The 144179-nt window shown below is 34.2% G+C and overlaps 1 protein-coding gene and 1 long non-coding RNA gene across 2 annotated transcripts; one reads left to right on the forward strand and one right to left on the reverse strand.

Moving 5' to 3' along the window:
* Nucleotides 1-15085: 15085 nt before the first annotated feature.
* Nucleotides 15086-15466, forward strand: LOC109119114 (uncharacterized). The gene is made up of 2 exons (XR_003244603.2): nt 15086-15239; nt 15322-15466. It is a non-coding gene; the product is annotated as an uncharacterized lncRNA (long non-coding RNA).
* Nucleotides 15467-26697: 11231 nt separating this feature from the next.
* LOC138340324 (uncharacterized) lies at nt 26698-108932 on the reverse strand. Its single transcript, XM_069292038.1, has 13 exons — nt 108767-108932; nt 106057-106242; nt 105677-105767; nt 86263-86518; nt 86045-86166; nt 85445-85715; nt 85260-85380; nt 41350-41416; nt 37136-37478; nt 29142-29308; nt 28249-28715; nt 27317-27777; nt 26698-27051 (listed from the first exon to the last, which is right to left on the reverse strand). The coding sequence occupies exons 1-13, from the start codon at nt 108930-108932 to the stop codon at nt 26698-26700; spliced, it is 3072 nt and encodes a 1023-aa protein (XP_069148139.1).
* Nucleotides 108933-144179: the final 35247 nt, after the last annotated feature.

Below are 144179 nucleotides of genomic sequence, written 5' to 3' on the forward strand. Positions count from 1 at the left end.
CTTGTAAGAGAAATTATGATGTATACAATTTAAAAACCTATATGTGAAAATAAGAGAATAAATATATTGCATAAAAAAAATTATAGCTGCAAAAAATACTATGTGTGATTCTTAAAGGTAAAACTCTTTTACTATTACATGTATATTATATACTTTCATCATATTTATTGTTGAAATTTCACCTTTTACAAAATGAAAAACAAACTAAGAAAAAAAAGTAAAAAGGAACAAATAAAGACTAATAAAATAGAGAAAGCAAAAAAATCTAGTGAATATTCAGATTGAAACTGCGTTATAGAAATACTCGAATAAATCAATATACCTTGAATTTCAAGAACACATTGTATCACATATAAATCTAAGAAGAGGCATATTATACAATAAGAGGATGGGGAGGGGGGGGGGGGTTAGAAGAAAATAACAACAAAGAAATAGTGTTAATAATTTGAAACCTTCTAGTTTCAAAACAGAAAAATGACGAAGGGCAGGGAATGCAAGAGGACTATGAGATTTCTAGGAACACAAAATCAGTTTCTCACCGTTGTTGCGGTCGAGAAATCGCTGCATACACCACACTTCATATGTTCTTCATGATTGTCTTAAATTCTTCGATTTCTTAATTAAAATAGCTTTCCTATATCTTCCATACCTTTTGAAATGTATATGAAAATGAAATGATTTACTTAAAGATAAACATAGTTTCTTTATTTACTTGAAGAAAGTAATTATTCACTTGGAAAAAATATTTGTTACTTTCAATTGCCTTTCCTTTACCCTATTCATGGTTATTTAAATGTAAGTTAACTGTTGTCTTTTCAATTATCCTAATTATTGTAATTGAAGTATGAATTTATTTTTCAGGTCATTAAAAAATGAAAATATTATGATGTTATATATATTCAAATAATGTTCAAGTGAAGGGCAAATTCGTAATTCAACTTTGAGCTAAAGGACTTCCCACCTATAATATAATAGGATTTGTATTGTTGATTTATAAAAATATAATTTAGCTATTTTCTTAACTTTTTATGATTAACACAAACAAATTTATTTTAATAAATTTTGATTGTGTTTTTGCGATAATGAGTAGCTAAGCTTAACAATTATGTTTGTGGGAAGAATGAGTGATTAACAAACTATGAATAGTAAGCAATTTACAAATAGGTTATTGCATGTATTGATAATTCTTTTGCTTAGAAGTCTTTATAACAGTGGCTAACATTAGAACTTGCCTTGTTGCTACTTGCCGAACCAAGGAGGTAGTTAATAAGAAAAGAATTATTAATGTAGATTTAGTATATACTATCTAATAGGCTAGTTTCACTTAGTGTGAAGTAGTAAATTAGCCACACATTGAATATGAGGCTTAATATAATTTACTAAACCTTACCTTTTCCTCATATAAAGAATTATATTCAATGTATGGATAAGTTACTACTTAGCACCAATTGAAACTAGCCTATTAGATAAAATATACTAAATCTACGTTGATAATTCTTTTCTTATTAACTACCTCCTTGGTCCGACAAGTAGCAACAAGACAAGTTCTAACGTTGATCACCTTTAAAAAGACTTCTAAGCAAAAGAATTATCTATACATTCAATAACCTATTTGAAAATTGCTTAATTACTATTCATACTTTGTTAATCGCTCATGGTTCCCACATATCTAGTTGTTAAGCTTAGCTACTCACTATCACAAAGAACACAATAAAAATAGATTAAAATAAACTTGTTTATCTTAATCGGAAAAAGTTAAGAAATTATCTAAATTATATCTTTATTAATCACAAATGCAAATAAATAATAAATGAGAAGAAAGAATGAACGACAATTCTCTGGCCTCGATAGTGGCTCTTACAAAGCTCCAAATCTAGAAAAAATTTATATTATGTCTTGTATCTTCTTTCATTGCTTCCTAAATAATAATTTTCCATGCCTTATTTATTGGTGTAAAAATCCTAAATAAAATAATTAAGTCCAAACAAATTAGGAATCCAAAACTAAAAATAATTGCAGTGCTTTTTTTTCTTTTTTTTCCACGTGTAGTGCCGTGTGAATAGATTGGCCGTGCATTGAGGGAATGCGACGTGGCAGGCTGCAACTTTTTTGTGAATTGTTTTGAAATTTGCAACAGCAATAGGCACTTATCTATAAATATGTTATTTTATTCACTTTAATCCATTAAGTTTTCTGCTTGATTTCCTTCGTCAACCTTCCATTTTTAATTTGTTTTAGCTTAAAATTTCTTCATTTTCCACTAATTTAATCCTAAAAATAAAATACACAATTTAGCACAATCCATAAAATTTATGCTTAAAATGGACAAATAGAAGGTAAATAATGATAAAAAATATCCATTTGAGCTTCACATCAATCCCTTAACTAGGATGACTTGATCGGTGTACTAGTGTGAACAAGGTTATGGGACCTTGTCTATGCATTGGATATGTGTTGCTTGATAGGATAGTCCTAGGTTGTGATCTTTGTATATGAATATGAATGCATGATTAAGCTATGAACATGTCTTATGCATGAATAAAAAGAAGTATGAATATGTGTGGTCTAAGGGTGTTAACGTGAAAGATTTGCTCACATATACGCAAACACACACATGAAACATGTCTATTATACATATATGATAATCTAGTCAATAGAGTAGCTCTTTAAAGGTGGTCTCGAGGGTATCATAAACTAGATGCTGCTTGAATATGCTATGTCCATGTGAAAGGTCTTCTCACATGATTTAGGTTGATGAACTCTCATCTATGACCTATGAGCTAAGCATATGGGGATTTTATCTTTTAAAGACTAATTTTGTAATGTAATGAATGATAATGGCTTTTAAATAAAGGGAACTTAGCTAAGCACCAAGTGAGCTTGAAGAAGAGGGGTGTCCCTTTCCAATATAGGAAGGTAGGTCCACCATAGTCTTCACAAGGTGTATAGCCTCATACTTCAAGAGCATAGTGTGATATTTATATATATGCTTCCAAGTTCCATAAACTATGCTTGCTCTATAGGATCTAGAAAGTAATATCACCTAAGATGCTAGCATAATGTTGATGTTCTACTTTGACAAGGTAGAGCACGTTTCCTTGGTGTAAGGTTCTACAACACCAAATTCCATATTTAGCACCCATGGTCTTAGTGTTTGTTAATGTTATAGTTTCCGTAGAGTAAAATGGACAATAAAAGTAAAGTAAGGACCCTAATTAGGATAACCTAAGGGAAGTTGCTTAGTGTAGGTGAGGCTATGGGACTTTACCTATGCATTGCTGAATTAGCTCTTGAACGGAGTTGTAGGAAGGTGTTCTAATGCATATGATCATGTTTATGTTTCTTATGCATGACATTGTAGTCTCCTCTACTTGTTGTGATAAAATGCATGGTATGAGTCCTAATGAGTCCACATGGTATGGTCTTACCTTATATGGATAATCTTGGTCTTGTTGACTATATAATAAGGTATTACTTGATATGTATGAAGTTGTTTATAATTGTCTTGTGGAGGTATGAAGTAAATTGTAGGCATGTAGTCTCTTTGTAGGTTTACTTGGTATGTCTGAGGTTATGGGACTTTACATGTATATTGCACTAGTAGTCTTGGATTGAGGTTATGAGAAAGGTTTTAGGATGTCTAAGTGAAGTGAAGTCTTAATATATCATTGATTGACTGATGCCTCTTACGATGATGTGGCAAGTCCTGACTTGTAAATTGTCTTGTGATAAGTTCTTCTTATATTCTCCATAAAGTATGTTAGGGTCAAATGTGGATTATATGCCTTGTTGTGTGAAATGATTATATGAATGTATGTGTTGGGTTAATGAAGGTTGTATGCATGATTATCTTGTGGTCTTAAGGTTATGCTTGAGTGTGGATAGTGTAATGGGACATTGTATATATATATTGCACCAAGCATCACTGGAAGGTTACTTGGGAAAGTATGAGAGTTAACTAAAAAGGAGTTCACTGTAAGAAGAAAAAGGGGTTTACTGTAAATGGAATGAACTTATTGTAAAGGGAGTGAGGTTACTGTAATGTGTCTTTAATTGTGCTTTAAATGTAATGTGTTATTATATTGGATATTGTGACTATTGTATATGCCTAAATGAAGTATGTGGATTGTATGACGAAGAAATGGTGACTTTTGATGCTTCTCTAGGTTTTATGGTTATATGAGTATGTATGAAGGTGAACCTTGATATATGTTGATGTGATGCCATTTATGGCTATATATGTTATTTAGGTGAAATAACATACTATGTGATGATTTATGCTATGACATGGTTAAAGCTTGTTAAAAAGTTTTTATAGTTAATTAAGCTTCCTTTTGAAGTGTATGTTGCTACATGATTTTGCATGATGATAGTCTAATATGTATTTTAGGTTGAAATGCTTTGAAGAAGTGTGGTAAATATCTAAAGAATGCATGTTGCCTTTATATGGGTGTAAAGATTCAAATGTTGCCCTTGTGAATGTGAAAATGTTTCATTGTTGCCTTGGTATTTGAGAAGTGCTTCATATTTGCCTTGTGGATTGGAGTCCTTTGTATAGGCTTGGTCCTATAAGTGAAGGTAGTGTCCTTAACTTGTAAGGTGATGATGGGGGTTGTTAAGGTAGTGTGGTTAACTTGTAAGATGATGATGGGGGTCGGAATGACCTAGAAATTACCTTACCAAAGTGTTGAAAGAAAAGAAAGAGGCCTTATGGCTAAGTCTCCTCTATTTGTTTCCCCTAAGGTGTTATTTGGTGTTTGTGGTATAGTTGAGACCATATGTGGTTGGGTAGTATGACCTAACTTGGTGATTCTGGATTTCCTTTGGGTGTTAGGCCTAGAGAAATGATGATGGTTGAGTTACTAGACTTTTTAATAAGAGATTAGGAGTGAAAACCCTCAAATGATGTTAGGTCTTCTTGTGTGAGGAGTATATATGTTTGTTTTAACTTGCCTTGAACTTGATGTTTAAGGGAATAATGTGATGGGGCCTACCCCAAGTGGGGGATAGTGTGCCTAGATGGTAAGATTTTTACCTTTGATATTCCTATGTTGAGTTCCTTTGGACATCATCATTAGGGAAATCACTTTTAGGTGATGTTGATGGAGGGTGTGCTTATGTTTAGATCCCAAGAGTGGGGTGATGTGCTTAGTTATTAAAGATGGTGAGCTAAAGTTCTCTTAAGGTTGGGTTGATTTTATCTTAAATGGGTTTACCCTAAGTGGGGGATGATTAGGGGAGTAGTAAGGTTCTATATATCCCTATATTTTCCTTCTATTCTTACTTGAGCTTGAACATAAAGAGTTCCTAGTAGCTTGTACATGATAGGAGTCTTGCATACAAGTATGAGTTGAATGTTCTACATATGTTAAGTATGTCTTAATTAACTATGTTAAGCATGTTTAGAAGATTCTAAATTGCATGAAAAAGGATTTTTGATCAAATTCGCGAATTCTCATTTTGATTGTTTATCTTGATGTGTTAGTGATGCATTTAACTTCATGAGATGATATAAGAAGCATGTTATATGTTACTCTTAAATGTGGTACTTTAAGCCATCAATGAAAAATTGAGTCTCCTCAAAATTAAAAATGATGACTCTTAAAATTATGTGATTTGTATGGTTTGGGAAGTCCGATTGTAGGCTTATTCTTGAAAAGTGAAGGCATGTCCAGCTAGTTACCCTGTGTGTGCCTAAAAATTGCAAGAATTTTCCCTAAATGATGCATATGTTATGAAAGCTAGTGTTATGCTAGGAATTGAAACTATGTGAAATAACTTCCTTTTTGTTACGATGTGTGTGGTGTGACTTACCATTTTAACTTCACTAGAAAGGAAGTACGAGCATGTTTTGGTTAAAAGTTGAGAATTCCTCATTTAAAATGAAGTGAACTTTGTGCATGGCTTGTGAATGAACATATGAAACATGTAAGTGTGTTCAGGAGAAGGACATTCATCCTTAAACATAACTAATCATGGTATGGTTGAGTATGGCTCTCATGGCATTATGTTTAAATGATAAGAATCTTTGTTGATCTACTTGACTCAAGTTTAGGTGCATTGAAGTATGAATGCTTATTTGCTTCTTGAGTGATGTGAACTAGCTTATGTGTGATTTAAAGGTTGTTGCATAATGAGATTTTAATGAAATGCAATATAAAGACCATGTTATGATTAGGAGAAGGATGTTCCGCCTATGAACATGAAAAGAGCCTATGTGATTGATGCATTTAAAAAGTGAGTGAATAAGGTTTTGCTTGCTTGTGTGCATTAACAGCGAAGTGGTTTGAAGTTTGTATTCGTTGTAAGTTTGGTGCATTGAATTATATGTGATGATGTTATGAATGTTGTGAACTGGTCTATGGTTATTGAAGGCCTTGTTGTGTTTAAAATGTCCCAAGTGTTATCTGAGGATGAATTTTCCCAAGTGGGGGATATTATAAGACCCTCAAAAATGAACTAAGGTTCTTAGAGCCTCACATGTGTCTAATAAGTTTTAAAATATATTAAACAAGTGTTTTACAGTATGCATGCATTATTTGAAGTTAGCCTTGAGACGTGCATGTGTGTATTGGTGTGTCTTGACATGTTTTACGTGTTAGTTTTAGTTGAAATTGATGTGTAAGGTCCTTAACTCATATATGACTGTATTTATGTTGGAAACTTCTAAGTACGGCTCCTCACAGGCCCGAAAAAGTCCCTCAAGGAGGATCCAAAGACTGTCTTGACACTGCCTTGTCAGTTTCCACCTCGCCAACGATCAGCGGCCAGTAGGTGAGGTGATACCACATCGATGTGGAGACGTCGTCCAACACTTATCCTGTGGAAGTCTCAGGACAAATGACAACCCTCAGAACCAAACAAGAGTTGCCAGTACGACCCATCGATGGGTCTACTGGCGTCGTTTGGTGGCGCGGTGCAGCCTACAACATGGTGTCAGGCGCACTGTTTCATTAAGGGGTGAATGGGAAATTCACCCTACATTCTAACCTGAACCTAGGTGGTTTATTTAGTTATTCTTGGGTATATTTAGTTGGTTATTAAGATAAAAAAAACCCTACCCAATTCATTATTAAAAATTAGACTTCCCTCTCCAAAAGAAAATTCTCTAGAAACCTCCATTGGAGATAAAGCTAAGAATATTTCGTGGTTCTCTTCTACAATAAGGTATGGTGATCCTTAATCTTTAGATAACCTTCCATCTAAAGAGTTCCTTCAAATCTTTTCAATGAGAATTATATGATCAAAATGTATGTTCTTCAATCTAGCCATGGGTTCTTTCTCAAAATGTTTTCAAAAGCATGTTTATGGTGAATTGATGATTATTTACTGATTTTAAAGTAGAATTCAATCCAATTCCATGATGACCCCATGGTCCCTCCAATTCTAAAAATATCCAATATTATGGGCAATACTACTTATAAACATGCATGAGGTGTAAGTGTGTGTACATTGGTCAACATGATCATAAAAGGGCTATCAACAACACAATGAGGCAGAGACCTTCTTGAGACCACACTGCACATTCAAGCATAGACCACACATCACAATTTAGCATAGGAGACAAGCTAACTTCACATTACACTTAAGACTTGTAACATTAGCTAATAATACATTCATATAAGGGTAAATGTGTAGGGGTAATTAACCATTATTACTTCATAAATGGCAGCACCTAAACATCACCCTAACATAATCATCCACATGCTCATAACATTAGCAACACAACATAGATTATAAACTAGCATAGAAGACTAGGTATGCATCATACAAAGATCATCATAACCACCCATTTATGTTACCCCAATTTTCTTTCAAGGCCATAATCAAAACATATATACATTGAAAAGAAGTAAACACCGCCACATTAAGTGGACCATACCACACAAATCCCTACAAGGCCAATTCTACAAGCAATACTATAGAAAAGTAGAGTAATAGAGAAATCTTTCCACAACTCCGTTGCTTTGATCATCAATGATCAATACTCACTATTCATCAATAATATCAATACAAGACACTATTATAACATACACAAAATTATTCTTCAACTATCCTAGAATCGAGATCACATTGAATTCATACATAACAAGCTATAGAAAGTAGAAGAACATAGGTCAATCTACCAACTCATCACACCTTGATTCATATTGATCAATTACACATAACTCACCATCAATATACATAATTGGCATTAGATATAGGCAATTCAACATGCTAGAATCAGAATTCAATCAACATAAAGTAAAGATCATGGTGTTTATGAAAGGGTATTCTCATATGCACTTGTGTAAACTACTATGCATGATAGTGTATGTCCGTGAAGTATGATATGTATCCCTTAAATAGGATGAATTGATAGATTTACTAGTATTAACCAGGGTATGGGACCTTATCTATGCATTGCACATGTCTGCCTTGATAGGATAGTCCTAGGCTGTGATCTATGTATATGAATATGAATGCATGATTAAGCTATGTGAATATCTTATGCATGAAATAAATGAAGTATTAATATGTGTGGTCTAAGTGTTTATGTGAAAGGTTTGATCACATACATGTAAACACACACATGAAGCATGTCCATTATGCATGTATGATAATCTAGTCAATAGAGGGGCTCTTGGAAGGTGTTCTCAAGGGTATCCTAAACTAGATGGTGCTTGAATATGTTATGTCCATGTGAAAAGTCTTCTCACGTGATTTAGGTTCATGAACTTTCATCTATGACCTATGAGCTAAGCATATGGGGAGTCAATATCCTAATAATTGTTATCACGAGTAACATTATAAGTGATACTAACTAAATTCTCAAAACTATATTTATAGTCACCAAAATTGAGCTGCAAAGACTCACTCCGCGAAGTAAGTCAGGCTCGTCAAACCACATGGAGAGCCACCTTATTTTTTTGCATCGTCTTTTTTCCTTGGTAATCATTATCCTCACGGTCTATAACTTTGGGTGATCTATCTTGGCTTCACAGAATCACTCGACGATCCATCGACTGCTCCTTTTTATCTCCATCTTGGTTCGTTCTTTCAGATTTTGGAGCACTGGAACTTAAGACTATCTAATAAGCCACTCGGCAACACGGTGTGTGCTGGTGATCCTCATGTTTGCACTTTTTCATCTCTATAGCTTTTGTGGTTCCATTATGCTTTCTAGTGTCATTGTTTTGTTCGTTAAACCATATACTTGAAAATAAAGGATTTAACATCAGTTATTGACACAAATAAGCATTTGAGGACACTAAATCTATATAAACAAGCCCTAAATAAGTCCATATATTTGACTCATAAAAACTAAAAACTTAAACATTTGCTTGTCTTTAAATAAAAATGAAGTTTAGCAGTTCAAAGAAGATGTATCATACAGCGGTACAAAAGACTCAAAATTCAATACACATAAGAAGACACAACTTACTCATTCAAGTATCAATTGTCCCCTCAAAGACTCAAGTTGTAACTCACCATTATCAAGGACTCTAATGTTCACAATACTTTCTTCAAATTCAAGTTCAAGTTCAACAAAGGTACTCAAATGCCCTAATAACAAAGATAATTCCGTATTAATGCAAAATTCATAAACAATTTGTAGTTTCAAAATCACATACAGTTCTCACACTCAAAAAGATGCACACATGCATGACTTCGCCAATATGTTTTCCCTTGTTTTCCGATCAACATTCTTTTCAGCTTGCTCAAGATTAAAAAGGTTTTTCAAAGCTCGTGACAGGGCTTAGTGTTAAGGTATAGTCATTTAGGCTCAGTGTTTGCTACCCTTATAAAATGTGGACTGAACATCACTTTTCATCTTATTCTTCAGTATTTTTACTCATGCTAAAAATTCTCCCCGTTATTCAATTTTCTAGACAACCTATTTCTTTTGCAACTTTTGAAACTTCTATTAAACAACTCTTTCATCCTCACTACACCATTTTCGGCCTAAAACCACACTAAATCAAGATAACGTTTGCAAAGTGTTGGCTAAGACTTTTAAGGTTACACTTTTAAAGTGTAGCCTTAAGTTTTGACTTTTGACGAAGGTAGTATTAAAACCACTTGTAAAACCTTCTCTTTAAAGGCTACACTTTATAAGTGTTTTCATATCATTATATAATTGGTCACACATTTCTCTTATATTAGAAAAGGCATGTTTCAACATGCTTGCTTCATTGCTTTTAAGGTATTTGTGTCTTTTCAGTTCTCTATTAAGAGTACGTGTCTTCTTCCTGTGTCATCAGTTCTCTCTTCTCAGTTCCCTACGTGTCTTCATCTTACGATACCAATGTACACATTACTCTATTCTCTCTGTATCTGTATCTCCTTCATTTATGTTCCACCATCTGTGGATCAACATTATCCAGGTAAGGTTCTTTCATTTTCAATTTTGTATTTTTGTTTTGGTGCCATCTTTCTTTTTGACAAAGTCCAAGTCCCAAATTTGATTAGGGTGTGTGAATGTTTACTTATTTTTCCATTTAGGTTTGTTATAGATTTTGGATTTGTTCTTCAGCGTTCTCAAGCCTTCTCCATGTAATGTTTTACATGTCTCAATTAAGCTTTCTTTTTCCTTCATCTTCCTTTCAATTGATGTTCAAGTTTTAAATTTGATCTGGGTGTGTAAAATTTTCACTTATTTTTTCATTTGGAATTGTTATTGATGTTGGATTATCCTTTTGGTTGGCTCATTCAGATTGATTTAGGTGGGTGAATATACCTAAATTTCATTTTGGTATGTGATACCCAAATTTGATTTGGGTATGTGATTCTAGTTCCATGTTACAAAAATCCCAATAATGTTAATCCATTTGGGCGTTTTTTGAATTCCTCTTTCAAATTTTTGGTTGTATTCTTTTCTTTATGTATGAAAAACCTATGTATTTTCACATGCAGTAACTTTTGGTTTTCTTTTACTAATTTGAAGCTTAAACAGGCATTGGAGGTTACTTCATCCTTGCATGAAGATGCAAACTTTAGAGACTTTAAAGCTTTCTAGAATTAGAGGTGTTTGGGTATGGCAAACAATGTTAAAAAAGGTGATCAACAGAGGCAAGCTACTGGAAAGGCGAGAAGACATGGGTAATGTGCCTTTCCTTTCTTTTTCTAAAGTTACTGCTGCATATCACAACACCATCGATGCGTGAAATATAAGTATCTGCATGTTGATATTATCTAAAGTGGCAAAAAGACCTATGAGGTGACAGTAATGTCCAGCAATTTACATGTACCTCAACTACTATTTTCATCAAGTTATCTGCTTCAACCACCAGCACATGCACTATAAAATTCATATCACCCTAGTTTGAATGTACATGTCAGTATTTTCATTCAAAAGATGCTTTCACCGTAAACAATATCCTTCTCCTGTAAGCATAATTCTACAGAAAGAGCCCACAACTCTCAGGCTAGAAAGCTTCCCTTGGCGCTCTAGCTCACAGTAAACGCCTATAGTTGAGAAGGAATATCACTCAATCTTAATATCAAAATGTTGCCCATATGCCTACTACCTTTCATCAACACAGATATGGTTACTCGATAACTTTATCTACCAAGACTTGGGACTATAGAAGAAAACCAACTTTAACTGAATCCATTTGTCTAAGCTTTTGATGGCAGAGTTTGTACATACTACATAGGCTAGTGAGAGAGGGAGAGAACAAATACCTAATAGAATAATCGGTCATATGCAAACTCTTCCGAGCTGCATTGTTGGTAAAACAAAATAGAAATAGATAGTTTTGTAAGGGGTCTAGGGTTATACACGGAGGTTAGCCCCTGCCTCAAAGTTGCTAAACACATTTGCTAAACACATTCAATAGATTATGTCACAAGCAAAATCAATATTCAGAAACCAGAATTCAAGTTATGTAATGATTTCTTAATGATTTCTTTATCGGAAACAACCTCCCTATCTCTATCTCCACGAGATAGGCATAAAGGTTTGTGTACATCCTACACCTAATGGGATTTATTGTTGTCGAATTAGAGCCAACCCAAAAAAATAAGAGGCAATGTGCAATTTTTTTTAGTGTCATTAGTCATTATCTTTATGTGAAATTGCTAACCAAATTTCAGAAAGACATTTTAATAGAACGTAACTTCATCACATATATACAGATAATGGATACGACTAAGACCCTAGAACTCTGTCAAACAGAGTGTGTTATCCCTAATCAATAACAATTTGCTCAGGCATATTTGTAATCAAGCAAACTATGAAAAAAAATACATAGAAAAATCAACTAAAGATAACATTTTGCATCTAATCAAACTGCTTTCTTAGCATATAAACACACCCAATGCACCAATTCCCTCTACCTCCACCAAAAAGGGGAAAAAGAAGAAGAGAAAGAGAGATTAATCATACAAAAAAGCTGCTAATGGAAGATTAAAAAGAAGAAGAAAATGAAGTGTATAATGTTTTCATCTTCATTCTCAGCTTATAATTTCTGACTAGCCTAAAATATAGTTATGTACTATGAAGAAACTGATAAACCAGCACATGCCCGCACCTCAAATATTACCGAGGAACTCGGCCAGGTTGACACAATACTTTCTGATAAAACTGGCACACTGACTTGTAATTCAATAGAGTTTGTCAAGTGCTCCGTGGCTGGTACTGCTTATGGACGTGGTATTACAGAAGTTGAAAAGGCCATGGCTAAGAGGAATGGATCTCCACTGATGGCAAAAAGTAATGATCATGGTGAGGATGGTGTTGTTACTTCTAGGAAGTCCACTGTTAAAGGTTTCAATTTTGAAGACGAAAGAATCATGAATGCGAGTTGGCTTTTTGATCCTCATTCAGATGTAATACAAAAGTTCTTCCGTTTGTTAGCAGTCTGTCATATAGTAATACCAGAAGTAGATGAAGTTACAGGCAAGGTTTCTTATGACTTTTGATTAAATTAACATAATTTTTTGTATAGTTGTCCATATTAATTTTCAGGTTTTGTAAAAAATGCATCCTTTATTTTCCTCTTTTACTTTTTTTTTCTATTTTTTATTTGCTATTTGGATATTAATTGTTAAGTGTTAATTGCTATCATTTTTTATGCTATGCGTAGTTTGTGGACTAATAGTTCAAAGAAGCTTAGCAGTTGTCCCTATTCTAGAAATTGAATGGTAATTCTATATTTTATATTGTTAAATTTATATATTATCTGCTTAGCTTAGTAGGAGAAAGTTACAACATGTTCATCATGTGGGAAATGAAAAGGCTAGAAATACTCAAAAATGAACCAAGCAAGTCATGGCTTTTGTTGGCTTCTCAAAAGGAATGAGAATAATATGCTAAAATAGAAAAATGAACACCCCTTTGTAGAACGCAACATCATTATTTGTCCTTGCATAAATAATCTAGCCCACATTTTTTTGTTCCTTGCATCAGTGTTATTATCCATGCTCTTGAATAATTAAAAGCATAATAGTTGCTCCTCTTTTTGGCACAAAAATACTTAATTCATATTATTGTGAGTTGTTTTTAGGAATATTATTAGTTGGCGAACAAACAATTAATTTTTGTTCCATATTTTCAGGACATCCATAAAGTTTCATCCCTTTAGAATATTGAAGGAAAAATATATCACTGAGACATTTATTTGTTAAAGTAATTCATGGTTTGTAAACATCTTTTATTGAACTTGAAATCCTAATGTTTCTCTATTTAATTAAGGTAGAACAAAAAATGAGAGGGTATGTGTAGGTTTGGACAATGCGATGAGATGTGTTGTAAGAGTCCTGTTCTGAAGGATTAACAATGGAGTGTTTGTATTGTTCGTGCCCCTGACTCTACTTGCTATGTGAGGTTTGTCATCTCTCCGTTTATCACTTTGACTTTATTATATGTATGGTTCCTCACTCATTGAAAGTGTAAAATATTTTTATATTGATATTGTGCTGCCATGACTATGTTTATTGATGCTCTTCTTATGGCCTTTTAGTTTCTATATTTGTTAGGAGTTTGAGATTTTTATTTCAAGGTTTGCCAATTGAGGAATAATTCTTGTTGTATAGGTTTACGAACTGCAATTAAATAAAATCTTTTTCTTTGAATCCTTTTTGTGTGCTCCATTAGTTGCTAGATGAATTACATTTTTTTGCTTTCCTTAAATTGCATAAAGCGAGTAACTTTATAATCATACTATGAGGAGAAAAATGAAGGCAGTGACAAAAAGAACTGAACAGAAGAAATACTATACTATTGGTAAGAATTGGCAGTAGAACATCTAAGTATTGATTAAAAGATGCCTTTTTTAATTGTCTTTGGTTGGAACTGTTGAGAATAGAGAAACCTTACTACGGCATTAAAACACATGCTTAATTTAAGTAGCTGTGTGTTTTAGGTAGTTTTGGCGAATCGGGTGTTGGTCACAAATCCCAAGTAGACATTTGTGTTGCCATATATTTCATCCTACAATTTGAACCTGTTAGGCGGTGATGATAGAACCTAATACTCTATGGTTTCTTGTGTAGTTTGAGAACATCATAAGAATTAGGCAGATCAGAAGGATCCTGAGTCTCAATTGACTTAATCACTTTTCTCATCTTTTAGATCATCTAACTCATCCTTTTTGATTCGCAACCTTTTTGAACTCTCTCTCATGTTTTATGTATTCAAGAATTTTATATTGGATATTCAAGCATCCTGATGAATCAATTTGTGCATGTTCCCACTCATAAGTCATAACGTGTGTTCCAAACTCTTAACTTAGTAAGTTGTCAAAAAGTTGCAGTATTAATGGAACTGCTTGAGAAATTTATCAAGATACTCATTCGAAAGAAGTACTGGAAAAAAATCTAGAATTTCTCTGTGCAATATAAATTGAAATAGTGTAACCTTTGAAGTGATGGAGCAAGTGTCAACTCTGAGGCAAGGGTAAGTCTGGTGTACATTCTACCTTTCCCAGATACCTCTTTGTGGGACTACATTGGTCCCTGGGTATGTTGTTGTTTACTTGGAAAGTGATGATGACCAGAGTATAGAAATTGTATCTTGACTTTTTAAGCTCAAAATATGTAAGCCCCTTGATTTGTAAGAGGATAAGATTATATCTACTTATTTTTTTTGAAACTGGTAACATGTTCAGATCATGAACATACTTTGTATGATAGTGCCTGATTTTGTTTAACTGTTTATCTTCAGGTACCGCATCACTGATGGAGTAAATCTTCCTTTCCGTGTATTACCAACTATCAAAGAATTAGGCCGTACACGTATGGAAGTGAATGTTAAGGTTTGATATTGAATGAATTTTGATTGTAAACATCAATTTGTGCTTATATGATTTACTGTTGCTAACTTTGATTGTTTTTCAGGTTAAGAGTGTGTTTGGTGCAAAAATGTTTGCTCTTGGAGTAGTTATTAAAATTCCAGTGCCAAAGCAAACTGCTAAAACAAACTTCCAGGTGACGTCAGGGAGAGCAAAGTATAATGCAGCCATTGACTGTTTGGTTTGGAAGAGAGTAATCTATTGCTTAATCACGATTGGCGTATTTCTTGAAGATGTGGTCAAGGATAGTGGAACCTTCTTAGTTTTTTTTTGTCTATTAGTTTACCTGGACAGTACAATAAGAGTATAATTCAATGTTAATAGTTCTCCTCCTCTATTGTGGCTAATTGGAGGAGTTAAATTTACTATGTCTATGTGTTGTATTAGACACACAAAAATTTTTTTAACATTGGGCCCGTGCTTGCATGGGCCATCCCTGTCTAGTATTTATATATATGAATACACTTTTAAAGTGTGCTTTTTTATAATTATAATAACACTTACCAAGTGTGGCCTTGTAATTTTCACTAAAACATTTATATTCCCTCCGACAGATTTAAGTCTTCCTTCCATTTTTATTTGGTAAAAAAAAGAAATTTGATAAAAAATAAAAAGATCTTTTCAAGTCTCTAAAAGAGATTATATTTGCCCTAGATCTGAAATTTTTCAAGGCTTTTGTAAAAATAGTTTTTCTATCGAAATTAACAAATACTTGTTGATAAAAAACAGAAAGTGTTTATTTTTCACAAAACAATTGAATAATGATTTCAAAATACTTGTCTGATTTTCACTATATTTTGAGAAACAAAAATTCCATATTGGAAGATCTTTTAGCTCCATTCATGAGTTTCTCTTTGTGGTCGTCGACCTACAAAAATCCCCTATGCTTTTATCATTTTTCACCTATATTGGCCATGAAATGAAAAGATAAACAGAGGGGTGAGACATCTGGCGGAGACAATTGACTCAATTTTCTGGGAAAATGGTGGAAGCGGTGGCGTAGCCACATACAGTCAAGGGGGTAAAATTGGACATCCTTCGTTGAAAAAAAATTAACATATATACAAGTAAAATGATATACAAAATGGTTAAATAACCCATTTTGGACACTTTAAACATAACAAGTTACTAATTTTGGACACCCTTTAAGAAATTTCTGACTCCACCACTGGATGGAAGCATGAGAATTCCTAGAGACTATACTGGTGGAGTGAATGAGAAAGTTCAATAATTTCTTGAAAATTGTGGATAAATGAGTTCATAGCGTACGACTAAATTTTCCTTAAATTAATAAACAGAACATGAAAGATGATATCCTAAAGTTTCATCAGGTTTTGTCGGTTGGGGTTAATTAGATAGAAATTTCTACCTTTAAAAGTTTGAATTTGTTTTATCAGGGTCTATTTTGTGGTATTGTATTTTGATTTTCTTGTTTTGTTAATTTTTTGGATTCTAGCTTCTTGTTGTTCATTGATAGTTCCTCATTCAAAGTTGAGCTCCCTCCTGGTTCTAATGATATCTCCAGGTTTTCATTCTAAAGAGTGTAAAATATCTCCTCTATTTGTGGAAAATTTATTTTTCAGATTGTAGGAACAAAAATCACCACATATTTTTTTAGGTCTAGTGAGTCTTAGAATCACAAGTTGAGAGAAGTTTCGATTACATCCTTGCTGACTTAGTTTGAGAACCTCTTTTCTACATTTCGGGCATCTCTATCATCTGTGAGTTCCTTATCCATAGGTTCTAGACTGGTTATTCAAGAATTCTTGGAACGTCTTCCCCAAAGTCTGTCACATACATTTCTAATGGACTACTCTGATGTGAAGGGAAAGATGTGTCTATCGAGACTGCTTTAGGAACCACTTCGTCGTCCATAGTGTTGTCTTCTCTTCTCCATCATTCTTCATTATCTTGATTCATATTCTGCATTGCTAGTATTTGTTGAAGTGATATGCTTGTCTAGTTGGTAAGTTGGTGAATAAGAATAAGATGTTGCATAGTCTGAGTGTTTGAGTAGTGCAGGCCTGTATTGCAGGTGATAGTACTTGAAGGTTTTCGGTTCCTTGGTAAATTGAATTTGTGTAGTACTGCAGCCCTGTAGAGCAGGTGAAGAAGTGTGTCTTAGTGGGATGGACGACAAAGTATAAGTACAAAATGCTCACAACATTGAATACATAAGACTCAAACAAATATTTAGTGTTTATCACATTTAATTGTGAATAACATGTTTGGTGGGCGAACAGTTTCTTCCAGTGATAAATGTCTAGCCTGTAAACTGTCTCGTTCAATTTTTTAATATATAAGAGTTTTATGATTAGTTCAAATGACTACTTTTAGGGCCGAGATTTACTTTAACAAAATCAAAATGTCTAGTCATGTCGACCACATATTTTACCAAGTGATTGCACATATTAATTATGTTTTACCAAAGAAGGATGTACTGGTCTATCCTCACACACATTGTTAAATTAAATAAATATTCTCTTGATTTAATAAAGTAGTGTCGACATCTAAGAGGTATTTGACATGATTGTTTTTCTAATTTTTTTTTCTAACCCAAATTCTGTTGTTGATTTTTTTGTTGTTGTAAATTGTACAAGGACTGTTTAGGCTGCAAGTGCTCATATCATAATTGTTGTTATTGGTTCAAGCGTTTTATCTTTGGCTTGTTGTATCTCAACTTGGTTGGATTGATGGTATTATTCTTATGATTTAATTCTCTTTGTTACTTATTACATCATATTTGGAGTAATAGAAATCTAATTTCTTACAAATTCCAGATTTTGATCAAATTTGATGACTTTCAATCGTTGTTGTTGTAATGTCTTTCACTTACTCGACGATCGGTCTATGTTTAGGCATTGCTCAAATAGCAGGTTTGTGACCTTCTAACCTACTATTGCAACATTTTTTGAGGGTCCGAGAAACATTTCAAGTTCTAACTTTTATTTACCTTTTTTATTTGAAGAAACTCAAAATTTGAGGAAGTTGAAATGGAGTTAGCATTGGAATTGTCACTGAAATGCAAAAAGTTTGGAGAACTTCGAAAGCACTTGAAACTATTTCTTTTGCCAATTCTTACTCCCTCATTCATATGTAGATTCAGGTAATGATATGGATCATTTTTCATTCATTCATCGCAGTTTAACTTGATGTCGTGGTAATTTCCTATATAATATAAGATATAATCAAATCCCCACCCTCATAAGCCAAGACAATGAAAAATGCACCTCTAATTAGTGTATCAGTAACAACAGTTCTCTACATGCTCTATGGCTGTTTTTACTAATTGATTTTGGATTATACGACCCTTATTTGCTACTCGATATAGCCAACATAATCGTAGTTCATCTTGTAATTGCATGCCAGGTTTACAACCAATCCCTTTTTATGCTATTTACTGTTATATATAGAACGGTTCGTCTTGCTAGTACTATTATCATTAAAATAGAATCATTATTAAAAGGATAAAATTCAGATCCAAAAAAACCGTGCATTTAATTTAAGTTATGCTACATTTTATGTAATTCCTATGAACGTTAAAATAGTTGATGATAAGTGCTAATGGAAATAAAACCATTTGCAGCCACGTCCAAATGATGTTACTTGCAACAGTTTCATATGTTATATGCATCCCTGGGATCATATTAATGCACATTTTGTATAATCCTCAACCATCGTGCCTTAATAATATTTTCTTCATCTCCTGGACATTAGTTCTCCTCCAACTCATGACCAATGTGTCTCTCCGGCCCATAGTGAGTCTGTGTTTCTTGTGTTTACATTTTATTGTTGGAATAATTTGTATTAATTGATAAAAGTATCGGGTGAATGGCGGTTTCCTTACTGCATGTACAATTTGGATTTTGTTTTTTTCGTAAACCTTGCATCCTTCTCTTTAAATTCATTAAGAGTGCAAAAAAGAAAAGTCTGCAATTTGAGGCTAAGCACTAGACAACAAACTTTCTTGATCATTCTTTAAAATCATCACTTCAACCTTTTAGGAATGTCAATTTCTATAAGTAATGTCATTTGTTGAGTGAGAAGTTGGCTCCCAAGAACCTGAAGTAAGAACTAGGATATCTTGATATATTCTCAAACTTATAGAAAGTAGATGTCTTAAACATGTCACAAGTTTTCATATTATAATTTCATTTTTTTGGAAGTCCCTCTGTTCAGTTCATGTTTCCACTTGAGATAATACCAATACACAGTTAAGTGTCTATGGTTTCATCACATTATGCTATTATTTCTTATAAATTTCTTGTCTCTACTTACAGAGAACCTGCAGAAGAGAAATGCATCTGGAAAGTAGAATCTCCATTAGCAAAAAGAGACTGGTTTACCATCATAGTAAGTTTACGACCTTTAAATGACTCAAGATGGTCATTGAGTCATTAAACACGTAGCATTATGTCTTTCTACTTTATCAATCTCGAATTAAAATTGGCAAAGGTCCAGTTTAGTCTTAGTATTATTCTATTGTTCTAATAAACTGGACAAGCTTTATCCAGCCTTTTGATTCAAATGCTATATGATCTAGGGGAAGTATCTCATTGCTACTTGAATTCTTATTAGAGCCTCAACTTTAAAATATATAGTGGTGTAATAGAAAACTAGAATTAATATATCCTTCAACATCAAATTAAGTAAAGTTTCACACTTAATTTTGTACAGAGCTTTGTTGTAACAGATTTAAGACCATTTGATGGCAGGAAATTAAAATTGGTGCTTGCTACTTCTGAAGAAAGAAAAATTAAGAAACAAAAGTTGTAACAAAATGCTTATTGTATTGCGCTATATTTTGTTTATCTGCAGGTTTACAATAAATGTTGGTGGACAAGTACTTGGGTAATGGTAATGAATGAATGGCTTGCAGTTTGTGTTTACAGTAAGTATGTGAAACTCCATTTAAATATTTTGGATTGATATCCTAACTGTTAATCTTTATATATGATAAACAATCAGCAGTGGTTTGAACTTTTAGTAACTTTTCAAATTCTTAATTTCGATACTAATTCATTTTGAATGTTTAAGCTTCAAACTACAGAACCAAATAGCTGCCACACGCAAACTCTAGAAATACTCTTACTCCTGATGTTTTCAGAATACGGTCAAACAGGCTTTTTTTCCAATGTTTTTGATGTTTTGATGGTTGAGAATAAGCTACAGCAGTCATTGTTCATTCCCCATATAGGAATATCTCATGTGTGTGCCTATAGTCTACTACTGTCTAGTTTTTAATGGTATAGCCCACATTAATTTGTTTTGTGCAGTTTGAAGAACAAAAGAATCAAGTTCCTATTTAGCCTTCTCTGAAGGTGGTATCGCTACAAGAAAATTACCTACGACGATATTAATTTGGTGATATTTGAAACAAATGTTGGAAACTAAAGAATTTTATGATGTTTAGGAACAAAATGTGATAAAAACAACGACATTTGATATCAAATGTCGTAAAAATAATGACATTTGGTCAAAAATGACACTATGATAAGGACATTTATTGCAAAATATAGTTGTTTTAGCGACATTTAGCGAAAATGTCATTTAAATGATCACATTTACTATAAATGTCGAATATAATATGACATTTACTACAAAATGTCATTAATTTTAGTGATATTTAGAAAAAAAGTATCGCTTAAGTAGTGAAATTAAATATAAATGTCGAATATATTATGACATTTACTGACAAATGTCATTGATTTAAGTAAAATGTTGCTAAAATAGTGACATTAGTTGTAAAATGTCATTGATTTTAGCGACTTTTAGCAAAATCGTCTCTAAATAGAGACATCTCATACAAATGTTGTTTAAATTTGGACATTTATTACAAAATGTCATTGATTTTAGTGACATTAAGTGAAAAATATCTCTTAAGTAGTGACATTTGATATAAATGTCAAATATATTGAGACATTTACTAACAAATGTCATTGATTTTAGTGACATTTAGAAAAAATGTCACTAAAATAGTGACATTTATTGTAAAATGTCATTCATTTTAGCAAGCGGCATCTTATACAAATGTTGAATATATTATTACATTTATTGCAATATATCATTGATTTGATTGACATATAGTAAAAAGTTTCTCAAATAGTGACATTTTAATATATACATCGAATATAATTATGTCATATGTTGAAAAATGTTATTAATTTTTATGAAATATGATGAAAAGTACTATTAAACGACTACAACATTTTATGTCTACAACCGCCCTAGAAAATTTGACCTAAACTAAGAAAAATTGTGGCCTTTGATAAAAGGCCCCACTTTATGACTTTAAGCTACAGTTTTCTAGGGGTGGCTGAAGCAAACATAACACACGATTTTAAAGTGTTGCCTTCTCTATCTTATGTATTAAAACACTTTGAAGTCCTTGCCCATGTGCATACAACAATTTACGGTCATTTGTATCACGAACTTAGAGTTTTTTTCAAAAGCTCCGTGTAGCACTTGACAACTTACTCACAATTCTTTGAAGATCTCGTGAGCTCATGTAAGCCATTAAGAACAAGATCGTATATAGAATGCAAAGAAAGACTAAGAAATATTTTAGAAGTTTGGAAGAAGGCTTGTATAACTTGGAAGAAAGATTTACAACTTGAGCGATGATTTACAAATGTGTGGCACCTCTATTTACACTAACACCTATGGGTAAAAGCGTAATATATAATTACTTTACAAGTTTCTAAATTATTTACACTTTGGTCACTTTCTAGAATTATCTTCACTTTCTAGGGAATTCTAAAGCTTTCCTAGAAAAATATCTACTCCTTCTTCTTGAATTCTCCAAAGCATTCTTGAAATATCTAAGGGCTTCTAGAGATTTCAATAAACCTCTCAAAACTCTAGACTCTTCCTCCCCTATACAGATGCAATATTTTACAAACAATTGGTGGGACTTGACACTCTTCCCCACATATTGATGCGATGATCATCCATTTTCAGATTAATATGTTTTGTCAGATTTTTCGCATAAGAATTAAGTGGAACCTATGCCAAACCTTTAATAGATGTGATTTACACTTATTTTTAGTTCTTTTACCATAAATCACGTAGAATGGATACTTTTCTCATTAATATAGGCCGATTCACATCGACTTCTTAAGTTAAGTCGAAACTTTGATAAACTAAATAAGATAATTGATAAGTCAAACATGAAGATTGTTATAAGTCAAATCGATAGATTGGGGGATCGATTCATACCTCATATCCCCAGCCTCCTATTCTTCCATCTTCCGTGGATGCACAACAAAAATTTCTACTTTTCAAAAAATCTAAGAGTATTAAAAATTTCAGGTAACATTATATATCAGAGAATATACTCTCAACATGTCAACTTATAGGTACACACATGACCGTTACTATCTTGTTTAACTTATAGTCAGATAAAATAGATGTATTTTTCAGTTTATGTAAGGTAGCATCTATTTTGAATGGAAATATGCATGGGAAATCGAGAACAATATAGATAGTCTCCTTTTAATGAGAAAACATATGGTCTTTTTAAGTTTTCCAATTTCGATTGTTCCAAATAAAAATAATTGCAAAAAATTCAAAGTACATATGCAATGTCTAGAGTGAAATAAAGCCTTCTAAGGAACCATGCAACCATCATAACATTTGAAATACTACCTGTTCAGATTACCACAAAGTAAATCAAAAGCTAAATATAAGGTGTTTCCAACCTAGTCAAGGAACCACTACAAAAAGTTACAAAACTCTGCTTAAGACCAACCTTCAAACGTGTCATTTGGTAGCCAGAAATCTTAGCATTCTTAAGTTTAGAAACAGTGTTTGATTCCAACTCGACAAATTGATGTTTCTATAAACTTCGGAAAAATATCCTAGCTCAAGATGGCAGGGGATAGTAAAAATCAACTTTGATGTGTATGTTGAGTGACTATAAAAGAGGCGAGGTTTGCAAAAGGCTTGCTATTCTATAAATACATACTTTCCTTTTTTATATGCATTTATAGAGTTAATACATTTACATTGCAAATATGGAAGTATCACTCCCTCAAGTACTCAAGTTTCTTCATGAACGCGGTCTTTGCAAATCATTGTCCAATAATTAGCTCGGTTGCATTTCTCAAGTTTTAATGATAGGCCAAAATAAGGTTTCCGATAGCTTAGAATGGATGGAGACCTTAATGAGATGAACTATCTATACGTATAGTTGACTGAGCCAAGAAGAAAAATCTCAAGGAAACTTTCACGCCCTCCCCTACGATTACAAATATAAGTGTATATTATGTTGTATTAAATAAGTTGCTTGTAAAAATTTTAAATATCATAATATCAAGTGTCACACCCCGAGCTACCCCCGAGACGTGGACACTGAACCTAGGACCACAAGTGATCCCAAGCTAACCTGCTGGCATGATCATTAGCATACTAAAGAAAATAAACTGAATGAGGAAGCTAAATCATATTTTAAAATGAAAAGATGGGGAATACCCATATTCTATAATTGAGATATTTGAAAACAATGAGTTTAATATAAAGAAATATTAACTCAATACTAAGCTGAATCTAACTATGTCGAAAAATTGCCTTTAAACTAGACTAGAAAAGCTGGGACAAGCCCCAGCTAAATCTAGCAAAAACTGAAACTAAATGACTAAGGACTGAAATGAAACTCATGACTGTTGTCCTCGGAGAATGAAGACTCACCACTGAATCTGCTGAACTGGATATCAGGAAATTGATCTATGTGTGATCTGGATGATGAGAACCTGAACCTACATTATGAGAAGATGTAGAGCACGTATGCGTTAGTATTTGAAGTGTCACGCCCCGAGCCCGAGACGCGAACACGAAACCTAGGACCACAAGTGATCCCAAGCTAACTCTGCTGGCATGATCATGAGAATACTAGATATAATAAACTATTGCGGAAGCTAAATCATACATAAAATGAAAAGATGGGGAAAACCCATATTCTATAACTGAGATATTTGAAAACAATGAGTTTAATACAAAAGAAATATTAACTCAATGCTAAGATGAATCTAACTATGTCTGATAATAACCTCTAAACTAGACTAGAAATATTGGGACAAGCCCTTACTAAATATAGCAAAACCTGAAACTAAATGACTAAAGACTGAAATGAAACTCAAGACAGTTGTCCTCGGCGAATGAGGACTCACCATCGAATCTGCTGAACTGGAGATCGAGAAATTGATCTATGTGTGATCTGGATGCTGAGAACCTAAACCTACTTCACGAGAAGATGTAGCACATGTATGTGTCAGTACTTGAAAGGTATCGAGCATGTAGGATAGAGTAAAGCTGAAATAAAACATAACTGAACAAGCACAAAAACAAGTATAATAATCTGAACGTGATGTGCTGATTTCTGATCTAACTGGATGCAATGACCAATTTATAACATGCTGATACTGAATACTGAATATACTCATAAATGGTCAATGTAGAGAGTCTGAATGAACTGTGGGAGCTACTATTAACCGATAATAAAACCACATGAGCTAAATATGGAGTCCGATGTATACGCCCCATCGAGAAGACCAAATATACCCTGCCAAAGGTATAAAGGCATGCTGGCGTGATAACTAAACTTATTGCCCACAGAGGGGACTTACAACCTACTAGGATAGTAGTTCTGGGACAATAGGGTACGCTAAACCTTAGTGAAACTCGGTATTATGCTACTCCCAAAAAATTCTGAAAATTAACTAATTATATTTGAATTTTTGTAAATACTGGATAGCTTGAAACTGAACATGCAAACTGAGAATGCAACAATTAATCTGGTAATTATGCATTTATAACTGAGACGTGTATATCTGAAGTGTCTGAAATATATGACCTAGCATGTGTAATTCAAGAACTAAAGACATACAAAGCTAGGGTTCTGAAATTCATGCGACAATCTGAGTAATAACATGATAATCTAATTTGGAACATATATTTAATAAATTCAAGAAGTTATATCAAAGTTCTAGAAACCCTAGGTTTAATCATGATAAGAGAATCAAGATTTGACTGAAACTAAGGACCCAATGGGTGAAAGGAACCCACTAGTGAAATCCCACATACGTGGTGATGAAGTTCACGGAAAAATACTTAAGTTTCGGGGCTGGAATTGCTGGAGCTTGTGGTGTTCTTGAACTAGGGTTCTTTAGCTTTTTTTATCCTCTCTTGCTTCTAATTTTCTAAGTTTTGATTTAATGGTTTGACTTGAATAGTTTTAATTATATTCCTAGGCTTACATTGACTAAAAAATGATGATTTAGGATCAAAACGACGTAACTTAGTGTTTAAATGGAGTGGAAAAGGTCAAAAGTACCCCTGGGAAGGTTGCTATCGGCCTCACCACGGCCAGGATTGACGGTCCGTCGTGCGCCCGACGCCCCGCCGTTGGGTCCGTCTTGAGGGCCTGTTTGACAGTCCTTTACTAAAATGGGCATTACTTTTTACTTAGAGATCTGATTTTAGCAAGATTGGTGGATATGGAAAGACAAATCAATTATCTATCTGTGGGTAGGTCATGAGAGACCCAATTCAGTTTGTGCTAAGAGTTATGATCATTTTAAGTTAACCCAACTGCATTTCACCTTAACTGGTTGAAAATTTTCCACCTACGGACCGTAGGTCCACCTACGAACCATGTTGGTCATCCATAGCTCTTGTCATAGAGTGGTTGAAAGGAGTCTCGATTGACGTTCATGGACTACGAATCGTCGTTTGACCTACGGACCGTAAGTTCGTTTGTCGTCCAAGACTTACCAATTTTTCTAGGCTGAAATTTTTGGGAGTTTCTGATCCCATCAATGGTTGTGCATGACGGACCATGGTTCAGGCTACGTTCCATCGATGCCACCGTTGGTAGTGCATATTTTTCTGAAAAACTAATTTTTGATTTGTTTTGTCTATGGGGTGTTACATTAACATTCGTCCTTGAATGAAGACTAAACTAGCTGAAATAGAGGGAGAGAGATGCAGAACCCACTACTAAACACTGAGAACTGAGTCTGACTCAATTGAGTTCTAAGTACATGCAATTATGCTAAAAATGAAAGTACAAACTGGGGGAACATGATTCTAAAACTGAATAGATGCATGAATGACTGTAAAACTGTAGAGGAACTATTACCTCAAGCTGGAGAGGAATCGGAAGCATAAAGGTAAGGATACTTGGCTTTCATGGTTGCTTCTGCTTCCCAAGTATCTCCCTCTACGGACTGACTCCTCCACAAAACCTTGACTGAAGCGACTTATTTGTTTCTCAACCCTCTAACCTGACGGTCAAGAATCTCAACTGGTACATCCTCATAAGATAGAATATCTTTCACCGCCACACTCTCTAATGGCACTATAGAGGCTGAGTCACTCATGCACTTCTTCAAAAGTTAGATGTGGAAGACCGGATGCACTGCTACTATTTTGCTGGTAACTCTAACTCATATTCCACTTTGCCAATCATTTTCAAGATCTTGTAAGGGCCTACATATCTAGGACTGAGCTTCACTTTATTTCTATATCTCATCACCCCTTTCATAGGTGAGACTTTCAGAAAAACCCAATCATCAACTTGGAACACTAGTTCCCTTGTCCTTACATCTGAATAATATTTCTGACGACTTTGGGTTGTCTTAAGTCTATCTCTAATGAGTTGCACATTATCCATAGCATAAAGGACTGAATCTGGCCCTACAAAAGCTGCTTCACCTACTTCAAACCAACCAACAAGAGATCTACATATACGCCCATATAAAGCCTCATAAGGGGCCATCTGAATGCAGGAATGATAGCTATTATTGTAGGCAAACTTAATAAGAGGAAGGTGATCATCCCAACTACCTTTGAAATCGATCACACAAGCTCTCAACATATCCTCTAAGGTATGAATGGTATGATTTACCTGCCCATCCGTTTGTGGATGAAATGTTGTACTAAGGTTAACTTGAATACCAAGAACTTTTTGAAATGACTTCCACAAATGAGAGGTAAACTGAGGACCTCTATCTGATATGATAGAAAAAGGAACCCCATGCAACCTCATAGTTTGATGCATAGTCCTCTGCAAAATATATAGTCTTGACCGCCAAAAAGCGAGAAGACTTAGTCATCCTATGAACTATCACTAGAATTGAGTCATGCTGTCTGCGAGTACGAGGTAACCCTTTGATGAAATCCATATTTATCACATCCCACTTCAAAGTAGGAATATCGACCTCTTGAGTCATACTTCTTGGTTTCTGATGTTCCACCTTGACTTGCCAATTGGGGCACTTACTCACAAAGTCTGCTATATCCCTCTTTATGTCATTCCACCAATAGACTTCCCGCAGATCGCGGTACATCTTTGTGGCACCTGGATGAATAGAATACCTGGAGTTATGAGCTTCAACAAGAATATGATGCCTCAGATCTCCCACATCAGGAACACACAATCTACCTTGGTAGCGAAAACCACCATCTCCCCCTTGGGAGAAAACCTCCACTCTCTGATTGTTGACTGCACCCTTTAGTTCAAGCTAGATCAGATCACTCTCTTGCTTTTCCTTAACCTCCACTACCAAAGATGATTCTTCCCTATTCTGAACTGTTACACACTGTCTAATATGCTCATAAGGCGAACTCCCAAGCGAGCAAGCCTACGAACATCCTTCGATAGCTTCTTTCTTTTTTCCTCGACATGGACTACACTACCATAGATAATCTACTTAGAACATTGGCCACTATATTCGCCTTTTAAGGATGATAATGCACACTCATATCATAATCCTTAAGGAACTCAAGCCATCTTCTCTGGCGAAGATTCAACTCTTTCTGGGTGAACAGATACTGAAGGCTCTTATGATTAGTGAATACCATACAAGTAATGTCTCCATATCCTGAGTGCAAACACCAGTGCTACAAGCTCGAGGTCATGAGTTTGATAGTTCTTCTCATGCACCTTAAGCTTTCTAGAGGCATAAGATATAACCTTTATCTCTTTGTATGAACACACAACCAAGGCCAACTCTGGATGCATCACAATAGACCACATAACCATCTGAACCGTTTGGTAGAGTCAAGACAGGAGTTGTACTCAATCTAGTTTTCAATTCTACAAAGCTTTTCTCACAATCATCTGACAATTGGAATTTGACAATCTTCTGAGTCAACCTAGTCAATGGTGAGGCTATGGATGTAAATCCTTCCACGAACCTTCTGTAATAACCTGCTAGACCTAAGAAACTTCTTATATATGTAGCAGAGGTTGTTCTGGGCCATTGTTTCACAGCTTTTATCTTTTGTGAATCTATGTGAATCCCTTCGCTAGATACAATGTGACCAAGGAAAGCAATGGATTGCAACCAAAACTCACATTTACTAAACTTAGCAAATAACTGGTGATCTTTGAGAGTTTGCAGAACCACTATAAAATGACTTGCATGTTCTTCCTCACTCCTAGAGTAAATGAGGAAATCATCAATGAAGACGTTAATGGACAAGTCTAAGTATTGTTTAAACACTCTGTTCATCAAATGCATAAAAGCTGTAGGACAATTGGTTATTCCACACAACATAACTACAAATTCATAATGACCATATCGAGTTTAGAAGGCTGTTTTCGGAATGTCACTATCTCTGAGTCTAAGCTGATGATAACCCGATATGAGGTCTATCTTTGAGAAATGAATAGCACCCTGAAATTGGTCAAACAAGTCATTAATCCTGGGGATGGGATACTTATTCTTGATCGTGACCTTGTTCAACTGTCTAGAGTCAATGCACATTCTTAGAGAACCATCTTTCTTCTTTACGAACAATACTGGTGCACCCCATGGTGAAATACTAGGTTTGATGAAACCCTTATATAGAAGGTCTTTCAACTGCTCTTTCAATTCTTTTAGCTCTGCTGGAGCCATTCTGTAAGGAGTAATGGAAATAGTCTGGGTATCTTGAGGGAGATCAATTCCAAAGTCGATTTCCCTTTCGGGAGGAACCCCGGGAAGATTTTTTGGAAATACTTCTGGAAATTCATAGAGTACTGGAACTGACTAAAGAGATGGGGTTTCAAGGCTAGAATCTTTAGCCCGAACTAGATGATAGATATAACCCTTAGATATCATCTCTCTGGACTAAAAGTAAGAAATAAATCGATCCATAGGCGCTAAGCTACTACGCTTCAATTCTAAGATTGGTTTGTCTGGAAACTGAAAATAAACAATCCTAGTTCTACAATCGACTGAGGCATAACATGAGTGTAACCAATCCATGCCTAGAATAACATTGAAGTCTACCATTTCTAACTCTACTAGGTCTGCGAGGTGGCTTTCTGAGAGACTATGACAGGGCAATTTTTGTATACTCGTCTAGCTATAACTAGGTCACGGACTAGAGTAGAGCCTGAGAAGGGTTCCGAGAGAGTTTCTGGACTAACACGGAATTGGACTGCTAAACTGAGTTACAAAAGACAAAGTCATGTTTGTTGTCTTTCCACTGAGTGAACCATATGTGAGTCACATCCTTGAGTTTGTAGGATGCCAATCTCACATATCACTATGAGTTACTGACATCACACCAAATATTTTCTTGACCTTATCAATGAATTTTTGTGGGTCCTTAGAAACTTGCAACCCCAAAAACTTAGGCGGATTCATCCTTACAAAATCACAAACTCTGCATTGTTCTGGTTGGTCATACTTTAAACCAAAAGCTGAATTGGCATTTTGAAACTCTACATTTAAACTTCCTTATCTGGTACTAGAGGAACTACGTTAGCATTGCGTCCATTAGTATTCCATGCCTATGCTCTATGAGAAGGCATGATCTTAAGCGCACAATATCAAGTTAGAATGGAATTTGATCATACCTTACGAACGAAAAGAGTATTAGGAAAGTGAAGTGTTTCCTAAAACACTTTATAACATCCCAAACATTAGATGTGGTGCACTTCACACCAATAAAAATGACTCTACCGAGTGTGGATTTTTCAGACATCTTAGGACTCTTGGACCTAGTGCTCTGATAGCACGTTTTGTCACACCCCGAGCTACCCCCGAGATGCAGACACGGAACCTAGGACAATAAATGATCCCAAGCTAACCCTGCTGGCATGATCATGAGCATACTAAAGATAATAAACTGTTGCATAAGCTGAATCATACTTAAAATTAAAAGATAGGGAATCCCATATTCTATAACTGAGATATTTGAAAACAATGAGTTTAATACAAAAGAAATATTAACTCAATACTAAGGTGAATCTAACTATGTCTGAAAATAGCCTCTAAACTAGACTAGAAATACTGGGACCAGCCCCAGCTAAATCTAGCAAAAACTGAAACTAAATGACTAAAGACTGAAATGAGACTCATGACTGTTGTCCTTGAAGAATAAGGACTCACACCTGAATCTACTGAACTGGAGATCGGGAAATCGATCTATGCGTGATCTGGATGCTGAGAACCATAACCTACATCAGGAGAAGATGTAGCGCACATATTCGTCAGTACTTGAAAGGTACTGATCATGTAAGATAGATTAAAGCTGAAATAAAACATAATTGAACAAGAACAAACATAAGTATAATAATTTAAACGTGATGTGCTGATTTCTGAGCTAACTAGATGCAATGACCAATTTATAACATGCTGAAACTAAATACTGAATATATTAATAAATGGTTAATGCAGAGAGTCTGACTGAACTGTGGGAGCTACTAATAACTGATAATAAAACAACATGAGCTAAATGTGGAGTCCGATTTAGACGCCCCATTGAGAGGAACCGATATACCCTGCCAAAGGTATAAAGGCATGCTGGCGTGATCACTAAACTAATTGCCCACAGAGAGGACTTACGACGTACTAGGCTAGTATTTCTTGGCCTATTGGGTACGCTAAGCCCTAGTCCAACTCGGTATTATGCTACTCCCAAAAAATTCTTAAAATTAACTAATTATATTTGAATTTTTGTAAATACTGGATAGCTTGAAACTGAACATGCAAACTAAGAATGCAACAATTAATCTGGTAATTATGCATTTATAACTGAGACATGTATATCTGAAGTGTCTGAAATATATGACCTAGCATGTGTAATTCAAGAACTAAAGAAATACAAAGCTAGGGTTCTGAAATTCATGCGATAATCTATGTAATAACATGATAATATAATTTGGAACATATATTTTTTAAATTCATGAAGTTATATCAACGTTCTAGAAACCCTAGGTTTAATCATGATAAGAGAATCAAGAACTCACTGAAACTAAGGACCCAATGGGTGAAAGGAACCCACTAGTGAAATCCCACATACATGGTGATGAAATTCATGGAAAAATACTTAAGTTTCAGGGTTGGAAATGTTGGATCTTGTGGCATTCTTGAACTAGGGTTCTTGATCTTTCTTTCTCCTCTCTTGCTTCTAATTTTCTAAGTTTTGATTTAATTATTTGACTTGGAGATATTTTAATTATGTTTCTAGGCTTAAACTGACTAAAATTTGATGATTTAGGGTCAAAACGACGTAACTTAGGGTTTAAACGGAGTGAGAAAGGTCAAAAAGACACTGGGAAGGTTGATGTCGGGCCTCACGACGACCAGGACTGACGGTCCGGTGTGCGCCCGACGCCCTATCGTTGGGTCCGTTGTGAGAGCTTGTTCGGCACGCCTTTACTAAAATTGGCATAACATTTTACTCAGAGGTTGTAACGACCTGTTTAGTCGTTTTGAGCAGCAGACTTCAATTCTGAAAAAACTGGCAGAAACGATGGACCCCACGACGGACCGTCATGGGCACGACGGACCGTCGAGGGGGTCTCATTACAAAATACTTAGAATTCTGAAAAATGGGCACTGAAATCGACTCTCTGAACTTCGTAACGGAATGGCAGGACAGACCGTCACAGGTGTGACGGACCGTCAGAGAATCTTCAGAGAAATTGAGTCTCTGAACTCTGTGACGGAGCAGCAGGACGGACCGTCGCAGGCGCGACGGGCCGTCACAGGCTGCGTAATCCCAGTTTGAGTCGGATTTCCTTAATTGTTTTAAGGGACCTTTTTTACTATTCCTGCTTTAATTATATAGTTAGTGGGTTAATGTTAATAAGTCTAATTACTTGGGGGTTAAAAGAGGTAACCTTAAGTGAATTAGTGGGTTATTATTGCCATCTTTTATTCTAAATTATATGCTAATTAGGGTAAAAGAAAGAGGGTTTTGAATAAAGAAAATAGAAAGAACAAGAGAAAGAGAGAGAGAGTCGAACGAGAAAGAGGAGAAACGAAGAGAAACAAAGCTTGGGAAATTGCTTGCTTGATCACTAATCTTCGGTGGAGGTAGGATGGTTTTATGCTATTCGTAGTAAACTCTTAATAGCGAATGATATGTATTGGTAGTATTGTAAACCCTACTATATGGTTAATTGTATGCTTGCATGAATGTGATTATATGATTGTGATGAAATAAGCATGATGAAGCTATTGAATCCCAAATATTGATAAAAACCTAATCTCTTGTTAATGATGATGCCTTGATATAAAAGAAGACTTGATGAACTAAAGTAATGAGATGATGATGCCTTGGTATAAAAGAAGGCTTGATGAACTAAAGTAATGAGATGATGATGCCTTGGTATAAGAGAAGGCTTGATGAATTAATAGAATGAGATTAGTGGAGCGGGTGTCACGAACCGACACGTAGACTTATGGGATCGGGTGTCATGAACCGACACATAGAATTAGGGGATCGGGTGTCACGAACCGACATGTAGAATTAGGGGATCGGGTGTCACGAACCGACACGTAGAAATAGGGGATCGGGTGTCACGAACCGACATGTAGAATTAGGGGATCGGGTGTCACGAACCGACACGTAGAACTAGGGGATCGGAGTGTCACATTCCGACACATAGTAGTAAGGGAGCGGAGTGTCACGTACCGACACAAGAACAAAGTTGATGAATCTTGAAAGATGTTATCAATCTAATGAACCTAATTCCCAAATGAGTATGGTATTGAGGCTTGAGTCCTCATGTGTGAACAGGCTTGAGTCCTCATGTGTGAACTTGACGGTAATTGTTAATGATATAGTACTTGTTGTTGCTACATGTTGAGTATCATAGTTGATTTTATGATATTACTTGGTATATACTGTTTTCTATTTTGAGTTGGCCGATGATATCTACTCAGTACCCGTGTTTTGTACTATCCCCTACTTTTATGTTTTCTTCTTGTTTATTTGTGGAGTGCAGCAAATGTGCCGTCATCTTCGACTCAACAGTAACTCTAGCCAGTCTTCATTACTCCGGATATAAGGGTGAGCTAATGCTTCTAGCTTGGACTGGATCTTTCTCTTCATGTCTTGATGCCTTGAAGTTCTGGCATGGACTAGATTTTATGTATTTTTAGCTTCTTAGAAACTCTTAGATTTAGTAATTTGAAGTAGATGTTCTTGTGATGATGACTTCCAGATTTTGGGGATAATAATAGTTGTTGATTTTATTAATGAGTTTAAGTCTTCCGCATTACTTTCTGTTGATATTATATTGAAATGTTAAGGTTTAGTTTGGTTGGTTCGCTCACATAGGAGGGTAAGTGTGGGTGCCAGTCGCGGCCCGGATTTGGGTCGTGATAGAGGTCTGATTTTAACAAGGTCAGTGGATATGAAAAAATAATTGAATTTTAAATCTTTGGGTAGGTCATGGGGGACATGATTCATTTTTTTCTAAGAGTTATGATAATTTTAAGTTGACCCAACTGCATTTCCCCTTAACTAGCTGCAAATTTAAAAACTACGGACCGTAGGTCCACCTACAAACCATGTTGTTCATCCATATATCTTTTACGAGAGTGGTTGAAGGGAATCTTGATCGACGGTCATGAAGTACAGATCGCTATTTGACCTATGAACCGTAAGTACGTCCCTCGTCCAAGACTTAACCAATTTTTCTAGGCTGAAATTTTTGGGAGTTTCTGATCCCATCGACGCTTATGCAAGACGGACCGTGGTTCAGGCTACGGTCCGTCGATGCCACCGTTGGTAGCACCTACAGATTTTTCTGAAAACCTTTTTTTTTGTTCTGTTTTAGCTACGGGGTGTTACATGAAGGTACTGAGCATGTAGGATAGAGTAAAACTTAAATAGAACATAACTGAACAAGCACAAAAGCAAGTATAATAATCTAAACATGATAAACTAAATTCTGAGCTAACTGGAAGCAATGACAAAATTTTTAACAAGCTGAGACTGGATACTAATTGAGTTGTAAATATGGTCAATGCAAGGGAGTCTAACTGAACTATGGGAGCTACTAAAAACCGATAATAAAACCACATGAACTAAATGTGGATTCTGATGTATACGCCCCGTTGAGATGACCCAATATACCCTGTTAGAGGTATAAAGGCATGCTGGCGTGATCACTGAACTGATTGCCCACAGAGGGGACTTTCAACCTACTTGGCTAGTAGTTCTGGGACTAATTGTGTATGGTGAACCCTAGTCCAACTCGGTATTATGACACTCCCAATGAATTATGTAATTGACTTATTATGACTAAGTTTGTATAAATACTAGATAGCTCAAAATTGATTACGCAAACTGAAAATGCAACATTTAATTTGGTAATAATGTATTAATAATGGGGCATGTATGACTGAATAAATGAAATATCTAACTTAACATGTGTACTTCAAGAACTAAAGAAATATATAACTAGGGTTCTAAAATTCATGCAATAAATCCTTATAACATGGAAGTCTAATTTGTAACATGTAACTAATTAATTCATAAAGTTCTGTTGAAGTTATAGAAACCCTATGTGTAATCATGGTATGGGAATCAAGAATCTAATTGAAGTAGGATCTAATGGGTGAAAGGAATCCACCAGTGAAATCCCACATACCTGGTGATTAAATCCAAAGAGAAATATTTAGATTTCGGGGCTGTTTTGATGGAACCTTCATGCATTCTTGAACTAGGGTTCTTGACCTTTTTCTCCTTTCTTGCTTCTAATTTTCTAAGTTTTTCATTAATGATTTGACTTAGGTAAGTTTTAGTTATGTTTATAGGCTTAAACTGACTAAAATCTGATGATTTAGGGTCAAAATGACGTATCTTAGGGTTAAAACAAAGTGGAAAAAACCAAAGACCCCTAAGTTAATTGTTGTTGGACCAAACGATGACCTGGACTAACAGGCCGTCATTCAACCAATGGTTTGTCGTTCAATCGATGGTTCGTCATTTGTGTCATTAGGTTGGGTCTATTCGACATGACTTTTCTAAAACGAGCATAAATTTTTACTCGTAGGTTTGAGTTTAGGAAAATCAATGGCTATGGAAAGCTAATTCAATTATTTATCATTTCATCGGTCACGAGACACCTAATTATATTTGTGCTAAGAGTTATAATCATTTGATGTTGACCCAACTTCATTTTCCCCTAAATTTCTGGAAATTTCAACCTACGGTCCGCACGTCCATCTACGGACCGTATGGTCAATCGTGGTTCTTGTTAGAGAGTGGGTAAATGAGGTCTTGATCGACGGACACAGACTACAGACTGTAGTCTGACTTATGTACCGAAGGTCTGTCCGTGGATTGATGTTTAGTCAATTTTCCTAGGCTGCGTCATGGTTTTAGTCACAAACGATGGTTGTGCAGTACGGACCATGGGTCACGCTATGGTCCATCGATGGTAACCGTTAATTGCACCTACAGATTTCTGAAAAGTTTATTTTAGGTCTATTTTGGATACGCGATGTTACATTATATCCCCCTTTGGAACATTCCTTCTAGAATGAAGACTAAACTAGCTGAAATAGAGGGAGAGAGCTACAATCCCTACTACTAAACACTGAGGACTGACTTTCTTACTGAATTAAGTTATGAGAACATGCAAATACACTAAAAATACAAGTACAAATTTAGGGAACATGATTCTAAGACTGAATTCACGCATGAATAACTGAAAACTGGTGAGGATCGATTACCTCAAGCTGGAGTGGAATCGGAAGGAAAGAGGTGAGGATACTTGGCTTTCATGGCTGCTTCTGCTTCCCACGTAACTCCCTCTACGGACTGACTCCTTCATAAAACATTGACTGAAACGACTTCTTCATTTCTCAACTTTCTAACCTGACAGTCAAGAATCTCAACTGGTACATCCTCATAAAAAAGACTATCTTTCATCGCCACACACTTTAGTGGCACTACAGAGGCTGGATCACCAACACACTTCTTCAAGAGTGTTATGTAGAAGACCTGATGCACTCCTGCTAGTTCTGCAGGAAACTCTAACTCATATGTTGCCTTGCCAACCCTTTTCAATATCTTTTAAGGGCCTACATATATAGGACTGAGCTTCCTTTTCTTTCCAAATCTCATCACTTCATAGGTGACACATTCAAGAAAAAACAATCATCAACTTGGAACTCTAGTTCCCTTCTCCTTACATTTGCGTAAGATTTCTGATGAATCTGGGTTGTCTTAAGTCTCTTTCTAAGGAGTAGCATTTTCTCCATAGCATAAAAGGATGAATTTGTCCCTATTAAAGTTGCTTCACCTACTTCAAACTAACCAACGAGAGACCTACATCTACACCCATACAAATCTTCATAAGGGACCATCTGAATGATGGAATGATAGCTATTTTTGTAAGCAAACTCAATTAGAGGAAGGTGATCATTCTAAAAACCCTTGAAATCAATCACACAAGTTCTCAACACATCCTCTACGGTCCGAATAGTACGCTCTACTTGTCCATCCGTCTGTGGATGAAATGTTGTGCTAAGGTTAACTTGAGTACCAAGACCCTTCTGAAATGACTTCTAGAAATTAGAGGTAAACTTAGGACATCTATCTGAGATGATAGAAAAAGGAACCTGATGTAAGCTCACAATTTCATTAATGTAAACCTTAGCATAGTCCTTCACCGAATCTGTAGTCTTGACCGCCAAAAAGCGAGAAGACTTAGTCATCTTATCAACTGTCACCAAAATGGAGTTATGTTTTCTACGAGTACGAGGTAACCCTGTGATAAAATCCATATTGATCACATCCCACTTCCAAATAGGAATATCAATCTCTTGAGTCATACCTACCTTGACTTGCTGGCAATTGGGGCACTTACTCACAAAATCTATTATATCTCTCTTCATTCCATTCTGCCAATAGACTTCCCACAACTTGCGGTACATCTTTGTGGCACCAGGATGAATAGAATACCTGGAGTTATGGGATTCTTCAAGAATATTATTTAACAACTCGCCCACATCAGGAACACACAATCTACCCTGGTAGAGAAGTACACTATCTCCCCCTTGGGAGAAAACCTCCACTCTCTGATTGTGGACTGCACCCTTAAGTTCAAGCAATATTGGATCACTGTCTTACTTTTCCTTACCTCCACTACCAAGAAGATTCTGCCCCACTCTGAACTGTTATACCGCTGACCGATATGCTCTTAAGTCGAAACTCCCAAGCGAGCAAACCTATGAATATCATTCACTCGCTCCTTCCTTCTTCCTCAACATGGGCTACACTACCCATAGATAATCTGCTAAGAGCATCTTCTACTATATTCACCTTACCAGGATGATAATGCACACTTATAATAATCCTTAAGGAACTCAAGCCAACTCCTCAGGCGAACATTCAACTCTTTCTGTGTGAACACATACTGAAGGATCTTATGATCTGTGAACACATCTACATGAACACCATATAAGTAGTGTCTTTATATCCTTAGTGCAACTACTACTGCTGCAAGCTCGAGGTCATGAGTTGGATAGTTCTTCTCATGAACCTTAATCTCTCTAGAAGCGTAAGTTATAACCTTATCTCGCTGCATCAACACATAACCTAGGACAACTCTGGATGCATCACAATAGATCAAATAACCATTTGAACCCTCTAATAGAGTCAAGATAGGAACTGTAGTCAATCTAGTTTTCAATTCTACAAAGCTTTCCTCACAATTATCTTACCATTGAAAATTGAAAATCTTCTAAGTTAACCTAGCCAAAAACCTTCTATAATAAATGGTAGACCTAAGAAATTTTTGATATATGTAGCAAAGTTAGGTTTGGGCAATTGTTTGACTTCTTCTAGCTTCTGTGAATTCACTCGGATCCCTTTGCTAAATACAATGTGACCAAGAAAAGCAAAATATTTCAACCAGAACTCATATTTGCTAAACTTAGTGAATAATTGGAGATCCTTGAGAGTCTGTAGGAAAACTCTCGAATGAGTCGCATGTTCTTCCTCATTCCTAGAGTAAATAAGGATATCATCAATAAAGACAATAAAGAACAAGTCCAGATACTGCTTGAACACTCTGTTCATCAAATCCATGAAAATTCTAGGAGCATTTGTTGGTCCAAAAAACATAACTACAAATTCATAATTACCATACCGAGTTCTGAAGACTATTTCCAGAATGTCACTATCTCTGACTCTAAGATAATGATAACCCTATTTGAGGTTTATCTTCGAGAAATGGCTAGCACCTTGAAGTTGGTCAAACAAGTCATCAATCCTGGGATTGGATACTTATTCTTGATTGTGACCTTGTTCAAATATATATTTTCAATGCTTGTTCTGAGAGAACCATCTTTTTTATTTACGAACAACACTAGTGCACCCCAATGTGAAATACTAGATCTGATGAAGCCCTTGTATAGAAGGTCTTTCAACTACTCTTTCAGTTCCTTAAGCTCTGCTGGAGCCATTATGTCAGAAGGAATATAAATAGGTTGGGTACGTGGAAAGAGATCAATTCCAAAGTCGATTTCCCTTTCGGGAGGGACTCCTGGAAGATCTTCTAAGAACACTTTTGGAAACACACAGACTACTGGAACTGACTTAAGAGTTGGGTTTCAGAGCTAGAATCCTTAACCTGAACTAGATGATAGAAATAACCCTTAGCGATCATTTTTCTGGCCTTAAGGTAAGAAATGAATCAACCCATAGACACTAAGCTAGTACCTGCCATTCTAAGATTGGTTTGTCTGGAAACTAAAAAATGAGCAATCCTAGTTCTATAATCTACTGAGGAATAACAGGAATGTAGCCAATCCATGGCTAGAATGACATCGAAGTCTACCATTTCTAACTCTACAAGATCTGCTGAGGTGACTTTCATAGCGACTGTGATAGGGCAATTTATTTACACCATTCTAGCTATAACTGGGTCCCCAACTGGAGTAGAGACTGAGAAACGTTTTAAGAGAGTTTTTGGATTGACACTTAATTGGACTACTATGTAAGAACTTACAAAGGAAAGATAGACCCTGGATCTAACAATGCATAAACATCAGGGTCAAAGACTTATAACATAGTAGTAACTACATCAAGAGAACCATCCTGATCCTGACGAGCCTGAAGAGCATACAACCTGTTCTGGCGCTCATTGCCACCTATACAAAATGAGTTACCCTTCTGAGTCAGGTGATTTGTTGGTGCTACTAAAGTTGTATACTTAGCTCTACCATTACCACCTCCTTAACCCTGTCTAGATGGATAATCCCTCAAATTATGACCAAATTGACCGCACCCAAAAAATCTTTCTTTTCTTGTGAGACACTCGCCCGGATGGTTCTTACCACACATAGGGAAAATGGGGTATGTTTTGGTGCCTGAAAGATTTCCATGAGCATTAAATCTTGTGCTCTAACCTTCTGGTCATACCTGTTCTTGAAGGGTGGAATACTAGCTGATGAAGGGTTTGGATTTGAAAATTTCTACTGCTGTGCGAGCGATTTCCACCACCCAATTTTTGGTGATAATAGTCATAGTTCCCATTATTATCCTTCCTATTCTCCTTGGGATGTTCCCTAAGCTTATCACCCTCAACCTACTGAGTATGATTCATAAGCCTAGAGATGTTCATATATCCGAGTAACATAGCATTTCTGCACTTAGTTTAAACCAAATCCGACGCTCCATACAAGAACTTATTTATTTGAGCCCTGGGGGGAAGCAACCATGTGAGGAGTATACCTGCAGTGTTGGATAAACTTCAGCCATACTCTTGGATCGTCATGTTTCCATGTCTTATATTCATGAATTATTGAGACTTTGCTTCTCTCAACTCTATCGGGAAAACCCTGTCAAAAAAGGCCTCAGTAAAGTAATCCCAAATTATAGGTGCTACATCTGTACAACTATTTTCCTTCCACTGAGTTTACCAAATATAAGCAAAATCATTTAACTGGTATGATGCCAACTTAACCCGATCATTCCCACTGAATTGCATTACCTCACAGATCTTCTTGATCTCATCTAACAAACTCTGAGGATCCTCATTAGTTTGTGATAGTAAGAACTCAGGTGGATTAATGCAAACAACGTCACAGACTCTTGCAGATGTTGATCAACCATTTGCATTCATAAGAGCATGAACCTGATTGTTCTGGTTGGTCATACTCTGAGACAACATATATATGGCATTCCTGAACTCAACATTGGAGACTTCTAGATCTTGGACTGGAGGAGTTGCATTTTCATTCCTTGCATTCTCATTCCTGGCGTTAGAGCTACGAGGTGGCATGATCAAACATAGAACGTCGAGTTAGAATGGAATTAGATCATACCTTACACATGATAAGAGTAACAAGAAAGTGAAGTTTTCCTAAAACACTTTGTAAGCTCGCCTCATTAGATGTGGTGCACTTCACACCCATGAAAAGGACTCTAGTTAGTGCGTCTTTTCAGACATTCTAAGACACTTAAACCCAGTGCCCCGATACAAAGTTTTGTCACATCCTAAGCTACCCCCGAGACGCAGACACGGAACTGAGGAGCACAAGTGATCCCAAGCTACCCCTACTTTTATGATCATGAGCATACTAAAGATAATAAACTGAAAAGATGGGGAATACTTATATTCAATAACTCCGATATTTGAAAACAATGATTTTATTACAAAGGAAATATTAACTCAATACTAACCTGAAACTAACTATGTCTAAAATAAGCCTCTAACTAACTACAAAAGCTACTACAAACCCTATCTAAGTCTACAAAAAACTAAAACTAAATGACTAAAAGATTGAAATGAACTCATGACTATTGTCCTCGGAGAATGAAGACTCACCGTTGAATCTGCTGAACTAGAGATTGAAAATTGGCATAAGCGTGATCTGGATGCTGAGAACATGACCCTACATCACGAGAAGATATAGCGCATGTGCGTGTGAGTACTTAAAGGTACTGATCATGTAGGATAAGGTAAAGCTAATATAGAACATAACTGAACAAGTATAATAATCCGAATATGATATACTGAATTTTGAGCTGACTGGATGCAATGACAAAATTTATAACATGTTGAGACTGAATACAAACTGATCTGTAAATATGGTAAATACAAGAGATTCTGACTGAACCGTGGGAGCTACTAATAAACGATAATAAAATCACATGAGTTAAATGTGGAGTCCGATTTATATGCCCCATCGAGAGGACCCAATATACCCTTCCAGATGTATAAAGGCATGATGGTGTGATCGCTAAGCATATTGCCCACAAAGGGGACTTACGACCTACTTTATTAGTAGTTTTGGGACTAATTTGGTACGCTGAACCTTAGACCAACTCAATATTATACCACTCTTGAAGAAATATCTAATTAACTGATTATGACTGAGTTTCTGTAAATACTTGATAGCTCAAAATTGAACATGCAATGTAAGAATGCAACATTTAATCTTATAATAATGCATTAATAACTGAGGCATGTATAACTGAATAACTAAAATATCTGACCTAGCATGTGTAATTCAAGAACTAAAGAAATACATAACTAGGGTCCTGAAATTCATTTCATAAACTGTTATAGCATGGAAATATGATTTGGAACATATAACTAATTAATTCATGAAGTTTTGTTGAAGTTCTAGAAACCCTATTTGTAATCATGGTATGTGAATCAAGAATCTGATTGAAAAGTAGGGATCTAATGGGTGAAAGAAACTCGCAAGTGAAATCCTACATACTTGGTGATGAAAACCACAGAGAAATATTTAGATTTCGGGGCTGGAAGTGATGGAACCTTGTTGCATTCTTGAACTAGGGTTCTAGACCCTTTTCTCCTTTCTTGCTTCTAATTTTCTATGTTTTTCATTAATGATTTGACTTACGTATGTTTTAGTTATGTTTCTAGGCTTAAACTGACTAAAATATGATGATTTAGGGTCAAAACAACGTATATTAGGGTTTAAAAAAAGTGAGAAAATACCAAAAGACCCCTGAGTTAATTGATGTCGGACCAAACGATGACCTAGAGAAACGGGTCGTCGATCGTCCATCGTTTGGGTCCGTAGGTTGGGTTTGTTTGACAGGCCTTTACTAAAACGGACATAAATTTTTACTCGGAGTTCTAATATTATAAAACATTGTGTCTTTGGAAGCTAAGTCATTTATCTATCATTTCATAGGTCATGGGACACCTAATTAATTTTGTGCTAAGAGTTATGATTATTTGAAGTTGATCCAATAGAACGTTCCCCCTAACTATCTGCTAATTTCCACCTACGGTCCGTAGGTCCATCTATGGAACATAGTGTTTAATCGTTGTTCTTGTCAGAGAGTGCGTAAATGGGGTCTTGGTTGATGGACACAGACTACAGACTATATTCTAACTTACGGACCGTAAGTATGTTCGTGGATCGACACTTGGTCAAGTTTTCTGGGCTTCATCATGGGAGAGTTTCAGTCACAAACGACGGATGTGAAGTACGAGCCGTGGGTCAGACTACGGTCTGTCGGTCGTGACCGTCAATTACACCTGCATATTTCTGAAAAGCTGCTTTTTCATCTGTTTTGGATATGGGGTGTTACATCAACATCCAATTTTAAGCATTTAGATTTCTTTACACATCGATGGATATAAATATCATTTATCACCTCCAGGTAGCCCTAAGAAGCGTAAAGGAGAAATCGAAAGAGTGAAATAAGAACATTATACCAATATCATAATATAAGAATCACCGATGTTCAATTGAGAAAAATTAATTAGCCTGGTGATAGTATACTTATGTTATTATCAACAATAGGATTTATTATATTAGGAAAATATTACAAGAACATAAAGATTCATTCAAATGATTGACCTTACCTTTTGCCTCTTGGGTTTTTTGCTTCAAATTTTCTACTCAATTCTTTGATAGTCTTGTGCTGAATTTTGAAGCAGAGAGTAAAAGAGGACTTCTATAGAAATTGAGATTCAGTATGGGTGGAAGGCCAAATAAGAGATGGGGTATAATATAGAAGTAGAAACATAAAAAAAGATAAAACTACCTTCACATTTTTATTTTAATATCAAAATTAGGAAATTTGTAAACTTTTATTGCATAATATGCAATAAAGTTAAGGTGTGGTCATCCTAACCTTTCTTTCTTCTATATAGTAGATAAAAAAAACAATCGGGGCAAAAGGTTATTGGAGGGAACTCGTTATTTTTTTAGCTTATCTTTTAATGATTATTATGGGTAAATTGTTGAGATTAATTTTTAATTTTTATTTGGTTTTTCATATCCAAACTAATGTTCATTGTATAACTTTTGAGGATAATTTGTTTGTTTACAAAATACCCTAACCCTCCTATTTATATATGTTTTTTACATTTTATTTGCAAGCATTAGCTATTTATTCTTAAAATAAAATTTTCGTCTTATCTAGTTTAAATATTTTTGTGTGTGCAATTCAATGATTTGTGCCATATTTTTAAAAATTAAACTTTCAGCTTATATAACTTAAAAATTAAATTTTATCTTGTTTAACTTAATAATAAAATATTCGTCTTATTTAGCTTAAAAATAATATTTTCATCTAATTTATACTTTAAAATAAATCTTTCATTTTAAGTTTATTAACGTAAAAGAAAATTTATTATTGAAGCTATCCACATTTTAAGTATAGATAAAATATAATTATTAAGTGAGTAATAAACAATTTAATGCAAAATATTTAATCTAGTAGTGAAGTGAACATTTTATGAGAAATCAAAATATAAATAAACATAATAGATACGCAAATAAAATCAACTTATGATATAATCATATGTAAAAATTGTATTTATAAAATGTAAATGTTTTATAGAAAAATATATTTATCATAAGAACAACAAATAATTAATGTTGTACATCGAATCTCAATTATAGAATCTTTTAATGGATATAGACAACAAATTGGTTAAGACCCAACCCAATTCAAATTTGTTTGATTAAAGTCCGGTAATGAATTATAGAACGGGTTAAAACTATGTTCAACCCAAATTTTACTATATTTCACTTATTTTGTTATTCGCCTTTTCCTTTATTAATCATGTGATCGGTATTAAAGATTCAAGGGCATCTGATTGTATGTGATTATATTCAAGGGTAATATTCTAATAAGAGTCGTAGATTCTTAAGAGTCAACTGAACATTGCAATTGTGTTTGCTGAGGGAATATTACTATAGGATTAAACAGCATTTGATTATGTTAAGAGGTTTATACTTCAATATTACTATGATGTTCATAGAAAAGTTCATTTGGTATTAATTTATAGTTAATTATCCTACTTCAAAGTAGTGTGAATGTATTTCATTTATAATTGAATTAGTTATTATTAATTAATAAATTAAAATACTAAATAAAAAGAATAAGTAGCACATAAAACATTAAATACTACTTCTTCTTTCTTTAATAACTTCCTTTAATAAGAGAACGGGGGATGCAAAACATAAACAATTCTTGCTTTAGTGCTTTAAATTGTTTTAATTTTTAATAGAATTATCATTTTGGCATACAAATTAAAAGAAAAAGAATATTCTTTGTTACATTTTCACTAGTCATTAGCAAAATAGGATTAATTAATCTTAATATTATTTTAAATAACTAAAGTCTAATTTATAATTAAATATTTATATCTTTAACATTAAAAATAAAAAGTTACCATGAAAAAATTATAACCAAAACAAATTTTTACATATTTTTAACCTTCCATTTATTATTTTTTAAAAAAGAAGTTCTATCTAAATTAATACCCCCACAAATCCTCACTCACGTCCATATTACCTCCAACATTGGTGAGATATAGATCTAAAAAATAACTATTCAAAATATTTACATGAAGCAAAATAATTTTAAAAGATGTTTTAAAATTGTCAACTGACTTCTTTTGAAATGCAAATGAGTTGTTTAGTTATGAGTGTTCAAAAATATTTCTCTATTTTTTTCTTAATTATATTTAAACATAATGATAAAAACTCATTTTTTTATATTTTCTTTGCAAGCATTAATTATTACTTCTTGACAATAAATTTTTCATCTTATTTAGCTTAAATATTTTTGTGTGACGTGCATTTCCATGATTGCGTTGTATACTTACAAAAATTAAACTTCATCTTATTTAACTTAAAAATTAAATTTTCATCTTATTTAGCTTAAAAATAAAATGTTCATCTTATTTAGCCTAAATAAGATTTTCATCTTATTTATGCTTAAAAATGTAACTTCCGTCTTATTTAGTTTAAAAATAAAATTTCATCTTATTTAGGTTAAAAATAAAACTTTCGTTTAAGTTTATTAAAGTAAAAGAAAACTTATCATTAAAGTTATCTACATTTTAGTTATAGATGAAATACAATTTTTATGTAAGTAAATAAACTATTTAATGAAAAAATATGTAATTCAATAGTGAAGTGAGCATTTAAGAGAAAACAAAATATAAATAAACATGATCATTACACAAATAAATTTAACTTTTAATATATTCATAAATAAAATTGTTTTTATAAAATGTAAATTTTAATAGAAATATGCATTTCTCTTAAAAAACAAATAATTAAGGTTGTAGAGGCTAGTCGTTCCTATAGAGTCTTTTAATGGGTAAAGACAACAAACGGATCAAAACCCAATCTAATTCAGATTTGCTTGAGTCAAGTTCGATAATGAGTTATAGAAATGGCCTAAACTCAATCCAACCCAAATTTTACTATGTTTTACTTATTTTATGATTCTTTTACAATATTTTAGTACCTAGTAAATTTTTTTCTTTATAATGGCTATATAGCATATCAATTTTTGAAAAAAGTTCTTTTAGAATATTTTAACAAGATTTCTGTTGATTCAATGTTTGTTACATATCACTAATTTTATTGGATTGAAATGAGTTAACCTAATAAATAAGCGTATCACTAACCCATCCAAACATAAAGAATTTGGGTGAATGAGCTTAATTTTGCCAATCCTATAACTTTTGGCAAGCTATATTGTATAATCAGTGTTCGTGTGGATGTTCGAGATTTTTAAATTTCGACTTCACTAACTAAAAATTGATAGTTAAAAGTAGATACAAAATATCAAAATTTTAAATTTCGGTAAGATATTTGGTATTTCATAAATCAACCTTCAATTGGTTATGATATTTGGTAATAAAAAATTTGTTGCTGAATGTTAATATTATCACTCAAATTATTTTTATTTTTCTATGTGAGTGCACGATATAATAAAAGATAAACAAGTAAGAAGACATAAAAAAATTAAAAATTGATAAAACTAAAAGACATATATAATTGAGTTGCTTATATAGTACTCTCTTGTACTAATGAGTTATGAATCAGTTGATATATGACATTCATTAAGTAAATAATTATGTATTAAAAAAATATTGATTACAAGTGTCTTATGCCAAACCCAAATGTCGTCATTCAAAAATTTTACTTTCGAATACCATCCCAAATATGAAAATACAAAAATTTTCTATTCACTTTTGTAATTTTATTTTCAGTATTTTATGCCGAATTATAATTGGTATATACTTTCTATATCCTTTAGCTATTGTTCTTTTATTTAAATAAAATAATAATTATATATATATATATATATATATATATATATATATAATTTTTAGCAAAATTCCAAAAATGAAGATTCGTTTAACGACTCCTTTATTTCACACACTTCTTCCTTTACTTCCATAATCTCTCTCAATCTACCTATAGTCTTCAAAATTTTTGCATCGTGAAGAACAACATTGTTGGGTGGTCGAAACGAGGACGAGGAGGTTCTATCGGTAACTAGTTAGAATATCAATCTGTCTGTCGGTGGCAGCAACGTGAACTGCGCCGATAACATTGGTGTACTGCCAGTGGTAATGACGGTTACTCTGTAATTCCTCCGCCAGTCATTTGCCATTTATTAACCATCTCATCAACTTTTTAAGCACTATCTATCTCACTAAATTCGGAATCGGATATCCATTTTGAAGGTAAATTTCACTTCTCTCACTTTTTTGGATTTCCTAATCTCAATCTTAATAGGTCAAATAGTTTTCTACAAATTTCTGATTGTGTTCACTAGGTAAGTCTATTTGTTTTCTATTTGTATAGATGAAGGTAGAATTAGGTGATTTCTTCCTTATTTTTGTTGATGATATATTTTAAATTTTCTAAAGAATCAACTGGATTAGTCTACCCTTTTGTGTATTTTGTGGTAGAATTAGCTGACATTATTATACTTGGATTAGTTATCTATACTCGTATTATGGTGTTTAAATGTCACAAATTCTTCATAATACATTTTGGAAACGCCTAATTACACTTTTGACTACATTTTTAAATTGTTATATTTTTATAATTTTAAATGTAACACTTTGTAAGTGTGCCCAAACAATTCTAACAAATTTTTTTAATAAAAATAATTATATTCCCTTTGTGTATCTAATTTCCCCCCATTTCCTAATAGGCAAAACACAAAAGTAACTACACCTATTTTCCAAGAATTTCTAAAAGGAAATATAACTAGTAACACACTTTATATTTCCCCCAAACAGAGAGCAACAACGATAGGGTTTGTTTGCACAAAAAGTCTCATAAGATTCCATTGGAAGAAATTGTTGCAGCGTTCTACCTTTGTCTGGTACCTGTGTGGATCCAGGTAATGTTTTTGTACTTCCTTACAAGTTGAAATGTAGAAATTTCTTCACTTCCTTAAATCTTTGAACTTTGAAATTGGTGTATATAATAGGTAAGATTACTCCTTGAACTATATTTATGGATACCAGTAGAAGAGGGTACTTGTTGATGTCGGAACAAAAAATGACAAATACCGCAACAAACTTGTATCCTCTGTTATTTTGAAGCATGACCCACCATGGACTATTCAAAAGGTTTGGTTGACACTCAGGTAGATTATGTGACCCTTTTACATAACTGATATTTTTGTATACCCTATATTTTTATATTTGATGTTTTTAAATTTTTAGGTTGTGGAGGATAAATCCCAAAACATGACTAGTATGTCTTCTTAATCTCGATTTTTAGCATTATTGTGTTGTTGAAGGTACACAATCTCTTTAATAATTGTTCCAAAACTACTCTCTTTATTTCAAAAATTTATTTAATATTTTCAATATCTTAAGTTTTGTGGTCTTTGCCATGAAAAGTTAGTGTTGTACAGAAAATGAAGGGAAAATAGGTGTCGATTGTCACAAAGGTTAAGAACACAAACAAATCTTTTGTAGCATTTAAGGCAAGCGACAGTTGAAGTTGTATACCTTCAACACACAATAATGATATTTTCCCTTATTTTTGTTAATAAAATGTTGATTTGGAGAAGCAGTATAATCTTATTCTAAAAGCACAACAGGGGCCGATAGATTTGTTTCTCTTTAGGTATCTCCACTACATGACTAGCTTCTCTTCTTTTGTAACAACTGAATGTATGTATATCTTGGCTAGTTCATGTTAGTATTTTTGTCAATGATGATATAATCTGTATTACATGGGTCCATTATCCCACTTCATGGACCCACTATCCCACTGATGGGAAGGTAGTTAGCTACCCATTATCCCATTAATGAGAAGGTAGTTAACTATACATTATCCCACTAATGGGGAAGTGGTTAACTACCCATTTTTGCACTAATGGGATAATGGTTAGCTACCCATTATCCCACTACATGGATCCGTTATCCTACTACTCTAGTGGTTGGTAACTTTTCATAACCTCTTAATCGTTCTTGATAGATGAACGGTTATAAATATGTAATTTGGTTCAAAGGTCCCTAACCACATTACTTTTAAAGACTGCGTACAATCTAAGAGTGAGGTATGTCGACCCCTCTATATTTTCGCTGCATCATTGCTCTGTAGTGTTTTACATTTGGTATTAGAGCCGTTGAATTTCCTGTTCTTTGTTAATTTTCGGAATTCTCTAAAATCACTCAAAATGGTTCTTAAAAGTTCCGATCTTGTTTTAAAAAGTTTTAAAACATTTTCTAATTATAAAAAGTAAAGAGATTGTGTTTTGTTGCATAATGTTCAACAACAAATCTTGTATATGATTTTGATTTAATATTTAGTGATCCATATAATTTTATTTGATTGAGATTTAGCATAACAATCTTAATGATATGATATTTATATATTATATTTTAGATCACTTAAAGAAATAAATGTCTAAGTGATCTAGAACTTTTTTGATTAAAGTTTAGCCACAAAATCCTTAATTGAATAAAATTTTAAAAGTTAACGATCACATAAAAATTTTTTAGACGTTAGAATTGTAACTAATTATGCATGATATGATAACTTAATTTCTTTATTATTATTAAGTTATATAATTAAATAATATGAAATATTAAATATTTTCTTAATTACCAACAGGAATTATGAATAAGAGTTTAATAGTTTTATCGTAAAGATAGAATATCATCTATTAAATTGATAATTTTATCATAAATATGAATTTAATTGAATAAAAAATTTAGCCCACAGACAATTTTATGTCAATAGATTCAACTTTATATTTGCTTGCGTCAACTTTTATGTTAATTATGGATGTATATTTTTTGCAGGTTATGCAGCATGCAAATTTCTCTGATATTTTTGATATTCCCAAACTGAATGATGAGAACTATAAGATTTGCAAGGAGATAATTCTTCTTCACTTTGAGTATGGATATTGATTATGCTATCAGGAAAGACGATCCACCTATTCATGAAATCAGCACTCAAGATGAGATTTTTTTTCATGAACAATGGGAATGCTCTAACCGTTTGAGTGTTATGTTCATTAAGACCAAATCTCTGTTGGTATTCATGGTTCTGTCGAACAACATAACAATTTCAAGGAATTAACGAAGGATATTGATGAACAACTTGAGACTTTATATAAGGCACTTGTCAGCACCTTAATTATGAAATTCTTATCAATGAGGCTTACTAGTGTGAGAAATATGCATGAACACATTATGAAAATACAATACTTAGCGGCTCAACTAAAGATTCTTGAAGTCAAAATGTTTGAAACTTTTCTAGTGCACTATATTCTAAATACTCTACAAGCACAACATGGTCCCTTTAAGATCTCTTATAACACAAATAAAGATAAATAGTCTATTAATGAACTCCTGGTCATGTGTGTTCAAGAGGAAGATCAACTACTGATGGAAATGGGAGAAAGTGCATTCGTGACTACTCAAGGAAAGAATACCAATAAGGACAATAAGAGCTATAAAGGAAAGACACCACTTGAAACTGACATAAGAAAGGAAGCCAAGTGTCGCTTCTATAGAAAGAAGGGGGTACATAAGGCACGATGTGTCAAGTTTCAACAATGACTTGTTAATAAAGGTACTTCTATCTCTTTTTTTGTTTTGAAGCTAATATGATTGAGTTTAATCATAACACATGGTTGATTGATTCTTCTTCTACAATCCATATTAAGAATTCCTTGCAAGATTTAAGAAACCTGCGGAAGGCAGTGGGAGCTGAGCGAAACATCTATTCTGGAAACAAGATGCAGTTGCATGTGGAAGCTATACATGCAATTTAGTTATTAGTAGTGGTTTTATTTTACAGTTGGAAAAGACTTTTTTTGTTCCTAATTTTTCTAGGAATTAATTTCAGTATCAAGAATTGTACCTTTGGGATATTCCTTCTTTCTAGAAGGTGATCCCAAACTATTATATAAATCTAAACTTATTGGATATGGTACATTGTCTGATGGTCTTTTCTCTCTTAATTTACAAAATGATTCTACTCATACTGTTGTGCATGTACAAACTAGCACTAAAAGATGTGTTATAAATGATGATTTCTCTATCTTAAGGCATCAGAGATTGGGACATATCTCCATCGATAGAATTAAGAAATTAGTAAATTATGGAGTATTTAGAACTTTAAATTTTATTGATTTTGATACTTGTACGAACTACATTAAAGGCAAGAAGACCAACAATATAAAGAAAGGTGTCTAGAGGAGTTCAATCGTATTAGAAATCATATATTCAGATATATATTGTCCTGACATGGACACATATGGTAAGAAATACTTTATCACCTTTATAGATGATTACTTATGATATATGTATCTCTACATGCTTCATTATAAGAGCGAAGAATTAGAAGCCTTTTGAGTTATCAAGGCTAAAGTAGAGAAACAATGGAAAAAACAAATTAAGATTGTGAGAACTGGTAGAGGTGGTGAGTATTATGATAGATATACAAAAGATGGACAAGCACAAGGTCCGTCTACAAAGTCTGTTCAACAATATGGGATTGTTGCCCAATAAAGTATGTCAGGGTTCTCCGGATCAGAATTGTGTAGCAGAAAGAAGAAACCGAACATTATTAGACATGGTGTGTAGTATGTTAAGTAACTCTAAGCTACCTAAGTCTTTGTGGATTGAATCTCTTAAGACAACATCTTATCTATTAAATCGAGTTCCTACCAAGGATTTCCAAAGACGCATTTTGAATTATTCAAAGGTTGGAAACCTAGTTGGAACATATACATGCATGGAGATGCCCGTTTGAAGTTAGAATTTACAATCCACAAGAAAAGAAACTGGATCCTAGAACCATTTGTTGATATTTCATTGGATATGCCAAAATGTCTAAATGATATAGATTCTACTGTCCATCTAACAGTACTAAGATTGTGGAATCAATAAATGCAAAATTTCTTTAAAATGACTTAATTAGTGTGGGTGATCATTTTGAGAATACAATTTCTATAAGAGCTCAACCTTTTAATTCAAGTCAAAGATTGATTGTTATATATAATACCCTTCAAGTTCAATTGGGTGTTGATCAACCAATAAATGAGATTCCACAAGCTGCTGAAAAAATTCATATAGATCAAGTTGTTCAAGTAATTCCTGAAATTATTGAACAACCACTTGAACAATATAATCCAAAGGAAAATATTGGTGCAACATTGAGAAGATCTACTAGAGAAAGAAAATCAGCAATTTCATAGTGACTTTGTTGTATATTTGCAAGAATCTGACATTAGAGTTGAAAATGATCCTAAGTCTTTTTCAAAAGCCATGAATTCTAAAGAGTCTGAATTGTGGTACAATGCCATGAAAGAAGAGATGAATTCTATGAAAAGTAATGAGGTCTGGGATTTTGTCAATTTTCTTAGTGGTGTTAAAACCATTTTAATGGGTTATTAAGAAAAAAAAGACTCATCAGGCAACATAGAAAGATATAAACCAACACTCGTTGCTAAAGGATTCACTCAAAAGAAAGGAACTAATTGCACAAGGACATTCTCTCCTGTGTATAAAAAGGATTCCTTGCCCATAATATTGGAATGAGTAGCACACTTTGCGTTAGAGTTGCAACGAATAGATGTGAAAAACACATTTCTCAATGGTGACCCAAAAAAGAGGTTTATATGAAACAACCTAAAGGATTCTTCTCTAGTAATGATGAGCACCTTGTATATAGGTTAAAGAAATCCATATATGGACTAAAACAACATTATCGTCAATGGTACTTTAAATTTCATAATGTTATCTCTTCATTCGACTATGTTGAGAACCTTGTGGATCAATGTATATACAATAAGATAAGTTGGAGTAAAATATGTTTCTTTGTTCTATATGTAGATGATATCTTATTTACTTCCAATAATAAGGGAATGATACATGAGGTGAAATAATTTCTCTCTAAAAGTTTTGATATGAAAGACATGGGTGATGCATCTTATGTTATTGGTATTAAGCTTTATCGAGATAGACATCAAGTTACCTTAGGTTTATCTCAAGAATCCTATATCAATAAAATTTTAGAGAAGTTCTGAATGCAAATTGTTCAACAAGTGAGCTCATATCATGAAGGGTGACAAATCAACTTGAATCAATGCCTGAAGAACGATCTTGAGAGGGAACAAATGAAGGAAATTTACGCTTTTGCTGTCGAAGCTTGAGTGTGCTCAGGATTGTACAAGACCTAACATATCAGTTGTTGTTGAAATGTTAGGAACATATCAGAGTAATTGAGGTCTTGACCACTGGAAAGCTGCAAAGAAAGTCCTAAGATATTTTCAAGGAACAAAAGACAACATGCTTATGTACAAACGATCAAATTACTTGGAAGTCATTAGCTACTTTGATTCAGACTTTGTTGATTGTGTTGATTCACGGAAATCAACTTTAGGATACATATTTATGTTAGCTGGTGGAGCTTTATCTTGGAGAAGTATCCAACATACTCTAGTTCAACTTCCACTATGGAAGTTGAGTTCGTTTCTTGTTTCGAGGCTACCTCACATGCGGTATGGTTAAAGAGTTTTATTTCTGGACTTAGAATTGTCTACTCTATATCTAAGCCATTAAGGTTATATTGTGACAATTCCGCTGCTGTTTTAATGGTTAAGAATAAGTGGTAGTTGAAGCAAGCATATCGACATTAAATATATAGTCATAAGAGAACGTGTTAAAGACAAGAATGTGATCATTGAACATGTTGGCACCGAAGTAATGTTAGATGATCCTTTAACTAAAGGCATTTTACCACAAAAAAATAAGGATCATGTAGTCACAATTCGTTGTAACAATAAATATTTCTGAAACACTATTTTATATGATATTTGTCATTAACTGTGTGCACATCAATTTTATTCAGAAATGTTAGTAAAGTATGGACCTTGAATAAATATTGATTTATTCATTAATTATATGGGTTAAAGTTTAGAGATATAATGCATTGTGATACATGGAAGATACTACTCACTGCAAGAGAAGCTATCGCCATGATTCGTGTATTATATTTCATTAATGGGATTAGAATATACGGACCAAGTGGGAGAATGTTAGCATTTTTGTTAATGCTGATATGGTCTGTATTACATGGGTCCATCATCCCACTTCATGGACCCATTATCCCACTAATGGGAAGGTAGTTAACAACCAATTATCCCATTAATGGAAAGGTAGTTAACTATCCATTATCCCACTAATGGAAAGTGGTTAATTACCTATTATCCCACTAATGGGATAATGGTTAACTACCCATTTTCCCACTACACGGATATCCTTCTACTTTAGCGGTTGGTAACTTTCCATATTCTCCTAACCGTTCTTCAAGGAAGAATAGTTATAAATATGTCATTTGGTTCAAAGATCCCTAAGAACATTACTTCTTAAAACTTTATACCATCTAAGAATGAGGTTTTTAATGCTTGGAAGATCTTTGAATAAAAAAAGAATTGTAAACTACGACTATATCACTAACAATGGTTGGAGGTATGTTGATCACTTTATATTTCTGCTGCATCATTTCTCTATAATGTCTTACAGTTTACAGATTCTATTCGTGTAGTCGTAGTTTCCATTTTAACGGAAGTGCTTTTTTACTGTACATGCCAAAAAAATAAATAAATAAACTTCAAGGCCCAATTAACTAACAGAATTATGAACAAATGCAACAAACAAGGTTGGCAGCATGAGGACAATACCACAAAACATGGAAAGCCTACTATGGATGAAGTGTTTGCTGCAAAAAATATGGATAATACTTACCTATCCTCAGCACATCCTAGCTCTTCAGATTCAACAAACTCAAAGATCTCAGGTGTTTATAAAATAGTACCTTCTCATAACAGTGCAAGTATATGACAAAACCCCTCGCTTCCCCTTCCAATTTATTGGTAGCTCTTACTATATTGCATAAGTTTAAATGTAAGTGAATAAATATGGTTTAACACCATCTTCCTTGTTGTTTTGAAGTGACTAAGTAATTCGAAGCAAAAGTCTATCTTTTTTTAAATATTAACAGCCAAAGTAATCCACATAATAAGCAGTCACTTCTTGTAACTATAGTTATTTTATAGTATTGAGTATTTATGTAAATTTATGAGGGGTAATCGAAGCATTGATTCAACAGTTGTTATCTTAGAGACCTTTGTATTTCCTTCTTTGTCCATACCTGCAAGTACATTAGGCATAGAGGGAGGATTTTGGGATATAGGGATTGGTAACACATAATCTTCACCTAGTTTGGCCTGTGTTTTTGCAGTCGGGGCCTTGTCTTCATCATGTATTTTGCCTATACCAGGAAATTGTATTTCTCATAATTTTATATTGATGGTTCAACAAGATCAATATAAAAGTTATGAGTAATAAAATTTTTACCTGTATGACTGACTTTTCTGGGAATTGTCCTGATCCATCTTTTCTTGAGGTGTCTTAGGTCTCTCCTCATTGTTTTTTTGGTAAATGTAATTATATTACAAGATTTTAAATGCGTACAATTTTGAATTTTTGGACATGTAAAGATTCCCGAATCTCAAAGCCCATCACCTTTGCCTTAACTAGACTCTTATGCTAGAAATCAACCAAGGATAGAAATTTAAATTCTGCATTGCCTTAGCCTATCTAGGAGTTATGCTACTTCTACAATGAATTTCCTGAATGATTTAATTTGTAATCTCCTCTATGGTCCTCTCCCTTTGCTGGAAAATTCTGTAATTTCTTTCTTTCCATATGTATTAAACAACTGCAGCCAATGTCTCTCTTCATTGTTTGTATTATTTATTATAAAGAAAGAATATTTTCCTACATAATAAAAATTTGATATTCGATTCCTATAAAGATTTCAATCCACAAAACAAAAGTTCATGGTTTATCATCACATAAATCTGAATGAATAGGAATTTTTACAAACTGCCTGATTGCTAGGATATGCTTCCTAGAATCAGCAAGTCTAGGTTTTTGCAATCTGACATGTGTTGCTCATACGCCTCAAAGCTTATTCGGAAAAGTTTCATAATACTCTATAAATCATTCCTCCAATTTTCCTCTAGAAGATTCTCATATAGTTCAGCATCACAAAGCGGCATGAAGAACATCGTAGGTCTTAAAGCTTGCCGTCGACCCTATTTATTGATTGTTAGGACAGAATTGCATGTAGTGTACTTAGTCCAAGAGAATCCTCAAGGGTCACTAAGTTGGAGTGGTAGTATGGGATGCTACTCTCACATTGCACTTAGTGAAACTTACCAAGTATCTTTGGAGTAAGTTAGAATTGTCTTGTCTCTCATTATTTTCATGACATCTCGTTATAGTTGCTTCAAAGGTGCATTATTGAAATTTTAAGCATGTGACACAATGACATTTTGAATTCACTATAAAGAAGTCCAAATTTGAGGAAATTGCATTTTTCATGAATTATGGTTCCAATGTGTTATGAGATAAGTTTATATAGTATTATACTTCATATGGTCATGCCTTCTTGATGAATTGCTCAAAGAATGAAAATTTGAAATTTTAAGCATGCTTAACAGTGTTACAGTGATGTTCATTGTAAGATTTTTAAATTTTGAGAAATTTTTTCTTGACTTTTATTGAAGTTTCAATGTATTTAAAATTGTTGAATATGATAATGTTTAATGTTGGAGAAGGTAGTTCCTCCATAACTGAAGGATAAAAGAAGATTTAGAAATGTGAAAGTTTTGGTTAAATTGCTTCTGTTGCAAAGTGTGAATTTGTGCTCCTTGTTAGTTGATAATTTGATTTGTAATGTTTGATCATGATTTTAATGTGTTATGTGAGGCTAAGTGAGTCCTTGATGGACTTAAGTTTAGTGTCATTCGAGGACAAATGTTGTCCAAGTGGGGGAGAATGTAACGCCCTAAAATGAACTGAGGTGAACTAGAGCTTCGTGATTGTATATTGAGTTAATTTAAGTTAAAATGAGTAACATTATGTTATTAGATAGTGTATGAATTTTTGTGAAGTTTTGAGGTCAAATGTCCGAGAACGTCCATGATGTTCGCAAAGGGTGCCTTAGAGAGTGCTTGTGTGTCTTGGTGTGTTGAGTCAACTTTACGTGTTCGTTTTAATTGAAATTGATGTGGGATGTTCCAAAGACCTATATTACTATGATTAGGGGCTTGTATTCCGTATATGACCCCACCTAGGACCACAAGGGGCCTTAGAGAAGGGCCCAAGACTTGGACCCAGAATTGCCTAGGTAGTATCCACCAACGAGACCAAACGACGGCCAGTAGGTCAACCAACAGCCGTCATCTTGGTACGTTGATTATACCTGAAAGATGGGTTGTCCAGGATCGAAATGGAGCTGAGTGTCATACAAAGAGACCCACCAACAGACCGTTGATGGACAGACGGTCCGCGGGTTTGCAACATCGATTAAAGCCTGCAAAAAGCTGTAATTTTCTGCCAAGTCTGGGGGTGTTTGGTAATTCACCCCAAGTATTTTATGAACCTAGGAAGTTATTTTTAGGTTTATTTAGATATATTAAAGTGTTTCAAACCCTGAGACCTAATTTTAGACCTCATTTCCTAAAACCCAAAACTCCTCTCGCTTAGAAGACTCTATCAAGTCACCATGGAAGTTAGAAGTCAAGAAGAGCTAGGAGGGCTGTTGGTGGTCTTTTCTTAATCAAAAATCATTGGGGTTTCTTATATGTGAGGTATGATATCCATCCTTGAACTTTTTTTTATTCAAGGATCCCTTTTCTAAAAGATTTCAAAAAGAGTTTTTCAACCCTAACTTTTTTTTTGTTTGACTCAATGTATGGGTCTTGCATGAACGTTTCTAATGATTCAAATATAATGTTTCTAAGTTTAGTTTGTTATTTTAATACTAAAACTACAAAGAAATCATGATGAAGCTTTTCATCAAATTTTAGCCTCAGAAATGGGATAAGTGAGCATGAATTGGTAGTCTGTGAGCTTTGGTTTCTTATAGTTAATATTGTTGTCTAGATACTGCCCTAGGGCATATATTATCATGAAATGTTGAGAAAAATAATATAGGTGATAAAACATGGATTAAAGGGTAAGTTGGTCATGTTTTTAGCTTTAATTTTGTATTTCTCTTGAGTGGTATGGTCCTCCTTCTTGGTGGCGGTGTTTACTTGAATTGTATGAATATGGAGTAACTTGTTTATTGTTAATGAGTCCATTAAGGCTTTTTAAGTGAAGTAATATGATAATAATTTTATTCTTTTTAAATGTGACTTATGTATCTAATATGTGAAGTAGGCTAGAGAGTATGCTTAAATGAAGTTTGTTTAAAGAAGCTTGTTATGAGAAGTATGCGAAGGATTATGTCTGAATGACTTACATGACTATGTGAATCATGTATTGTGTGTGATGTGATGAATTAATCTATAAGCTTGTATAGAAGTTATATGTAAACGAAATGATGCTTCTGTGCAAGGTGAGCTCCTCACACCTGAATGAATGAATGAAGCTAAGTTAAGTCGAAAGGAGAGTTCTGGGGTGAACACTCTTCGTGAGTTGAGATGAAGTGTTTAGTACCAATACCACTATGTCTTAAGAGATTACTAATATAAGTTGTAGGATAAATTCCCTTCGTGGGTTGAGATGTGGTATTCACTAGTTATTCTTAACCTATAGTTTATAATGTTGAAAATCCGTGGGAAGCTATGCCTAGCACCGAGAGGATATAAAGAAGAGGTGGTTAGGATTTGTGAGTTGTGATGTTGTATTGCAATGTACCTCTTGAGATGAGTTCTCCTCGTTAGTAGAGAATGAGTTACTTAGTAGCAATCTTTTTATCCCTTAGCTATGCGGCCGCATAGGTGTAGCTAAAGGGCAAGCCATGTCAAAGCTAAGATAATGACCTTACTCTAGGAAAGTGAGTATCCCTCATCCGATAGGTTTGATATTGGGATTTCATGTCGACTAAAAGATTGTGGTACTTAAGGTAGGTAGTGGAATGAGGCGCTATTTATCAATTGCACTAAGTAGATTATGAAAGGGGAGTGTTGGTGAGTCTTGTTTTAATTGAACGAACTAAGTCTCCTAAAAGACTATACTACTTAGGGTAGATGGTGGTATGTGACGCTATCTATCCATTGCAGTAGGTAGGAACTTCTGAAAGGGGAGTTTTGGTGCCAAGATTTCTAAAAAAGTGTACTACTTAGGGTAGGTAATGGTATGGGATGCCATCTACTCAATGCACTAGGTAGGCATTACGAAGGGAAGTCTTGGTGTGTTGTTTGGGTGTTCTTCTATTGTACTTCTGTTGAGTGGCGGGGCTTGTTCTCTCGAGGTGAGTACGCTAAAAGGAGGTAGTCTTGAGGATGCTTCAATTGAGTCTTAGGATGACCTTAGTTAGGGAAACTCCGACAGGAATAAGTTTACTTCTTCAATGGCAATACCTTGGAGTTCACTACTTTGGAGTTAGTTTAGTTCATTGTAAATGTTCAAGTGGACTTACTATAGTATTTTTGGGAGTTCACTTTAAAATGCTTTCTTCTGTTAAAATTTTGGAAATCCTTATCTAAGTGTTAAATGATGTTTTTATATTGTTTTACTTCTATTTTCACTAATGTTCTAATTATTTGGCATGAAAGCTTATTTTACTAAAAAGTCCCTTTTTGCATGTTTTTGCATCGTTCATACTTATTACATTGTTCTGTACTAAGCGCGTACTTTTCTCTACTCTATAAGTATAGGTATTGGACGCAAGGCTGAAGTTTAGAAGGAAAGCTGGAGATTTGAATCTCTCAAGACAAAAATATGTCCTCTTATATTCGAGCGCATAGTTCTTGATTCATTTAGTTTTGTATAAGTTCTTATCATGTATCTCTTTTAAATATAAAGTTCCCTATCCCTAAGTTAATTATGTCTTGTATTAAGTTTGGCTTGTGACGATGAGATTTTCTAAGAATTTATAAAAGAATTCCTTTTTATATTAATTGTCATGAAACGTTTTAGTTCCACACTATTTTTCATGTCTTATGTAATGAATGATAGTTAAATAACTTCTACAAGACCCCAAAGGGTCAAGTACACCCGATCGAGACCCAAGGGTCCTTCCTAACTTCTAGGTGTATTTTCGGGTCGTGAAAACTACAACAATATGAAACTACGCAACAATAGACTAATTAAAATAGAAATTACCAAAATTAACCTTACCATGGATGAACTTAGGAAAATTTGCAAGCAGGATCCACGACCTAGGAACCACGGTCCGTGAGTAGACTCATGTTGCATCCTTCTGTTCCTTATATGGTGGCTTTCAGCTCTCCATTTGGGGTCTTCACCCACGTTCTGTGGATGGACCTACGCGCCATACTTCCCATCCGTAGCTCACTCTTTTAGGCAGTTTTGGGGACTGCTTTGGGGTCCTACTCAACGACCCCTTTATTTTGACCTTGAGGAGTCGTACATTGATGTTAGAGTCCTAAAAACCTTATTTATAAAATTAAACCACATATCAAACTCTAAAACTCTCATGCGAGATCTAGTTTTACCTACTAGATTAAGGTTCTTCAATTGACAAGTAAGGACACACCTTTTCAGTGTGGCGAAGACACCATATTCCATGAAGTTCATATGGTGTCTATTTATTATGAGTCTACTTGCCACATTAATGATGAACTAACATTACTTAAATAAGTCCCCAAGAAGTGTTCAAAGATGAATATTACTCTCATTGACCATTATTACAACAATGTTCTCTAACCTCTTATCTTAGGGTTTTAACTTTGTATTTGCATGTCCTGAAAAGTTCATTTTTAGCATTACTTTATAAATCTATGAATTTCTATAATTAAAGGTGCATTTTAAACTAACACATACTCTTCCCTACATTGTTTCTTCCAAAATGTAGGGCAAGACTTTAAAATTTCCCATCTATGTGGATAAGGATCACTTATAATATATTGAAGATCGTTGATTCCTCATATTCCTTGTAGGTAGCTTTCATTTCTTATTATACCTTATTTTTTGTATTATTATGTTGTAAGGGCTACATCCCTTTCACTCTTAATGTCATAGATGGCTTTTGAGACCATTATATTTTTTATGCATTTGAAGTGGCTTTTGTAGGGCCTTGTGGGTCCTATACACCATGTTACAACACGGGTATACTTTGGGCCATGAATGAGAAGTTATAAGATTATTAGGAAAATCCACTTCTTTCATTAGTCTTAATCGTGTGATAGAGTGTAACTCTATATGTCCTTTCTCCTAATACCTACATAATGATTTTCAGGAATGGCCCCTCGAAGAGCATGTGTTAGTAGGTGTGTGAATGAGAATATGCAACAAGAACCTCATCCTCAAGCTTCTCAAGTTCCAGTTGATCCTATGGTCATGCAAGTGACTAATGTGAAGTTTAGGGTTGCTTTAAAAGTGTCGGCTCAATCCAATAGAAAGTTTTTGGTTCTTGTGAACTCTAATATGGGTACCACATCATCTAGAGTAAGAAAATTCACTAGAGTTAAACCCCCACAGTTTTGTGGTTCTAAGGTTTAGGAAGATCCTCAGGAGTTCATTAAATAACAGTATAAGTGACACTAGTGGAAAAGTTGAATTTGTTGTTTACTAATGTAAGGGTGTTGCTCAAGTTTGGTTCTACCCATGGAAGGAAGAGAGTGTAGATTATGCGGGTCCTCTCAATTGGGAAAAGATTATGATTGTGTTGCTTGATAGATTATTTCCCCTTGAGATAAGGGAGGGATAGGTGTTTGAATTCATCAACCTTCTTCAAGGAAACATGAGTGTGAATGAATATGCTTTTAAATTACACGATTGTCTATGTATTCTTCTACTATAGGTACCAACCCTAGGTAAAGGATAAGTAAGTTTTCATCTTAAGGGTATGAGATAGTAGTTAAGGAATATGGTACCGCTATGCTTATTAATGATACATTTCACGTCTAATAGTAAATTCTACACAAATAGAAGAACAGAAACTTAAGGGAAGATTACAGGAGTCAAAAAAGGATAGTATCGATGATGGTTACTTTTCATAATCAAGGTCGAATGGACGTTGTGAATCTATATTCAACAAATATAGGGTTCCTAATATTAAACCTGAAAGAGGAAATGTTATTATATCTTTATTGTCTACCTGTGCTAAGTGTGGAAGGAAGCATAGGGGTAAATGCTTAGCTGCTATAAATGGTTGTTATGGTTGTGGTAAGAGTATCCATAACATAAGAGATTATGAAAAACAGAAGTGTAACGACCTGAGATACCGCCAGGTTGCTACACGGCGTACTCAACCTCTCAGAGATCATATACTAGCCCTTAGACATCATTCATCGCATATATATAAAAAGTAGTGCGCAATGAGAACTTTTTACAACAGTAGTCCAATATTATAGGTTATAAGAAAAAACTAGGTCTCAACATACTCCATCATAGACACAGAAGCCATGTCCTCTAATATATGCAGATATACCAATCTTCAAAGAATGATAATCATAAGATTCAACTTCTAAGAATAATCTTGACTTTCCAACTACACTAGTAGACCTAGAAAACACATGTAATTAGCTAATTTAATGCAAGAAGTATGGTGAACATGCAAGAAAGCCATGCTAAAACTGACATTTACTTTCAAATATACTTGTAATGATCTTTTGATGGATATCATAATCATAAGAGTTTAAATGACATATACAAATCAACCATCACATATAACAGACATTCAACATTAACCAAATAAGACTTTTAACTCCTTTAGACCCTCTACCTAAAGTTACTCTAAGACTCACTTGAGTAAGACATGCAGAGGCCGCCCATACACCCTCTTCAAGCACACCTATGTTATCCTCAAATCTACCTTAGATAAGAACCTTTTCAATTAGACATTCTTTACTAGGAGAACCTTATACACTAGATCCATTTAAAAAACAAGTAATCAATTAGAGGATTTCACATAAAGGTCTTGGAGGACCTAGGGAACTCATCCTAGCATCATCAAAGACTACTCATTCCATGTATAGATAGCGTCACATTCCACTACCTACACATTACATAACTTCTCCAGTACTAGTATGCACATACCATATGATGAGAATAGGCCCTTATAGACATAGACCATATGATCTAGGTATAGAATACGGTGTCATAAAGGACCCCACACCATGGAAGGTGTTCTACTAGACAAAGGTAGAACTATTAATCATCCCATGTTGGAACATGGTTAAGGGATATCAAAGGCTTCTTTGTACTCTAGTCTCCTACTCTAGTAGAGCTACTACCACAAGCATATCCTCTCGATGCTTTTACTTATTTGTCATAGGCTAATTCATTCCCTAGGTGTATTAGAGAAGGTACCATAACTAAGTTCTACCAACTCATAATACTTTTTCTTCCAAGGATGGGTCCACTAGGGCTGCGAGCCGATGTCTATTATGAAAGCTCACTTGACTACTCATGAAAGGGCATCTTAAGCCTACCGATACAAAAGTTATCATTAACATTCTTTACATTAATAAAGGTTTCACATTAACTTAGGGTTCTAGAATCATCAAGAAGGGGCACTATGCTTCGGTGTACTGGTTCAAGACATACGCTAGAATACATCATACAATCATTCAAGAAAGGGCACCAACTTAGGTCTACCAATCATAGACTTTTATTCTTTCATTCATTTAGTACAAGATCGTCATATAAGTACCTTCACTTTATATATTCACATATACCATATCATTATTTTGTCTAAATTGAATAATATGATCATCAATCTCTAACCTTAGGTAGTGATCTTGACCTATATTGTATTGTGATCATTCAATTGGGTTAGTGGTTGATTTTAGTACTATTCTATGTTTTTATTATGATTATATTAAGATGAATTATAGTCCTATCATGATAGTTCTTGAGATGTTAATTAAGTTATGATTTATAATGTGAAATTAACCTATGTATCTTGTCTCAAGTTGTGATCTATTGTTGAATTGTGTTATAGAGATGTAATTAGCCTTGTTATCTTATTGGTTATCATTGTATGATAATTTTACTTCCCAACTTGGGTTTATATATAGGTTGATGGTAAGACCTTGATGGTAGACTATGAGGAAGACTTGGTAAGTCTTACAATCTCTATCTTTATTTCCAATTGTGATTTATTGTTGTTAAGTCATAATATTACATCGGAGTATTCCATATACTAGGATTATAGGGTGTTATGATGTTGAATTGAAATGTCTTGTATATGTTGTGAGGTTTATTAAGGTGTATGTGATATAAGGATGGTGAAAACTATCAATGTGCCTTGATATGCTATGAAATAATAATGTGTTAACCTCACTTATATAAACTGTGATGAAAGGAGTTATACTCATACAATTCTTATAGAGATATTAATGATGATTATTATACAAGGGGTAGACCCTATGGCCTAATTTAAGCTATGGTTGATAATTAAAGTCTTAAAGACATTGGGTTTGTAGTCTTATTTCTCTTTTTGTATTTTAATTGGTGGATACGTTGGGTTCTTATCTTGATAAAATGTCAGTGGTTGTGATTGTAGAGTCTTCTAGAGGTATTTGTGACTCTTATAAACTCTGGCTTGATAGGCCTTGTATTACATTTTTTCTTATATTTTTAGTGTTTTCAAATATTGCTTCTTTTTTGGCTTGCTTGGCTTTGATGGCACATATAAAATGTTTGGTTTTTTTTATTTCAGTCAATTCACTTGGTCAACTGAGGCACTATATGTCAATTGCAGTTCTATAAATTTTAGGTATGCCAAATATATTGTAATTTTGCGAAACATTCGCTACACACCAAATGATATCCAAAAATCTTTAAATGTCGAAATACTTCAAAATTATCCAGAACATATACGTTTAGTTTGGTCGACTCTGATGAACTTAAAGTTACTAATTCCAGTTTGAGTGATTCAAATGACTGTTGATACCCTTAGGACCCATATCACCTATACCTACTAGTCAAATTAAATAAAGCTATGAAAAATCTAAAATAAGAATGATGAGTTTTAAAAGTCAAACCTATTGATTGGGTCATTAATTTAATTTATGTATTCTTACTTTATTTTTTTGGCCTTGCCCAAATCCTTTATCAAATCTCATACTTAGCTGCTCATTATATCAATCGACCACAACACCATCCATCAATCATCACTAGAAATTTTTATCGGCATCTTACGAGATTCAATAAGTTAGTGATAACTTTGTTATTTTCAAATCATGAACTTGCCTGTACTTCTCATGTAATTGCATCTATTTTTTGGATGCAAGTGTTAATTCTGATCGGGGAAATATTGTCACACTTTAGGTGATCCATCCGGTGCTTACTTATATAAAAATTGAAAACATTCAAATAAGCTCATCATAAGTTAATAACACAACAAATATATAGAGCCTAATTCAGAATTTTGTTGAAAGCGATCTGTAATATGCTTCTCATGATAACTAGTATTATTGTGTACATAAAACATACATATATTCGGACACACATATAATGATCATACACTATCTGGAAGCATCACATTACACACAATTAAAAACGTTCCTAAGATTGTCTACCAATAAACATAACAACGCATGCATCACTTTACAAATAAAGCCCGAGGATTGGCATTCCATTGCTGTCATTTTTTATGTATATGGGTACTTATCTACGCTTGGTGAGTTGCGACACATCTATTAGCGAGATGCTATAAAAGATAGAATTTTCACTTTATTCATAACTCTTGTGTCATGCCATAGAGTTTAGCTTATAAGTGTCTTCTCCTAACCTTTTTTCTTGTGTTTATTGGATATAAATATAAGAAGGACACCCACAAGGAGAGTGTATGGGGAAGTGGTGAAGGAGGGAGTTTTTTCCAGAGGTGAACAAGTTCCCCAAGGTGTTCAAGTTGCTCAAGTTTAACTAGTTCTTATAGATAATAAAGGGAATGAGGTTCCGGTGGTTCCCCATACATGACTAACGAGGAGGTTAGAGGATCTCTAGTTTACCTAGCCAACCCATGATGGCTCAAGCGAATTGATATTTTGGGCCTAAAATAAATTTTCTTGAGAGTATCATTACCTCTAAGTTGAGAGACTTTGTGAGGATGAATCTTCCTACCTTTGGTGGCTCTAAGGTGATACATGATATATAAGTCTTATTTGATGAGGTGTATAAGATAGTTCATGCTATGGGGATGATTTCTAGGGAGAAGGCGAAGTTTGTCTCCTACAAATTGAAAGGGGTTGTTCAAGTGTGGTAACACAACGGAAAGATAGTAGGCTGGTTGAATTGGCTCCGATAGAATGGGAAGAGTTTAAGAAAGCATTTGTAGAAAGTTACTTTCCATGCTATAAGAGAATGTTTAACGTTAAGGAGTTTAAAAACCTTAGGCAAGGTAATATGATTGTTGAGGAGTATTCCTTGAAATTTACCCTATTGTCTAAGTTTGCTCCATCCTTGGTGTCTAATCCTAGTGATCAGATAACTAGGTTCTTGACCGGCGTATCCGACCTCTTGAAGGAGAGTGTCGTACGACAATGTTACATGGTGATATGACCATATCAAGGCATATGGTGTATGCTCAATCTATTGAAGAGTCTAAGCTTGGGAGGAGAGATAGAGATGCTAAGAGGGGAAGAATTGATGAGAAAGGATAACCTAGTTTTAAGAAGAGGACTCCGGATGAAGATGTTTGTAGTTATCCTAAGGCTAACTATGAGAGAGGTTATGGTTCCCACATTGATAAACTTACTTGCTCAAATTGTTGGAAGAAACATTTTGTGAAGTGTCTAGCCGGTACTAGTGGGTGTTTTGGTTGTGCAAAGGATGATAACTAGGTGAAAGATTGTTATACTATTGTAGCAAGGGAGGGATGTTAAGAAAGCTCATAGGGAAGGTATGATTTCTATTCATCCAAATCGTGGTCATTCCTATCACCTCCTAGCTAAAGAAATTCTGGATAGACTAATGTGGAATAAAGACATCACTTAAATTTCACATCTATCACAAATGATGATTCTAAACCATTTTACCCCATAACACCACCTTTGGTGAGGTTAAATAACCAAACGTATGAAGGTATTATTTAAACAACATGTTTATCAAATCCAGAAATGTCACCAAAGAATTAATAAGAAATATTACTACTAACTCATGATGACCAAAGTGGGTTCTAAAAGACATTCTCCGAGTGTAATCAATCTTTCACCCGCAATATGTGATAACCCAACCTAAGGTCAGTCGTAGAAAGTAACACCTTTCCACCCACTATCAATAAATCACCCCCACCCCCACTTTTAAATTGGTGCTTTTTGTTGCACCAGGAGCCGTTCCACCAGGTGCATGTATTTCTTAGATTATGAACTATTAGAGGTTGATCAACTTTTTTGGGAATATGAGTAGAAGCAATAAGAAGAATATATTTTAGTACAAATTCTTTCACAATCCCTTGAGAGATGGTTCACTAATAAACAGAGAAACATTAATGCAGACAATCCCGTAAGAAAATCTTGCGTTGGTACGGAAATGATATCCCCAATAGCCAAAGAAAAAAGATTCACATGAGAAAACATAAGTAAATTTGCCTCTACTTGAGCCTCCAAGATTTGAACAAGCATTTGATCTGCATAAAAATTACCATTGAATCCCTTGCAAAAATCTTAATTCATTAAAAAAAATACTAGACTAAGATTCTAAATAAAGGATATTCCTAGAGATGGAGAACACTAAAGTTTATTTCCTTCAACCTAACAAGGTGATAAAGGAAACTCTTAGAATTCATTCTTCTAGCTTTCATATAATACACATACTAATATCTAGGCATAGAATTTTACCTCTCCCACTCAATTATAGGATCACTTAGGAACTGAAATCATGACTATGTGGGTTTTTCAATAAATAGAAACATAACAAGAGTGCAGCTAATCTATATTAAGATTGAGTGATCCTTCGCAAAAAAAATTCAAAAAATATAAATATAGTTGTAAAGTCTTAGTTTATTATCTAGACGTTGAATGATCTAGCTACCAACAATTAATCTAGTCTGAACATCATTTTAACTTTTCATGTTTGGAGATATTATTTTTTATTTTGAAGATTTCCATTTATAAGAAATTGGGAGTGGGTGTTAAATATTCTTATTATTGACAAGATTAAAGACAAAATTAATCGTACCCTATTGATGGAAACACCAGTTGGTATCGATTTCTTGGTTTTTACTATGTCTAGCTAAAACACCAATTATTGGGTGTGATTATTTGATTATCGATTGATATAATTGTTGGGTATTGATAAATTATAGTTTTATTTTTGGTGTAAATGATTTTGTTTGGTAATTGTTGTTAAATTTAATGGGTTTTAGTTCCACATGAAATCTTAGCTTAGTATTTTTTTTTGTGTGTGTGGGAGAGAGAGAGAGAGAGAGAGAGAGAGAGAGAGAGGTTTTGAAACGAAAACTACTTAATCAATGGTCTATAGGTAGTGGTTTATCATTGGTTCATCTCTCGGGATTGAGCCATAAATCCTCTTCAACACATTGAGCTCAATAGAGTTAATGGACAAAGGCAGAAGTTATGCTCTGTTTCTGCTTATTGGTGTTCGAGAGAAACTAATTTTATTCATGGTAATTTTCTTAGGGAGAGTTTACCCCATCAATGTCTTTCTTAATCACTAACATGTAGCTATTTACTACTAATTACAATTACCCGATTATTTGTCTTATCCCATAATCCTATTACATACAAAGAATTCCGTCTTCATATTCGTATTTTCATATTATTTGCTTTTTAGCCTATAATTGATCGGAAAACCCCCTTTTGATAATTGATACTTGTGCAACCCTTTAATTTGTGATGTTTTCATTCATAAATGTCTTATCTATAACAAACTCAAACTAATTCTCACTTGGCTACTAATTCTTGAAACCATTCCCTTGGGACTGGACTCCACTTCTTGGTTGGGTTATGTTACTACTAGTGATCGTTGGCACTCTAACCATAATAGTATTTTGATAATCATGAAAAATAAAAAATAGCACCGTTTCAGGAAAGTATTGTTGTTTTAGAATTTTTTTTACGATTAAACTTTTGTCTTGTTAGTTATAGTGATTCTTACCTTAGGATTCATCATTGCCTATTAGATAGAATAAAAACAATAAATTTAAAACTTTTCTTTTGAATTTCAACTTTACTTCATATATCAAAAATCGAAACTAACTTGTCTCACATAGTCGTCTAAACAGAAGAATATGAAATTTGGGACATAGCCCTTACATCAATACAAGTCTTATAAAAATAATACAACATAGTCCTTGAAATAGAAGGAATAGACCAATGTTTTTGAATATACACAAAACAACTAATAGTTAGAATCATAGAGTTTGGTCCTCGGACTTGAGGATTCACTAACTTCGCAAACAACCCATGGTTCTTGAGAAAATGGCCTTGAATCACCTCAATGGCCTGATAATACATTAATGTAGAAAATAGAAGGGATATGGGTTAGTATAAATCACATGTACTATGTATGGAAACCTAGACAAGTAAAACATTAAAAAACATGCATAAAGGTACATTTTGTTTATAAACATGCTTAGTTCAGTTTACAATCTTTTATGCAAATTCCATGAATCATATACAAGTTCATATCACAACAACAAACAAGATATATTCATATTTATGTTCAAGAGTAACATCATGTTAGATCCATGGTCAATATTTCATATTTAGAGTCCATCTCATCAATACATCACAAGATCTTACTCATAACACCAATCCAAATCTGCCAGTGCAATGTGTTTGTGAAGCCCCATAACCCCACCTAAACCAAGTAAACTAACAAAGAGATCATAAGCATTGTCTATTACCTCATACATTATCATAGCAAGAGTAGTCAATATCATGCACAACAGTTTAGACCAATATCATATATTTAAAGTGAAACGAATATCATACATATCTTACAAGACCAACATCATCCATTTCATTCATAACATATATACGTAGAGAACCAACCCTTAATTCCCTTCAAGGTCCACTTGTGCAATGTATAGGTAAAGTCTCATGCCCTAACTAAACTAAGTAACACTTCTTAAGTAGTCCTAGTTAGTGTTAATATTCTTACATTCATTCAGTCATTTTAACATGCGAGAATCTTCACCATAACTGACATAGACATTGTGAGCTACATGGAATCTGGGGTCATCCCCTCACACCTAAAGGAGGGTGTCCTACTTTCCAAGGTAAGACATAAACATTTATATAGCATATTGGTGGATCCACTAGTTAAGGTTCCTACGGGGGCACATTGTTTATGAAATAGGAGATTGTTACTAATATGATAATTAGCATTGTACTTTCCACCTCATGAGAACATTGGTTGAACCTATCTTACATTGTGAAGGAACACCTCTCACTATCAAGTTGACTCAATACTAAGCTAAATTCCCGTTCATGAAATACTTTTAAGTCTTTCTTAACATTAGTTAAAAACATAGGTTTTAAGATTTAAACCCCCGATATAACATGATCATAGATCATACATTTTAGTTTGAGTAAACACTTTCATCACAAAACCAACATGACGTGAGAACATTACATCATAACATAGTCATAAGATGTACATGAGGATTACCTTTAACCCCACATATTACTAAACCTATAATCAATTCACAACCATCATATTCATAGGATGATCGTACATTTATAATTTCATCATTCAAACTTCAATTATTGAACACTAACAAAGATACACCAACAATACTATAATAGAGTGTTCAAGACATTGAAGATCTTATTTATGACCTCCATGAAACCCTTTCATGACTTCGTCCAAAATCCATGATATTTATCCATCAAATTAATTATCATCATCATACAATAGTAAATTTTTAAGAAAATACTCAATTGCATAACCTGTAATCATTAAAAAACATAATTCATGATTTAGGGTAAGGAGAACAGAGACATTCATGGGTCTTGAAGAATTAGGTAAAAAATTGTAACGTCTCTCAAGATGAAGTAATTATCTTAGAGACTCACATGTATTTAAAAAGTTAAAATATGTTAATTAAGTGTTTTAAATAATGCATACTAGATTTGAAGTGATTTGGAGGTCCAACGTCCAAGAACGTTCGATGACATTTAAAAGTTAGCCTTGAGATGTGCATATGTGTCCTAGTATGTCTTGGCATGTTTTACGTATTCGTTTTGTTTGAAATTGATATGAGAGGTCATTAACTTGTATATGGTCATATTAAATTTGTAAATATATGGGAAATACTCTCCAAGGACAACCCAAAGGGTCCCCGAGGAGGACCCAAAGGCTGCCCACACACTCCATTAGCAATGTTAATCAAGGCCCACGAACCCCGTCAGTTTAACTATACCCCATCAATGGGGGGGGGGGGATGGGCGCATTATCATACTTAACCATGTGAACTAAAGATCCCAGGATGGAGGTGCAGTTGTACAAGACAGAGCAATTGGACGAGTCGTTCTCCAATCGACACCCCGTCGGCTACTTTCATCGATAATGCCTGCAGTTCTGCTGCATGCATGCTACCATGCTAAGGGGTGAATGGGAAATTCACCCCACGTTCCTAAATTAGTATGGACGGTTTATTTAAGTATTTTTAGGTATTTTAAGTTAGTATATAAGCCTTTAACCCCAATTAGACCCCATTATCAAATTTTATCTTCCCTCTAAAAACAAAACCTCTCTAGAAATCTCCATCGAAGATGAAGCTCAAGAACAGCTTGGTTGATGAATTGTGATGGATTGTTCATCAAGTTTTCGTGGTTTCTCATATAATGAGGTATGATGATCCTTTATCTTTATATAACCATTCATCTAGAGAGCTCATTCAAAAGTTCTCAAAGAGAATTCATGATCAAAAACATCATATCTTTCAATCTATCCATGGGTTCTTTCTAAAATTGATTTGAAAAGAATGCTTATGATCAATTGTTGATTATATACTTTTTTTTACTGTGATTTTTAATCCAATTTGGTGATGAACCCATGATCCTCCCAATTTATTAATTTAGCATATATTATATTGATTTTAGGTTGATTGTAGTGTGATTCAATTATGATAAATTAATTATATATGATGTATTCTATGTGAATTGATGATGAATTGTGGGTATTTTACTAATGAGGATCAAGGTTTGGAGATTTGTTATGTTTGATCTATAATTCTCTACTTCCTATAGAATTGATGATGTAGTGTACATGAGGTGATCTTTACATTATGATGGTTGAGTTATGCTTCAATTATGTTATTGTACTTTTAGATACTTAATTATTCATGAATTATTGATGAATTATGACGATTTATCAATGATGATCAATGATTGGTTAATTGGTAAGATTGCCCTACTTCTTCTACTTTTCTATACATATGATAGTTGAATTGCCCTTTTATGGCATTATGTGGTATGATCCAGTTATGGTGGTGGTATTTACTTTCTTTTAAATCCTTATATGAGTTGTTCATGTCCTTAAAGGCAAGTTATAAATTATGAAGTGTTGTTATGATGATCACACAATGTGAACTAGTATGTCTAGTCTTTCAATCTAGTATTGTGTTCTAGGTGTATTGATGATGTCTTCTATGATTAAATGGAGTTGTTAGAGTTAGGTTTTCTCTATATGCTGCCCATTATAAAGTTCTAATTGTTAACAACCCTACCTATGTACCCTTATATGAATGTTTGATCTTAGACAATGTTACGAGTCTAGAATGCAAATGTTAAAGTTGTATTATGTCCTATACTATGATGTGGTGTGCGATCCATGAATGAATGTATAATGTGGTCTTAAGAGGGTGGCTTCCTCAATATTGTTTTTAGATCCATTATGTGATCATGTTGTCCAATGTACACACATTCACACCTTATGCATACTTATGAGTAGTTTAGGTTCATGTTGTCGAATGAAATAATTATCACATGCACTAATGTCTACTACTATGCATGTAGAGTATATGTCCATGAAAGCCAGAAATGTCTCTTATCTAAAAGATGACTTGATAGGTGTACTAGTGTAGGCAATGGTATGGGACTTTGCCTACTTATTGGATATGTCTACCTTGATAAAGAGGAAGACTTGTTAACCAAATGATCTCATGAGATGGAAACTATAATTCCTAATGGCATAAATAGGGCTTCAGTATACATCTCCTAGATCTATAATTATGTTTCCCCCATACTACCTATAAAGTTGATCCATCTAGATGCTAGTATGATATTAATGTTCTACCTTGGCAAGTAGAGCACCTCTTTTTAGTGTAGGGTTCCATGACACCAAATTCCATGTTTGGCTTACATGGTATTATTTTCGGTTGAGGCTAGGATTTCCTTAAAGTAAAATTAACAATGGGAGTACAATAATGAACCCTAACTAGGATAACCTAAATGAAGTTTCTTAGTGTAGATGAGGGTATGAGACTCTTTACCTACACATTGCACAAGTAGTTCTTGATGGGAGTTATAGGAAGGTGTGCTATATGCATATGAATGTGTATGTGTATTATTTGCATGACATTATGGTATTGATCTAATTATATGATAATATGCATAGTATGAGCCCTATGGTGTGTATATGATGAGGTCTTACCATATATGCATGATGTTGGTCTCATTGACTATATGATTACGGTCTTACTTTGTATGGATGTAGTTGAATATAGTTGACATGTTGATGTGTGATGTAAATATTAAGTCTTGTGGTCTTTTTGTGAGTTATTAAGTATGTGTGAGGTTATGGGACTTCACATGTACATTGCACTAGTAGGCTTAGATTGGGGTTATTATTCAGGTCCTTGATGCCTTTATGAAATGAAGTCAAAATATGCTATTGTTGACTATTGCTTCTTATGATGTTAATGGTAGTGTTGACTTGCATGTTGTCTTTGAATGGGTCTTATATGTGATGTTTGTATTGTCATGACATTTTATGCCTATATTTATGTGTATAGGTGTTGGGTTTTAATGAAGGTTATGTTAATGTTACCTTGGTGGCCTTAAGGTGATGCTTGAGTGTGGGTAGTGAAATGGGTCACTATTCATACAATGCACCAAGTGTTGCTAGTGGGTTAGTTGGGGTAAGTATTATCATAAGGTGAAGGTAATACTATGAATACGACAAATGTGCCATGAATGAATTATGTTGCTTTATGTGACATTATGAATAGGGTTTATGCCTATGTGAAGTATATGAGCTATGTTGTTATTATTTTATAAAGGTTTTATGAAGATTTACTAAAAAGCATGATGGATGGTTTTATAACCAAATTTCCTCTTCAAATGCATATTTTTGCATGATTTTCATACTTAGTACATTCTTGTACTAACATCATTCTTCTTCACCTTTTTACACAAAGTGTAGGTTATGGATTCTGAAAAGATATCTCTAATGTGAAGGTCTTGATATATGTTTCCCTATCTCAAGAAAAGGATCCTTATGATTCAAGGATTTCCATGTCAAATTATATTTAAAGTTACAAATAGTTTAGATAATGTTATATATTTATAAGGGATGTGTCCCTTTTTATTCTAATGATGTTGAGTCTAAGATGACAAAAGAGACTTAGAGTCTAACTATGTATTCTGACATATATTTGATATATATGAAGTGATGTTTCTAGCATACTATGTGCTATGAAAAGTTTTAAATTTCCTGCTAAATTTACCTATGAAAATGCGATGAATGATGAGCATGGGCTTGTATAGGACATCCGAGAGGTCAAGTACGCCATGTTACCTCTAGGGGTGCTCCCCGATCGTGACAAAAACCATAGGTAGTTCATAAGATAATTAATAAACATTCTTAATCCCATCATTATTAAAAAAATCTAGAGCAAATAAGTCATGTTGAAAGGTGACACACAAATTTTAGTGATTTCTAGAAAATCGGAAGAACATTGCAAAATCAATTCCTCTTGGGTAAAGGATTCACAAGAGTGAATAATTCCCATACCTTGTCAATCCTACATGATATATGGAGAAAGCCTTGTTCTTGAGCCCTACATGAAGCTTTGACCTTCTTCTTCAATGGAGTGTTTGTATAGTGAGATAATTAAGATAGAACTGAGAGCAATAGGGTTTTCATTTTGGGATTTACTTTAATGTGGGAATGAGCGTAATGGCTTAATTTAAATATATACTAAGCCCCTAAAATACCCTAAAATACCCCTCACTTGGTTGGAACTTTTAATTAAGTCTAACTTGACATTTATTTTTAGAGTTTTCGTCGTGGAGGTGTTCCCTCGAGTTTCTAAATATAAATTTTGGGATAAAGAGGTCCGCGACAACGTCCGTGACGATGACCAAGATTTTTGCCTTTGGTCGATCCAGTCCGCGGCGCGGACACACGTCCTTTACTCATTGTACAAACTGTCTCGGGCATCTTGTTGGACAAATATTTGGGTCCCCCTCAAGGACACCTATGGTGGTTCTTGTGGGGTCGCACCAGGACATTTTAATCCTAAAAATATTGTTTTACCTATTTAAATTATTTTTACAACATTTAACCTTCATACGACACTCCAAGCCTTAACAAGACCTAAGAACACCTACTAGTTAAATTCACTAATTTCCAGATGTCATGGTCGTTTATTGACGTTTAAGCTCTAATACTAACAAAATCAAGTTAATATGTTGAGCAATTACCTATAACATCCTTTTAACCCTTTTTAAGCAATTATTCATTATGTGAGGCTCTAGACTAGGTCATTGGATTTTTGAGGTATAACATTATCGCCCGTTGGGGAATATTCATAGTCGAATGACACCTAAAATATATTTTTGGAATTTACGACTCAAGATTAGGTTTCCAACCAACACATGGTATATAATTATAATTCAAAGTCAAATGAGGAAACATTTACTCCATTCTCAAACACAAGAATGCATCATTATGAGGTAGAAACTATATCAACTATCAATTATGCACACATTTCATCATTTCACATTATGCAAGGAGGAATTATATCAACTACAGAGTATGCACATATTTCATCATTTCACAGTATGCAAGGAGGAATTTCCTTCTCCTTCTCATATAGCTCAACATATTGAACAAGGAACCAATAAATCACTTCATTACTTCGCACTTGAGAACTTCCATAACAAGAAATATCACAAAAGGTGAATTATACCAGCCACAAAATCAAGTGCTATAAAGTATGAAGAACATATAATTCAAGACATATAAGAAGCATGAATTTTCATACAAACATACATAATTAACGGAAATCATAGAAGTTCAAATACACTTATGGCCCTTCATAAGACAAAACTTGGAGGGATTACTAACCTCAATCTTTACTAGAAGAGGAAGTAAAAGATGAGGATATCTGAACATCATATTGGCATTGGACTCACAAGTAGTATTTTACACAAGATGATTCTTCCAAAGAACCTTACGGAAGCTACTTCCTTATTTCACAACTTCTTCACTTGCCGGTCTAGAATCTCAATGGGACCTCTTAATAGGAAAAGTAAGCATCAACTTCTCAATCTTCTAGAGGAAGGATAGACATCGCACTTTTTGAGCATTGATACATGGAACACAAGATGCACTGGAGCCAACTCAAAAGGTAATTTCAACTCATAGGCAACACTCTCGAAGCGTTTTAAAACCTCATATGTCCTTTATATACTGGGACTAAGTTTCCCCTTTTCCCCAAACCTCATCACCTCTTTCATATGTGATATATTCAAATAGACCAAGGCACCTACCATAAACTCAAGGTCCCTTTTTCTATTATCGGCATAAGATTTTTGTGCCGAATTTGGGCTGTCATCAATCAATACCTTATGAGTCAGACTCTTTTCCACAACTTCATAAAATGCTTCGGGACCTACTTTGTCAAACTCACCTACCATAAACCACCCAATTGGATATCTACATCTACTCCCATAAAGGGCCACAAAGGGTGCAATGACGATACTCGAGTGGTAGCTATTCTTCTAGGAAAATCTATCAATGGCAGATTACCCTTGAAGTCAATGACATATGCGCTCAAAATATCTTCTCATGTTTGGATAGTTCATTTCGCCAAAACATCCGTTTGTGGATGAAACACAGTACTAAGTTTCACCTTCGTACCTAACCCACTTTGGAATGCTTTCCAAAAATGAGAAGTACATTGAGTACGTCTATCCTAAATGATAGACAAGGGAATTCCATGAATTTTCTAAATCTTCTTACGATACATCAGCTAATAAGTACCTTAACGGGAATAAAATGGGTTTATTATGTCAATCTATCAAAAATAACCCAAATCGAATAATTTTGCCTTTGCATATGACACACACCCACAACAAAATCCGTATTGATATCTTCCCACATCAAAGTGGGGATAGCTATATCTTGAGTCAACCCTCCCATTTTTTGATGTTTGGCCTCGACTTATTGACAATTTGGATATTTGGCCAAAAACTCCGTCGTATCTTCTTCAAACCATTCTAACAATACATCTCTTGTAGATCACAATACATTTTGGTGGCACCCGAATGAATGTAATATCGAGAACCGTGAGCTTCCTCTAAAATTGGTCTTCTTAAGTCATCCACATCTGGTACGCACAACATACCTTGATACCTAATTATTGCATCCCCCCAGGAGAAAGACTCATTAGATTTACTGTAAATCGATTTCTTAAACTCCATCAATTTAGGATCAAGATGTTGCTTAGGTTTCACCTTAACCACTAAAGATGACTTAGAGTTATGATGAACCATGAAACCCCATTTTTGGGAATTTTCAAGTCGAACACCCAACCGGGCCAATATATGCACATCTCTTATAGATTTTTACTTGTTATCAACAACATAGGACGCACTACCCATAGGCATCCGAATCAAAGCATCCACAAACCATAGTAGATTTCGAGGGTGATAAAGGACACTCATATCATAATCTTTTAAAATATTTAACCACCTTCTTTGTCAGTGTCACATCTGGGTTTACCCTCTAGACGTAACCGGCATTGTCATCCTTTTCAAGGACTAAGAGTAGCCTCTTAGTATGACTTCATTAAATTCATAGGTTAAAAAATGCGAAAAAATTTAAAACTTTCATTACAACTACTTGGAGGTTTACATAGACCTCTACATACACATATAATATAGTCGTATCGAGTATACATAGACCCTTCATTTAGAAAAGTTACATAGCCTTCTACTTTTATTCCACATACATAAATATAAGATAGAAAAATAGTCTCAAAGATTGTCTGCTCTCATCTAAACGATTATCACAATATGGGCGTAGCCCTTACATCAATTAAACAAGGCCACATATAGGTCATACAAAAGTATTGTACTCAATTGAAAAGGAAAGAAATGAAAGAGTCTTTCAGCTCATAACATGTTCGAAGCTAGATAGTGGCATTGCCCTCAGAAATTGAGGACCTCTCTTACTTGGATGAAATGAAGAATCCAAGCCTTCAACAATGTCGCCTTCTAAACTCTTCAACGACCGGAACCTACAATGTTTGGGAAAAGGGAAGAAAACGGGGTTAGTACTCCACATGTACTAGGTATGAGACCTTATGCACATATACAATCAAAACATGCTAAAAAGGGGCTTTTACTCAAAACATGACATTTCAACCTTTTAAGAACCTAATGTAAAGTCAAGCAAGTCATATCAACCAACGAAATATTCTTACTAACTCAACAAGTAATACGTATTCAAACATACTTGAAACCGTGATTTACTACACCCTATCATCAATGAAAATCATCACAAGAATGAATAAGAGTCAGTATTGTCATATTAAGCAAGAAAATTACTCATGAATCCTTATCGAGTCAACCACTGCAATGACCACGCAAAGACCCATAACCTTACTAAATCAAGTAGCCTCAACAGGAAACCATAACCAATGTCTAACTTCGCATGACATAACATTTAGATTAACATTTCATCTTATGTTAATATTATAACCCAATGCTTACTCATAATTGAATAATCAACGTATAGTGTCAACAATTTGCCAAGTTCATCATGTACATATAATATATCTTCATAACATAAACATATATATAAGAACTCCTTAGAATCCCCTCAAGTCTAACTAGTGCAATGTATAGGTAAAGTCCCTTACCCCTACCTAGACTAAGCTAGACCTCTTAGGTTTAGAGTTCAAGTCCTTTAATTCATTTTACCTTTTGGTAACATCTTTCCCTAATCCACATCGACCACATGATCTAGTATGGAATCAAGTGTCATAAAGCCCTACACAGAAAAAAGGCGGACTACTTTACAAGATTGTACCAAAACATGAAACATAGCAACTACGTGGATCCATTATCTAGTAATCCTATTGGGAAACATAGTTCAAGAACTACAAGATATAGTTGGGAACCTCTTTATGCGCAATGCATTATAGTCTCCAATTTCAAGAGTAATAAAGTGTTCCTACCTTCACTATGTGGGAAGGGACACTACTTAATCTAGTTCACTCGTTTCTAAGATAGAGTCCATTTTTGAAATGTCTTTAAGTCTTTAATTATCTATCATAACATAGTTAGGTCATAGCGTCTATCCGTTGTATAATCATCATCATTAATAGCTCAATAAGAAATGTATGACTATAAGTCCTTTCATCACCATTCATATGAGTGAGGAAAACACATAAGCATTTCATAGCATATCAAGGCACACTAATAGTTTTCATCATCCGTATATCACATACACCTTAATAAACTTCACAACATAATCCAGACAATTCAATTCAATATCAAACCACCCTATCCTCCTAGTATAAGGTATACTCCAACGTAACATCATGACTTAATCACAATTAATCACAATTGAAAGTAAAGAAAGTGATTCTAAGACTTACCAAGTCTTTCTCATAGTTCATCATCAAGGTCTTACCATCAACCCATAACTTAACCCAATTATGGGAGTAACATCATCACATAATGATAACCAATAAGATAACAAGACTAATTGCATCTCTATAACGCAACACTAGGTCATAACTTAAGACAAGATGGATAGGCTAATTTCACAATATACTTCATAACCTAAATCACATATCAAAACCTATAATGATAGGCCAATAATTCATATTAATTTACTCATAATAACACCATACCATATGAATCTAATTAATAACCAAGTCAATTATGTGATCACAACACAATATAGGTCAAGAACACAACCTAGGGTTAGGGATTGAGGATCATGTACTTCGATTTAGACTAAACCATCAACAATTACCATAAACAAGTTAAATTATATGTTAATATAATTAATATAACCTAAAGAAATAATCAACATCTCAATTCATAACTTCAATTTCGTAATTGGATACAACCAATAAGAAAACTCAACTTTTGTAATCTATTTTAAAGGAACCCTTTGAATTAAATTCCATACCTTAATATATGATGAAAATTTTATTGTGAGTTCGTCCCTTTACAGCCCCCAAACCCTTATTCTTGCTAGTCTTCAATGGTGAGTTCAAGTAGAGAGAGAAAGAAGAGAGAAGGAAGAGAGTTTGTGTTTTAGAGTTCTAATTAGTTTAATTGGGGTAGGGGATTTTATATGGGTTTTAAGTTAGTTAATTAGTTTCCCCTTAATCCCTAACTAATCCCTAGAACCTACGGACCCTCACCCCTACGTCCTGCACTCCGTCGATGAGTTCAGAGATTGTGCAAGTAGGGTACTACCTCAACTTGGCTAAGTATGGGAGGTTGGTGGCATAGGTGCCCCCCGTCTGTCCACACACGGACCGTAGGTGGTCCCGTTGATGCTCACTGTCCAGGCAGTGTTTCTTCAAACGCAAGTATCCTCAAAGGCCCTTGGTTGTTCCTTGGGGAGACATACCCGGACGTTTCAACAATGAAAAAACTCAAACACCTATTATGTACGTTTTCACCATCTTTCATACATTTCCGACTCCTACAAACTAGTCAAATAGGCTAAGACACAATAGTACCCTTTTAAGTTAAACTTCTGAACATCATGGATGTCTTTGAACGTTTTGGTTCTTTAAATACCTAAATGACCTAAATTAATAAAAATGGACTCAAAAACAGTAGTTAGACCCCATGTCACCTATGTTAGGTTTTACGACACGTCTTGAATGTTAAAGGTGTTACATTATCCCCCACTTAGGAACATTCGTCCTCGAATGACACTAAAACTCTTTTGAAAGAAGGAATAGACTCAAGACTAGCAGTCCAACCATTCAAGAATATCAAATCAAATTATATTATGTCATTTCAACAAGGGAATTTCAAAACTCATATTACTACACATAAGACTCAAATCACTTCATTATAAGGCATTTCCTTCTCACAACACTTAAGAGCTCAACTTACATTACATGAGTCAATTTGCACAAAGTTCAACTTAACAACATTCTACATATCATTCCATAAAGACTCACCATATTAAAACGCACAACATAACTAAAAACAAGCGAAAAGCAAAATTTCAAGTCTAAAGCACCAATTTCACTGTAACTTCACTGTGAAGTACTCAAAAATGCACATTTTGCAAAAAATTTATTGTGAAGTACTAAAAAATGCACATTTTGCAAAACTTTACCCAAAAATAAAAAAAACATCAATTTCTAGTAATATTTATTTTATTTAAAAGAATCACTATCCTTAATTATCAAACTAACGGGACTTGATGCCGGCCTCGGCGTCCCATGTTGCACCCTCAACTAGATGATTCTTCCATAACACCTTTACAGAAACCACCTCTTTATTCCTTAACTTCTTGACTTGCCTATCATGAATTTGAAGCGGAACTTCCTCATAAGAGAGGTGATCCTTAGCACCAAGCCCCTCAATAGGAAGAATGGACTCGAGATCACCAATACACTTTTTCAACATAGAAACATGGAAAACCGAATAAAACGAAGCCAATTCACTAGGAAGTTTCAATTCATAGGCAACCTTACCAACCCCTTTGCAAGATTTCATAAGGACCCACATAACAAGGACTAAATTTCCCTTTCTTGCAAAATCTAACCACCCCTTTCATTGGTATAATTTCAAATACACCTTATCACCTTCTTCAAACTGCAAATCCCGTCTCCTATGATCGTCATAAGACTTTTGCCGACAATAGGCTGTTTGCAACTGGTTCCTTATGATATGGACTTTTCCAAAGTCTTATAAATCAACTCGGGACCAAGAATTGATGGCTCACCCACATGAAACAATCCAATAGGCGACCTACACCTCCTACCATAAAAGACTTCATAGGGAGCAATCGAAATTGATGAATAAAAACTATTATTATAGGTGAACTCCACCAAAGGCAACTGTTTATCCCAATTCCTTTAAAATCAATAATGCATTCCCTAAGAATATCTTCAAGGGTTTGAATAGTATGTTCCGCTTGGCCATCCGTTTGGGGATGAAAAGCGGTGCTCAACTTTACTATAGTACCCAACCCTTTTTGGAATTATATCCCAATATATAGATGTGAATTGTGAGCCCCAATTCAATATGATGGATAATGCAATAGCATGGCGGCACACAATCTCATATATGAAGATTCTTGCATAATCCTCCATCGAATATGTAGACTTGATGAGAATTAAGTGAGCGGACTTAGTCAATCGATCCACAACCACCAATATGGAATCATACAACTTTTGAGTCCGAGGTAAACCACTAGGAATTCCATATTGATATGTTTCCACTTTCAAGTAGTAATTTGGATCTCTTGTAGTAAGACATCAGGCTTTTGGTGTTTGGCCTTTACTTGTTGACAATTCGGACACTTAGCGACAAACTCCGCTATGTCCCTTCTTAATCCTTCCCACCAATATATCTCCCCTAGGTCGTAGTACATTTTTGTCGAACCCAGATGAATTGAGTAGTGGGACCCATGGGCTTCTTCTAGGATCCGATCCCTCAACCCATCTACATCAGGAACACATAATCTCTGTTGGTACCTTAACACACCATCCCCCCTTAAGGAGAATGATTCATTCAACTTGATGAGAACAAATTCTTTCAACTCCATTAATACTAGATACACGTGCTGTTGGACTTCATTTCAACCACAAGAGATTACTCGGGGTTATTATGAACTATAGCCCCCCTATTCAGAGAAGATTCCAACCTCACCTCGAACCCAGCCAACCTATGAAATTCCTTTGATAGGTCTTTCTTAACTTCATTGATATAGTACCTATAGTCATATGACTTAGGGTATTCGCCACCACATTAGCTTTGCCGGGGGTGATAGAGGACACTCATATCATAATCTTTCAACAACTCTAACAACCTTATTTTGCCAGAGGTTCAACTCTTTTTAGGTAAACATATATTGGAGACTCTTATGATCAGTAAAAACTTCAACATGAACCCGTAGAAGTAATGCCTTCAAATTTTTAAGGCAAACAACACAATCTCTAATTCAAGGTCATGTGTGGGATAGTTTTTCTCATGTACCTTAAGTTTCCTAGAGTCATATGCTATCATTTTCCCGTTTTGCATAAGCACACACCCCAAACCCACTCTGGATACATCAGAATACAAACAAAACCCTTTGTAACCTCTGGTAAAGTCAACACTGGAGAGGAAGTGAGCTTATCTTCCAACAATTGAGAAATTTCACACATGCCTTTGAACACCCAAACTTCTTACTCTTTTGGGTCAAAGTAGTCAAGGGATATGCAATAGACGTAAAACTATCCACGAACCTCCGATAATAACCCACTAGACCCAAGAAAATCATACTATCGGTTGGAGTCAAATGTCTTGGCAAAATTTTCACCATTTCCATTTTCCTTTGGTCTACCTCAACTCCTTCACTAGAAATGATGTGCCCAAGTAATATCACAGACCTTAACCAAACTCACACTTACTATATTTGTCATACAATTGATGTTCCTTAAGGGTTTGCAATACTATTTTCAAATGACCATACGATCATCCTGATTCTTTGAATATACCAAGATGTCGTCAATGAAGACAATGACAAATGAATCTAGGTAATTTAAAAAAAACTCTATTCATTAGGTCCATGAATGCCGCTAAATCATTAGTGAAACCAAACGACATCACCAAAAACTCATAGTATTCATACCGAGTCCAAAAAACCATCTCTGATATATCCTCTCCTCTCATCCTAAGTTTGTGATATCCCGACCTCAAGTCTATATTTGAAAAGTAACTTGCCCTTTGGAGTTGATCAAAGAAGTCATCAATTCGAGGGAGAGGGTACTTATTCTTAATAGTGACCTTGTTGAGTTGATGGTAATCAATACACATTTTCAAGGACCCATATTTCTTCATTACAAACAAAACCGGAGCACCCCATTGTGAAAGACTAGTCCTTATAAAACCCTTATCTAGTAAACCATTGAGTTGAGCCTTCAACTTCTTTAATTCGGCTGCAGCCATCCTTTAAGGAGGAATTGATATCGGATTTGTATCCAGTATCAAATCAATGCCAAAGTCAATTTTCCGTTCAGTAGGAATACAAAGAAATTCATTAGGAAAGACCTCCAGAAACTCACTCACTGCGGGAACCAACTCAATGGGAGGAATTTCGAAGTCTAAACCTTGGACTCTTACTATGTGATATAGACAACCCTTTGAGATCATTTTGCATGATTTTAGATAAGAAATGATATGACCTCTAGGAATGGAATTTCCCCCCTTTCCACTTAACCACGGGTTAATTAGGGAAGTTAAACCTCACCACCCTTTTCCTACAATGAATGAAGGCAGAACATTGATACAACCAATCCATACCCAATATAATATTAAAATCAAGCATATTGAGTTCTACTATATCAACATAACAAAATCTATTGGGTAACATTATTGAACAATTTCTATACACCCTTTTTGCAACAACCGACTCAACCACTAGAGTAGATACTATAAAAGGTTCATGCTAAATATCAGATAAAATATCAAACTTTTTAGCTACTAGAGCTGTAACAAATGATAATGTAGCACCGGGATCAAGTAAGGCATATACATCAATAGAGAAGACTTACAACATACCGGTCACCACTGCGGGAGAAGTCTCTTGCTCACCCTTAGAGTGGAGAGAATAGAAGTGGTTCTTCTTGGGAGCATCAATAGAACCACTTGCTTGAGATTGACCACTACCTTTGTCCTTACTCTACAAGTTTGGCCAATCTCTAATCTTGTGAAAACTTGCCACAACTAAAACAATTATCCGTTACCTTAAGGTAATCACCATAGTTCTTTTTACCATACTGTCTACAAATTTTCTTCTCGGTTGGTGAATTAGTACCTTTTCCCCTCCTGAATTTAGGGTTAGACACCCTATCACCACTTGCTTTTGGGAACTTGGAAGGGACTTGATTTAAAATCCGCTTCTTAAATCTAGGCTTGTCTTGTATTTCAAACCTATTATTTGAAGAAACTCCATCAAATGATCTTTCCCTCTTAGCATCTCTACTATTTATCTTAGCCCTTGCCTCTTCAACCCTTCTTCCATCCACAATAAAATGGGAAATGTTCACATTGTCATGTAGGATGACCAAATGGCACTCCTCTTGTAAGTTCTTTGACACCCCGTCACAAAACCACTTATTTGGTCTCTAGGATCGTAAACCAAGGAAGGAGCATATTTTGACGATTTCATAAATTCCAAAGAGTATTCATGGACACTCCTTACTCCTTGGCGAAGGTTGATGAACTCCACCACTTTTTACTCCCTCATATCCCTATGAAGGAATCGATCTAGATAAGTCATCTTAAAGATCTTCCAAGTCAACGGACCACCCCTTAATGGTCTGTTATTCCTACATTGCACATACCTTTGTTGCGCCAAATCCTTAAGTTTATAAGTGGATAACTCGACCTTCTCACTTGTGGACAACCCCATATCCATAAGTATTTTAGAGACTTCAGCGATGAATTCTTGGAGGTCTTCATCAATCTTTGACCCATATAAAGTAGGAGGGTAAATCATTTAAGTGAAGTCCCTTATACGGGAAGCCATAGTAGTGACTTGTCAATGAAAACGGGGCACAACCTCCCGGATTTCTTGAGCCATCATAGATTGGGCTTGAGTTGTGGCCGCTTGTGCTTGAGTAGTGATATCTTGGGCCAGTTGAAGAAGAGATGTTCTTATATTTTTATCCGTAAAAGGAGGAGGATCGAGCGGTTCTTGCTCCACATTAACATCTTGTTCAAGTGGGGGAACTTTCTCACCACATGAAAGAGCTCCCACATTTGCAATTTCCTCTTCAAGTCTTTGAGACAAATTCCTTCGAGTGTTCATGATTCCTCTAAAAACAACAGTAGGATTAGAAACAAAATCACTGTATAAGTATACTCTATCAGCACGATATAGGATATCCAAGAAAGATACCAATTCCTAAGAATCATATCAATTCCTACTCATAAGTGTGGTGCGCTTAACAATTATGAATACAAACCTATATAGATGTGGTAGAGTACACAACTCAATGATATCCAACCTCATACTCTGATGCCAAGTTTGTCACATCCGGTTTACCCCTAGACATAATCGGCGTCGTCCTCCTTTTCAAGGACTAAGACTAGCCTCTTGGTCTCATGTCATTACATACATACATTAAAAATGTGGAAAAATTTAAAACTTTCATTATAACTACTTGGAGGTTTACATAGACCTCTACCTACACATAATATATAGTAGTGTCAAGTATACATAGACCCTTCATATAGGAAGGTTACATAGCCTTCTACTTTTATTACACATACACATATATAAAATAGAAAAATAGTCTCAAAGATTGTCTTATCTGATACCATCTAAACCATTATCACAATATGGGCATAACCTTACATCAATTCAACATGACCACATATAGGTCATACAAAAGTATAGTTCTTAATTGTAAGGAAAGAAATGGAAGAGTCTTTAAGCTCATAATAAGTATCTAAGCTAGATAGTGGCATTGCCCTCGAAAATTGAGTACCAACCCTACTTGGATGAATGAAGAATCCATGCCCTTAACAATGTCGCCTTCCGAACTCTTCAACTACATGAACCTAAAATGTTTAGGAAAAGGGAAGGAAATGTGGTTAGTACTCCACATTTACTAAGAATGTGACCTTATTCACATATACAAGAATACAAGCTAAAAAGGGACTTTTAGTCGAAACATGTCATTTTAACCTTTTAAGAACCTAATGCAATGCCAAGAAAGTCATATCGACCAACCAATGATTACTAACTCAACAAGTAACGTATTCAAACATACTTGAAACCGTGATTACTACAACCCTATTATCAAAGAATATCATCATAAGAATGAATAAGAGTCAATCATATCATAATAAGCAAGACAACTGCTCATTAATCCTTATCAACTCAACAAGTGCAATGACCAAGTAAAGACTCATAACCTTACTAAATAAAGTAGCCTAAAAAAGAAACCATAACCAATGTCCAACTTCACATGACATAACATTTAGATTTGCATTTCATCGTATGTTAACATTATAGCCCAATGCATACTCATAAGTGAATTAATCAGCATATAGTATGAACAAAGTGCCAAGTTCATCATGTACATATCATATATCTTCATAACATAAATATATATATAAGAAAATCCTCCTAAGACTCCCCTCAAGGCTAACTAGTTCAATTTATAGGTAGAGTCCCATACTCCTATCTAGACTTAGCTAGACCTCTCAGGTTATCCAAGTTATACTTCAAGTCTTTTAATTTATTTTACCTTTTGGGAACAACTTTTCATAACTGTTATAGACAACATGAGTTAGTGTGGAGATCAGGTGACATAAAACCTTACACCCAAAGAAGGCGGATTACTTGCAAAGGTAGTACGAAAAGATTAAACATAGCAACTAGCGGATCCACTAGCTAGTAATTTTATGGGGGCAACATAGTTAAAGAACTAGGAGATATAGTTGGGACCCTCTTTATGCGCCATGTATTATAGTCTCCAATCTCTAGAGCAATGTAGTGTTCCTACCTTCCATATGTGGGAAGGACACTCCTCAATCTAGTTCACTCAGTTCTAAGCTTAAGTCCCTTTTTGAAATGCATTTAAGCATTCAATTATCAAACATAGCTAAGTTAGGACATAGGGTCTATCCATTGTATAATCATTATCATCAATAGCTCAATAATAATTGTATGAGTATAAATCCTTTCATTAGAATTCATATAAGTGATGTTAACACATTAGTATTTCATAGCATATCAAGGCATATTGATAGTTTTCACCATACTTATATAACATACAACTTAATCAACCTCACAACATAATCAAGACATTTAAAGTCAAAAGCTTACCACGTATCTTCCTAGTATAAGGTATACTCCAATGTAGCATCATGACTTAACCACAATTCATTACAACTGGAAATAAAGATAGAGATTAAAGACTTACCAAGTCTTCCTCATAGTTCATCATCAAATTCTTACCATCAACCAATAACTCAACCCAATTCATGGAGTAAAATCATCATACAATGATAATCAATAAGGTAACAGGGCCAATTGCATATCTATAACACAATTCAACACTAGATCCTAACTTAAGACAATATACATAAGCTAATTTCACAATATACTTCATAACCTAAATCATATGTGAAGAACTAGCATGGTATGCCTATAATTAATCTTAATTTACACATAATAGCACAATAGGAAAGTAATCTAATTAATAACCAAGTCAATTGAATGATCACAATACAATATAGGTCATGATCACAACCTAGGGTTAGGGATTGAGGACTATGTTCTTCCATTGAGACCAAACCATCAAAAATTACCATAAAAAATGTTAAATTACATGTTAATATATTCAATATAACCTAAAGAAATCATCAACAACTCAATTCATAACTTCAATTTCGTAATTAGATGAAACACATAAGAAAACTCAACTTTTGAGATATATTTTGAGGGAACCCTTTGAGGAAAGAGTCTCAAAGATGAATTAGATCCCATAACTTGGTTGGTGCTTGTGGAGTCGTACCCGGATGTTTCAACCATGAAAAGACTCAAGCACCTATTACCTACCTTTTGACCATTTTTCATATATTTCTGACTCCTACAAACTAGTCAAATAGGATAAAACACACTAGTACTCTTTTGAACGAAACTTCCAGACGTCATAGACGTCCTTGGATGTTTTGGTTCTTAAAATTCCTAAATGACCTAAATTTATTAAAATGTACTTAAAAATAGTACTTAGACCCCATGTCACCTACGTTAGACTCTATGACATCTCTTGAATTTTAAAGGTGTTATAGTCGAAGGCTTAACTCCCTTTGGACGAACATATATTGGAGACTCTTATGAGCGATGAGCACATCCTCATGCACTATATGCAGAGAGTTTCTCCATATTTTCAAAGATAACACTATGGTCGCTAGTTCAGGATCATGGGTCTGATAGTTCTTCTCAAGTACCTTGAGTTGCCTAGAGGCATATTCTATCACCTTACCATGTTGCACGAGGACAAAACCCAAACCTAATAGAAGGGAATCACAATGCACAACAAAACCTTCAGTACCCTCTAGTAAAGTTAAACTATAGCGTAGGTAAGCTTATCTTTTAAATTTTTGAAGAGATTCTCATAATCTTCCGTCCATTGAAACTTAACCTTTTTTTTGTGTTAGGTTAGTCATTGGAGAAGCAATTGATGCAAATACTTTAACAATTCGCCTATAATACCTGACTAAACCAAAGAAACATTGAAAATCAGTTGGAGTTTGAGGTCTAGGCCAATTCTTAACCTCGCCTTTGTCTTCTTTTGATCAACCTCAATACCCACAGTAGATACAATGTGACCAAGAAAATCAATCAACCTTAGCAAAATTTTGCACTTACTATATTTAGCAAAAAGTTGGTGCTCCTTGAAGACTTGCAATACTAACCTCAAATGATTCATGTGTTCATCCTCAATCTGTGAATATAAAAAGATATAAATAATAAAGACAATTATAAATAAATCAAGATACTTCAGAAACACCCTATTCATGAGGTCCATAAAAGTCACCAGGCATTAGTTAGACTAAAATACGTGACTAAGAATTCATAATGACCATATCTTGATAAGAAAGCCTTTTTCGGAGTGTCAACTCCTCTAACTCTATGTTGGTGATACCCGACCTCAAATCAATCTTCGAAAAGTAACTTTCCCCTTGAAGTTTGTAAAACAAATATCAATTCTAGGGAGAGGATACTTATTCTCTATAGTGACCTTATTTAATTATCGATAATCAACACACATTCTGAGAGACACATCTTTATTTTTCACAAATAATATCAGAGCGTCCCACATAGATATGCTTGGTTGCATAAAATCCTTGTCTAACAAATCCTTTAGTTGAGCTTTTAATACTTTTAACTCTACTTGAGCCATCTGGTAAGGAGGAAATAATATGGTTTGAGTATCCGACAATAAATTTATGCTGAAGTACATTTCCCGTACAGGAGGAATTATGGGTAAGTCATTGGGAAAGACTTCTAAAAAATTCTTCACTACGGGACCAACTCTAAAGGAGGATACTAAGAACCAAGGTCCTTGACGCTCACAATATGATAGAGAAATCCCTTAGAAATTATTTTAAAAGATTTTAGATATGAAATAATTTGACCTCCAGGGCTAAATTTCCCCCTCCCATTCTATATAACAGGTTAACTAGGAAATTGGAATTTAACTACCTTTATTTTACAATCAATTTAAGGCAAAACATGCATGTGACCAATTCATTACCAACATAAAATCAAAGTCTAACCTATCAAGTTCTACCGAATTAATCAATGTTACACTATTGGATAATATTATAGGACAACTCTGATAGACTCTTTTAGCAACAACAGAGTGACCCATGAGGGTATAAACCGGAAAAGGTTCAACTAAGATATCAGGGAGTACATCAAACATCATAGAGACTAAAGGAGTTACAAATATAAAGTGTCAGCAGTATCTAGTAATGCATAAAATGAAATGAAAATACTTGCAACATCCTGATAACAACATCCAGAGTATCCTCTTGATCACCCCTAGATTTGAGAGCATAGAGGTGATTCTTCTTAGGAGCATCAGAACTAAGACCACTTGCTTGAGATTGGTTACTAACCCTTCATTGAGTCTTTTCCATGGGAAAATCTATAACCATGTGACACTCTTTCCATGGTAAAAACAATTATCTATTCCTACTAAACATCTACCCATGTTCCTCTTGCCATATTTGGCAAAATTTGGTTTCTCAATTTGTGAACAACGTTTTCCTCCTTGATGCTAATGTTTTGACGTCATATCATTGTTAGCCTTTGAGAAATTAGGAGTAATTTAGTTGGAGAATCTCTTCTTGAGTTGTGATTTGTCTTGGATTTAAAGATTACCCTTCGAATTACCTCCATCACAGGGCCTTGCCCTCTTGGCGTCCTTATTTTTCCTCTTATATATACGCTCCTTAACTTATTGAGCATGCACTATAAAACGAGATAAATCAATGTCATTGTGAAGCATTTTCGACGATACTCTTCCATAAGATTATCGAGCACACCTGTCACAGAGAGACTTATTTCATCCCTCAGATTAGTCACCAAAGAAGAGACATATTTAGACAACTTAATGAATTTCAAAAAGTATTCTTGGATACTCATACCTCCTTGACGAAGGCTGATGAACTCTTTCATTTTTGCCTTTCTTTTTTCCCTTGGGATGAACCTTTAAAGAAATGACTTTCTAAAGACTTCCCAACTTATGGGACCCGCTCTCAAAATCCCATTGTCCTTCCATTATGTATACCAAGTTTAGGCTACATCTTTGAGTTTATAAGAGGCTAGCTCGATCTTGTCATTGAACTCACCCTATACAACACAAGATATTATAAACCTCATCTAGAATGTCAAGAAAAAAATTCATTTTCCTTGGACCCAAAGAACATTGGAGGGTTCATTCTAGCTAAGTCCCTCAAAAGTGAAGCCATGGTACTACCATTTTGATTCACTCAGGGTGTGAATTCTCAATTTTCTTGTGACATCATAGCTTGAGTTTGAGTAGTTACGGAATGTGCGTAGATATAAATGACTTGATTCATGTTTAGGAAAGCCACCCTTATCTCTCCATCTGACATGACTAGAGGATTGATCAGAGCTTGGCCACCTAGAGGAACTTGCTCTTGAGGAGGAGCTTGGTTTTCTTGTGGAGGAACTCCCGCATTTTCAATATCCTCTTAAACACTTCTTGCAGGTTTTCTTCTAGTAGTCATAGCCTATATCTACAAAAAAGGATTTGATGAGAAGGACACATAGAGTTAACTCTTTAGTAACGACTTAAGAGTACCCAAGAAATAAGAATTTACCAAGCATCACATAGCCTCTTATTCATAAGTGTAGATCCCTTCACAATTATGAACAACACTCTACATAGACGTAGTTTTGTTATAAATCATTCCTAATATTTATTAAACTTCATGCTCTAATACAAAGTTTGTCATAACCTGAGAGCACCCCTAGTCATAACAGACATCGTCAACCACAAGAAGGTCTTAAACGAGCCTTTAACATTCATCATTGCTCATTAGATAGAATAAAAGCAGAAAACTTAAAACTTTTCATTTCAGTTCATCTTGACTTTATGAATTGAAAATAGAAACTAACTTCTCTCACATTTCCATCTTATTATAAGAGTATGAAAATTGGGACTTAGGCCTTAGATCATTACAATTCTTATAAAATAAATACAACTTAGTCCTTGAAATAGAAGGAGTAGATTAATATGTTTAAGTAAAATCAAAACAACTAATTGCTAAAATCATAAGGTTTTTCCCTCGGACTTGAGGACTCGCCAACTTGGGAAACAATCCAAATTTCATGAGATAATGGCGTTGAATCACCTTAATGGCAAGAACCAATATTATGTAGAATATAGAAGAAATATAGGTTAGTATAAACAACATCCTATAAGTATGGAAACATATATAAGTAAAACATTTTAAAAGATGCAGTAAGGGACATTTTTTTTATTAACATGCTAAGTTCACTCTAACAGCCTTTATGCATGTTCAAAGAATCATATACAAGTCCATATAACAACAACAACTATTATAAATATTTATATTCATGTTCAAAAGTAACACCAAAATAGAGCGATGGTCAATGTTTTATATTTAGATTCGACTTCATCAATACATCACATTACCTTACTCATAACCCCCATAAAAGTCTAGTAGTGCAATGTATATGTGAAGCCCCATAACTCCACATGAACCAAGTAAACTAACAGAGAGATCATAAGCATTGTCTTTTAGCTCATTCATGATCATAAAACTGTAGTTAATATCATGCACACCAATTAAGACCAACATCATGTGTATCAAGTGAAACAAATAACATACATATCTTACATGACCAACATTATGTATTCATTCATAACATATATATACATAAAGAACTTACACAAGAATTCCCTTCAAGGTCCAATTGTGATTTGTATAGGTAAAGTCCCATGCCCTTACATAGACAAATTGAAACTTCTTAAATATTATTAGTTAGTGTTATATTCTTACTTTAATTCATTTCATTTTAATATTCACAAAACTTCGCAGAAACACCTCTCAAATGAACTAGGTGAAGATAGATCTTAGCACATGTTTCATGACGTTTTCTTTTCTTAAAACGGTTTATTATGGGGTCAATAGGCAGTTGGTAGAGTTTGGAGGTCAAACATCGAAGAAGGTACAAGACGTTCGGAAGTTAGCCTTGAGATGAGCTTGTGTGTTCTAGTGTTCCTTTGCATGTTTTACATGATCGTTTGAATTCAAATTGACGGAGAGGTTTGTAACATATTTAAAGTGTATGTGGGTTTGAAACATGTAGGAACAACTCACCAAGGACCACTCTAAGGGTCCTTTAAGAGGACCCATCTTGTGTCTTGGAACTACCAAAAAAAGTCCCAACGAATAAAGCGAAGCGACGCCCCACTGTCCTGTAAATGATCTGTCGATGGGGGACGTTTCTCCACACTTAGGTGTGGGATATAGATATCGAATTGAGAAGCCTCTTATTGAAATGATGGACTTACCATCATGGCCCGTCATTTGGTCGATGATCCGTTGATGTCTCCATCATTTTATACCTGCAGGTTTATGCAGGTGTCTCGGCCTAGTTAGGGGAACTATAGGTAATTCACCTAACATTATAAAAATATATTGGGTGGTTAATTAAGGAATTTTTGGGTATTTGAAGTGGCTTTATTATCCTAAAACCTATTGTTGAGTTCATTATTTCAATATCAACAGCGAAGACCCCAAATTGAATTCTCTATAACTCCATTTGAGATTGAAGCAACGTTGAGGCTAGGATCTTGATTTTTGCATAAAATGTTCATCAATTTCGTGTCTTGTATTTGTCGTGGTATGATGTTTCATCCTTGAACTCTGTTTCTTCAAGAAGCTAAACTTCAAATCCTTTTCTAAGACTTCTTAAAAGATAAAATCTTCTATTTTGACATCTTGCCACAGGTTGTTACATAATATGATTTGGATCGATTATTTATGATATAATTGATGTTAATTTGAATTTTTTGATCAAAATTCCTATGAACCCATGAAATCTATGGAACCCTAATTCTTGCTATAATGTGGGTGATTTAATCATTTCCTTATCGTATTGAATTCTTGTGTAGATTACTTTGGGTTACTGAATGATGTAAAGATCATGTTAGAATTTTAAATAGGCTTCCTTTGTTTTATGTTTTTCATATTGTATTATGTTATATCATTGTACGGTTTGATTATTGGGTTGCATTGGTCTGTATGGCTATTGGTAAGAGCCTTTGTGAATTGAATTTGTTTGAATGGCTAAGGATTAGAGGTGTTGATGATAGAATGGTGGTTTGTTTACATAAACTCTTCAATATTGTGTATTATAGATCTTGAATTCTGTTGATTGGTATGGTCCACTTATGGTGGTGGTTCTTATGTGCTATAATTGTGAAGAATGTGGCCTTGTCGGCATTACTTTATGAATTGTGAATTTATCTTGTTATATAGCTTGTATAGGTGATCATTGTAAAGGATTAGATGGCTTTTGTGTATGAATGATGTGAAATCATGTTTACTCCTAATTTATTATAGATGATTATGATATACTATGGTGATGTCTTTATATGTGTATACTTGAGGTAGAAGTATGATTTTTCCTAATTGAACACATGAGTATTATGATGGACTATACTAATGTTTTATAGGAATGGATAGGGTGAATTATAGTAGACCTAGTTGTATTTATGTGTAATTGAATGTGATTGTACATGTGATGAGATGATGATGAAATGTGTCTTATTTTGGTAGACCTATGTCCCTCTACTTTATACATGAAGACTATGAATTTGAAATCTTTACTTATTAGGCTAAAGAACCATTGTCATGTATGTGTATATATGATTGAAATATGACCTTGAACATGGTTAAGAGGGTCATTAACTTGGAACCTTTAAGCTATAAAGAAGGTTATGATATCCTTGAAGTTGATAGCCGTAGTTGTGTCCTTATTATGCGAATGATGGACTTAGAGATAGGTTGGCTGGAACGGCATGAAACCAACATTAACAAAGTCATTGAGCTATCCTTATTCACCATTGGTTTGAAAACCTAGTGGACCTATCCTTTGTAATGTGTATTATGATTTGGTTGTGACTACTATATGGTACCTCTTCATATGCCTTTATGATTAAATTACTCAATGAGAACATGGCTAGAACCAAGTGAATATGCTTGTAGAGAGACTCTACTTAAGTTGAATATAGAATACAAAGAAACCCTTGATATTCCTTAACCATGTGCCCACATGAGATGTGTCCTAGTTCTACCCTTGGCAAGTAGACTCCCTCAATCGGAGTAGAGTAGAATATGGATTCCATGCCTAACTAGTATGATATTTGTCAATTAATTCCTATTCTCATCATTATGGATGCATTCTATTGTTGGAGATGTTCTACAACATTTAGGTAGTGGAATGAGACGCTATCTAGACATGGCACTTGTAGGCTTTAATGATGTTAGGATGTAGGTTCACTAGGTCTTCTCGAAGACCATTATGTGAAGTCCTTAATCGTTGAATGACTCTTAAATGACTTAATGAACATAGTTGAGTTAAGTTAACACATGTGAATAAAAAGATAAGTATCACTCAGGATTGCTTTGGTAGGCTTGAAGAGGGTGTATGAGTGGTCTCTTCATGTCTTTTTTAGGTGAATCCTAGATTAACTTTAGGTAGGGAATTAAATTGATGAAAAAGGAATAATCTTTATTCAAGTAGTCTTAAGGATTATTTAGGAGTGCTTGAAGAGTGTGTATGGGATGTCTCTTCTTGTCTTACTTATGTAAGTTTTAGCATAACCTTTTGTAAGAGGGTCATATCGTTATATGGTTTGAAGAGAAGGTTATGTTATATTCTAGATTACTTAGAATGTGACTTATATGCGTATATGTTGACTTGGACTGGTTTCTTATGCTTATGTTATGAAGTTCATCAAAAAGAGCATGTTTTATAGAAATGTCCTTTTAGCATTAATTTTATAACGACCCGCAAGTACTCCGTAGAAGTTAGGGAAACCGTTGGATCGTCAAAAGGCGTACTTGACCCTTTGAGGTTCTTGTACAAGACTTTTAACTAGCGTTCATTAAAGAAGACATGAAAATTAGTGTAGAATTAAAACTTTTCAAGAATAATTTAATAAAGGAAACATGTTACATAAAATACTAAAAGTCTCATCGTCAGAAGCCAAACTTAAAACACGACATAATATCTTAGTGACAGGGCCCTTTACATTGAAAAAGTACATAATAAGTCTTTGAATAAAGAAACTAAGGAAATAAGACCATGCCCTCCGATATATGTGGACATACTTTCTAACGCCCCAAAACGAACTAAGGTGAAGTAGAGCCTCGTGAGTGTTTCATGAATTAATTTGAAATTAAAATGGGTTACTTTAGTGTTCTTAGGCAGTGTGTGAAGTTTGGAGGTCAAACGTCCAAGAACGTCCATGAATCTTAAAACGTGTGCCTTAGATAGCGCTTGTGTGTCTTGATGTGTTTGAGTGAGTTTTATGTATTCATTTTAATCTAAATTTATGTGGATTGTTTCTAAGAGCTAGATGAAATAGTTTAGGGGTTTAACATCCGGGCACGACCCCACCTAGGAGCCACAAGGGGACCTAGAGAAGGGCCCAAGACTTGGACCAAACTACCAAAATGAAGTGCCCATTGACGGATAGTTGACTAGGTAACGGCCCGTCGATCTGGTACGTCATTTGGGGCATAAAAACCTGAAAGTTTTGGAGTTTCATAACCAATCAACGATACCCCATCGACAGGGCGTTGGTTGACAAACGGTCCGTCGTTTGAGGGTCGTGTAGGCTGCCTACAAAAGCTGCTAAGTGGCTGCCTTGGCTTGGGTTGTTTGGTAAATTCACCTCAAGTCTTTTAAGGACCTTGGACATTTATGTTAGGGTTATTTATATATATTAAGGTATTTCAAATGCTAAGACCTCATTTTAAGACCTCATTTCCTAATACCCAAAACCCCTCTCCTTTAGAATTCTCTCTCAAATCTCTTTGGAAGATAGAAGTCAAGAAGAACTTTGAAGGCTGGTTGGGACGTGTTCTTCATAAAATTCAGTGGTTTGTATTTATTTTGAGGTATGGTATATATCTTTGGACTCTCTTCCATTCAACGAGTTCCTTTAAATGAATTTTCAAAAGGGGTTTTCAACCCTAGTTTCTACTATCTTCAACTTTAAATATGGGTAGTTCATGAAAACATTTCTAATGATTTAATAATAATATTTATAATGTTATTTGATGATTTTACTGTTAAAAACTCATTGAAATCATGTTAAATCTTTTCATCTAATGTTGGCTTAATAAATGGATCAAATGAGCATGAATTGGTAATCTTTGAACTTTGGTTTACATATGTTGTTATTGATGTTTATCTACTGCCCTAAGGGCTAATTTATGATAAATAATTTAATAAAATGATATAGTTGATGGAAGCTTGTATTAAAGGGTAATTTGTTTATGTTGATTGAGATTTAGTTATAAAATGCTCTTGAGTGGTATGGTCCACCTTCTCGGTTGCGGTTTTTACTTGAATTGTATGAATGGGAAGTTACTAGTTAATTGTGAATGAGTCTATTAGGGCTTGTTATGTGAAATAAGATTATAAATATGACATTCTTGTTAAATGTTCCTTATGAAGTTATTATGTGAAGTAGACTTAAAGTGTATGCTTAAATGAAGTTATTCTTGTAATTGATTTATGAAGCTTATTATGAGAAGTATATTAAGGATTTTTTTTAAAGGAATTTCATGATTGTGTGAAGAATGTAAAGTCTGATGTGATGAAAGAAGCTCTAAGCATGTATAGAAGTTAAATGTAAATGAAATGGTGCTTATGTGTAAGGTGTTCTCACAAGTACACACACACTCACACTTAAATGAATGAACGAAACTAAATTAAGTCCTAAAAGGGGAGTATTGGGTAAAGACTCTTTGTGAGTTGAGATGAAGTATTATGTAGCACCTTACTACATCTCCTGAGCTTTCTAAGATAGGTTGGAGGATGAATCGCCTTCGTGAGTTGAGGTTTGGTGTTCACTAGTTATCCTTAACATATAGTTTATAATGTTTAGAATCCGTGGGTGGTTATGCCTAGAACCGAGAGGATATGAAGAAGAGGTGGTCAAACTTCGTGAGTTTAGATGTTGTATTCTAATGTACCTCTTGATATGAGTACTCCTCGTTAGTAGAGAATGAGTTAGTTAGTAGCAATCTCCTTATCCCTGAACTATGAGCCCACATTGGTGTAGCTATTGGGAAAGCCATGTAAAATCTAAAAAGAATGACCTTACTCTAGGCAAGTGAGAATCCCTCCTCTGATAGGGGTTAATGTTGGGATTTCGTGTCTAGCCCTCATGGTCTATGTAGGTTAAGGTAACTCCCACAAAAAGAATTGATTGAACTAAGTCTTCTAAAACAATGTGCTACTTAGGGTAGGTGGTAGTATGGGACGCTATCTATCCATTGCATTAGGTAGGACCTTCCGAAAGAGAATATTAGGTGCCAAACGTTCTAAAAGAGTGTACTACTTAGGGTAGGTGGTGGTATGGGATACTATCTACTCATTGCACTAAGTAGGTATTCCGAATGGGAAGACTTTGGTGTTTTGTTGGGTTTCTTCTATTGTATTGCTAGTGAGTGGGTGCTTGTTATCCCAAGGTGAGTATGCCAAAAGGGAGGAAGTCTTGAGGGTTGATTTGGTGTCTATTGAAGGAGGTACGTGAGTACTATCTTCATGTCTTATCTTAGTGAATCTTAGGATGAACTTTGAAGGAAAACTCCTACGGAAACGATGCTTATTCCTTATTGGCAATACTTTGGGAGTTAACATTTTTGGGTCTTGTAACTCATTGTAATGTTCAATTTGAGTTTATTATAGAGTTTATGAAGTTTGATACAAAGTGTTTCTTTTGGGTTTAAATTATTGAAATTATTCTCTAAGTGTTAAGTCAAGGTTCTTGTGGTGTTTTGTTTTAATATTTTTGAATGTTTTACTTATTTGGCATGAAAATGTTACTTTACTAAAATGTCCCTTTTCGCATATTTTTGCATATGCCATACTTAGTACATTATTTGTACTAACCCCATACTTTTCTATACACCATAAGCATAGGTTGAAGGATTTTTGGAAGATTAGAAGGCGAATCTTGCGAAATACACTCTCTCAAGAATTGGTATGTCCTCATATATTCAAGGAAAGTCTTTTGTTTCCTAGTTTCATTATTAAGACTTATTATGTATTTCTCTTTTAATGTAAAGGGACGTGTCCTTAAAATGTTATGTCGTGCCTTAAGGTTGGCTTGTGACGATGAGATTTCTTAAGTGTTTATGAAAGATTTCCTTTTTATTAATTTATTCCTGAAAATTTTTAATTTATCACTACTTTTTATGTCTTATGTAATGAACGATAGTTAAAGGTCTTGTACAAGGTCCCAAAGGGTCAAGTATGCCTAGTCACGAAATGACGGTTCCTCATAACTTCTAGGAGGTAATTTTGGGTCGTGACAGGCTTTGTCTTGAGAGAATCTTTCCCAAGCTTTGCCTTCTAGACTTCAACCAGTGGAAAATATTCCTTTTCTTTAAATGCAAAGGATAAGTTACATCTTTTAGCTCTCCTTAATTAATCTATGTGATCATTGTTAAGTCATTAATATATATGAAACAAGAAAGTTACTCCCTCATTAATGGTTCACATTTATTTCAAGTGTTATTTTCTTATGTTCGTAAGAAATATTTAGAAGTCTTGAAGTTACTTTTGTATAATGACAAATATGTCAATAAAGTAAGAGTTATCTTTCATTACATTAGTTATATTTTAGTTTCTTACATTCTATTGATGGATGAAACGAAATGATTTTCCTATTTAAGGAGTATCATTTTGGGAGATAAACACTGAGAAGAAAAAAAAACAATTCCCATCTTTCATTAACTCTCCCTCAACAATTTCTTTTTATTGGCTTGAATAATCCTTCATCCCATTCTGAATTTCTGGGCAATTATTTTTTGTGCAACTCTAAACTTTCAGCCACGAGCACATGTTTGAGACTAACTGTGGAACTTTGGGAAGCGACCGTCTACAACGATTTGCACCGGAGTCGAGTCGAAATCGCTCTCAAGGCAGTGGCTTGCCACGACACAGTGTTTGTGATAAGTTATTTATTACTTTTTATTTCAATCTAATATCAACATTGTACTATTATCTACTATACTATATTTATAATGGCTATTTCTTTGAACAAAACTTTTTATGATTTGTCAAAACTTGAGCCTTTGGAGGGAAATAATTTTAAGCGTGGTCACAAAAACATTTAATTTTCTTTGAACAATTAGAAGTTGATTATGTTTTATTTAAAGAACCGTCTATGAATGGTTCTAACACTACTACTTATTCTAGCAATTTTATAATTGTTGATGATATTGTTAAAAAGAAGTTTGAAAAGGATAAAAAAATTGCTAGAGGAAATTTGCTAAATCGTATGACTAATCCTTTATTGTATTTATTTCATACTATAAATATGCCAAATAAATATAGGATAGTTTGGAAAAGAATATGGTGCTGATATGCAGGAAAAAAAACATCTTGTCGGTCAATAGATTAAATTTCAATTGGTTGATAATAACACAATAATAGAACAAGTTCACGAATATGAGAACATGACTACTGATGTTCTCAACAAGGACATGAAGATATGTGATATATTTCAGGCTAATGTTCTTCTTGAAAAATTTCCACCATCTTGGAATGATTATAGAAACCAATTAAAACATAAGAAAAATAGTTTCACCCTCCGAGAACTTATTGGTCACTTGAGCACTGAAGAGGCGAACCATCTAAAAGATAAGATGGAAGAACTTTCTCTAAATTCTTCTAAAGCTAATCTTTTTGAATCTTCAAGTATTGTTTTGAACGACAGGTTCAAAGGCAAATAGAAGAAAGTCTCAAAAAAGGAACTTATGAAGAAGAAAAATCAATTCAACAAGCCAAAGACTCAAATTCAAAGATTTAAGGGGCTCTTGTTTTGTTTGTGGAAAAGTTTGTCACAGAGCTGCCAAGTGCTATCAAAGAAAAGGGCAAGACTCAAAACAGGAAGGACAAAGTGATGTCCAATCCAATCATACTGAGGGTAATGAAGTGTTGTTATTGTAGCCGCTGAGTCAAATCTGGTGGCAAATAAAATTTACTGGTTGCAAGACACAAGTGCCTCAAGGCATTCTGTGCCAACAAAGAGTTATTCTATGACTTTGAGGAGTCTAGTGATGGACATTGTGTATATATGGGTAACTCCGCTACTGTTGTAGTTATGGGTAAAGGAAAAGTTTTTCTTAAGTTAACTTGTGGAAAGACATTATCCTTTAACAATGTTTTGGATATTCCCTCCCTCCATAGAAATTTAGTTTCCGGAGCACTTCTCAACAAAGTAGGACTTAAACTTATTTTTGAAGCAGATAAACAAATTATTTCTCACGGAGGAAACTTTGTTTGGAATGTATATCTTAGTTAGGATTATTTGTATTGAACATTTTTCAAGAGATTGTCAATAACGCAAGCATTTTAAATTTTGCTTATATTGTTGAGTCTATTAATATATGGCATGATAGACTAGATTATATAAATATTGCTTTTATTAAAAGGCTTAGAAAAATGAAATTAATTCCTATGATTAAAATTGATGGTTTTTTAAATATCCTGTGTATAGAAGAAAACCATGCCAAGAAACCTTTCAAATCTGTTATTAGTAGAAAGACTTATTACTTAAACTAATACATTCAGATTTAGCAAATTTCAAGAACACTGTTAGCAAAAGTTGAAAAAAGTATTACATTGCTTTTATTGATGACTTTTCTAGATACAATAAGGTATATCTTCTTAAGTCTAAATATGAGGCTGAAAGCATGTTTTTGAAATTCAAAGCAGAAGTGGAAAATCAATTAGATAGGAAAATCAAAAGGTTTAGATCTGATTGGGCGGTGAATATAGTACTAAATATATAGAAGATTTTTGTGAGAAAAATGATATAATACATGAGGTTAGTGCTCCATATACTCCTCAACAAAATAGTGTAGCAGAACTGAAAAATAGATACTTTAAAGAAATGATGAATTCTATGTTTTAAGCTCTTGTCTATCTTACAATATGTGGGGAGAAGGATTTTTGTCTACATGTTATATTCTTAATAGAGTCCCGCATAAGAAGTTAATCAAGACCCCATATGAGTTATGGAAAGTATTTGCTCCTAATTTGAAATTTCTGAAAGTGTGGAGGTGTTTGGCTAAGGTTAGTTTAACTGATATTACATGAGTAAATGTTGGTTCTAAGACTTCTGATACTGTCTATATTAGTTATGCTCAAAATAGTGTTGCATATAGATTATGTCTCTAAATAATCATTCTATTTGTGAATCTAAAGATGTAGAATTTTCTGAGCATATTTTTCCTTTGAAAAATGAAGTGCCGAGTCATGTGAAAAATAATGATTCTATGTCTATGTCTATTAATTCTCATGATGTACCTTCTTCTAGAGTCATTTCTAATGAGCATTAAAATGAACTTAGAAGAAGTAAGAGATATAGAATTGAGACATGTTTTGGTTAAGATTTATCACTACTTTCTTAACTGAAAATTTTGATATTAATGTTTTAAATGATGAATTAATGTCTATATATTTAATATAAGAAGATCCTAAGACTTATGATGAAGCAATGAGATTAATAGATGTTATATTTTGGAAAGAGGCTATTAAAAGTGAGTTAGACTCTATAGATTCTAATCACATTTGGGACTTGTTTGATTTGCCTAAAGGTTTTAAAACCATAAGTAGCAAGTGAATATTGAAGAAGAAATAAAGAATTGATGGTACAAGTGATGTATATAAGGCTATACTTGTCATTAGGGTTTAAAGAAAAAGAAAGGTGTTGATTACTTAGATACTTATTCTCTTGTGACTAAAATAGAGACCATTAGAACTCTTGTTGCTTTAGCCGCTATTCATGATTTAGTGGTACATCAAATGGATACTAAAACAATATTTTTAAATGGTAATTTATAGGAAGAGATCTATTTAACTCAACCAGAGGGGTTTGTGATTCCAGGACAAGAGGATAAATTGTGCAAATTGAGAAAGTCCTTATACAGACTAAAATAAGCACTTTAATCAATGGTATAGAAATTTAATATCACATTAGTGGATAATGACTTTGTGTAAATTCGTCTGATACATGTGTTTATTCTAAAATGATAGGTTCAGATTGTGTCATTATATGTTTATATGTAGATGACATGTTAAATTTTGGTCCTAATGTGAATGTTATTAATGAGACTAACAACTTTTTTTCTTCTAAATTTTAAATGAAAGACCTTGGTGAAGAAGATGTGATTTTGGGAGTTAAAATCAAAAGAACAGCTAATGGTTTATCTTTGTATCAGACTCATTACATTGAAAAAATGTTGAAAAAGTTTGATTGTTTTGACGTAGTTCCAGTAAGAACTCCTTATGATCCTAGCATACACTTGAAGAAGAATAAGGAACCTAGTGTTTCTCAAACTGAACATGCTAAAATAATTGGGAGCGTGATGTTTCTCATGAACCATACTCGGCCTGATATTGTATATACTACTAGTAGATTGAGTATATATACTCATAATCACAGTAGTGAATACTGGGATGCTCTTCATTGGTGCTAGGTATTTAAGAGGTACTACGAATTGGTGTTTGGATTTTAATGAATTTCCTGCTGTTTTAGAAGGTTTTTGTGATGATAACTGGGTAACTAACAATGATGAAGTTAACTCCACCAGTGGATATGTGTTTACTTTGGGTGCCGGTCCTATTTCGTGGAAGTCCTCCAAACAGACTCGTATTGTACGTTCTACCATGGAATTCAAAGTCATTTATCTCGAGTTGGCAGGGCAAGAAGCTTAGTGGCTGAGAAATCTTTTGGAAAATATGCATCTGTGGGGAAGACAAGCTTCACCAGTTTATCTTCATTGTGACTCACAGGTAGTAATTAGAATCGCCAAAAATAGTGTGTACAATTAAAAAAAGAGAGACACATTTGCTTCAGACATGGTGCAGTTAAACAGTTGTTGAAAGTGGGTGTTATTTCCTTGGAATATATTAGGTCCGAAAGCAATTTGGCAGATCCTATGACCAAAGGCTTAACAATAATCCTTGAAACGTCGAGGGGGATGGGGCTAAATCCAATTGATGAGGTACTGTGAAAAGTTTTAAAACTTTTAATATGTAGCAGGAGTGGTCGGGTCGGGTTGGTGGGTGAAGGATCGATGATTCCCTATCGACGGACCGTAAGTCGGTCGACGGTCCATTGACCCCTTTTTCAACAGTGCCCTTACTTAAAAAAAATTAAAGAACTTACATGGGCATGACGGATCTTACCGATGGTCCAACGAAGGGATGATGTTTTTAGACGGGTCCGTCGATGGGTGCACCTGACCAATTTTGTACAAATTTTAGGTGATTTGGTCCCTGTACATTTAACACCAATTAAGCTAATCTTTTTGTGTTTTCTGGACATTATTTTGGACACTGGCCCTACTCTAACGCTCTAGCCAACACTTCTAAGGAAAAATAAAGGAACATTCAGACGTGATATAAGTAATAAAAGCAAAAATAATGCAACTATGCCTAGAAAGTCATGAAAAACCTATAGTTGTCTAGAGAATACAAATTGGACTTACTCCCAATCAGCGCTTGATTTATTTTTTGACACCATAGAGGATTGTTGATTATTCAAACTTTATCAAGATGGTATGCCTCGATCACTTCATTTGTCACTTCAGCATGCCCTAGATAGATTTTAATTCGCTGCCCGTTCACCTTGAACCTCACACCCTCCTTGTTCTCCAACTCAATCTCACCATGAGGGAATAGTTTGGTGATCAAATAGGGACCGGTCCATTTGGACTTGAGTTTTCCTGGAAACAAGCGCAACCTAGATTGAACAAAAACACCAAATCCCCAACCAAAAAAATTGCGCTTCTCAATCTTTTGGTCATGGTACTTCTTCATTTTTTTCATTGTAGAGGGCTGAACTTTCATATGACTTTAAGAGAAATTTATCAAGCTCATTCAACCCGTTTAACATCTTTTCCGCAGCCTCATTCCAATCCATTTTAAACTTCTTCATTGCCCACAAGGCCTTATGCTTTAATTCAATCGGTAAGTGACAAGCCTTCACATATAGAAGTTGGTATGAGGACATACCTATGGGAGTCTTGTATGTTGTCCGGTAGGCCCAAAGAGCATCATCAAGCCTCCTTGACCAATCCGTTCTACTAGCATTCACTATTTTTGCAAAAATTTGCTTAATCTCCCTGTTTGACACCTCAACTATCCCACTAGTTGAAGTATTGTAAGGAATGTCCACATTATGGCGAACCCCATATTTTCCTAATAATCCATTAAACAACTTGTTGCAAAAGTGGGATCCCCTATCACTCATAATAACCCTTGGGGTGCCAAATCTAAAAAATTTATTCTTTGCAAGAACGCGGTGACACTCTTCCCTTCATTATTCGCAAGTGTGATAGCTTCTTCCCATTTTTACACATAAAAGACTACCACAAGAATGTACTTCATCACATGAGAACTCACAAAAGAGCCCATAAAGTCAATGCCCCACACATCAAACAATTCAACCACAAGAATGGGATTTAAAGGGAGTTCTTGCATTCTCGAAATGCCACCATCTCTTTGGAATCTATCACATGCCTTGGCGAACTCATGAGCATCTTGGTGGATGGTTGGACAATAGTAGCCATATTGAAAGATCTTATGAGCAGTCTGGATACGACTATGATGCCCACGTACAGGCAAAGAATGTCATGCCTCCAAAACACTCAACATCTCAACTTCTGGCACACAACGCCGAATAAGCCCATCGGCGCAACTCCTATATAAGTATGTCTCATCCCAAAAGAACTTTTTCACATCATGCTTGGACTTTATCCTTTGATGAAAGGAAAAGTCCGGTGGGACAATATCACTAGCCATATAATTTACAAAATCCGCGAACCATGGAATGAAGTCTTGGGACGCAGCCAGTACATGATCATAAGGGAAAGTATCATGAATTTCAGTCTTTTCACCTAACTCCTCATTGGTTCATCTTCTAATCAGGACAAGTGGTCAGCAACTTGATTTTCGGTCCCTTTGCTGTCTTTCACCTAAAAGTCAAATTCTTGCAATAGTAATACCCAATTAATCAACCTAAGTTTTTCATCCTTCTTTGCCATAAAATATCTCAAAGCAGAATGATCAGTATGCACTATAACCCTCGTGCCAAGCAAATAGAGCATAATTTCTCGAAAGCAAAGACTATTGCAAGGAGCTCTTGTTCAGTCACAGTGTAGTTCTTTTGGGCTTCATTAAGGAATTTACCCCACTCGCATCACACATCACCTCAAATTGCTTGCTCCAATCCGGAGAAATAATGATAGGTGTAGACACCAACTTTTCCTTCAACTCACAAAATGCCTTAAGATAAGATTCATCAAAATGAAACACTCTTTCTTAAGCAACTTGCACAAAGGATGTGCAATCTTTGAAAAATCCTTGATGAACCTCCGTGTAAAAGCCTGCATGCCAAAGAAAACTTTTCACACCTTTTACAGACATGGGTGGAGGAAGTCTCTCTATCACCTCCACTTTAGCTCGATCAACCTCTATACCCTTCTCTGAAAATGTGGTGACCCAATAAAACACCTTTTTTCACCATAAAGTGTCATTTTCCCAACTTAGAACAAGGTTGGAATCTTCACACCTCATAAGAATCTCGAACAAATGACTCAAAGACCTCTCAATGGAGTCACCAACCACTGAAAATTATTGATAAACACCTCAATAGTGTCCTCCACCATATTGGAGAATATCGACATCATACATCTGTGAAACGTGGTTGGTGCATTACATAACCCAAACGACATTCTCTTGAACGCGAAAGTTCCATAAGGACAAGTAAAAGTGGTCTTCTCTTGATCTTTTGGTGTAATAGAAATATGATTATAACCTTAATAAAAATCAAGAAAACAGTACCACCCCTTTCCTGCAAGTCTATCCAACATCTGATCCATGAAGGGCATAGAAAAATCCTCCTTATCGGTCCATGCAGTTTATTTTCAGTAATCTATAAACACCCTCCATCAAGTCACCGGTCTCATCGGGACAAGCTCATATTTTTCATTGGGGACCACATCTATTTCCCGTTTCTTAGATACACACTGAACAGGGCATACCCAACTACTATCGGCAATTGAATATATCACTCCAGCATCAAACCACTTGATAATTTCCTTCTTAACCACCCACAGGTGGATTTAAACGTCTCTGGTGCTCAATACTTGGCTTATGATCGAGCATGAGTTGGATTTTATACGAACAAATCTCAGGAGAAATCCCAATAATATTCGCACTATCCATCCAATAGCTCTTTTGAACCTTTTTAGCACCTCCACCAAACTCTCAACTTGATGCATATTCAAAGTTGATGGAATAATTACCAACAATGTGTAACCTTTTCCCAAGAATACATACCTCAAATAAGGTGGTAAAGCCTTAAGTTCTACTTTTGGAGCCTCCTCTATCGATGGTTTCACTGGTGGAGACTCGCGATGCTTCATATCTTACTATAAATTCATTGGTTTTAACGGAACATCACCTCGATCAAGTGACGCAACCAATGACCCAGACTATTCTATGCAATCACTATTAAAATTCATGATCATTGCCACTAGTGCTTCTACACATAGACACTTTTCTATTTCTACCTCAAATGATTTTTCAACCATGTAAGATATGGTAGATAACGATTGGTTCTCAGCACTCTGCCTCATGGACCTATAAATGTTGAAAGTCGCTTCTTTATTATTTTACCAAAATTTTGTTTGTCCTTACTCCATATCACCCAAGGCTTTACCTGTAGCAAGGAATGGAATCCCCAGAATAATAGGCACCTCAAAATCAACCTCACAATCAATAATCACAAAATTGGCCATAAATATGAATGACTCCACAGTTATTAACACATTGTAAAGTATCCCAATAGGCCTCCTCACCGTTTGATCGGCCATCAGTAGAGGCATCGCAGTGGGCTTTAGGTCACCCAAACCTAACTTCTTGTAAATAGAAAGAGGCATGCGATTTATTTTTTACCCAAAATGACATAATGCTTTTGCAAAGTGTAATAACCCGAATGTACATGGAATAGTCAAGGCACCTAGATATTCTTTCTCTTTCACTAGAGCAACAGCGCTATAATGTTGCATTCTATCATCATCCTCAAAACTAAGTGATCTTTTCTTAGTAGACCATATCTATCATGAACTTGGCATAATTGGGCTTTTGTTCAATAGTTTCTGTCAAAGGACATTGATGGAAAGCTGTTTGAGCATAGTGATAAAACGTTAGTATTTACCATCCTCGGTCTTTTTTAATTAACCTCTGTGGGAATTGAGGTGGTGGTCTAGGCATGGTGGTCACTTTTTGGGGTACCTCAGCTTTTTCCCCGTTTTGTCTCTAAACTCACCACTAACCTCCACTACCTAATCATCGCCTATTATCAAATTTTCTACACCAGACAGCATCGATGGATCAATGGTTTTCTTACCACCTCGAGTTGTGACTACCATAAAATGTCCATCATTTTTTAGATTTTGGATAGTATTGCTAGGAAGAGTGCCCGGTTGGCGTGGGTTCATAGTCGAAGACAATTAGGCCATTTGCAACTCAAGATGCTTGATCGAGATTGCAAGTGCATCAACTTTTTGCCCAATACTCTCTAAGTCACTCCTCAACTCTTTAGTGTGTTCATCACTAGCATCAAACCTCCTCATTATTTTCTGCAACATATTCTCAACCCGGGCAATACTACCTCCACCATCCCTAGGAGCAACTTCACAATTTTGAGGTGAAACATAGGGCCCACTCCTATCATTTCCATTACCATAGTTACCCCGGTTGAAGTTGTTGTCGCGGTTGTAATTCACATCTCGGCGCATAATGACCCTCTCGATTATAATTACCATAGTTCCGACCTTGATTTCCTTAACCTTTGCACTAATTCTCCTGATTGGAGCCTTGGGCGTTTGGTCGGAACCCCCCCCTGTCTGCTCATTTACCGCATAAGAGTCCTCCTCATAGTAATATTCATCAGTCAGCGATGGTGGTTTAGACAAGTAGTTCACCACATTTACATTTTCTACACATCCAGTGATGTGTTTCAACCCCATTCCAAGCTCAGTTCTCGTTTGAGCCTCATCTTCTCGAACACAATTAGTCATTATAACATTCTTTAACTCATGTAACTAATAACCTAATCATAAGAATCAAATCTATAGGCGTCATTAGACATTAAAGGATCAAGAACCCTACACATAATGATAAGCACCACAGACGAACAATATGTTCGAGATTACATCTACATACTATTCGAACAAAAAACAAGGATAACTAGAACGGTGGACTTTATACCGTGGTTTCACGGTACTTTCAATTCTTTTTCCTTAAGTTTAGTGTGTGTCTAAGGCCTTTTTGTAGTAAATTTAATGTATTTTTCTCTTTATTTGCAGGAAAATTGTCCAGAATGAAAATGCGGAAGAATGTGTTCCAATTGCATAAGTGATGACCTACGGAGCCATTGATGGTGTGTCGACCCCTCGACTATCCATAGGTGGCAACCGTCGTCTGAAAAAAAATGTTGGTGAAGAAAGATCGAGGAATTCTGACCAAGTGTGGGGCTGCGAAGCTATCGACTGAGCTTCATATCCACAATGCAACGTCTTGCATATCCATCATTGCTAACAGAGATTAGCACCAGTACTCGTCTTGAAAGATTCTAAGTGTGGATAAACGGAAGACATCGACAGACCATTGTGCAGTCAACGGATCATCTCGGTTATAATTTCCATAGTTCTGACCTTGATTTCCTTAACCTTTGCACCAATTCTCCTGATTGGAGCCTTGGGCGTTTGGTCGGAACCCCCCAATTCTGCTCATTTACCGCATAAGAGTCCTCCTCATAGTAATATTCATCAGTCAGCGATGGTGGTTTAGACAAGTAGTTCACCACATTTACCTTTTCTACACATCCAGTGATGTGTTTCAACCCCATTCCAAGCTCAATTCTCATTTGAACCTCATCTTCTCGAACACAATTAGTCATTATGACATTCTTTAAATCATGTAACTAGTAACCTAATCATATGAATCAAATCTATAGGCGTCATTAGACATTAAAGGATCAAGAAACCTACACATAATGATTAGCACCACATACGAACAACATGTTCGAGATTACATCTACATACTATTCGAATAAAAAACAAGGATAACTAGGAAGGTGGACTTATATATCGTGGTTTCACGGTACTTTCAATTCTTTTTCCATAAGTTTAGTGTGTGTCTAAGGCCTTTTTGTAGTAAATTTAATGTATTTTTCTCTTTATTCGCAGGAAAATTGTCCAGAATGAAAATGCGGAAGAATGTGCTCAAATTGCATAAGTGATGATTTACAGAGCCATCGATGGTGTGTCGACCCCTCGACAATCCTAGGTGGCAACCGTCGTATGAAAAAAATGCTTGTGAAGAAAGATTGAGGAATTCTGACCAAGTGTGGGGCTGCGAAGCTATCGACAGAGCTTCATATCCACAATGCACCGTCCTGCACATCCATCATTGCTAACAGATATTAGCACCAGTACCCGTCTTGAAAAGATTCTAAGTGTGGATAAACGGAAGACATCGACAGACCATTGTGCATTCAACGGATCATCATCTTGGTCCCTCGATGGTAATTATGAGTTTGAGAAGAAAGCAACCAAAAACAATTCTAAGTGCGGAACGACGGGAGGACATGACGGTTCCGTCGTGACCTCGACGGTCCATCAGTCCGATCATCGACTTAGACTTGTTTTTGGAAAGATTTTCCTTAAATAGATTTCCTTTTATGTTAGGACTTCTTTATTATAAATACTTGTAAGAACCTCGTTTTTGAGGTTACTCTGGGTTATTTTTCTAATTTCTAATATTTGATGTTGAATATTGTGTTTTGGAAAATACTTCATTTTTGAAATTGTTTATTCCATTATTTTCTCAAATTTAAGTGATTTTCTAGATTTTCTTCAATATCATCGAAGTAAGTACATGAATTCTTGTCTAATCAATATGAATTGTGTACTTATGAACATGAGTAAGTAAATCCATAACTAGGGTTGTGGGAACCATGGATAAATAACAAGGTAAGAACTAGCTAAAATAACAATTCTAGAATAGTGTCTTGCATATATTGATAATTCTTTCATTTAGAAGTCTTTTTAATGAGTGCACGCGTTAGAACTCCCCTAATTGATACTTGTTGGATCAAGAAGGTAGATAATATGAAAATAATAATCAGTGTGGATTTAGTATACACAATCTAATCGGCTAGTGTCGATTGGTGTGAAGTAACAATTAAGCCACACATTGATTATGTTGCTTAATATGCGGTAAAGGTAAGGTTTAGTAAAGCATACACACATAGCCGGACCAAGGTGCAGAGTGAAATTCCCTAGTTGCTTGACCAAGGAATTAGGGATACATAACTTACCACTTTGCATGCAAGATACTAGGAAAAGATTTTTATAGAGAGAATTACCGCGTTATGAACCTGTGGGGAACACTTATGCCCTACTTACTTTATCACTTTATAAATCTTAAATATTCATAGTTGCTACTTTTTTACTTAATATTTAATTCCTTTTATTATTTAAAACCACCTTTTTATTACCTGTTTTCGAAAAGAACTTGATTAAATAGAAGTAATTGTAGGTTAAAGTTAAGTGTAAATCATTTTCCTCGTGGAATCGACCCCAACCTCATAGTTGGGTTCTTTACTTGATACGACCGCTTATACTTTTTTTTGAGAAGTAAATTTGAGCGTATAAATTTTGGCGCCATTCCGGGGAAAGTCGCTTTTAAATTAACTTTAAGCACATTACAAAATTTTATTCAACAATTTCCTAATTTTACTTTTTCTCTTTCTTTTTGTCTCTCGCAATTCTAGCTTTAGTGTATGCCATGTATACGGAGTCGAGGAGAACAAATGCTTCCACTTGATCCAAAATTCAACCTCACACTTTGCAGAATGAATATTCAAAACTATCATGCTTATATCGACGATGAGATCGACCCTCAATTTCCCCCGCCGATTGATACTCATAATCGAGTGGTTCTTGATAACCCTGGCGAAGATAATCCAAAGAGGCAACCTCCCGCCCCACGCCCTCCAGAGTACTACATGGGAAATGTTAACATCGTTGACTCTTATGGTCCACTTGTCCTACCTCCACTACCATAGGGTCATACTTTTGTGGTAACTATTAGTCTAATGCAAATGCTCACATCTAGAGGTTTGTTTTCAGGACTATCTTCTGAGGACCCACATGCTCACATCACCAAAGTGAGGTCGGTGTGTAAGAGTTGTGTCACCCCCAATGAAATGCATAAGCTAATCTCGACGAATCTGAATGAATCTTGGATGTTCTTCTCTTATCAATTCTCCTTTTCTCTTCTCTTGAAACCCTAACTCTTTTGTAGAAGTGTAAATTGATCTAATTCAACTTAGACCCTAATTAACTAACAAAAATGAATTAAAATAAAAGGGCAATAGAAAGAACAAACTACTTGTATAATATCCGGATTGGACATTTCCATATTTGAACAACCCAAATTCCAAAGGGCATAACTCACTCATACGAACTCGCAATTGCGCAAACTCCCGATGTTGGAAAGATCATTCCAAGATATTTCCAACCATATCTTGAAACACACACCTTACTTATTCTGATCTAGGATTTATTAACATTTCAAGTTTACAAAGATACATTTTTCCTAACTTAAGAAAATTTCCAAATTTTTCATTATCTTGAAAAATGACTATTTTCAGTCTCGAGGCTCTTCTTAGCGATTACAATTTAGGTGTTGTTACACACTAGTAGGAATGAAGTTTGCAACTTTAACCCATAAATTAATCTCATGCTAATTAGACCAAATTCATGTATGAACAACAGTAAAAAAAAACCATAGAACAATGACCACTATATTAAATCAACACCTAACGCTATAATTACACCCCAAAATCGTGAGGTTTCAGCCAGTCATCATAATAAGTAAGGAGATTATGCCTTCCATGAAAGCTCTCACAGGTACCATGAAATTAATCAATTACATGAAAACATACTTTATATACAACTTTAATTTGTCAATATCAAGCACAAAGTAGTGAAACTCCAAAAGTTAGATATGTTTTTTTCAAAAGTAAAGTATTCTCTCTCTCTCTCTAAACTCTTCACACATTCTGATATTTTCTATTCTATGTCATTAGATTTCTAATTTAGCTCTCCTTTGACATATTTATATTTTTCAAGGTATGACCAAAATTCCAATACACGACTTAATTGGTGACATTAGTTGGGCTTGCTGAACTAGTTTAGTGTATCACCTCGTGCTCCTCAGCTCGCCTTTGTATGATCTTGGCTTCAAGTTTTTTAAACCTCAATTGGTAAACTCGATTGAGTCAGTCTTTTAAGTTTGAAAAATCTCCAAGTACCAACACCTTGGCTCACCTTTAAAGCATTCAATTTTTCTCTTCACACAATCATTTAGGCAATGCTCATCAAGGTTGCCTTTTTCATTCGGCGCAACGCCTTCTACGGATGCTAGAGTCCAACCTGATTTGATAGAGTCAAGTACTCCATTGGAGATCCACCCTTCTTGTTAAGAGACCAATAATGTATAGTTTGCACATATTTTTGCATTTTTTCTCGTCATTTATTCAAACATCATTCTTGTAAAATTATCTTCATAGCTACATATCATCAATATTCTATCAGAGAAGGACACAATAAAGCATTGAGGACACTAATTATCGTACTAAATGGACCTAAATGAGACAAAACCTACCATTCATCAAAATTGAGATGTGTATTCAGATCCAAAAGCCGGAATGTTAATTCACATCTTAATATTCATATGGTAATAATATTCAGACAACTTAATCTTAATGGAAAGAACTTGTTAATTATTTTTTAATATATAGATATTTTAAATTGAACAGAAACATTTATTCATAAAAGAATATGACTGTTATGAAAACTTATTTGTTCATTAAAGAAGATGACTCTAATGAAAAGTTATTTGTTCATGAAAGAAGACGACTCTTACGAAAAGTCATATGTTCATGAAAGAACGTGACTCTAGTAAACATTAATTTCTTAAGTTCTATGAATAAAAAGACTCTCATAAAAAGTAGCCTAAGAAAAAATTGGCGTGTATAGGCAAAAGATTTGTTGTATCCTAAAAGATTGTATTTAACCCATTACTTATATGGACAATATAATTGTAAGTAAAGTGATTTTACAAGCAATGAGGCTTAATATGACAAAGGATTCCTAAAGTTTAAGAACTCTCTTCTTCAAGAGTTTCCTAAAATTGAATGCACCGGGGAGAATGGGAAAGCAAAAAAATTCAGAAAAAGAGAACTTCAAAGACCCTCTTAAGCTTCTGATATTAAGATTCAATTTTAATCTATGGAGGTTTGAGTGATGGAGATGTTGGATTTCTCCACCCTCACTCGAGTCTTGACGCTTTATTTCTACTTCAGTTTGAAACATATCTCTCAAATATTATTAAGATACTAGGACCCGACTCTCGACTCCCAATTCCTCATCTTGACAAGAATCCATCGATTGATCCATACCCCACTTAGGACCCTACTCCTAATTAAGAACCTAATATTAAACAACGAACCTACCCATTCAACTAACACTTAATCCTGACCACATTTCTGAATCCTGACCAATGGCATAATTCCCATCCTTGACTAAAACTTCATACCTTAAACTTGATTCTCTACCCTGACACCAGCTTTTGACATTGAACCAGATTTCGATCCCTTACCCAAGGGGTATGGTATGGTTGTTGGAGCGGAAAGAGTTATGAAGTTAGGGGTGGGTAGTAATGTTAGAGGAGGGCATGAGGGATGCACTGGATTGGTTTTATTGATCTAAAAAATATAGTTAAAATTTTAAAGATTTTTTTTCTTTAGTTACAAATATGATTTTGTATATAGAAGCCCATATTTATCCATTTTTTTCATAATTTTTTGGGTTAATAATATCTAATGAAGCTCATATTTACCCAACTAATATATAAGTGATCCAACTAATTAAAATATGGATTAATTAGATGGACCGATTAAAAATATTTGCTAAAATTGCCACCTTATATGGGCCGATTTACAAAAATTTGCTAAAACTAACACCTCTAATTGTGAGAAAATAAGGATTTTAAAAGTTTATACTATGTTTTAAAAATCCTAGCCGCTTGTCGCTCTTATAAATATAGTGCTTCAAGAATCCCACTCATTTAATCACATAACTCAACCTATTGCCGCTACTATGAAAGAGATTCATAACACTAAACAGGACGTTGATGACATTGATGTTGATGATGATAATGGAATTCAATTCTAGCACAAATCATTTTCAACAATTCTTCAGAATTGAAAATAAGTCAACATGTGTAAGTTCATTTCTTCTGCATTATTATAATGGACTAATCACTTACAAATACCTTATTTTATTTAATAGATTCATATTTTAAAGATCTTTCTTGTTTTAGTAGTTGTATGATGTGGGTCGGATTTAATAGAAAAAATAACTAATAATATGTATTTTAATTTGATTTTTTTCTTGGATCAAAAAATATTCTCACTAAGAACAACTGATTAATTCAACATCGAATAAATGATATAAATTCTAATTTTTTCAATCTATAAATTAAAAACAATTTTTGATGAGCAAGCGGTTCAATTTATTTTCTAGACTTAAGTTTTCACATTTGGTAAGATATACATTATTTAACCATTTCTTTTTTGAGATATAACAAAATTAATGTCAACTATATTGAAATATAAGATAGTCAACTGAGAGATTTGATATACAACTCAAAGATTAGATACTCGACTATTGGCACTCAACTCTAGATATTCAACTCAATGAAAAGAAACAATACATGCAATATATTGAAATCATTTAAATAAGAGAAAGAAACTTCTTGTGTTAAAGAGTACACTAACAACTCAAGTTAGATAATAAAATATAATATAACTTTAGGGGAGTTTCAATAACTGATAACCACAACTATGAGCCTAGATCATGATACATTTATCCTATACTTTGTCATCATATAGAACGCCTTAACTAGGTTAATCCACTAGTATATGCTAAAAAAACACTTAAGAAGTCATCCAAAAGTCTGATCCTTTACTATCCATGATAGCTACATGGTTTATGGAGACTTGAGTTATTTGAACTCACATACCCCATATCGGTTCTCAGTATACTCCCAAGAAATACTTAGCTCATATGTTTGTAAAAACAAAAATCTTTATTTGGTTCGAGATAATTACTCAAAACTTAACTCAAAATCTCTGTTGGAATAAATGTTCCCTTGTTTTGCTCAAATGAGAAAACATGTTAGAACTCTTTAGGAATACATAGACTCCATATAATTCTTTGAAGAAAATGACTTCAATTTTTACATTTTACTCAACTCAATGTTTATGTCTTAAAATAAAGTCAAAACATTTGTAAAAGACTTCTTTAACTATTGCGGATGTGAACGACTCAATGCAATGTTTTCAATAACCATAGATAGATTTTAGTACTTGGAACTAAAGAACATCAATGATACTAGTCATTTCAAGAATTGTCAACTCAGAATGTTCAGGCGGAATTATGAGCATGAAATACTAAACTCAAGGAGACTCAAAGATACTTCTCATCTCAAGTTTGTTCGACTTATAAGGTTCATGCAGGATTATGGGTATGAGAAATTCAACTCAAGGACTTCATTTGTAATATACAATAGTCCAATGATTAGAAATATAATCTCAAAGAGGATTAGGAACTCGATACTCAATACTTAGAAGTTGAATATGCTACTACTCTCAAAGGTACTCAACTTATGGAGTTCATGGGAATTTATGTTCACGAACGACTCGACTAGAAGGTCTACGAAAATACGTGGAACTTTTGAATAAAACTCTTCCCATTATTATAATTTTCCTCAAAAATTATCTTTAATTAATAACTGATTGCAAAGAATTCACAATTGAACTCAAATGTTTTATTGGACTATACTCTTAACTCTCTCTTGAATTTTAATAATGACTTTTAGGGTTATGTTTCATGATATGAAGTATCTTGTAATGATAAGTAAACTCATGTATGCATTCTCCTCAGTCTCATGCTCACTTAATTAAGTCTTGATACAAGTTATTAGAATTTTTAAAAAGACTCCTCAAAAGATTCAAAGGGACAATCTTAAAAGACTCGAACAAACATTCAAGATTTAACTCTTAGCTCTACCTTTAAAGTGAATTACGAATTTAATGTGAATTTGATAAATCTTTATGTTTAAGAGTGGTTTTAGATAGGTAAACATGAGAAACAATCAAGAAATCATTTTTTGGAAGTAAGTCTGTTACGCGGAGATAGACTTTAATATTTGGTCGCAAATTACCTTTTGTGGAAGAAAGGTATGTGACCTATCAGCAATGCGAAGAAAATTTTTTTAAAAGAGGAAGGTAGTTTCGCAACGCAGAGCAAGGTGCCAACTTCGCTGGACTCTTTCCTTCTTCATTTTCTTACCCCACCTAAATTCAATTTTTTTTCTCAATCCCTCTTAAGATTTAGATAGACAACACATAAACACAACAACTTACTCATATACAACTCTAAAATTGACATGATTTCTTCAAGAACACAAGAATCTCATCTAAAGTCAAGAACAAAAGCGAATTTCAAGAACATCATACTCTCAACTTTCGACAATGATTTCAATGCTGAAATTAACATGATTGGAATGTGGGTAACAAAACATACACCATGGAAGCTTATATACCTGAAAAAAGAGTTTTCTTGAAAATCTTGAAGGAAAATCATGGAAGAAGAACCCTAGTCTTAGCTTTTCGTGAATTTCTTGACTGTAGAATTTGAGTTAGTGAAAGGGTTTGATTTGGGAAAACTTATTTTCTACACGTTTAGGGAAATTTATATGACCTTCTAAGGATTTTTAGGACTAAAATAATCTTAAAGAAATAAATAAAATGATGTAGAGGTCGCATTGACTTTTCACTAGGAGGTGAGGTACGTAGTATGGCTTTGTAACGTGGAGCCACGGCAAAGAAGCTGCTACATTTGAGCATCGTTAGTAAATTAGTCATAACTTTTTAATCAGAGATCTAAATTTAGCAAACTTGATGGAGTTTGAAAGATGACTCAAAGATCTTTCATCGTCTATATAGTAGCTCACTGACTCGTTCTTACAGGTATTTATGATCATTTGAAGTTGACCCTAAAATTTTAGAAAAATTTAGAAATGACTTGATTGAACTCTCGTTTGTTCTTATGGAAACTCAAGGTTCCACTTCTAGTAACGTAACACTTTGAAAAAATTTAAATTTTTTAGTAAAAACTTACTCACTAAGTTGAGATATTCAAGTCTTAGCTCAAAAATTTTATGGCATGTTACATTATCTCTCCCTTGGGATCATTTATCCTCGAATCACATCTAGACTGTGTATAGAATTGGGTTACTCTTACAAAGGTGTGCCTTTAATGGTATAACCTTACTCTATTCAAGCTTAGTTATCTACTAAAAGGACTTCTAAAAATATATCCCCAAACTCTTTGTAACTCATTAATATCTTACTCTGAAACACATGACTTGATTTATTATCTTATCAACTCCCCCTTAGGTCTAAAGCTACGGAAATATACCAGCATCTCTAACTAGTCTACATCCTCTTTTATCCTAACATTTGGGAGAAATTTATTTCATGATTATTGAACACTCCATAAGAAGGTTCTACCACCTCTTTCTATGGTGTTTCTCACCTCATTTGATTACGTATCCTCTCATTAAACCTCTTAATGCTTCTTGTTAGTTTTATGACTTAGCCACACTTCACTACCCTTATCTAAAGGATAGGGTCTCTTACTTTTACTACTCATATTTATTGCAGGAAAAAAACTCAATTCGTCGCCTACTCTATGTCAAGTGTACCAGATAAAATCCCAAGACTGGAATCATCACCCTCATGTTGTCATTCTTTTCATCATGACACTCATTTCAAATTCAATCTTAATATTTATGAGTTAACCCGAATATCAATATTATTTATTGCTTACTATACTAACTTACAATTCCTTGATTAAAAGTTAATAATCAGTATCCCACTAAAATTCATGACAAATAGTCATCTTCACCTCTTAGTATTCATACTTAGAAATTTACTATTACATTTCCCTTCAAAACTTGAGTACTATTAACTCATTCACTATGCTTCAATGCCTAATTATTTCTATAGCACCTTTAATATCACGGGCTTTCCCTTGAAAATCATAAGACTAACTTAGAGCTATCACCTCATGAATAGTTTTTATCTTCTATTGACCACTTACACTTGGTCATTACTAACATAGTGTAACATCATTATAACCCCTTTCTAGTTAAGGTATACTCTTAACTCATCGTGACTTGCAATTCATACTCTACCTCATATCTTGAGCTCTTACAAATCATCACTTCATATTTAACCCATAAGGGAAAACTCCTTGTCAAGACTTAGTGGTGCATGACTATAATAACATTGTTTTCTTCATCACTATCTTCCTTTCTTGGATTATTCAACCTCTGTATACTATCTAACTCTGGGGAATTTCACTACTTCTGCTCATGATCTCGTAACTCATTGTACATTTTGGGGTGGAAATTTTACCCAATATCTATACATACAGCCTCACAGGATCCCAGTTGAAACAAGCCTTTAGGAAAAGAGTAAAACTCTATTTTAGCTCAAATGAATGATTCATATAATAATGGGTGCATTTCTCAAAAACTAAACACTTAACTTACTCATGGACTTCTACCAAGACCATCTGGATTATGATGACTTTCTAAAGATTTCTGCTAAGAACAACTAATGGATAAAGGACTGGCTTTTTTGTTCAACCACCTCTAGTACGATTGGTAGTCAAATGAATGAATATGAGAAACACACGAGTAGGAATAAAATCTAATTGACATACCTCTACTCATGACTAGGAATATTAAAAAAAGGGGAATGTTTTCTTAATTGTCTATAGTCCCTCATTTATATAAGTTGGGCCCTCACGACCAAAAACAAGATCCTTTTTTACACGACTTCGTAGACACCCTCGGACACTTAAAATCAATACTCTTATACTAAGTTTTTCATGAACCAAGTCTACACCCTGAATGTGGCCGACACTCTAAGACCATTGTTGGTCCCCAAGTAAACGGTCATACTCGATGACTATAAGTGGAAGAGTAACTCAAGCATACAGAGCTTAACTGAATAAGAATTCATGAAACTGAAATACAAAACATTATGAATAATACAAACTATGCAACTTATTTTTTAAAAACATTTTTAAAGGCAACTTAATTATTAAAAATAAATAATACAAACTTCTCAGCTATATTGACTATTTATGAATCCTCTAAATTACAAAGATATAAGTGAATACAAGAACCATGACATCCCGACAAAACTAAAATTTAAATGAAATCCTCCATAAACAAGGAGGCTCACCATAGATAACTCAAACGCCCAAATGTATCAATGAAGCTCCTGTTTATGATCCTAAATAGTTGCTTAGTAAATGGATATATGAGTACGTAAGGGTAATTTTAAAGTATAAATATAATCTTGAACTTGGTAAAGAGGAAACATACTAACCTTGTTTAAACTCACTTCAACTCAACTCAACTCAAGTAAAATATACTCAACTCATAGACTAGATACTCGAGTCAAATATTCGATACACACTTAAAGATTAGATATCCAACTCTAGATACTAAAAACAATGTAAAGAGAAAATGCACATGCAATATATGGAAACTTTTTAAAATGGTATAAAGCAACTTAGTGTATTGAAGATTTAAATAAAAACTCCATTGATATATAATAAAATATAATGTAACTTTGTGGAGTTTTCACTAACCGAGAACAACCATTATGAGCATAAGTGATGATACAACATCTTGTCGACGCTTCCAAAATTTTCCTATATTTTGTTGTCATATAGAATGCATTAACTCAGTGGATCGACTATTTTATTCTACAAGGCACTTAAGAAGTTGTCTAAAAAATATGACCCTTTATTAACCAGGTTCACTACATGATTTATGGAATGTTAAGTTGTCTGAACTCGCATCATGATATTGGTGTTCAATACTACTCCCAAAGTATACTTAGCTTATATGTTTGTAAAAACAAAACTCATTCTTTGGTTTGAGTACTGAAAATTTTGCTTAAAAGTTCTCATTAAATCGATGTGCCCGACGTTGCGCACATTCCGTGTGCCATTCTTGTTTCGGAATTAGAATGCCCTCTACTTCCTGATATGCAAAGGAGAATGGAGCTTCAACACCGGTTGCCCTTCTATTTTTTTGGGAGGAACGAGCCCAGGCACCTTTTTAGGTATCCTGGAGAAACAGTTTCTCTTGGAAAAGAGGGTCGAGGCTGAAGAGCTAGACGGAAAAAGCCTTCTACCTTCAAATCATTTCAAAAGAACTCGCCACCGGTTGATAGAATTTTTTCCAATTCACACCTTCATAAAAAAAGTCCCTTTCTTGATCAAATGTAAAAATATTTTTAAACTCTTAGGAAATATATAGTCCCCATATAATCTTTACTTTATACTTAACTCAATGCATAATTCTTGAAACAAAGTTAAAATAATTGTATAAGACTTCTTAAAATATGGTTCATGTCGAATTATGGACGTGAACTACTAAATGCAAGGTTTTGGATAACCATAGATAGAACTCAATACTTGGAACTAAAAAACTTCAATGATACTACTAATTTAAAGAATGCTCAACTTAGAGGGTTCATGGGGAATTATGAGCATGAACTACTAAACTCAAAGAATCAAAGAAACTTCTCATCTCAAGATTGTTCCACTAATATGGTTCATGTGAAATTATGGGTATGATCAATTAAAGTCGAGAACATTATTGGTAACATGTTATCCAATGATTAGAAATATAATCTGAAAGGCTATTAGGAACTCAATACTTAGAACTTGAAGATATTACTTCTCCCAATGGTTTATGGAGTTCATGCGGATTTATAGGCATGAACGACTCCCCTAGAGGGTCTACAAAAGAACATGGAACTCTAGAATACAATTATCATAATTTGTTCCTCAAAAGGTAGCTTTAATTAATATTTTATCTCAAAGAATTCACAATTGAACTAAAAGGCTTTCTTAACGCTACTCTTAACTCTCTTGAATTTGAATTGTAAATTTAAAGATTAGGGTTCTTGACATGAAGGATCTTGTAATGATAAAGTAACTCATGAATGTATTCTCCTAAACCTCGTGATTACTTACTCTATTCTATTGAAAATATTTACTTCAATTGGTAGAAGACTTCTCAAAAGATTCAAAGTCAATCTTAAAAGACTCGAAAGAACTCTCAAGAATTAACTCTTAGCTCTACCCTGAGTTTCAATTGTGAATTCTAGGTTATTATTTGTAGTAGGAAAGATCTCTTGATGTTTAGAAGTGTTTTTAGATAGTTAAACATTAAAATCCTACCCCATAGGCTTTGACGGAAACAGAACCCTTTCTAATGATTTGCTGGGGTTCTTTTCTTTTGTAAATCTCCCTTAGATTCCCCAACTTTCACTACGCTTTTAGGATAATCCCAATAGCTAGGATAATCGTTGCCTACCCCGACTCTACCTAATGATACACGCCTCAAAATCCCTTCACATAACTTCAACACCTCAACACACCCATCCCTATGATACATCCAGACATTCACATGGTTATTAGTGAAGTGCATAACACGTCGAAATATCATTTATGAATCACATCGTAGATTATCTAGATCCTTTCCTCGAACTCATTCATGACTCCCCTATTTTTACCACAGGTTTTTTCACGAAACTCAAGTAATCACAACTTGCATAATTCCAACACTTTGGCCTAGAATATTGCACATATAAATATTAAGACTAGGAACACTGTCCACATAATCATACCAAAACATACAAGCGAAAATACTTTTCACATCATCATTTAGTTCATAAAACAAAAACACAACTTCACCAACAAGTTCAAATTATAAGTTTATTCGCATGCATAGATGACCATCACAAATCATCCATGTACTCGTACAACCTCTAAAGCCATATACAAATTAGAACCTTCTTAGTTACGATTTACCTTGATCGTTTTCCTTTAGTCATAACTATGACTTCTAGCTCACTTTGTTGAGACACCAACTAGAATAAGGAGAGACCCATTCTTACAAGCAAGACTTCGCACGTAAGAAGGAAAGAAACAAAATGACTTCATTGAATAATTCCTAGATTCCTTAAGAATAAATGTGGATATCATCACACTAATCTTTACGAATATATTCCATGTTATGCTCTCGTATGGGGAGATCGGTGATCTTATTGTGACCAACGACACTAAGATATGGTTTGAGTGTCTACAATGGTTGATAGTTTATTAATCCAACCAAGGGTTGGGGTTGTGTCCCAAGGGAGAGGTTTTGAGAAGATGTAGTAAATTAGAATTTTATTCTAATTAGTTGTAGAAAAAGAAATTTAGGAAAAAAAACATTGTAAATTAAGGGTGTTACACTAAAGTGTCAAATATCAATGTGGGGTTTTGTCTCATGTAGTAAAACATTAAAAATAACATGAAAATCAAGTATAGGGAAAATCTCTTAGGTTGTGACCGCAATACAAGTTGAGATAAGTAGTTGGGTACATTCTTTCAATAGAAAATTTGCAAGGTAATTGTGACTAGACTAATCTTTAGATATAAATAACTTTCCTCTCGGGTAACTTACCCCGTTTCAAATGTGTTCCTCTTAAGAACCAATTTGCCTCAACAAGGCCAGCCAACGCCTTACCCCACTCACTCTGTCAATATGTGTGTTAGAATATGGTACTTAGGCTCATCCTATTGGGCATAACCTCATGTCGACCCAATGCATAGGCCATCAGTCTAGTTTTCTTTGTTTCATGACCTTCCTCTTGGGCAAGCCAAAAACACATGGGTGAGTTTGCATTTGCAACAAAAAACCCATTTAATTAAACCACAACCACTAGGTTAAATCACCATTAAAATACATCTAACCTATCAGCCAGCAATACCCAACAATAATATCAATTCATATTTTATAAATCACATCCCAAGAATGAGGGATTTTAGCCACACATCAAGCAATGACAAAATACACCTAAAATGATAAATAAATCAAGTGGGTATAAGAAATTAAACATTGATTCGAGAAAAGGAAGGAGAATGGAGAATACCTACTTCAAACGTGGGAAAGATGAAAACCTTCTTTCTATAAGTCTCCTGAAACCCTCTCCAAATTTGAGAGAAAATACAAGGAGAATATTCTAAATTATAAAAACTATGAAAGTGTTTGGATATTTTAAAAATAAATCCTACATCTAGTATTTATAACTTTAAAAATAAGTGCTGTAGTGGACCACTTTGCGAGGTTAGTCATAATTGCCAAATGACTCGGTGATTCTCCCTTCCTCCGGTTCATCGCCTTTTTCTGTCTCCCTTTAGCATCTTCATATTCAGGACCATTGGTTAGTATAGCATTGCTTTGCGAAACTCTTCAGTGAAGCACCAACTTCTCTTTTCATCGCCTGTTTGATTCACTTTCTTTAGAGCTTTGCATGCTGGAACAAAGGGTGGAATACATCCGTCGTCAACTCGCCAAATGGACTTAGCGATGCTCAAGCATCAGCTTTCGCGTTCTTTTAAGCCTTTTTTTTCCTTTTTCGCGTAAGTGTTCATGCTTGCACTAAAACTTTAAATACCTGAAACTAGATATTGAGACTATATAAGAATTTGAGGACACTATTTCAATCAAAATAGAGCCCTAAATGAGTCCAATTGGTGGACTCATCAACACCCCCAACTTAAACTTTTGTTTGTCCTCAAGTAAAACTAAAGTTCAGTAGTTAAAACATGATGTCTTAAAACACTGCTACACCAGACTCAATGATGAACATACACAACAAGACTCAAACTACTAATATCAATTGTGTACTCAAAGATTCAAGTTGTGGCACACCATTACCAACGATTCTCATGTTCACAATACTTGTTACTAATGCAAGTTCAAGTTCAACAACAATATTGGAATGCCTTCACACAAAGAATAATTATATATTCACGCACTTTGGTTAACCAATTTAATATCAAGAATAAGATGCAACACCCACACTCACAAAGAGGAACACAATGCATGTTTTCCCTATAAGTTTGCCCCTATTTTCCAATCAACCTTTTGTTCGGATTGCTTAAGATCAAAAATTCTTTTATAGGCTTGTAGTGGGCTGAGTGTAAACGTATTTTCATTTAGGCATAGTAACTAAATTCCTCATTAATTGTGGAGCTCCCAAACACTTCCTTTTCTCCAACTTTTCCTATAAATTTTGTTCTATTTCTTCTAAGTCGTCCTATTATCTGTTTCCATGGATTGTTTGGATATCCCAAATTACTTTAAACTTTTAATCCATAATCTTAATTTTTTCTTCTTTTATGTATGGAGGGTTTCGATTTCTTTGCAATACAATGATTCAAGGAGATTTTCTTGAACTTCCTTGTTTCTCCTTTTCCTTTTAACCACACCCCCAACTTAAGCTTTTGGATTAAGTTTGATATTTATTAAATCAAAGGTATGAAGATTATAGGTTGTGGTTGAATAAAGGTCTACGTTTTCTCATGTTTTCTTCCAAAGAAGGGTAAGGCTCATCGGGTGTTCAAAAGAGATTCACACGCTCACAGGTAGGTCATAAAAGAGGTATATGTAAAATAGTTTCACACTCTTTAAAGTTGCCTAAGATCATCTCAAGAGAACACCTTACTAAATCAATCAAACTAACGGGAAAATTCTAGGTTTATTCATGAATGTTTCAAAGTAAGCTCCATCACACAAGGCATAACAGTAAAGTCAAACAAGACAACACAATTTTGTTGGTGTCCAACTATCATCACAAAATAAATAAAATTAATATATGGCTAATCACAACGAAATGCAAAAAGTTCACATATTGTCCATGTAACTTCATTTGGTCTCGTGGTAGTCGTACATTCACCTTTGTTAGATTGAGAGAACTATTTAAGTTTATGTTTTGTAAGAGAACACACACTTCAATGCAAGAAGTGGCAAAAACTTCCAAAAAGTGAAAAATTTCCAGAACGATCAAAATCGTTTGTAATTAAGCCAAAAGAGGGGCCATGAGCTCAAATAATCGCAAAGAAGTTTTCAAATGAAATGTTAAATAAACAACCCAAATGTATAATAATAACACACAAATATCAACCCAAAAGGTGTGGGCCTCATCCGACCACAGATAAAGTACTTTTGTACTCAAATGCATGTAATAGTATCAGAAAGTGAAATCAGAGTAAGACAGAGAGAGGTTAAGAAGGACCATGTCTATGAAGTCTTTATATCAGTAGGGGTGTCAACACTCCGAGCAATGACATGTTCTTGGGCATCAGTTCCCAGGGTCACCTCAGGTAGACCAGTAGTGCCTGATCCACAAGCATTTGTCGTGGATGATACATCTGTAGGTGTCAGGGTAGCCTGCTACACAATATTGTCCACAAGACTTGAAAGACTGTCGTAAATTTTATCCTCATCTTCTCTCTCTTATGTTGCTTCCAGGTCCTCGTTAGTCCCTTTGACTTGTGCTTCAGCTACTGCAACTCCCATCTGCATATGCCAGTGGTGTATACGGAATCTCCGAAGTCATAGGGGTACCTCCATCCTTAGCCATCCTTATCAGATTGTTGAAGTCAACAAACTTCAGATAGTTTACGTCCTGTCAGATTCATGCAATGTCCACTTTCATGGTCGGTACCTCGGATGGTCGTCCTGTTTGATCTCGACATATATAACCCTCAAGGTCAATGAATTGCCAAAATATGGAGTGGGACAGGTAGAGGGGCGGTGGCTTTCTCTATCATCCTTGGACTACTCTCTCTAGTCTGGTAGCCTTTGCCTAAGATGATTACGCTAGACGCACCATCTGTAGGTTCATTACAAGAGTGATCTTGATTGGCTGGCCAAAGGATCAATCACTTGTATCTTATTAAGAAGAAAGAGGGAATCATGTACCTAATCATTTAGGGCTGGAAGTATGGATGCCTCTACATGTAACAACTCAACATCAATGTTATTGGAGGAATCTATAGGAGTTGCTCTCCTCCTTCACCTTCCTCATGCATGTACTCGACCTCAACACTCCAGCTCGGCGCACAGCTTCTGATAAGGAAAGGAAAAGGCAGGGAAGTGTGCATCTCTTTGGCATTCATGGACATCTCTTATGACTTCAACAACAAAATATCTATAGTCCTCTTGTGCACGATACAACCAAGAAAAGCGTCCCTGCGAAGGTGAATAATAAACTTGTTATGTGATGGCGTGATGGTGTTGCTGATGAACCCAGACAAGATTCTAGCTGTGATTTTTGAATCCAAATCCTCTAAAGGTGTACCGACCCCGATCAACCTCTCCTGTCCTCAAAAATCATTGGAGCTAACCACTCCTTTTGGTCGTTTAAGGATGTCGTAGTTGGCAATCTCTCATACGGACATACTGAATGCATCTCCCTTCCCATAATAACATTTATATGCTCGCTCTAGTATTCCACCTCCGTAGCTCGAACTATCACACAACTCACTTATCTGAACTCAATAACCTACTTCTTGTTCTTAGGCACCAGTGCTCTATAGGTTGTACAAAATTCCCTGACCCAAGAAGGATGTATGGGCCTCAGATCCTAGTGAATTGCTCCAACTCATGGAAGCTTACATTTTGAAGGACATCTGGGTACTTGTCTGCCAGGATATCCATAGACAAAAGTTTTACCTAAATTATGGTTCGCTCCCCATCACCATTTAATCTATTTAGTGATCGCGATGGATGGTCTACCACAGGCATGGGGGACAATGGAGGAGTCTATGTTGGTTTTGGAATTGGTTCAAGACGATTTATGCTTGTTGCATTCATGGTGGAGGTCAAAGCATTTGACATGGCGCTGGTGGCTAAAGATCTATGTATATTTCTAGACTTTATCTATATCAACTATTGATCAACTTAAGGCTCACTCCAATCAGCTTTGACTTCTGCAGCTACTCTTTTCTTTGTTATTTGTTTCTTCTTTTTGCCCTTGCCTTGTTGGAGCTCTTCCCCTCCTCTCTTTAGAGGGTTTAAACCTCCTTCATTAATATGAATGCTTGAAGCTGCCTTGTTTCAAAACTGTGTATTGAGGCTGGTGTATTCCATACCTACAAACAGTTGTGACTAGTAATAACAACAATAAAATTCACACACACAAAGTTTGATGTAAAGAATCGTCTTTGTAGTTGGAAACTAAGTGGAGCTCGCCAAGGGGATTAGATTAAAGTTTAGGAAATTAGGCAATGGAAAAGTCCACTCAGCGAGACGCAGACTTCTTTAGAAAAGGTTGTCCACCAAAGAACACAATGAAGGGGGGACAAATGGCATATAAAGGAGATCTAAAGTCCTATCGGCGAGTTGTCAACTACCTTCGGCGATTATCAGTGTGTCCGCCAAAAGATAAAGATCTTATAGCACAAAGAACGGGAGATAAGGGCGGTCTATAAGTTGTAGGCAAATAACTGAGTCATTTGGCGTGGTAAACCCCGCTCGCCAAATGACACAACATGCCTAGTATTAAATTAAACTCTCGAAACCAGCCTTAGATCTTAAAGAAAATGAAATCAAAGCATACAAACATGAAATTCCCCTTAAACCCATACTTCCCATCACCTTAGAGTACTGAGACTTCTTCCGGTTTTAACAAATGGTGATTCAGCTTGATTCTCAACATCTTTGATGAAATGATGAATGGATTTTCCGCTTGCCAAATTTGAAATTTTCCACACTTACCTCATTTTATCCTGCAACATTAACACGTCATTATTTATAAAAGTGAAATACTAAAAAATATTAATCCCTTAGGTAGACTCCCAAGAAGCGCCTTATTTAACAGCATGGCACGGCATAGGCCCTGCCTCACTCCTTGTTATTGGAGTCAGACTATGTGTTACTAGTTGACCCTAACGTGTCGTTTAAATGGAGCTGAGGCACTGAAACCATCAGGAGTGATCTGATTTGATGGATTGATTTTGAATGAGATCATATTAATTTATTCAATGCTTCTACATTCTCTTTCATTTAGTCCAACACACGATCTTGGTTGGTGATGATTTGAAGTGTCTCCTTAACATGACTTTTCTCATATACTCTAGATATCTTCCGCTCATGAGGAGGTATATACCTCCCTTGGCGTTTCCACTAGTTTTTCACCTAAGATATTTTGGCGGTAAGTCATTTAGTTGAGATACTAATGCAGTTAAGTTAAAGTCACCTCGACTTCTTGGTTTACCTCGAAGCACTGGCCACGCACTCCTTCAGCCATGCTTAGAAGACCTACATACAAAAACAAAAAAAAAGGAAAAAGAAAACTAAAAATAAAATTAGTAAACTACATTAAGAAGACTAAAAACTCTTTTAAACTTCATCTTTACGTAACACCACTTGTAGCAGCGGTGCAATTTTGATGCTTATCATGACCAACAACACTAACCCTCGGTTTGAGTATCTACGATCCTTGATAGTTTAGTAACCCAACCCCGTTTTGAGAAGATTTAGTTATTTAGAATATCATTCTAATCAATCGTAACTGAAAAAATTTATGAATAAAAACATTGTAAATTAAGAGGGTTCCACTAAAGCCTCAAATATCAATGGGGGATTTTATCAGAAGTAATAAAACAAGAAAAACAACACAAATATCAAGCATGGGGAAAAGTTCTTGGGGTGTGACCACAATAAAAGATGAGATAAGTAGTTGGGTACATGCTTCCGATAGGAAATTTTGCAATGTAACAGTGACTAGGCTAAGCTTTAGATGGAAATAAATTCACTCTCAAGCAACATACCCCATTTCAAATGTGTTCCCCTCGAACACCCATTTGGCGCATGAAGACGCATAAGCCTTACCCCACTCACTTTCTTGAGCTGAGTGTTGGGATATGGGACTAGGGCCCACCCGTTCGAGATGAACCTCATGTCGGCCAAATTTTGAGGCCATCAGTCTAGCGGTCATCTTTTCGCGACCTCCCTCGAACAGAGCTGAAAACACACTGTTGACTTTGTATTTACAACTAAAAACCCATTATGTTTAACCACAACCACTAATTGAAATCACCATTAGAATACACCTAACCTATCAGCAAGCAAGACCCAACTATAATATCAACTAAATTTTCCAAATCAAACCCTAAGAATGGGGTTTTTAGCCACATTTAATGCAATAAAAAAATACACCTAAAATGATAATGAAATCAAATGGGTGTAAGAAATCAAAACTTGATTTAAGTAAAGGAAGAAGAATGGAGAAGACCCACCTCCAACTTGGGGAAGATTAAAACCTTATTTCTTCAAGTCTCCCAAAACCCTCCAAAAACTTGAGTGAAAATACAAGGAAAAAGATTCTAAAGTCTCCAAAGTATGAAAACATTCGGATCTTTTAAAAATAAATTCTATAGATATTATTTATAGCTTTCAGATTCAGTGTTGCGGAAGACCACTAGGCGAGGTTAGTCGTGATCGCAGAATGACTCAGTGAATCACCCATCTTCTGGTTCATCACCGTTTTGATGTTGCATTCAGTACCTTCATGTTCTTTACCATTATGCGGTATAGCATTGCTATGCGAAACTGTTCGGCAAAGTGCCAACTGCTCCTTTCATCCCCCTTTTGATCCACTTTCTTCAGGGCTTTGCGCGCTGGAACAAAGGGAAGAATACATCCCTTCAGTGACTCACCAAATGCACTTGGCTATGCTCATTCTTTAGCATTCACATTTTTTAAGCCTTTTTGTTCTCTTTTTCACGTAAATGGACATGCTTGCAATAATACTTCAAATGCCTGAAACATAAGAGTTTTCATCAGATATTAAGATTAAATAAGCATTTGAGGAAACTATTTCATTCAAAATAAATCCCTTAATGAGTCCAACTTTTGGAATCATCAACCGATAACCTCAGCTCTAATACAAACTTATCACGACCCAACCCGTCGAGCTATGCGGACACCTACTCTAACCCCTAAGTAGGATAACCCTTGATTCCCAAAAATATAAAACATGCAGAAGATTAAAGAAAAGTTGAAATAAAAGACGTTTCCAAAATAATTTATAACTGAAGGTATTACACAAACTCAAGTTATGACTTTTAAAGCAATAATCACCCCGAGGATCTAGTCTAAACAAGTATAAGAGATTTTAAGATTATAAGATACAGGGGCAATAACAAGGACACAACTACCACCATACGCAAGGAAAAAAAGAAGTTGATAGAGATATCCTTCATATTTACCAAATGAAACATCATCGACCCTACACCCAAACTATCCCAAAAAGGCATAGCAAAAATAGTATTAGTACAAAACCAACGTTACTGGTAGGCATCGGCACTAAACCCAATGCTCACAGCATAATACAAGAAATCAACTATAAATACATGTCATAACACCCATCATTTCTCCACCTTTTACCTATTTTCCGATTACCTCATAATTACTCTAGTACCTTTGATACCAACTTTTGTTTTAGTAGACCTGCTTACTAGGTTCTTGATCATAACATAAACATTCTAACTCATAGAAGAGTCCACAACTACCACTTCAAACATCCTTACTATCGCTTTTGACTTAACCTTGCTTTTCCCAAGTAACCACTCAACCCTTGATCACATGGTACACTACATCAAGAATTTCTAATTATGAACCACGAATAGCTTTCCTAAGGTAGTATTTGCCGATGTATTGACCTAAACACACATTACCCTCACTTTTAAACTTTTAATAATAGGAATAGCCCTCTACCTAATCAATAACAACTTTTTGACCTTTGGTCCCCACTTAATGCATCACCTTCTGATTTGGGATCAACTCTTCCGAAATAATTCAACAAAATTGACACATACCTAGTTTACTCAACCTCACTAAGTAATCATATATTGGTTACCATAGCACATATTAGTTCAGAAGAAATTTATCATTTCACATCCCAATAATACACATATATCACAAGTCAATGGTTCTCTTACATAACCAAAACCCAAGTTGTTGGTGTACTGGTACATGGTACACAATCAATGTTTATGCATAAATTGGCAACCAATCTCATATTTATGATAAAATGTGGCAACCGATTCAAGTTAGTTTGTAAGAATGCAACATTTGATCTATTCAACAAGCTATAATCTCACTTAGAAATGTATTCTCAAAAATATACAACCAGGTCATGATTCATAGAATACAAAGTTCATCTTATCCTTTTTACAATTTATGAAATCACGAATACAACATTTACATACATATATTCATCATAATAATGAAAGAACAAACATATATACACAATCATGAAATCACAACTATCATCTAACCTTGACGCTAGGGAGAGAGAATCCCTATTTATGATACACATCCGACACAATTTCTAGAATCACAAACATAATCTTCCCTTAATTTACTAAATGAACGCATATGAATGAATTCTATTAATAATTTCATTATACTATGCAGCAAGCACATGTTTATAACTACTCAATCGATAAACCTAGTGTACATAGGCGCCATACAATCTCTGGTTTTCAGACAATGAGACTGCAATCTTGATGGAAAATCCTCAATCAACAAATGTTCTTATGTTAGAAATCTTCTTTTCCTTTCTTCCTAAGCTTCGAGATGCTTTTTTGGGGTTTCTAGGGTGATTTTTTCTAAATTATGTGCTTTAAGTAGTATAAAAATGGATTTCGCATTATTGACATTTTGTATTGCCTATCCTGCTCTGGCTCCCATTTCCCCAATGTGGCACTACCGTCCTAGCTGCATCTGGCCCTTCCAGAGGAGACATTGGCCCTAGTATATTCTTAAAGTTTTGTTTCCCGAAATAATGACCGATTGGGTCGTTACACAATGTCATGCTGATAGGGGGAATTGGTGAAGAGAGGGATGTTTAACAAGTTTTTCATCATCAAACAGTGGGGAAATGCTTTTTTTTTTGCTAATGTAAAGTTTTGATGATTTTACAAACTTGGATATTGATGAAACAATGGGACCAATGCCAATTATATGAAGAGTTACGCTTAAAGGAAGAACTGGTAATAGGTGGAAGAAGTTGAATAAGTTCGTCATCACCAAAAGGGGGAAAATGTTATGTTGGAGTTGATGATAAAGTTTTGATGATTTAACAAACTTCCAAATGTAATAAAGGGAAAGATCTAAAAAAGTGTCTTCAGGCATTTAGTTGATTATAAGGGATATGAATGAGACCAAGAGGCGAAAGTTGCAATTGCTGGATAATAGTTTGTCATCATCAAAAAGGGGAAAATTCATGTTTTAAGATTATTTGAAGTTTTGATAATGTCAAAGTTTCGGATCTAACAAGGGACCTAGTCAAGGATAGACTACGAACACAAACAACTCATAAAATAGTTGTCTAATAGCTGTCACATCTCCATAAAGGTCTCCTCTTAATCAATCCCTTTTCTAGAGAACCCTTTCAGAACAAGCCTAGCCATGAAATTTTGCACTATACCGTCCACTCCTTTTTTTGTTTTTATAGATTCATTTCTAACCAATTGATTTGACTTTAGTAGGTGATTCTACAAGATTCCAAACTTGATTTTAGTAAATAAAATTTATTTCAGATGTCATAGCAATAATCTACATTTCTCTTTTATCAATGTAGATAATAGTTGTATGAGGTAATTCAATCTAATTTTGACCTAATATTATTATGAAGTTCTAAATTAATAGTATCTAGTAAATTTTGAAAGTGATATTGTGGTGGGGGGGATGGGAATGAATTGGATAAGATTTAAAATGAATTGAGCCAAGATTGCATTGTAATCGGATCATATTTAAAATGAATTGAGCAAAGATTGCAATGTAATCCATCATTATAATTTGTAAGCATGGGTAAAGAATTTAATTGAGTCAAATATTTAGTCGAGTTAATTGACCTGCTTAAACAATAAAAAATTATTTCAAGGATGTGTTTTGTATAAATAAAGTATTTTCCAATATTCTCGTATTTTGTTGGCTTAAATATTTTGGATGATAGTTTGTAAATAGACTTATTTTCCTCAATTTAAAAAAATGACTTTTTGACATAAATTTAAAAAGTATTTTCTTAAATTTTCTTCCAAACAGACCATCTAACCCAACCCAAGACTGTTAATCCAAACCTTGAACCATGTTTCAACAACAGATCCAAGAGCAAAAATCCAGAAGATATAAAAATTATAGAAAAAATAAAACTAAGTATAAATATAAACAACCAAGACGAAGGTATTATGTAAAAAACTATAAAATGAAAAGATCATATAGACCTAAAAGAAAAATATCTCAATGTACATGTTATAATTGCGGAAAGATAGGACACATAGCTAGAGACTGTAAATTACCTAAAAATCCAAAAAGAAAACAGATTGCAGAAATAGTTATAGATGATGACGAATATATGCAAATAGAATACATAGACTATGAATTAAGTGAAAACGATAGTATATATGAAGTATCAGATATAGAAACTGAAAATGAAGAAGAAAATCTAGATAATGAAATAGAAGAAGAAGAAATATAATGTCTGAAAACGAAATAATATCTAAAGAGAATTATGAAGATGAAGAATCATCACACCAAAAAATTATATTTGATAATACACTTTTTGAACAAATAAAAGGAAAAGAATTAGATTTGAGTGTTGAAAAAACACTTGACATACCTATACTAAAAAACTGGTTTAAAAGACAGAAAGAAGACTACTATGTAGTTAGTCAAAAAGAGCACATCATAGACGGTAAATATACAAGCGGAAAAGCATATATACCTATAATAAGCAAACAAATAATAAATAAAGAAATACAAAACATAAAAAATAAAGAAGCAATAAAATATGTACATTTAGGAGGAACAGAAATACTAATAAAAGCTTGTTTCAGAGAAGGAATAGATACGCCCATTGAAATATATTTAGCAGATGATAGAATAAAACATCCTATAGAAAAAAGTGTAATAAGTACGGTTAAAGAAAATTTAATATACAAAAAATTTAAATTTATAATAAGTGCTAATTATATTGTAGCATTAACAGATACAAATATCGATAAATCATTAGTATTATATTGGAAAATGTCAGGAATAGAGTTAGCACCAGGAAGTAAGGTATTCACAGCAAGATGTAAAAATATATATATATTAACAACAAAACATAAAATAACAGCAAGAAATAAAATAGATAAAATAAAAATAGAAAATCCTTTTGAAAAAATAATTACTATAATAGACAATAATGACTATAGCTATAAAGAAATTGACATAGAAGAAGATTTAGAAATTGTAAAAGAAAGATTAAGCACTTCAAGCGTACCAAATATATTAACAAGAGCTTCCTCATCAAGAATAAGTTCATCTAAAAGAAAATATGAAATATCACAAGATTTAGGAGAAATGACAATATATCATTATTTTATAACAGGAGTACTGGACCAGAGAAAATATAAAATCTTTATAAACACAGGACAAGAAGAAAATCATATAATAAGAGAACTAGTATTAGAAGAGGAGATTATGAAAACAGGACATATATGCCCTGGATTACCTAGTGAAATAGTAAATACAAATGAAGAAATAACAGAAAAAGAAATAATTATAGGAGGAATTCTATTAAAATACAATTTAAGATATATGAAGGAAATAATAATATCACATTAGGAATAAAATGGTTAGAACAGGTTAAACCATACAGCATAGAAAATGAACAATTAACAATAACATTTCAAAATAAGAAAATAATTATAAAAAGAACAAAATGATTAATGAAAATATTTATACTTGCAAAAATTATTGTAGAAGGATATCACAACAGATATTATACACCTATGATAGATACAGGAGCAAAAGCAAATATATGTAAATATAATTGTTTACCAGAAGATAAATGGGAAAAATTAAAAACACCCATGATAGTAACAGGATTTAATAATGATGGAAGTATGATCAAATATAAAGCAAAAAACATAAAAATACAAATGGGATAAAATACTAACAATAGAAGAAATGTATAACTTTGAATTTACTACAAAAGATATGTTATTAGGAATGCCATTTTTAGATAAATTTTACCCACATATAATAACAAAAACATATTGGTGGCTTACTACACCATGTGGCCATAAAATAGGAGCAAAAAGAGTAAAAAATAAACAACGAAAACCTATAGAATGGATTAGAGGAAGTGAAAAAATAAATCAAGAAATGGAAAATATAGATGAAAAACAAATATCACAATTAGAAATTATTATATTTACAATAGATAAAGTTAAAATAATTAATGAACCGCTAGAACAACTATATAATGAAGACCCATTACAAGGATGGGAAAAACATAAAACAAAGGTAAAAATTGAATTAATAGATGAAAATAGTATAATAACACAAAAACCATTAAAACATAACTTTGAGGATTTACAAGAATTTAAAATACATATAAATGAATTACTGGAAAAAAATTACATACAAGAAAGTAATAGTAAACATACAAGCCCAGCATTTACAGTAATAAAACACAGTGAACAAAAAAGAGGTAAAAGTAGAATGGGTATTGACTACAGAAATTTAAATGCTAAAACTAAAACATATAACTACCCAATACCTAATAAAATACTTAAAATAAGACAAATACAAGGATATAATTATTTTAGTAAATTTGACTGTAAATCAGGATTTTACCATCTAAAATTAGAAGAAGAATCTAAACAATTAACAGCATTCACAGTACCGCAAGGATTCTATGAATGGAATGTATTACCATTTGGATATAAAAATGCACCAGGTAGGTATCAGCATTTTATGGACAACTATTTTAACCAATTAGAAAACTGCATCATATATATAGATGATATATTATTATACTCCAAAACACAAGATGAACATATAAGATTATTAGAAAAATTTATACATATAATAAAAAATTCAGGTATACGTTTAAGTAAAAGTAAAGAAGAAATTATGAAACCACAAATAGAATTTCTAGGAATACAAATAGATAAAAATGGAATAAAAATGCAAACTCATATAGTACAAAAAATAATTACTATTGATGAAAACATAGATACAAAAAAGAAATTACAATAATTTTTAGGATTAGTAAATCAAGTAAGAGAATATATACCAAAATTAGCAAAACATTTAAAACCACTATATAAAAAACTCAGAAAAGATATTGAATATCATTTTGACAATAAAGATAAAGAACACATAAAAAATATTAAAAAATTATGTAAAAAATACCAAAATTATTTTTCCTGATGAAAATAAAGAGTTTATTTATATTGTTAAAACAGACTCGAGTGATCATAGTTATGGAGGAGTTTTAAAATACATATATAACAAAGAAAAAATAGAACATCATTGTAGATATTATTCAGGATCTTATACAGAAGCACAAATAAAATGGGAAATAAATAGAAAAGAATTATTTGCATTATATAAATGTTTATTAGCATTTGAACCATATATAGTTTACAATAAATTTATTGTAAGAACAGATAACACACAAGTAAAATGGTGGATAACAAAAAAGTTAGATGATTCAGTTACAACAAAAGAAATAAGGAGATTGGTATTAAATATATTAAATTTTACATTTACAATTGAAATTATAAAAACTGATGAAAATCTCGTTGCAGATTACCTATCAAGAAAAAGGAACACAAACTGAACCAGATACAACAGAAGAAATACTCAAAGCTATTACTACACTTTCTACGAAAGTAGACAGTATGAGTAAAGAGTTACAAAATTTGAAAACTAAAAGTCAGCAGCATGACTATAAATATGCGGAGCTGTGTCGATCGGAAGACACAAAAATTCCAGAGCTACAAGGAGACGATGGGAAACTCCTTAAAACCCATAACAATGTTTGTTTAAATGCAGCTACAGCCAGCACATCTACAGCAGGACAATCTACAAAAAAGGAGGAGAATAAGGTAAAATATACAAATACAAATTTGAATAAACTATTCTCAAAACCATACACTCCTCAAAATACCCAAAAAGATATATCTGTTACCCCACAAACAAATACTTATAAAGCCAGCCTAGACTCTCGAAAACAGACATATAATTACATCACAAGAACATACATAGAAAATATACACAGAGTACAAACATTTCTAAACCTAAACCCCAGAGCCAAGGAAACAAAAAACCCAACTGAAGACTATATAACCCAATATTTACAAGGATACAATAAGCTAATTGCACAACCAGGAACCAACCCAAATCTAGTAGCAACCTGCTACAACTACGGATTATTAAGTACTGTATATACAATAATGGGAGACGAGATATCAAAGATACCGGAATTATATAAAGCCTTTTTACAATATAAAAGAGTAACTAAAGGGACTCTTTTTTTATATAAAGTTTTACGCAGCTACAGCAGAGATACTATATGACGAAGTTAAACCTACAATACAAGCTATAAAGATTGGACTTACAAGAGAAATGATAATCCTAGAAAAAATAGATATCCAAGAAGAAATACAAAAAGTGGATATTCCAGAATTTTATGCAAATAAAAGAACTATCGGAATAGCTACTATACTAAGTGAGATGACAAATAATTACTTAAATGAAAATGCAATTTGGACATATTACAACAGAGACCAGACAATCATCTACTCAAATTGCAGAGAAATTAGAATAGCAGATATAGAAGATCTAAGACAATGGATATTGAGCTTGTTAAAGCCAGAACAAATACCTACGACAAGAGCTATACGAAAGAATTTTATTTCAGCCAATTTGATGACAAGATATTGCAAATTAATAGGATAAAAATATCCTGACCATATATGTTTAAAATGTGAAGGAGAAGACAATTATGTGTCAGACGTCCAACTAGAATAAAAGATGTGAAGAACAAGATATTGGAAAGAAAGAAGAAAGAGACATAAAGATATATGTACAAATTAGGTCATAGTCATTGTCGGCCATTTGGCCAAAGTTTATTTTATTTTCTTGTTAAAAGTCGTAAAGTTAATAGTGTCAGTATGTCTTTATCGTAAATAGTAAGAGTCAAATAACCGTGTAAATAGTTAGAGTCAAGTTACTGTGTAAATAGTAAAGGTCAATTGTCTTTTAACAAAGACGAAAGGTCATTATGTATGTCTATATAAGGGGCATTTGCCTTCATAAATAAAACACACCTCTTCCAAAATCTCTTCCACTACTCTCTTCTCTCCCTTTATGCTTCCACCACAAAAATCTCTTATTTGATTTGAGGCCCACTCCAGCCAATCTTTGAATCAGAATCCAATGCAAATTCCTATTTCGGACTCAATTCTCGACCCTTACTCAAAATTTGAATCTCAATGGTATTTTACTCAGTACGCAACTGTAATTACCGAACCTGAGCGAAGACTCAATCCTTGACGCGATATAAAACATTCGACCCAAGAATAAATTCGCATCCTTAACTACAACTTCATATAGCAAGACTTGATTCTCGATTATGATTCCATATTTTGACTCTGATCCATGTTTTGATCCCTCACCCAAAGGGTAGGTAGAGTTATGTTATGATGGTTGGATAGATGAGGTAGGAAGGTTGTTGTTGGTAGATAATACAAGAGGGGGCATGAGGGATGCATTGGTTTGTTTTTATTGATCTGAAAAATATTTTTCTTTAATTTTTAAGGGTTTTTTTTTTATTATAAATGTGAAATTTCATACAGATTGTCATATTTTATCCATATTCGTTTATAATTTATGGGTCAATAATATACGGAAGCTCATATTTACCCAACTAAAATCTAAGTGATCCAACTCATTTAAATTGAATTTAATTAGATGGGCCGATTTACAAATATTATATATAATTGCGAAATTAGATGGGCCTATTTACAAATATTGACTCAAATTGATACCTGTTCTTGTGAGAAAGTTAGATTTTAAAAGTATCTACTATATTTTTAGAAAATCCTAATCGATTGCTGCTCTTATAAATATAATACTTCAACAATTCTTCTCATTCAATCACACAATCCAACCTATTAAGACGGGGATGAAATTCAATTACGCAAGAATCATTTTCAGTGATTCATCATAATTAAGTCAACAATTTGCATGTTCTTTCACTTGTTTATTTAATTATGTAGGGTTTATTTCTTCCATAGTTCTTTAATGGACTATCCCTTACAAATACCCAATTTTATTTAAAAGATTCATGGTTTAAAGATCATTGTTGTTTTACTGGCTTTATCATATTTAACACAAAATAACTAATGTTATGTCGATTAAATTTTACTTTATTCTTAATCGAAAATTCTTAATAAGGATAAGTGATTGATTCAACATCAAATAAATAAATGAAATATATTTTTTCAATCAACAAACTAAAAATAATTTGTGATGAGTGTTCAATTAATTTTTTTAGATTTGAGTATTCACATTTAACAAGATATACATTATTAAATCATTTCTATATTGAGATATAAGAAAACTAGTGTAGCAACTACATTAAATAATTTTTTTTCGATTTAGCGTAGCCTATGTGAAACTGATCGATGCAAATAAAAGCAAGTCTAAAAATTCAAGGGTGGTTATTGAACTTTTAAAACATAAAAGTTATTATTATTTTTTTATGTTACAATAACAAAATCGTATCATCTAGATATCAAAAGTATCATTTTGATTTGATTACTTAAAACTAGTGAAACTATTCACGCTTCGCGCGACTAAAGAAAATATTTATAAGATAATATCATGAAATATGTAATATTTAGGTTAGTATAGAATATATAGATACTATTAATATTTCTCCTTGTCTGTGATATCATAGATTTTTTTTAAACATATAAAATATATTTATTTATTTTGTATATCTATATATTAGAACGAAACTTTCACCGTAGTGAAGTAAATGGAATAAGAGATAATATGTTGAAATAACTATATATGGTATTAGGCTGAAAATATTTTCGATGATTTAATTTTCTTTATCTTTTGTAGGAGTAAAACAAAATTTATTTTTTTATTTTTTTCTTACATTTACTTATTATAATTTTTAGACATTAATTAAATATTTATAAAACTTACAAAAGGTTATTTAATTCGTTTTTTACTCATTTTATATATATGACCAGCTTTCCAAATAAGTTAAACAATGTCAATAAATTAAAAGAGTATCTCGAAATGTTAATCCTTGTTCCACTAAGAAAATGATCCTCAAAATACTATTAATTTAAAATTCACAAATAAAAAGAAAAAAATAAATTCACAGATTATAAAATAGTCAGAAAAATGTGTATGTGTTAACTTTTTTTTATCACTTTTTAATTGCTGATTTTTTTTGTATGTGTTAACCTTAAGCCGATTAAATTGTAATCCACGGTTACATGTTTGGTTGGGCAATGGATAAAAATTTGAGATAAAATATTAGTTATCTATTTGGGGTTATTGAAAGTATCAATTTCATTGGATTTAGTAAAAATTCCACCCAAAAATTATCTTGTGACAAATTGATTTGTTGTGATAATTGTCTACCTACATTTCATCTTGCCAGTTCGTTCATGTAAGAGCTTCCTAAAGGGAGTTGGTATTGTTTACAGTGCATGTGCCAGAAATGTATGGAGGTGGTTAACTATAGTGAAGAATTGAGTTCTCCCCGCGGACTAAAACGTTCACGATTACCAGTAGTGTAAAGGAAGAAGAAACAATGGAAGCTTAGAAATCTTGAATATTTTAATCCACCAGCTGAAACACCCCCAAACTCTATGACCTAAGCTAGAGCCTAACTTAATGATTTATGACATAAAAATAGGTAATTACATTCCTATATGTTTGGGGAAAGAGTCGTGGAAGTTTGAGGGTTTAGAGACGAAAAACAAAGAAGATATTCCAACTGAAAGAATTTAATTTGGTCGCGCGTTGCATGCCTAGCTGTCGATCTCTAAAATTTCAGCCCCGTATCGCTGAGATATAACGAGGTCTTCTTCCTCAAAAAGAAATTTTGAAAAATCAATTTGGACCCTGATTGCGTCGTGGACCCACCTACAATTCTTGATAATTTGGTATTGAATGAAAAGTCAAGTTGGACTTTTGTTTTAAGGTCCAACTAGTGAAGGGTTTTTTGGGTATTTTATGAGGGTTGATATATATAGTCTTCAGTCATTTTATATCCATTCCCCACCCAAATACACAAAATAGTCAATTAGAAGTCAAAAAATATTGAAGCTCTTCCTTCTCTCTAGTTTTTCTCTCTCTCTCTCTCTCTCTCCTAAACCTCCATTGATGAACTTTGGTGCTCCAAGAAGAGGATAAATTCTTAAAGGATTCAACTCATTTTTGTGGCAAAATCTAAATTTTCATTAAGGTATGGCTTCATTAAATCTTGGGATTCCATTCCCAAAAAGGTCCTACAAAGATGTTTTTGAAATTTCCCAAAAGTCTAGGGTTTCCTCTACACGGGTCTTCTTTGAGAAACGAAATTACGGATCAAATATGATGAATTATGATTACTTAAGGTTTGGTAGGTGTATAATGATGGATAATTTTTGTTGTTCACTTGGAACTTCCCTTGGACTCATGTTCTTTCCTAATTTCATAAATCTTGGATTTGATATGGTGAATTGATTAAAGATAATGAATATATATCAATTGTTTATATTGATGTTAGTTAGGTTATTGCTTCACGAATTACCTCGTTTTATGTAGTTGTTATGTATAGTTGGGTACAAAAAATGAAACATACAAAGGTTATGAATAATATTTAATATCAAACGTTACAAGTAAGATGAATAGATATGAGTTATAAATAATTCAAATATATAATTTTATTGGACATTTAATGTATTACTAATATTATGTATTGATTTTATTTGTAAAATAAATAAATAAAAATAAGGGGTGAAAATACAAAAATTAACAGAGAAAATATAAGATTGGTGACTATATAAAATTTATAAATACATTTCAAAGCAAGTTGAATACTAAAGGATCAAATGATTAGAATTTACAATATAGTACATTTTTATAAATTATTTATATATATCAAAATTTAAAAAACTCTAGCAAAAGTAACTAAGTTG

This window comes from Solanum lycopersicum, chromosome 12 (assembly GCF_036512215.1).
Source record: "Solanum lycopersicum chromosome 12, SLM_r2.1".
NCBI lineage: Eukaryota > Viridiplantae > Streptophyta > Magnoliopsida > Solanales > Solanaceae > Solanum > Solanum lycopersicum.

What these genes read in the sequence shown, in the direction of transcription:
- LOC138340324 (XM_069292038.1), bottom strand. Translation starts at nt 108,932, where the DNA reads ATGCCTCTACTGATGGCCGATCAAACGGTGAGGAGGCCTATTGGGATA. An exon ending in TTCTCCCGCAGTGGTGACCG is followed by an intron (nt 41,417 to 85,259) that starts GTATGTTGTAAG and finishes CTCGTGATGTAG; the next exon opens with GGTCATGTTCTCAGCATCCA. An exon ending in CTAGTTCAGCAGATTCAACG is followed by an intron (nt 37,479 to 41,349) that starts GTGAGTCTTCAT and finishes CCATAACTCCAG; the next exon opens with GTATTCTATTCATCCTGGTG.